Consider the following 119,167-nt stretch of genomic DNA (forward strand, 5'->3'; position numbering starts at 1 on the left):
AGTTTGCTTTCAAATTAGTCAGCTGTGTAAAGCCACCAGTAAAAAATACTGCTGTGTAATGGAAATGGGCTGAGCCGGAGCCCAGAGCCACAGAGGGGGAGAGCAGAGCTGGCCATTTGCTGCCGTCCAGTGCTCCTTCGCCCCTTTGAAGTCTAACAGTGCCACTGCTTTCACAGCACTTTGCTTTGAAGCACAATGGGCAGCAGTAGCACCCAAGCAGCGTTTTTGTAGAACAAAGTATGTTAGACTAAGGATCTTCGGCTGAGGCGACAGACAGGCAATGGTTAGAAGTTGATTTTTATGTCAAGAGATTTGTAGAGGGGCAAAAAAAAACCCAAAAACACAAAAAAAACCTCTTTGTTTAATTTGAGCAAAGGGTGTTGGTTGGTGCTCTTAGGACTCTGGCTACAAGCGACCTGGAATGGAGGGTGTGTTTCAAGGTTTCCCTTTTACCACTGTCACCTGCGTTACAGGTTGTGAACACATGGGTTAAAGGTTCGTTTGAGAGGGAGACAGGTTCTGTGGAATATGCTGAAGTGGCACACTGATGTTTATTTTGACTGATGCTCCGATTTTTTTCCAAGATTTTGTACCTGCTTTGGTAATTGCTCTGTTTCGTTTCACAAAGTCAGGGCTGATGCTAAAAACACCGTAGCTGCACCTCAGCCCGTTGGTACCTCCCCAGAAGAGCAGTGGGACAATGCTGATCAGGGTTCAAACCACTTGCCCTCTTCCAGCTGGCCAGGGCTGCACTGGCATACAGGGTAGGAGAGATGCTTTTGTCAGCTGGGGCTTCTGCTGAACCTACACCAGTCAAGCACTTGCCTTTAACAGAGAACTGGAGGAGTCATTCCAGAGCTGCTGTGAAACAAGACAAATTTAACTTTCCTCTAAAGCCTCTTTGTATCTTGTACGGCTCGAACGAAACAGAAGTGATTTCAGAAGCACTGAAGAAGGGAACTGAAAGTTTATTATTAGATATGTTCTTTTGGTTATCACACTTGAGAGAGATGAACCAGCAAGCAGACTGCTGAAGCTTGGGGGAAACTGTTTTGAGAAAAGTCAATCTAAACTGGATAAACTGAATCCATGTTACAAACTGTAAATTCTAAGTAGCAGGCTGCAACAAGAGAGGGTGTTTTTATTGTGCAGCTGCATGTGGTTGGTTGACAGTCAGGGGTATGTCTGGATGCTGCCAAACTGAAGTACTGTGCTAGGATGGAATACGTGGTATAAATGGTGATTATTTCTAGAAGACTAATTAGAATTTCTCTATGTAATTAGAAATTTCATTTGATTGCTAAAAATCACTGCAAGCCTAATCCTGCAGTTATCACAAAATGAAAGGTTTGAAAAATGATGAATACTGCTCATTTTGAGATGGACTAAACACAGCATCTCCCAAGGCAGCCATTAGAAAAAGGATATATACAAATATCCCTGTCGTGTAGCAAAGAGACTAACAGAAGTTCCTTCAAAAGCTGAACTGAACATTGTTGACATAACAGTAAAAAAATAAAAATATATTTTCTTCCACAGGCTCAGATTCACCTTCAACTGCATCTTCCTTGTGAGTAAAGCTATTATCAGCCCATACATGTGATAAGAAAATTCAAACCTATTAACTTCAAAAACTAACAACAACAGAAGTATTCTGTGTCCATGTGTAAACAGAACGATTTCAGTAGGAACCAGGGTTCTACCCTTAACTCTGAAGCCATAAACCAGCATGTGGAAGTCACAGTGAACGTCAAACAACAGAAGGAAATCCTGAAATAATTGAACTAGTCCAAATCATAGAGCAGAGAATTCTGAAACACAACGGGGCAGCGGGTTACATGATCCCTGAGGACCTGCACGGCCCCGTCCTGCGTGTTCCCCTCGCACAGGAGCAGGGCAGCTGTCTCGCTGTCTGGCCTGTGCCGGCTTCCTGGTACCTCCTCTGCTTCACCCCCTCTCACTCCTGCCTGCCCCTCCAGCACAAGACCCCCTCCCTTCTCAGACCCTGCAGCCACGGCCTTTTCACCTACTGCAACAGCACTTTCTAAATCTGTTTCTTTCCTCCTAGATTCGCTGGGAACTGCTGAACTAGTGTCAGAAGGTTCATGCTGCAAACAATGGTGTGAACTACAACCTACTTTTCCTATTGTTTCAGCTATTGCAAAAGATATGGAAGTCTGGTTGGTTTCTGTAGCATGTTCTCCTTTGACTGTGTCCACCGCAGTACAGTCTGTTTCTGCCTTTGTTTGAGAGGAGCTGCTGTTTGTCTGTTTGGCGAGCTCTCCTCCTGAGCTGTTAAGCATTTCTTCTTTTCCATCCCATTCAGAATGAACTGCTTCCTCCGTCTGTCAAGAAAATAAATGGATTGTTTGATACTTGAAACGGGCTGGGCACACAAAACCTCTATAAAGACAGGCCAAGACACTTGTTTCTCCCATGTCTACTTCCAGAAAGCCAAGTGAGTGCAGTGCTGAGGTTTTCCTGGTCTCGGATAGCGCGTGGGAATGAGTGGCAGGGAGGCCGTTTGCCTCCCCAGGGCTTCCTCTGCAATAGGAAATGCTGCTGGGCTGCTGCCAAGCGGCCACAGCCTCCATCGCAATTACCAGCAGGGAAGACTGAGGACTCACCACACCCAGGCTGCTCTCTAGAACTCAGGGGTCCAGAAAAAAATCAGCCAAGGGATCTAAACTCTCCTTGCAAGTGTGTTTTAACCTTACAATTAGGGAAATTACCATCCTGTCCTGTGTGGAAGGTGTAACTAGTAAATGAGCTGTCCTTCTCAATTGGCCTAAGGGGGTTAATGCTGCAATTGCTGCTGTCTGCCTCAGGAGAGTGAGCTGTGAGACCCAGTGCACTAAATAGCACTTACCCAGTTTCACCATTAGCTATTGGCTGCTTTGGCAAAAAACAGCTGTTAACTCCTATATTCCTATCAGTGGACAGTCAGGATCAGCTGGGAACCTGTCCAGGAGCAGCAGGATTCATGGATTCAAAGACCATGTCGCACTCTCACGCACCCAGCCCTCTCTGACCCCAAAGCCACTTTAGCAAGAAACAAAACAAACAGTGCTGAGTGCTTCTCAGCACTGGATGATTCTCCCACACGAGTGTGACAGTTAAGATTCCTTATCTTCCCTTTCCTCAGTACCAAAACACACACATCTGCTCTCTAACGGTGTGAATTTTTCATTTTTATGTACAATCCACACTAGCAACAGAAGTTAAGCCTGTCCATTAATACTGCAGCCATTATCTTTAGGGTAAGCTCCTCAGTCCTCCAGCTGAGTTCCAGAGGCAGCATGCTTTGTCTGAACTTGCTTCCCAAGGTGAACTATGTGAACTATGGTTTAGTGATGGGCTTGGCAGTGTGAGGTGACGGATTGGACTCGATAATCTTAAAGGTCATTTCCAACTGTAACGATTCTATGATTCTCTTTCTGCAGTCTCTAGTTTATGGCCACAGAAGGAGCCTGATTGTCCCTGCACATTATCTCTCCTTTATAAGTTATAAAGTTACAAATGACTTTCTGATACAGTATCTACTGAGACATCCCAGTCAATCTGGGGTGGTTTACCTCGCATTTTCCTCTTTACAAAACTAACATTCTCTTCATCTGTCCATCTCCTTTTTTGCAAAAGGAAGTCATTTTAATCCTGTGGCAGGCTTCAGAGACAGGCTGCCTTACTTCCTTTATACAGACAGGGTGATTGAGGAAGAAGGGTCACCTGAATGAGGCCTTAACCATTACAAGTAGTGAATTTGAGACCACTGTTCAAGATTTAGTGTCTCATGTTTAATTATCCAAACAACAGGAAACCACCAAGTTCCAACATTTGGGCCACACAGAGATAAGGAGACTCAATTATTCCCAGACAAAATTCTCAAGGTTTTCTGTGCCTGTGTGACAAGACAGCGAAGCAGTGGCTGAGACTGAGCACACTCTTCATCCTGAGGAACACTTTCCACTTCCTGCCCCCAATATGAAGTTTTTTGCCCCTCTACTCCCTCCTGAATCCTGGTCCCTCTGCGTAAGTTCACTCCTGGTTACCAGAAAGATGCCCCTGCATGCTGTAACCCTGGGCTCCAGTACACAAGCCCAAACTCTTGGGTATTTGAAGGACGTGGATGATTCACATCTTTATTTCCATTTTAAGAACATTCTGGTATTTATTCTAATGACATTTGCCATGAATTGTTTGTAGCACATTGTCATCAGCTCTGACCTGGAAGCACTTGAGATCCCTCTGAATGAGGGATACCTGGTAGCTACTTAGTAATTTTATTTTTAGTATCAATGAGAGATTTAGCCTGTGTGTGCCATGCCTGCAAGGAGAAAGCACTGCCTTCAATGACTGTATCACAGTTCTTCATCTTCCAAATGAAGTGCAGGAGGTTTCAATCTCTTGGTCACATTAAATGGCAGAAATGTGACTTATGCTTCTAAAATCTGACATTTATCCTCACAAATACACCCTACTCCCTGGTCTTCCCTGCTATATCAAGACAAAACAGGAACAAAGCCGCTTCGGTCAGATTCAATACTGTCTTGCCGGAGTCCGTAAATCAGTCAGCAATATGTACCACTGCCAGAGAGATCCTTACCTTCAGCCTGATTTGAATTCTGTCCTCAGTAACATCAAGCACTTCAATTAATGGCTGACTTTCCAGTGCTGATTGGGAGCAAAAGGAAGGGCATAAAACAGTGTCTAGAAATCCATCAATGTTTTCTTCACTGACAAACAGTCTTTCCTAAAGAAAAGAAAGAGGAAGTTATGTTCTTTTTGTACTACACTCCAGCAGTAATGGAGCAAGAAGCTTACTCCAAACAAAACCAGGACATTGATTCACAAAACAAGTTTCACAGCACACTCATGGCTCCATAAAGAGACTCTAAGTCAGACAGTCAGAACTAATGAGGTGAAATTAATTAAAGACTAGCGTCCACCTCATTTAGTTTTGAAGTATGGATAAGCATCATACACAAAGATAAAAGAAAGAGATGTTTTCCCTCCTTCAATCCATGACTCATACACAGACCTAGGCTCCCTCTGAAGAATGATTTGCACCCACATCTCTCCACCATTCTCACCTGTCTTAACACCAGGAAGGTGTCACGCTTTCATGGATTTGTTCCGATATCTTACTTTAGGAAAAGGCAAACACCCTCCTTGGACTGTCATTTTGAACCCTTAGCCTTCAAGATCAGAACTTCTACAGCAAAGGCTATGAAACATGCATAGCTGTATCCGTTTCACTTCCATCCAGGGAGGCTTCTCAGATCTCCTCTGAGGCAAGTGGAAACCGCAGTGGGAAGAAATAGAGGCATCCAGCTGAAGATGACTGCCTGGGACATGTTTTGAGGCTGTTAATACGCAGTTCACAAACAACATGAAACATGCTGCTACAGGTTTAAAGATTTAAATCAGTTACATGTAATTAAAGGTCCTAAAATATATCCTGGAGGGGCTATTTCAGAAGAGCTACAGAGCCTTCCCTGTACTGATAGTCTTCCTAAATCACCTACTGTAGCTGCGAGTTATGACACCACAAAAATAGTCTATCCTAGAGGATTATCCTTACGTTCTGTGAATGACTTTTCCTGTTTAACAATGAACCATTTAATTGGAATAGCAGGGGAAAGTTGCAAACCTTCAACTTTATGTCATACTTCTACGTTTCTCTGTCCAGTTCTACCTTGTTGTCAGCCTAGTGGAAGTTAAATTCAATTATAACTGACATCTTGCAGACCGAGAAGCAAAAAGGCAATTCTGCACATTTTGGGCCCCCCATGGATGTAGCCTTATGCACAGCCAGATGCTGCACTGTGTCTAAGGTACAAGATTTAACTGACATCCAAAATAAAAAGTTCAGCATGGGCAAAATAAAACAGCATCCTATTTTACTGCTATTGAAATTAGAAATCACAATATGAAAAGATGTAACATACCTATTGCTGGTTCTCAAAACCAGAAGACTGAATTCAATTTGTATCCAGAAAGACTAAAACCCAGGCGAACATCCAACATCAGATGCTGAGACAGTTTGTGGACTCGACTACAGCAGGGTTGCCCTGACAGAAAACCCTCCAGTAACAGACCTACTTCTTGCATTTTTGTATATGCAAAACCTATTCCCTGTACTGAATCCTGCAGAGTTCAAAAGGAGGTGTCAAAGAAGCAAGGCAGGGAGTAAAGACACAGAAATCCATGTGGCACTGAAACTCTCACAAGCTCACAAATTAGATCACTGGCAAGGCCTTGGGCAGCACAGGAAAGACGTTTCCACCTCTGCCAAGTATTGCTTTGCCCACGCATCACAAGCAGAACAGCTCAACTTCCCTCTGCGGGGTTTTGGGCACGCTGCCAGACGCCATTGCAGCGCAGCCCCTCCTGGTGTCCTGCCTCCGCCTCCAAGGGAAGCGCAGCAAAGCACCCTCTGCTCTAGAACTACCTCTCTCCTAACCCAGCTGAGACACTGAAATCACCTGCCAGCAATTCACCTTTAGCTGACACCTCCGCTCCTTTGCACTCTGCAGTCTCATTTGAAGAGCAAGAATGTTTTCCTAAAAGCAGGAGACTCAAAATTTGAGGGAGGCTAAAGAAAGAGACCACTGTTTGTTACTGTTTTTCTATTTGTACTGCTGCTACAAGATCTCCACATCCTGACACCCCTTTGGGAAAAGAAGCACCGTGGGTTTTGCATCTCAGCAGTCTCTCTTTTCTCCTGGACTGCTACGACTGTGAGCAAGTCTGTTTACCTTCTTTTTTCCTATATATGTAAAAAAAAAAACCCAAAACACAATCTTTTCTCCTTCTGAACCTGCATTTGTTTGGTTTAGTGAGAGCAAAAGCCTTTTGTGAAAGGACTCTCTTACTGTGCATTTTGGTGTCTGACCTTGCTCACGTGCACAAGCAGCATAACAATAAAAAGAAATCACGGGTACAGAAATTGGGAGGAGAGATGCCTGAAAAGCCAAAGGGCAATGAAAAGTTTTCTCTTATAGCAAAATATGGCAAATTGCATCTTTAGGTCACTTTGTCTGAAGTGACTTGTCTGAAGGGTGACTTGTACATGCTGCAGAAATGTTGCCTCTCTAAGTCAGTAGTGGCAAAAGGACCACTCTGCTCCAGGGCTCAGCACCTGGCATGCCAGGGAATGCAGGAACGCTGCCTCAGAGGCATTTCGGAAAGAGCAGGAGATGGTTTACACACACCAAAGCAGAGATACAACAAAGAAAAGTGGGAGGACCCTTAGGAAAGAACGTGAGGTTGAGAGAATTCTGTACAGAAACTGTCTCCCCAGCACCAGCCTTGAATCATGGGCACAGGAAGAGAGCAACAGCCATTCCTCCTCAAGGCAAATACGACTTCACACTTAGGTAACAAACCTAGTAAATCTTTCTGAAGGTTTTCTCTCTGATTAAAAACAAACTATTTTGTTTTCTTCACAGAAAATACTGTTAGGAAAGAAAAAGTGAGCGGAAGGTCTGTTCATCAATACTTTGCATGAGGATAAAAAGTAACTGCTTGTGATGATGTTCCTAGCATTTGACTAATCACGATAACTCCGTTTGACCAGGTTTCCCACCAGCTCGACACTGTACTCTCAGAGTACTTCACTTACATCTCAAGTAAGTATTTAAAATTTTATCACAGCACTACCCAGTGGTCTGCCATAAATCACAGTACCTTGTATGCACAAGCAATGCTGTTTGTTATCAATATAATGATTACCATTAGCCTGCTCAGACAGTCGGCAGCTGTAATTCAGGCTTTGCATTCACGGCGAGTACATGCCAAGGCATTTGTATTACTGCAGATGTTATCAAAGCACAGACCTTGAAAAAAATTATTCAGGAATTTACTTTAAAGCCTGTTTGCTCTGGCTTGGAAGAGCAGCAGAGGACAACCATCTGCAGATGATTTCAATGACCCTGTAAAATAATTCCTCAGTTTAAACAGTTGATTTTTCTAATATTTATGATACTCTCTTAGCAACTTAGAATTAAATTTGTTCTTCCCTGCACATACTGTCATCTGCTGTTTGGTACACATTCATTTTTCCCTGTGACTAAACTGAGACCAAATTAACATAAATGTTAGCAGGACTGACTTTGGTAACACTCATCATTCAGAACAGTCCTCGCACTGCACAGCACCCAGCGGCAGCAGCGCTGTGCCCCCACACCTATCCTTACCATTGCTTTATCCAAACCTGTAGCCAATTCCCATTCAGAGTTATCTCCCAGGCAGGCTGCAACAGTTTTGAAAGCGGGATAGGTTTCAGGCTTACATTATTTGCATGTCTTCTGTAATGAGAAGCATAGGCCAATAAGAAAAGGGGCTTGGATCTATGTATTTCCTGGCCCCTCGGTTTGTAGCGTCCCATTGCAAACCAGCTAGGCATGGGAATCAGTTTTAGTGAATGAAAGTACCTGTATTGGGAGTGAAAACTTTAAGGTTTTCATCACTGCAAAGATTAAAAAGCTCAAAAGAAGCTGTCATGAGCTCACTCAGTACGTTAATAATGTTTCCCAATGTGTTTTGTGCAAGTATGGTATTCCCACAATGCACCTACCAATTAAAGGCTATTCAGAAATTAGTTTATTTTATACCAGAAGCAAACTAATTATGTTTCTTAATGTAGTTTAGAAAAGAGATTACTTTGAAAAAAAATCAAACAATAAGTTTGTTCTGTTCTCCTTTTCTGTCCTCCTGCGCCCTTCCAAAAAAACTTGCCAAGAGCCCTGAAACGTGGAACACAGAATTAACTGAACCAAAAATAAACTGTTGTAGGACTAAGCACAACAGTCCTAGTTTCTAGCATCATCTTCTAAGTGACCTCTAGCTATTATATTAATAATATAATTTACAGTAGCTTAGGAGTTGAAAATGATGATGATTGTCAAAGAAAGCATGTAACACAATTCAAAATGCCTTGGAAACAAGGGCAAAACCTAGTAGACAGAGCAGTACAGCCAGCCAGACTGCCCCAGCCAGCCAAGACACAGCACCTCTGTTTGGCCCTGTGAGGATACTGCAGCATCCATTCAGCTCTCTGGTACAGCTTTCTCCCTGAAAGGTGGCATAGGCTTAAAACATCAATCTTAAACTTCACAGAATTATAGAATGTTAAGGGTTGGAAGGGACTTCAAAAGATCTAGTCCAACCCCTCTGCCAGAGCAGGACCACCTAGAGTAGGTCACACGAACTCATCCAAGTGGGTTTTGAATGTCTCCAGAGAAAGACACTCCACAACCCATTTGGGCAGCCTGTTGCAGTGCTCCATCACCCTCACAGGGAAGAAGTTTTATCTTGTGTTTCTTTGGAACCTCTTATAGTCCAGCTTGTACCTGTTGCCCCTTGTCCTGTCATTGGCCATCACTGAGAACAGCCTGGCTCCATCCTCCTCACACCCACCCTTTACATATTTGTAAACATTAATTAAATCATCCCATCACAGTTCTCTAGGTTTCATCCATGGTTGACTCTCAAGCCAAGAGATACACTTATCCACAATTCTGAGATGGCTGTGCACAAGGACAGCCCACGGAAGCACATCCAGCCCACAACCTTCTCCACGTGCTCCCAGTGTGAAGAGCAGCACAGCTCTGCCGCCCGCAGCTGCCTGTGGATGACTTCTTTGCCAGGGAATAGCTGGCCTCTCGGCAGCCCCACGCCAGGCCCATGGCCAGTGTGGCTGGAGAGCACAGGATCTGCCTGGGCACAATAGATCTGACAGCACACAAATACCGAGTTCAATGAGGTAACAAGAAGATTAATTACAAAGACTCACAGTCCTTCCATTATAAAGGCAACTAAAAATCATATTGTTCTCATAGGGTTCTTGTGTAAACAGGTCACAGCGAGTGTTTGTCTCAGAGGAGCTGCCCCACAGCATCAGCTGTTGCCAAATCAGAAGTCCAAGGGTTAGAAAACAACACGTGAGAGTTGGTGCATGCAGCAAGCAGAGGGCACAGGGCTTCAGTGTGATTTACCAACTGCTTTCTGAAGGAAAGAGCAACAACAGCTTCAAAAGGATCTCCTGGACAAGGTACTGGTGGCTGTGCCAAGCAGAAAAAAAAAAAAATCACACTTCTTTTATGCTCAGCAAAACACCCATCTAAAACCTTCTCCACGAAGGCATCAACATTCACACAGAAGTTATAGAAGGCTTTGTATCATTATGCAATTCCCCTGTAGAGACCTGCGTTAAGTAATCTCCACAAACAGTGTAACTCATAGTTACTTCCAACCATGAACTAATCAGGAATGCTTAGGATAATATTTATCATACTGTTAATGTTAAAAAAACATCATCTCAATGTATAGTAAAGCAGAGGAAATGTTGCTCCCTGCTGTCTCTGGAGCCCTGTGAGGCTTTACATGAGTTAAATCTTAATATTCCCCATGACAGAACATGGGTTTTTATGACCAAAGAGATGGGCTGACAGTGGAAGCCCAGGAGGGAAGTGCTGACAGGAGAGTGAACACACATCCTCCAGACAGATTCAAGTCCAGTGGGAAGGGCAGGAAGGGTGTGGATGAGCATGAAAGGCAATTATTACTTTAACTAATCTTTTTTCTAATCATATGAAAATGAGCACACATGACCTGAAAAACACAGGCAGAACTAATGATCTACCAAATGTGTTTTACATGCTAGTGTAACTAAGCCACCAAGTCTCAGTAGTTCAGAGACACTCACCAGAAAACTCGGGTTTATTTCTGTGAAGAATTGAGCATTTAACCCCAGGAGACCAAACATTAAAAAAATGGTGCTTTATGAAGGCAAGATTTCCATAATTGCCCAACTCTGCTGTAAACCAGGACATTCTGGGATGTGTTGTTCTCGGAAACCTTGCCTGGCAGGCTTACAAATTTTATTAATGGTTATTTAACTCTCAACCATTCTTTTTTTTCATAGTTTACTCTGCAGGCCCTGTTGTCTTCAAATGAAGGGGAACTCTCTGCAGCAGGAGTTTCCTAGGCCCGAGCTCCTATGATTTAAACAAATGGCAGTGAGATGTAGAAGGCACTGGTGGATAAGCTGTGATAGAGTGTAGCAGGGGGAGTGCAGCACACAGCTGGCATTTCAGGCAAAGAGCAGGCAGTGATTCTGACAGCAGGGAAGCTGGTCAACTTTCTCAGATCCCTGGAAAAACAGAGCCTGGAGCCAGCCCTGCAGAAAGATGGATGCTGTGTGGTCTCTGGTGCAGTGACTGAGTACAAAGCCAATGACAAAAGATAACTTTTAAATCCCTGAAATATGTGACCTTGGTCCATGAAGTCCAAAGTTACAGAATCCTTATTTTTATAGGATTTCTACTCACCACTACAAGTGCATGGACATTATGGTTTTGTCAAGGAGCACAACTACTCAGAGAGAAAGAGAAGAAACGGCTGCAACTGCTGATATGAAGTCAAAGCTTAGAGTCAGCAGAGAGCTGTCTGTTGTATGGGAAAGCAGGAAAACCAAAGCAACATCAAGAACTATCAATGATAGAATACTTGTCATGACACAGTTAAAGTCCAAGGAGGACTGTTGCAGTGTAAAGTCTTGCTGAAAATAAGCACTTGCTGGGGTGGGAATTCAGACTGCTCAGCATCTATGGAAACTGAGCTCTAAATATATCATCTTTCAGCACAGGGATGCAAACGTATCTGACTACAAAAGGAAAACCAGTCCTTGAAATTCTGTTTCAAGAATGGTGTCCTAGGGACAAGCTCAACTCATTCTTCTACCAATATCTGTATCAAACCAATTTCCAAGAAGAAAAGAGGCCAATGCGATAACAGGAACAGCACGAGCAGGCGAGGCGGGGCTGCGCAATTACCAGCACCACTATCGCCGTCTCAGCCCCGGCAGAGGCACAGAGGCAATCACAAGCCAGCGCTGCATCACAGCCCAGGGACCGGGCTGCTGATGAGATGCATTCTGCTCCCGAGGCAAGCAATTAGCTTAACGCCTTTTCCTGGCTCTTTGGCAAGTTAATGGGAGACAATTCCACTCCAAGCTTATCAGGGCACTGTAATGGCCACCGCAGCACCAGCTATCACCAAGCTGGGCAGATTTCTGAAGTAACTAACCCAGTGTCCTAGTTTTGCCTGGGATAGAGTTCATTTTCTTCCCAGTAGCTGCTAAAGGGCTGTATTTTGGGTTTAAGCTGAAGAGAATGCTGATACCACAGGGATGTGTTGGTTATTGCTGAGCAGTGCTGCACAGCATTGGACTGTTTCTGCTTCTCCTCCTGCCCCACCAGTGAGTGGATCAGAGTGGTGCAGTGGGGGAAGCCAGTGTGTGCACAAGAAGCTGGGTGGGAACATGGCCAGGAGAGCTGACCCCAACTAGTCAAAGGGTTATTCCATACCACAGGATGTCATGCCCAGTATAGAAACTGGGGGGTTGGCTGAGGGGGGTGGAGATCACTGCTCAGGCATCAGTCAACAGGTCAGGAACAATTGCAGTGGGCAGCACTTGCCCTTTTGCTTGGGATTTGTTTATCTTCATTACTGATATTATACTGTTATATATTCTTCTTACTGTTATTATATTTTATTTTAATTTAGTTATTATTCTTATCCTCATCCACAAGTCTTGACTTTCTGACTCCCCTCCCCATCCTACCGTAGGTATGGGGAGGGGGAGGGAGCGAGCAGCTCCCTGGGGCTGCATTGCCAGCTCGGCCTGAACCATGACACCAAGCAAGAAATCTGTTTCATGAAACAAACACAGAAACCCTCAGTCTCAAGTGAAAAGCAACTTCCCAGAAGACAGCAGAGCAGGAACTTCATATATGTAAAAAACACTGGCCCCTTCTTTCACTGTGCAGTGTCCTCTGACAATGCTGCTGTGGGAGAGGAGATTACAGACAAGCAGACAGCAGAGTGCCTGGGAGCTGCAGGATAAAATTCCTGCTTACCCAGGCCACCAAAAGCTCTCCAAAGTGATTAAACAGGGTGCTGCTACTGTGTACATTCCTAAAACGCTCTTCCATGACTGATGCAACTCCTGCAGATCTCAATGCAAGAAGCGTAGCTCTGATTTATAGAGAGATTCTAAGCAGAAAAACACTAGAGATAACAGCAGACAAATTGAGGAAATCAGTGTAAGTAGGTTAGAAGCTACCATGAGCAAATAGTTAATGGACAGAAGACAGCATATAATAGTAGCTCTAATGAAATATTAATTTTTCTCACTTCCCTCTGAGTGAATGCAGCTATCGGCGCTGGCACAGGCACTTTTGGGAAATAGCACGGTTCAGGAAAAAGCAAACAGAACAAATTACTTCAGATTATTTCAGCTGCTTCAATTTGCAGGCAGTATGCAAAAGGACTGCACCCCAGAAGAAATAAATCTTTTTTAGCCTGCTACATGAATGAATAGCTGGGAGGCCTGTGACTAATGCCTAATCTCCTCCTACTACTACTCCACCCGAAACATTTTCCAATCTATAATAAATTCAGCACATTCAAAGATTTTTTAACTCACAAAACAATAATGTTGGCCAAAATCCCATTCCTGCATGCCCTTTTAACAATTTTCAATCAAAAGATGTACCCCCAATCATAACCAACACCAAATGCACATCCCAAACACCAAAATCATCAGACTGAGATCAAAGTGCACAGAAACATCCATCAATCACAGTACTAAAGAGATACACACAGTCACAAAAAGCAGCTTCCCTCAAAACCTGCATTTAGACATGCACAGCATAGAACAAGAAGGAAGCACGTGGACACATACCACAGCATCTGATGAAAGATATTGAGACTATCTGAAAAAACAGATTAAGTGCCTGTAGTTCCTACCCCATGCCTTCTGGAGTTATGCAGAAAACAGGCTTATTTGATGTCACATCAGCCCCCAGTACTCTATCACACCAACAAACAGCTGCGCCCACTGTTCAGTGGCCCCACTTGCATAGGCTTACAGGCTCCTGCTCCAGTAAAGGTTCAGCATAAGGAGTTCTCAATAAATTCATAATCTCCGATCCCCAAAATGAACAGCTCCTCCCTCAAAGGAGTTGCTATTACAGAAAAGGTATGCAGCCTGCTGAATGGGAAATGTAAAGATTCAGCTGCACATATTCTAATAGGATAGGATCTTCCAGAATCATGCAGTATGTTCTAATTGTAGGAATGGAGCAATTAAGACAATCCAGGCCATCGTCGCAATGTACTTTAAGCCTGCCAGTTTTCTAGACTCGAATTCCCATGGTACATGACTCAAGCTGCAAAGGATTTTATTCTAAAGTAAAGACAGACTCCAAATCACACATCTGAAAGGTTACACAAGAATTGTCTAAGTCTTAATGCTGGTTTGAAACTCTGAGCTTACAGAATCATGTAGTTCTCCATAAAAATGGTGTGAGTGCTTCTTGACAGCAAGAGTGCCACAAGGTGAGAATCCCTTTGCAGTGACACAGACAGTTCTCAGACAGCCAGATGTGTCAGGCATCGCAACCTCCTCCCACTACAGGGAGGGAGCATCACTACCCAACAACCCATAAAATAATAAACCATCTAAACTAGAATCATACTCAGACTGGTAAGAAGATGAACTAGCCCAGTAAAATGGCAATCGACAGCAGTTCACAGCTGCTGTTTACTGTACTACTCTGAACTAATGGGTGTTTCTGCAGCTTTAAAGGGGAGCTCTGACCCAAAATATAAGCACACGCCACTCACACGTCTGCATTTCCTGGCACTGTGTGCTTGTGTACGTATGTCTGGTGTATTATAAACATCTTTTCTTCATGTGAATAGGCCAGATGAGTGATTTACACAGCTTTAAAAGATAATGCTAAGGACATAGGCCAGACTTTGTTTTCACTCATAATCAGAATTTCCCTGACAACAAAATCAGTGCAGGAGCCAGAAGTCATTACAGTTCCAAGGACAAACATGTCAGCTCTGTGGTATAACCTTCACACTGTTCATACAAGACTAGCACTAATTAGGTCACTTTGCTTACATCTGGTAACAGCTCTCTGAGGAAAGCAGCTTCAGTCACGACCAACTTTTTGAACTCAGACCAAACACCTAGCAGCTCTCTCAAACATCACTCCTAAACGGATCCAATCAGCAGAAAAACCACACACCACAGCACAGCAGCCACGCTCTGGGGAGCATGATGCGATGCTGCTACCATTTTTAAGCTGTTACCTGCAGAGTGGAGGCATCAAGGCCAAAGCAGAACTTCTCCCAGGGCCCAGTGCTGCCAGGGGCCTTGGCAAGCCCAATGACAGCGTTGTGGGCAGACACACTAATGCTGGTCTCAGGGGATGTCAGCCTGTTTGCAGCAGGAAACTGTAAGAAGAGGGCATAGGCACCAGTGGCACTGGAGAAGCGTAGGCTGTAGTGGTTCGTGCCCACGTCCCCACTGAGGCTCTGGGGCTGGATGGTGGCCACTTGCAGAAGCAGCGTGAGGCAGGCCTCATCCTGCCGGCACTGGAAGGGCGGGCACACGGCGGCCTCGGGGCTGCCGGAGCCCGGGGGTAGGGCCATCTCATCGGGGCTGTCCTCCGCCGCCGGTGGAGGGCACGGAAGGGCGGCCTCAGCGAGGCCACCGGGCGCGGCCGGCTCAGGGCTGGCGCTGGGAGTGGGGGAAGAGGCGCTAGAGCGGGTCGGAGGCGAGTCGCGGCTCGCGGGTGGCTCGCAAGGATCCGCGCCGCCGCACGTGCTTTGGAGCCCGCCGCCGGGGCCAGGGCCTAGGGGAGGCGTCGCGCCGCCGGCCGGCTCAGCCATCAGCGGCTCGCCCTGCCCCTCTGCACCGGGCTCGGCCTCCTCCAGCCGCAACCCGGCCGGGCCCGGAGGTTCCTGCGGGTCGGGCCGCGACAGCACGGGCAACGTAACAAGCAGCTGCCGCTGGGCCTTGTTGAAGGCAGCGTGCCCGCGGCTCTCATCCACGTCGTAGGGGAGGCGGAGGCGCAGGCGGTAGGCGGGGCGCTGAGAGTCTAGGCGCAGCTCCCGCCCGTGGATCTCCAGCGCGGCCTGGGCGGCGGAGCGCAGCAGCGGCAGCTCCACCGTCACCACCAGCTCCCGCGGCACCGGGCTAGGCGCCGAGTCACGGCAGCACCGATAGTCTTGCAGGTCCACGTAGGAGCGGTAGCGGATGCTCCAGCGCGGCGTGGTGGGGCCAGCGGGCCGGGAGGGCGGGGTAGCAGCGGCGGCGGGCGGCGGGGAGGGGACTGGCAGGAAAGAGGACGGCAGCGGTAAGTCGGAGCTGTCGGGCGGCGGCGGCGCGGTGGCGCCGGGCAGCGGGGTGCGGATGACGGGCGCCTGTGGAACGCCCTTGTACTTGGTGCCGCGGAGGACGGCGGCGTTGGAACGGTCGAGCTGCACGGCGCAGTGACGCTCCACGGCCTCCAGCGCTGTGTCGCTGAGCAGGCGGCGGAAGCGGGCGCTGCAGGCGGCCAGGCGCAGAGCCGCCGGGTGGAAGACGACGTCGTAGACCAGGCGACGGCAGCCGCCGCCGCCTAACTCCTCCCGGCCAGGCGCCAGGCTGTATGGCACGGCCCAGCGCTGGCCGCCGGGCTCGGCGCGGGCCTGCGGTGCCCCGATGTGTGGGTTGCTGCAGACGTTGACGTAGCAGCGGCGGGAGCCGGCCTGGCTGGTGCGCAGCACGTACCCTGCCTCGGGGTGGACGAACCGCACCTCCACGCCGCGCTCCCGCTCCAGAGCCGCCACCTCCTCCTCGTACAGCCGCCGCTGCTCGGGATCGGCCAGCTCCGCCGCGTACTCGGCAAACAGCGCCCGAAACTGCTCGTCGCGGAAGGCCCGTTGGAGCCGCTCCGCCTCGTCGGCGCTGAGCTCCAGCTCCTCCAGCCGCCCCTCCATGGCTCCGGTTCCGCCTGGCCCCTCTTGTTGCTGTGGAGACACCAAACATGGTGGGGCGGCCGGGCTCGTTGCTATGGTGACGGCAAACAAGATGGCGCCAGGGCGACTTCCGGTTAGTTGCTATGGAGTCGCCAAACAACATGGTGGCCTCGCCTAGAGAAGAGCTTTCCCACTTCCTCAGAGTCAATTACTCTCCACTCTTGAGACAGCTGTCCCGGCCTCTTTTTTCACCTCAGTGGCTTCGTGCTGGCTCGCAGCCCTCATCCCTGCCTTTGCCCTCCTCTCTGAGCTGGCACTGCCTTCCCCTTCTGGCCCAGTCTCCCCATTCAGTCTCTTCGGTGCCTTGGGTTTTGATCCTCGACTGGCTCCCACCTTTGGCTTCCATCCACACCTCAAAGCCCCACCAGAGCTTGTACCCCACTGTCCTTCCCCAGCTCCTGTCCCCTGAGCCATGGTCAATGTGACATCAGCACAGTAGGAAGGGGCCTGTGAGACAAAAGAGCTGGTATGGAAGGTCCCATCTTTCTACACTCCATTTAGGCACGCTGGGGTAGCACCAGTCTACTCCCCTGGTCTCAATGCCCACAAGTGATTGCAGCAGGCCTTTGCTTAGTTCTATCAAAAAGGGAGTGGGTTCATGTGCTGACAGGCTGCTCTCTGCTGTAACCCAAATCAACTGCTGATGCAGAAGTTAGTGCTGCCAGGTCTCAGCTGTTTCCCATTTTCCTGATTACTTCTTCAGCAAGAATTCCTACTCCCCACCTTCTTCAGAAGTTTCAAAGGACCATGTCCCTGTTCCTCTTACATTTCCCTTCCCTTCCTGTGTCATGCTATCTGCAGAATGTGTACTGCCACCAGTACACATCATCACCATCTTCTCTACCCTTCCTGTCCTAGCCCCCATTTCCAGTCCTTCCTGTAGATAACTACAACTATCAGTTCAACTCAGTGTGGTAAAAGGACAAAGTTCTCCCCTTTAAAAGATCTTTCCTGGTTGGTGTTTCCTGGTTCCTCCAGTTATCTTCTTTATTATGCTTAGCCTATCAATCTTCATGGTGACTACATTTCATCTAACACCACCATTTTCTCTGTAAAAGTCTGTGTACAAAAGACACCATTTTTGGCTTTTACATTTATTATAAAGTCTGTAATACATCATAAAAATCAATCCATCTCAAATGAACACTACAGTTGGCATTACAGAGGCTTCCTCCCTTTTTGCAGCCTCGCAGAAATTCAGAGACCCTGAAGCTTGCTGAAAATACCAAACAAAATCAATATTTAGTTTTTAAAAAGATACTTCACAATAAATAACATGCTTTTTTCTATTTCTTGATTTATGAAAGACTCAATGTTTTAAACGATTTAAAGCCTTTTAACACTGCCTGATCCTTTTTGGTGTTGCAGATGGCCTTTCTTCTAGTCACTGGATGGCCAGAGTTGGAATAAGTAAGTACAGATTTAAAATACATTAAATCAAAGCATGAAAGTGGCTTCCGGGCTTGATGATGAAACATGAAACCAATAATTGTTCCTAAGTATAATTCACCTATGTAACAAGCATCATCTCCAGAAACGAGTCTGTTTCCACATTGGTTCTCAATTATTGACAAGCACATAAGTACAGTCTGTCTTTCCTTTTACTTTTGGATCAGGCTTCTCATCATTGTTCTTTAATTTGTAAATTTGGGTATTTTAGTTCTAGGCATTTGGATTTCTCACACTGCCTAAGTATGAAGCATAAATCTACATTCAACTGCTAGACTATTCCCTTTACATAACTGATTTTCTGTGTTCCTCCTGATAATTACAAAGTTAGCAAAGAAGATACTTCCTGTGAATATATTTACCTGTCTTCAACTGTCTTGTTGGAGGGGTAGAACACCTTGAAGGAAAATCCACTTCTTGGGAATGAACCCTGTAAAGACACACTTGTGTAAGGGAAATACTGTTGAGTAAGAGACACGCTTCAGTGGTGCCCATGTCCCCTTAAAGCATAAGGAAGCCTTACTGGATTGATGCAAAGACAGTCAGTGTTGGTGACAGTGAATGGGTCGTATTTATCTGCGATGACAAGCATATCTGGCACGGGGTAAACCCTCAGGGAGTAGTCGTAGGCCCAGTACACAGGGCTGACATACAGTGGGAGCGGCGTCAGGTGGCCCTGGGATAATATAGTCTTTACAAACTGCAAGAGAAACACAAATAGTTGGAGACAGTTTCTACAAGTCTTGACTCTTTTGTGCAGCTGCAAATGCCCCATTAATAAAGAAGCTTTGAACATGGAAACAGGTTTTTGTGTTTCTCACTCCCTCTGGCTACTACTGATTTCTAGGGTAAAGCAGCAACTCCCCTACAACAGTCAGCTGCTGGTTTGTTTGTGGTGTTGTGGTGGGTTTTTTAATACACAGAAGTCTTTTTCTAAAGCTCATCAGCCAATATTTGAAGATGTCCAAACCACTTCATCAATCAGATTCTCCAACAGAGAGAATCTGCTTACCTGTTCTTACAACCCAGGAAGCACCAACATTGCCGTAACTTTCATTTTGTGGCCTTTTGTTTTTGATTTTGATTCCTTTATTGTGGGAGTTGCCCTGCTCCAGACACCATCTGCCACCTGAAATTCTCTTTTTCATCTGGCAAGTTCCAGCCGGAGTACTTTGGCTCCTGAGACTCTCTCTCCTCAAGCCACTTGGAAGCTTTTAACATCTCTAACCAATCATGTAGCTGCCATTAGGCTTTGTTTTTCATGAAGGGTCAAAATGCAACGATTCAGTGGAAGGGTCCGTTCTTGAAAGAAAATGATGTACTAAGCATCAGCCCAGTTATTCCACTAACACTCTACAAGACCTAAAGACACTAGTAATCCAATCTAATGTTAGTAACAAAATTTCCCTCTCTCATTCATCTTTTTACACTGATGGATGAATTAAAAATGCTAGTGACAGAAAGAAAAGGCAGAGAAAAAGTGAAGTAGGCAAAAGCAACCCAATACTCTTTTATCTGCAGAAAGTGCTGCAATACATAATTTACATTTCCTTCATGATTCCTTTCTTTCCAAGCATGAGAAAGAGTGCAGGGAAGTGCTGACTCACAGCATACTGGACAACCTGTGTATACAAACATGCACACCAAACCCAAGGGCATCAGTGTTCACGGTGGCTTCCCTCTGTTCACAGAGAAACTGAGGTCTGTCAGGATGGAGCAAAGAAAGAAAGGGCTAAAAAGTTTCTTGAGTCAAACAAACAAATAAAACCTCTGTAAAATAAACAGACTCCATCCATCACTGCAATGAGCCAGTACTGCCTGGATTGTTCTCTTCAATTATATCAGTAAGTGCCATCAACTCCTGCTGTGCATTCATTAACTGGAATCATAACTCGGAGCGCTGTGGTGATGTATCAGAAGCAGGATTAAGCCTTCAAGTGAGAAGTCAGAAGAAACAGATGACCTTTTGGGAAAGTGACATGCTGCTTTACTGCAAATGTCATTGGTTAATTGATCACACCTTTAAAAAAAAAAGGTAACTTGTATTAAACTTTGCCTTTAGAAATCGATATTTCTTGGTCCGACATTTGTTGCTGGTGCACATACACCACGAGTCAGCTGCTACAGAGTTCTGCCTTCAAGGGCACCTGCAGTGGGACAGTCGGAATGACTCAATGCCATGCATCAGGATCATGGTTCCAGTTATTTTACTGTCAAGGTGGAAATGAAGGTGATAATACTAAATGTATAGATCCCTCTTACAATCCTCCATGTCACTCTTGCAATGTGTCATGAGAATGGAGATCAGAGCCCCCGAAATGCAAACATGCTGATTAGAAAAGAAGGCAAGGAGATGTTAGCTAGCAGTGCGGGATGCAACTCACGTGGCTGGGAATGTCCATGTTGCTGGTAGGGAAGCGGACACAGTTTCTGCACATTTTGTTTACCAAATCTTCACGAAAGATAATTATTTCTTGGGTGCAATACTGAATCCTAAACAGAAAACATTAATGAAGTTAAATAAATTGAGATGAAACTAAAAGGTAGGGAGCTGCATTAGAGAATCATAGAATCGTTTCGGTTGGGAAAGCTCTTTAAGCTTCTTAAGTCCAACCCCTCCCCACACCCTGCCCAGCCCACCACTAACCCATGGCCCTCAGCACCTCAGCTCCACAGCTTTGCAATAGCTCCAGGGATGGGGACTCCCCCACCTCCCTGGGCAGCCTGGCACAGGGGCTGACAACCCTCTCAGGGAAAAAATTCTCCTCAGCTCCAATCTAAACTTCCACTGGTGAAACTTGAGGCCATTTCCTCTTGTCCTATTACTCATTTCTGGAGAGAAGAGACCAACACCCACCTCTCCCCAACTAATTTTGTTAGAAACAGTTAGAACAAGCATTAAGCTTGAAACAATCCACTATTGTATATGTATGTCAAATCAGAAATTTGGGTAGGACTAATGGGAAGTGGAATCAAGAGATTGCAACAAACTGCCCATGTCTGCAGACTACAAAGAAACAAAGGAAAGAGGAATTGGAGCAGGGGGACATAGCAATTATAAAGTTGATCTCCCTCTACACTCAGCAAAATGAAAAAGCATATTTCAATTAAATAATACTTCCCTCTCTTCCCTTCAGTCTCTCCAGATTCAGAAAAAAAATGATGCTTTTGATACTCAAACTTTTAGCACAAATTCCTTTCATCACTTCATTTTTGAATTAACATATTTTAAACTAGTTACATTTAATGCAAGTGAGGAATTCTAATCATCTGAAAAAAACCTGAGACGATGTTTTGCAAAAGTTTTCATGTTTGAATATTACATCTGCACGTAAATTAGTCATTCAGTTTAGAAAAGGGAAAAAGAAAGGAAAGGGGAAAAAAAAATCACAGTACACTGTTACCTGCAAGGATTTGTGGTGAAAACTGAAAATGGCACCAGCTGTCTGAATTCCTCAGTAATATTTTCAGCTAGGGGAGGTCTAAAATAAATAGCAACAGATGTCTCAGCAAAGACCCTTTACCTCCTTTAACAATTTAACTCCAAGTTCAAGAATTTGAGAAAACGAAGCAAGCTGACCTTGGTAAAATAGAACCAGGACCAGGGTCTTCAGGGCCGGGAACAAACACAAATCGACTACTGTAAAAGGTTCAACATATCAATCACTTTCACACAATATGATCCCAGAGTTATCTAGACATTGGTTACATACAGCCATTACACCAAGACGCAAGCAAATAGCCTGTTCTGAGGCAGAGATGACATCTCTTCCTGACCTTAAAAACCACATAAATCACACTGAAGACGTAAGATACATATCCATTCCTTATTCAAGATACATATCCATTCCTTATTCCTTATTAAAAACTTCATCATGGAGCAGGATTGGCTGTGGGAAGGGGGACAGACCAGGTATATAGCTTAGGATTTGGCAGTCATGGGGTCCAAGATCCCATTCAGGGACCAGGATCATTCATTAGCAGACACCAAGGGAGCCTCTCCGGGACACAAGACAGAACATCAGTACAGGAGATACGCTTGCTTACATCCCACAGAGAGCTCAAGAGCCACAGGCTCTGGCCATTCCTGCTTCTAGGGTCCATTCCAGGAACTAGCTCTCCTTAGAGGCTACTGTTAGAAATTCAAAGATTAGAAGCCAGAAAGAATAATCCTGTCTGCTTCCCTGTTTTACTTTCCTTCCATATATTCAGATCTCTGTAGAAGAGATTTAGTTCTCCAGGCCTGGAATGGGGCTCCGACAGAGCAGGCATTCAAGAGAGTATAAAAACCAGATTCCAGGATTGTGTTGCTTTGGTTAGTTCTAAAACTAGCAGCTGTGGAGAACCATGTGTGCAAGAATGGAAAAGATGGAAATGAGATGCTTCCATGTAGACAGCAGTCAGTGTTTCAAATGAGATTCTGGTACAGAAGGCCTGTAGGTGCTTGTAGCAGCATCAAGCCTTCAACATTAGTTTATAAAGCAGCATTGCTTGGGCAGAACCCTGCTTATTTCAAGGAAACTCCACTGGAAAAGGGCTCACCCAAACAGGACTTTTGGGAAATCATGGGCCATGTTTAAGCCATGTGGAAAATGATCCAGGAAGAGGCAGTTTCACCTTCGCTCACTCAGCAGCAGTTTCCATGAACATGCTATTTTCAATCAAATCAAAACATTGCACTGCTCTCAAAACAAGACTGTTACAAGACCAGCTTGCTATCTGATCATAGCTGGCTGACAGTAATAAGAAAACATGGTATCTGTGAGTTTCTTAAAGCAGTGAAAACAAAGGTTTCACAAAACAAACAATTGTCCCTTTTTATAGCACTTTGCTGTGTACCTTTTATGAATGCTGGGATATTCACATATAATATCTGCAAGAGCCTTCAAAGAACCTAGAGCCAGGAAAAAAAGAAATCTATGATACAACACCTGGTTAGACATTAAATACACATTACATGAATCATCCCTATAGTTTAGTACATTGGAGAATGTGTCAGAAAATAAGGATTTCTTTTTGCATTCTTAATTTAATTTAATTTTCATTTAAGACACATGTCTGACTGTATACACAGGCTTCCCTACCTTTCAGTGACTGAATTTGATTTTTTCCATATGGTGCAGATGAAAAATTGCCACAGAAGAAAAAGCAGGTTGGAGGCGCAGAGGAATAACCTGGGAAAACAGAGTGTCTGTGAATACATCCCTTCCCTTCAGGATCTCTCAGCATTCAGTCTCCATTCATTTGATAAAAGGCAGAAACTGAACAGTACTTCAAGCTTTGCTGCTGTTAATACATCTGAATGATTTTCTTCATACAAGCTTTTGTTAGCTTCAAAAGGATGACGACAATGTACAGATATCACTTGAAGGGAGCCCTCTGTTACTTACAGACCCTGTTCCAACACCACTGTTTGTGTGTATGCTACTAACTACTGACCCAGTCACAGAAGTACACAAAGTGCAATTTTAATAACTAACACAATTTAAAAACACACACTTTCCTTAAAGAGAAAGACAGCAAGTAGGTAGCAATAGATTATTATTAACCTCCAGGCATCACTCCAATTCAAGGCCTCTACCAGCATGTAATTCACTCTTTGGCATTATAAAGTAACAGTGACTAGAACTACCTGAGTATTTTCAGATGGTACCACCAATCACCCAAACCCACATGCTTCGTAGCAAAGACAGAAAAAAGAAACATGATTCCCATCCCTAAAATAAAAATCTACTCAGGCATTCATCTCACATTCCAGGCTAGTCTCCATTTTCTTAACATGCAGTACCAGACCTGCATTTACTTCACTATTTTTCAATCTAGATGGTAAACAGGACAGAATAGTTTATAGCAGATGGCTCATCGATGTTTTTTCCTTGCTCCTTGCTTCTTGCACCTTACAACCTTTCCTTCCACTCAGCTTTTATTTTTAGTTTATAATTATGAAGCTTATTACTTGCCTATTGAAAAAATGTCTCAAACTAGCAAATGCAATGTATGCATCTTTGCCAGCTGAGTTCACTGTATTAACCTCACTGACCAAAGTTCCTTTATTACTTCAGCATATGCAATCTTAGGTCAAGTTCAGTTTGCTTCACGGCTCTTGCAAACTTTGATCAAGATAGTGAGCTGGTTTCTAACTTCTGGATGAGTGTGGTAATTTGTGTCCAGTTTTCCTTAGGTGAGTAGTAGTTTCCCACCCTTCATTTTATGTTGCTTATTTTTAAAGCAGCCACCCTCTCACACTTGCATTCCACCTAAGAGAGATAGGACAAGCTGTTCCAAAACTGCTTTGGGATACAAAGAAGCAATTCACAGATCTCACTGATGCTTGCCATCCAAATGTTGTCAACATTACTAATGTAATGACGTGTGGAAGAAACAGTTCATTTTTTAGGAGTAACTGACATTTTTTCATTGGTAGAACCAGAAAGCATTTAAGGGACTGCTGATCTCCCATGAAATAAGAAGCTTTCTTTAAACTAAGCCTAGGAAGAACTTTCCTGAGCAAGGGAAACATTCTTGTCACAGCACATAAAATGGCTGCTGTCCAAAACAATATTAGTACTAAGTGATTTATGAAAAGGAAGTGTCAGCTTGCAAATACAGAATACAATCCAATGTTTAAAACTGTTAGTGAAAGATCCAAAAGAAATATAATAGCAACCATGAAATGCAAATAGCTGTCACTACAATTAGAATGAGACTTCACTGGCTTTGGGTTTGAGTTCAGTGGGATCCTACAAAAAAAAAAGCAACAGTTGGGCACATTCAAGCTTTCTCAACATGGAAATTCAAAAAAAGGCACAATACAGGAATAGGAGACTCTTCAAAATTGTTGCCTGTTTTTTTTGTTTAAAAGCCTGTTTCTGAACAAAGGCACATAAGCCACTGTCTTGCTGTCAGTTGTACACTGTCCAGCTTCCCCTGCCTGACGGGGATGCTTACGTGAGTAACCCCGTGATGAAGAGCTCACAAAGCTAAACCAGCATAGAACTGATTCTCCAACAAAGACAATTAGTTTTCTGCTCAGGTATTCCCTGAATGAGCTCACCACTGAGTCAGACTTGGCCATGCCAAGGAGGGCACACAACCACAGCTGAGGACTGAGGACCTACTAGTCATCAGGCTGCCTTGCTGCACTCATCAGCTCCACCCATCAAGGCTGCTAAGGGAAATGGTAAAAACTCTCCAAAACAAGGCTCAGAGTCAAAGCAGTTCTCACCTACCTGAAAACATTGTGTGAAGCTTTTCCAGTACTTCTGCTTGATCCAGCCATACATCAGAAAGAAACACAAACATGGCATCTTCATTTTCATCCTCCAGCTGCTTTAGTTTTGCAGAAGCCTTCACTGAAGCTGAAGATGGCCCTCCAAAGAAGTTTATATTCCCATAGAAGGCTCTACATCATCAAAATACTGAAGTTAATTCTGTTTTCTTCCTAAATCGTTAGTACTTTTGATTAAGACTCACTTAAACCATTTTAAACTTATTATTGGTAGCTCAATAACTTAATAATTCATGGAGAAACGAAGGAATAGAAATGGCAGTCACCTAGACATAAAGCATGAGCTCTGCTCTGCCGTAACTTAGCAGATCATCTCAGAGTAATATTTACCCTATGTTCTTTTCTAAACCTATTCTTTAAGCAACAAGGAATTTCTTACTCCCATGTAAGGAAGTTATGTGGATTTGCAATTGAGAAGGGCTTAGATCCCAACTGTTGTTAATATGTAGATTAATATGTAATTCCAACAGCCTTTGGAAGGGTTCTTCTGCGAACACCATGGGCTTTAGTACTGGTCTAAGCAGACCAGCAAGACCCAGAAGTTGTTTCCTTAACACTGTATTTATTTAGAAGCATTTGGGTAGGGGGAAGAATAGCATACTTTCATGTCACAGAAATGGTCAAATAATAATGCACTTAGAAACCCCTAACAAAAAATGGAGTGAAGCTGCTGAAAGTCAGTTTCGTACCGAGTGGTAGCAGAAGGCTCAGTAGGCGGAAATCCAAAAGCATTCACATGAAAAACTTCATCTTCATACCAACCTAAGAGATTTTTGAACAACAAAATAACCTTTAGTTTTTCTAACAACATCACGTCCTAGACATTAGTCAGATAGTTGGCAGCTGTACTGCATTAGCTAGTCCCAGCCTCCATCAGTCCGTCTCTTGTGATAGTGTTTAGTGGTGAACCAGACCAGGGAACTATCTGTCTGAAAAACAGGCTAAGCAAGAAATCAACCCTTTTTTTATCCCAGACACTTCTTTGAATGGATTTGCTGCACAGCTACATAAACAACCTTCTCAACCAAACTGAGTAAGAATGCAAGGGGAACAGGAATCGATTTTTCTGGCCCTGCCCCAGAAGAGTCTCCATCAAACTACATCCTTTCTCAAGAACTGTCTCACCTCTTAGAAGAAGAGAACAAATAGGGTGACACTTGCCCTGACTATCATTTGTGCTCCTAACTCTGACTTACTTTATAAATTTTAAACATAAAATACATTACTAGAATGAAAGACAGGAATTATGTGTATTGCAGAGGGCAATATTCTACAAGGAGAAATGTCCATTAATTTGGTGAAACAAGGCTCCAAAACTGCAAGCCCTCACATCATCTTAATGAGAATACTCATTAAACCTCTGAAGGAGCAAAGCTTTGCCAACAAAAAGCAGCATGTTCACATTGTTAAATCATACTGTTTGGTTATTCTAGTCTGTCTTTGTAATCTAGTCATATCTCCTCCAAGCATGTCGGAGCCAGGCTAACTAAGGCAAATCCTCAAAGCTTCTACAGATGCTCACGTCCCACCGGCATCACTGAAACCCACAGATTTCACAGAGTTCTGTTCTCTGCCTTCAGAGACCACAAGGTAACAGGAAAGATTTATGGCCAAAAACCTGAGTCACAAACTTAGCTTACAGTCAAGCCTCATCAACATGAGACTTGTCTGTTCAGCCACATCTGGCAGATTTGTAACTGCAGCAACAGACATTAACAGAATAACTTATTAGAAGCTAAGAAAAATAGTCTGCTTTACCTTCTGCCAAAACAAAGCATGATTCAGTATATAAACCACTATGGAACTGGTGCAGAAAGGTTAAGAAATACATACATATTTAGATCAAGACTCTTTAACTAGTTCTTTTGCCAAAGTTTGCTTTCCAGCTAGCGAAATACATTTGGACACTACTAAACTCACAGGGTGCCTTAAGAGCCAGGCAATTACCTGGCAGCTAGGCAGGTAAGTTCATTAACAGCCCATGACCAGGAATAGGCTCTGTTTCCACTAGGAGGAATACTAACCTTGTCCTAGCAGTTGCTGTGAAAGGGCATGAGCTGCAGCAATCAAGTAATTTGAAAAGAAGGAAAAAGTGCTGCAAGTCTCAATATGTAATTTGTAATGGTCAGTATTGATTTATTATAAAAATGCAGAACTCTCCACGTCTACAGTGAAATTTCTTAAACTCTTACATCACAGAAAAAGGATATGGCTTTACTAAGGTCCAGCTGGACAACTCCTGTAGGGTCTTCTAGGAAAAATTTCCCCTAAAAACCAGAATTAATTAATACAGCAAAATATATCTAAACACATAAATGCTTCAACCAGAAACATCTGTCAGTCAGCATTTAAGAAATAATTTAGCAGTTTTTAATATTGTAAGCTTAGAACACATTGACAGAACTGAAAACAATGTAGTGTAAGGTAAATGTATCTCAGCACCTTCCCTTTGAGCTGCTGCAGTTGGCTTCCTGGCACACTCCTCCCCTACAGTCTCAGCCCAATGTAATGGCAAGTTCAAACACAGTCACTGGAAGCTACAGCATTTCAAGAAGGAGCATGCCTAAAAATTGCAACTGGTTCTGGTGTTGCTGAAATAAAGCATTACAAAATTGTGTAGTGAAAAGACAAAGACATTCTCCCTCCCACAGCAGCACCAACTGCTTTTGGAAAAGTCTCTTCCAACATCACTGACGTTGATGGAAGTTCTGCCACTGACTTATACGACAGGATAAAGTGGTGAGTTACTTAAGTCTTCTCATTTTCTAGTATATTCAAACACTGAATGAATGGTGACCTAGATGCTCCTCAATAAAAAGCAACATACCTCCTTAAGCTGAGTTATCATCCCAAGCACAATCACTTCTCCCACTTTAGCTGTATTGCCCAATAGAGTTTCTATTGTTTTAAGCTGGAACCAAAGGCAAAGAATCACATGAGAATTAAATCAAACTCTCTATGTATCTAGTCCTAAGCAAGCAATACCAAGCACCACATGGCACATGTTTTTACATAAAAACACAGTGAGTTATGAGAGAACAAAGGCTTGTTAGAAAGAACAGGGACACACTTCAGAATGTCAAATGTAGCACAGTTTAGAAAGAGATTTCCAATAATGGCTCCTAGCACAAAGAAATGCTGATCAACTATATATCTATTGGGATTATTTTGCTTACATCTGGATTAAAACTGAAAAAAACAAGTGGTAATTTCTGCTCTTGGCTAAGAATGTCAATTGTAGTCACTGGCTTCTCAGCAGGACTTAATCTGACCCATGGGGCCAGCCTGCACCTATACATTAACACTAACTTCTTCTATCGAGGCACATTAGATGGGTGACAGAGAACACTCCAGAGCAGCACAGGTGACTGCTGCTGTCTGTGGCTTCTGGGCAAATTTAGTTTGGTCTGTCAAGCTGCAGTTGAGACAATCCTCCTACAGCAACAACATAAGCAATGCCTTTGCCACTGCTGACAGGGAAGGTAGGAAGCAGTCAAGGGAGAAAGATGCCTACATAGGCTGGATGGGAGACAGAGGCTCGACTCAGCTAAGATCAGTTGCTTTGTTCTAAATGATGGCATGCTTTGAAGAGGGAGAAAAGCAGGGAAGCTGAGCAAAGCAACAGCTGTTCTTTGGTATCCCCAGTGACACATCCACACATATATTCATATTTTAAAAAAATAACTATATAGTGAAAGCATTTCATATGAGAAAGCCGAGATGGGAACAGAACAGACTAAAGTTATGACCTTATTCAACTGTAGGTTTGTCAATTCAGTGCTCATGAATTCAGTGCTTCTCCAAGAAGAGGGAAACAAAGTGTAACAAGTTCAACAGCTAATGCCTTTCTACCTCAGGAAGCCATATTTCTCTTACACTTCATAATTGTTTTTCAGTGCTTTGGTCATCATCCTGATGTAAGCCAAATAACTACATTTCTGACACACAGACTAATAACTCATTTCCACTGATTACTCATACGGGATGTAAAACTAAGGTGTCACTGGAGAACTATTGGTGCATTAAAGTGTGACACAAGTACAGTTTCCTTTACAAGAAAAAAAGCCCATATTTTTTTACCTGGAATTTGCTCCCGCTGTCATCAGGATGAGCAACAATTGCTGGAGGAGTAAACAACTCATGTCTATGAGTCCTCTGAAGAAACCAAAATTGAAGTAATTCAGTTTAAAAATAAATAAGCATTGTCAAAAAGCTAGTACACTACAACCACCATACAAAAGAGCTGTTCAAGTTCTCTTACTCTATTTCACCCAGCAACATTTAATTTGTTGAGCATTATCAGTTCTTTTGACAAGAATTTCTTCTAAGGAATAGATCACCAACAATACTGGACAGGAAAACAAAGCTCCCAAAAGTAACATCAAAGTGTCTGTAATGAGTCTAAAAGAGCAGGTTTCTCTTCAGGGCAGGGCCAATTACAAGTAAGGACTTTTGTTAATAACAGGAGAAAGCTATGCTAAGAGATAAACTGCAGAAAGCATGAAGAAAACGTGTTGTAGACATTTTCATTTCTTGCACTGTCTTTCATGCTGTCTGAAAGCCTCCCCTTGGAACAAACCCATTGCTACCAGCCCATGTTACACACGCAGTGATTCCTACCAGCAGCCTTCACCCACATAGTAACCCAAACCTCCACTTTTCTGAAGGTCAGAAAGGAGTATGTATGACAATCCAACACAAAACCACACACAGTCTGTGTGAAACCGTCAGGCAAAGAGGCGCAATAGCACAATACAGTTTGGCAAAAGGAGGCTTCAGGGTGTATATCCTATGGACGCCTCCAGCTGATGTTCACAAGAACCAACTGTTCTGCATGAGTGTGCCAAGCCCAGCAGGTTTCACTAATTCTGATCACTCTTTGTGTGAACTAAAGCTTCTTCAGTTAATGCTTAACTGGGCTTCCAGGGCAGAGGTTCCCAAATTGTAGTGCATGTGCTCCTAGAGGCAGGAAATTCTCTGGTAGACAAGAGAGTTGTCACTGCTTCAGGGTATCTGACTCTGCGCACGCAACTACCACATGGTCCAAAGGACAAGCACTTCACGCAGTTCAGCTGGGTGCTTCTCTGCTGCCTAGAAATAGAGTCGGCAGCAGGCCCAGGGCAGGGACTATCCCCTGTGCTGGGCCCTGGTGAGGCTGCAGCTCACGTGCTGTGTTCAGTGTTGAACTGAAGCGTCCCACTGCCAGAGGGAGCATGTCCAGAGCCAGGCAGTGGAGCTGGGGAAGAGGCTGGAGAACAAGTCTGATGGAACTGGGGGTGTTCAGCCTGGAGAAGAGGAGGCTGAGGGGAGACATGAGCACTCTCTGCAACTCCCTGACAGGAAGCTGTAGTGAGGTTGGGGTTAGTCTCTGCTCCCAAGTATTGAACAACAGGACAAGAGGAAATGGCCTCAAGTTGCCCCAGGGGAGGTTTAGATTGGAGCTGAGGAAGAGCTTTTTCCCTGAGAGGGCTGTCAGCCCCTGTGCCAGGCTGCCCAGGGAGGTGGGGGAGTCCCCATCCCTGGAGCTATTGCACAACCGTGGAGCTGAGGGCTATGGGTTAGTGGTGGGCTGGGCAGGGTGAGGGGACGACTTAGACTTGATCTTAAAGGCATTTTCCAACCAGAATGATTCTAGGATACGGAGCAAAAAAAGCTTTGTTTTCACTGTATGCTTGTGTCCAGGCACTTTGCTCACGCCTCAGGCCAGGGCTGTGCACACGCACAGTGCCTGCCAGCACCAAGTGGGACTGGTGCCGTGGATCAGCCCACTGCAGTCAGTGCAGACACCTGAAACGCAATGGCCAAGTGGTCTGGTCAGAAGCTCCCTCCCCATTCCACCCCTGCTCCCACTGAGCTGCAGGCAGAGGAAGGGCAGAGTGCAGCAGCATGAGAGCAGGAGGGTGACCTGGGGCTGGGTCCTAACTTATGGGGGGAGTGGAAGGAAAGAACAGGGTTGTGACCCTGTTCTGAGGGATAATCAGACAGCATGTGCTGAGGGGCTGAGTCTCTGGGTGTGTACACAGCCTGTCAGAGCCACTGTCAGTACCTGCAGCTACTGTCACTGCAGAGCAAGTTATCTCAGGGAATCCTGTAGTTGCTCACCAGACAAAATGCACATGCCACCATGATGGCTCTCACTGAGCATTTTGAAATCTAGAAAATGAATAAATGAACTCAACCAAAAGTGAATTGCAATGCTTCATGGAGAACCTGAATGAGAGCATCCTTGGGCTTCAGATTTGCACTAACTTAAAAAGCACTTTGTGCAAAGACATGCTAATCAAATGTAGCACAGAGCCAGCACAGAGGGAAAAGACATGTAAAAATACATGGCTCCCTCCTTATGATATAAATGCATAAACATAGAAATCTATCATGCTGTATGGTGACAGCCGAGAACACTGTTTTGTCCCAACTCTCTCACAAGAAAAGGCTGCGAGACCTGGGACTGTTCAGCCTGGAGAAGACTCAGAGGAGACTTTATCAATGCTGATAAATACCCAAAAGGTGGATGTCAGGAGGATGGGGCTAGTTTTTACCCTATGGTGGCCAGTGGCAGGACAAGGGGTAATGGGCACAAGCCGGAACACAGAGTTCCACTGGAACAGGAGGAAAAGCTCCTTTGGTGCTGAGGTGAGGGAGCCCTGGCCCAGTCTGCCCAGGGAGGGTGTGGAGGCTCCTTCTCGGGAGGTTTCCAAACCCACCTGGACACGTTCCTGTGTCCCCTGAAGGAGGGGAAGCTGCTTTAGCAGAAGGTTGGGCTGGATGAGATCTGCAGGGCCCTTCCCACCCCCACCATACTGGCATTCTGGGATTTTGTTCTTATGCAGATTTTCCTTAAACAGTAACTCACAGAAGCACCTCAACACAAAGCACTGTTGTACTTGTAAGAATATAAAAACCATCATGCTGTTTGTGTATTTTATTAAACAAAGCAAAACTTCTTCTGACCTGTTGTAAGATGGAGTAGCGCTCACGAAACAACTCTGCTTTGTCTCTGGCAGTTCCAAATAAATTTGGTACGGGAAAGTTGGTCATTGACAGACTGCAAGAAGTTTAACAAAATCAAGATCAAAAAAGGTACATTCCACAGACACACACACAAAAAAGACTTATTGATCTAAAAGTTGTAGAAGTCTGCAAAAGCTATAAGACAAGTGAATAATTTATTTAGTCAATAAGTAAGATATCTGTTAGAGATCCTATGCTTCTGCTCTGGCAATAAATTTGGGGTAATGGGATGAAGCTGGAACACAAAAAGTTCCACTTTAACATAAGAAAAAACTATTTCACTGTGAGGTGAGGGAGCCCTGGCACAGGCTGCCCAGAGGGGTTGTGGAGGCTCCTCCCTTGGAGGTCTTCAAGATCCACCTGGACATGTTCCTATGCAACCTGATCTAGGTGAACCTGCTTTGGCAGAGGGGTTGGACTAGATGATCTCTAAAGGTCCCTTCCAACCCCTATCATTCTATGATTCTATGATTTTGAAGTTTCCCTCTAACAGTCCTGGAGATTTTTCTTTCCACCTGAACAGGACTCTGCAGAAATCTTTTTCTAAAAAAGCAGTCATGACTCAAGTGTCCAGGAGTATTTTCTTCCTCTTGGTTAGCAGATTGTACTCATGAAGTTCTCTACTTCCATTAGCCTGGCAAGCTAGAAAGTGGCACTGGAATAAAACTCCTACTGCAAAAACATAGACTGATTTTGCTAGACTGGCAGAACCATGGACCAAGGCTAGAAAATGAGTTACATATAACACAAAGGTGGCTGCAATGCCTTTCAGTGAACACCACTACCCATTCCCGAGCTAACATCACTTCAAGGCTTTTGAAAGCACAGCCTCTTTTTGGCTCAGCAGTCTGAGCTGCTTGATGTTAAAGGTAAATTCTTCAGCTAGTAAAATATTTATAACAAATTCCTTCAATTACTTCTTCCTTTTTCCAGCCTCCAGGATCACCAGTTCCTTCTAATTTATCTCTTTTAGCTTTTGTAGCTCCTCTTAAAAATCCCCCAGGGCTTCAGGGAGCTGCAAGCTCCAATCTTAAGAAATGCATACATGCAACAGACAGACCAAATTTATTTTTAAAAAAAATAGTCAAACTTGAAAAACAAAACAAAACAAAAACTACAGCCTTACTGTCTCTTTTATTCATTAGATGGCATAAACATAGTTGGACATTTTACTGTCTGATGAATACCAAAATTTCAGAGACGGTAGTGTCACAGGCAGTATAGAATACACTGCCATGGGAGATACAGGTCCCCATTCCAGCTGCATCCTACAGGACTAGGAGAAACCCAATGGCACATTTATTTATGACACAACATTTATCATCGAGTTTGGCTGGCTCTTTAGAGTCTAAGAAGCAGAAATTTTCTCACTTGGGCTTGAGATGAGCAGACTCAAAAGGAAAATATTAGAACACAGACTTTTAATCACACAGAAACAGAAGCTTTTTTCCTTAAAACAAGAAGTGTTTGAAATTTAAAATATGCAAGACTTACGGGAGAAACTTCTTTCTTTCTGAATTATAAATATAACGCGGAATATCAAAGGCTCCAATAATGTTGAAGACATTTTCTCTGAAATCAGAACGCATTTACAATGTTATCTGAAGTGAATGAAACAAACAGTAACAGAACATGATGAATGAAATTCCATTGGTTTTGCTCACTGTCACCCTGTGTTATCACCACTTCTCCTGCAGCACTCGACCTATTGGATACTGATGCAGATTCCAATTCAAAAAATGCAACTCTTTAGAAGTTAATTTAGAAATGAGAGAGGGATGTATCTCCTTCCCTTACCATCCCTTGCTATCTTTTTTTGACAAAAGAACAGCCTTGGAACAGTTAATGTGAATAGGTTTAAACAACAGACACACACAAGTCTTCAGCCTATTAATCGAGTTGATACATCCCATGATGATCTCTCCTCTGGTGCTGCTCCTTTCCCTCTTACTGTATCAAATTCATCAGAGAAGATAAAATTATCCCATGAACCTTCACCAAGGCTTACAAGGGCAACCATCATTGCCTACCAAACACTGATGCCTTAGGTTTCAGAGTGCATTTCTTAACAAAGCTTTGTCCTCAAGCTTTCTGCAACATAATTCAAGAGAGTTGAAGGGGCTGGTCCGGTGATCTGTAGAGTCCCTTCAGGACTCTATACTGAGAACCTGTGCATACAGATTTCTCTTCACTTCCAGAGCAAAAAATACAATACTATAAAGCAACACATAGAAAAGTCACACTGAAACCACCTGCATCAAAAAGGTTCCAACGACAAGAAAAGCAAACCCCAAATTTGGGTCATCTTGAGAAACTGTGGGATCACAGTACCTAATTGACATGCCTAGCAAAGCATTTACTTTCATGCTTTGCACTACGATGTCAATACACAATATAAAGACTAAAGGAAACTCATCACAATCACAAAGTTCTCAGAAACTCACGTAACTGCTTTCCATTTTGTTATCAGAGAGTGAAAATCAATCACAGTTTTCAAAAAGCAGCCATACAAAAAAAGACCCAGAAACAAACACAAGAGAGGAAAACTTTTCCAAGTGCTTTTGGAAAAGAGGAATGTTATGAAAGGCAGAAAAATAACCTTAGACAATTTTGATCTAGATAAAAGGAAATAAACACATGAACACATAAAACAAGTTCTCTCTGCATTCTAACTCTTGGTTTATTTTACTGGTTAATATTCAACCTGTATCACACGTAACACACAACCATAGCATTTTATTTCCAGAATGTCAGTCTTATATTTAGATTAGAATCCCCTAGAGGCCTATCCTTGAGAACATATTTTCTAGGAACATTACTAACCTTCAAAGGCAGTACCAAGAAGACAAAAGCGCAAAGCAATTACTGCATGTATAGCACTGCAGAAAATACCTGACATTTATTTCCCAAGAAGAAATAAGGGAACAAAACCCAACTCCCATAAAACTCAAATAATAAAATCGTGTCACCATACATAGTTTCGTCTGATGCCTGGCTACATTCTTGGACAGCTGTTTCCACTGTGGATTGTTCAATCATATTAGATGACACTGAAAAGAAAATTTCAAAGGATTAAAACTGCAGCCTATGGAAAGTAGCAACTAAGAAAGGAAGGTCTCAAATATTTCACCAAGAAACAGCTCAGTTTTCTCAGAGAAATATGTTACACAAATAAGCATATTTTCAGTAAGCTAATGACACATGCTGTTTTCACTTTACAAATGGATCACTTCATATTTCTCACCAGAAGGGTACATCTCTACACACACACACACACACACACACTGTGCCCACCATTGTTAATTCCCTAAACTTGGAAAACAAGACAATTATAGTTTATGCAAAGCTGTCAAATATACTACAAATGTTTTACAGCTGAGATTTCATATTCTGGAGATTAATTTTGTTCCAGAACATTGTCACACAGATTGTTGTCATAAATAACTATTCAAACAATTTAACACAATTTTGGAGATACACACATTGTTGTCTTCATAGATTTAAACTGACAACTGAAATTAAAAAATATTTCTAAACACTAATGGTTTGCTGAATTTGAAGGGAAGACCAATCAATACAGATTCACAAAAGGAGTTAGTCAGCATTACCAGGCCCAACTGCTGGGCTCCTGGAACAAAAACTAGTATGTGAAAACCTGCCCTTTTCTTCTCTGTTCAGGGCATGGGACTTAAAATCCCAATTCCTGTAAGACAGCGATGAATAGTAGAGCAAGAGGTGTACTAAGGGAGCTAGTAGGAATCCCAGGAGAGAGTAGCATTCTAAATTGCATCTCTACCCCTAACCTCAAACAACTCACAGATATTAGCTGGACAATATTGGAATTTATGGCATAAAATTATGCCCTGGACAAAGACTGGTGTTGGCAAATACAATGACTGAATGTATTGCATTGGCCCTAGAGCCTCTTGGACATATTTTGTTCAAAAATGTGGATACTTCAATAGTAACAGCAGGCTTCAAGGTAAAGAAGGACCAGTTCTTCAAACTGCTTTTACTCCCTGATTGATCAGCTATATCTATTGTCCCATGCTATTGTAAGAATACAAAGTCATAACTACTGTAGTCTGTGCTCTAGTGAAACAGTTACAACAAGCATGTGCTCACTCTTAATTTAGATAGCTTTAAATAGGATAGGCTGGTAAGGTTTCCTGAACTCACCTATGGCCTAGTATTTATTTGAGATCATATCTATATGGATTTGAATCTCCTTTGCCAAAAACTGGAAGTGAGCCCAAGTTTCCTAGTTCTCAGGAGTAACACATGAACACACATGTACATCAGGCATCATTGCCATCTCTGTCAGTCATATTCTTTAACTAAAGGTGCTGCTACTTCTGTGTTTGGTGCTGTCAGGCTATGCCAGGAATATTTTGAGCCAGTGCCCCATGCCCTTCACAGTGCTCAGAAGCAAAGACACTGGATCTGTGCACCTCAGGACATATTGACCTAGTTAAGCACGGAGTACTCTCCAGACATAAAAAAAGCCAAGATGATGGAGTTTCAGGCACACTCAGAACCACATGGGTCACAAGAACTTTACCAGCAAAAGCTCAACTCTTTGAGTTTCTCATGTTTTCATGGCTTTTTCCAGGAGTTTTCTGGATTGCATTTTTGGACTTAGTAATTTATGATATTTGATGTACTTTCACTTGACAAGCGGGTACAGCTCCTGCTGTGCTACAGTGCCCCAGCTATTATCAGCACCTTCCACCTAATGTGACTGTCAGGAGGTAAGGATGGCATAAAAGAACATCGGCATCTGCCTCACTGCTTCAGAGAGCACCCAGTCAATGGTTAAACTCTATCTACAGCTGGTTTAAGTGAATATGCTGGACCATTGTGCACTTGCATCTTTCACTCCACTTGGATGAGAGGGCAGTGATCTAAGAACAAAGGAATGTAACTGTTCCACTCTTGCAATCAGAGTTAGACTCTTCAGATTGTAGCTGTCAACAATTCTAACCCTTTTCTGGACCTGGACAACTGAATAAAAAGTGAATTAATTTCTCATTATTTCCTTGTTTATTTTAACATTTTAAACGATAGTTTCAGATGTAAAGATGTCCATATAAATTCAGGTAGGTGCTTTTATTAACTGCTGTTGAAAAATGTCACTACTTTTGGAAGTCAGGAGGTACCAGGCTGCCAGTTTATTCAACAGCATACATATCTTTTACTGACATTGCAAAACATTTTAACAAAACAAAATGTCAACAAATACATTTATCTTGATCGATCTGCTAGACTAGAATGATAGCTTGGTGCATACACTGTTAATAACTCTGTCTAAAGAACATTATAAGCACAAGACAAACTTAGAAAGCTTAAGGAAAAAAAAAAGTTTACTTACAAGGCTGTTTTTCAACAGCATCAATGACATTTTCAATTACATCGTCAAGTTCTGCTTCACTGATGGACTGAAGAGCTTCAGCAAGATATTTTAGAGCATCCCTAAATCCAATGAAGAAAGTCAGCAATTCATATTCAATACAGTTTAAACAAACCATGCCAATTTTGGCAGTTGTGCACATAATCATTAAATGGCTTGTGATCGAAAAAGCAGAAATGATTAGCGCTGCATAATACTGCACTAGTTTAAGTCAAAGAAAAGAAATCATCAGGACTGAATATAAGCAGATAAGCAGATACACAGAACCTCATCTTCACGCATAGAACTATATGTGTCAGAAGCAGCTCCTGAGGTTTCCTGGTCCAGCTTTTGCTCTAATGGCACATTGCTCTCAGCACTGTTCAAATTCTGAACATCTTCAAGGATGGAGTTTTCATAGCCTCTCCCAGCCCTGTCCTGGTGCCTACTCTCCTTGTGAACAACTTTTTCATAGGACTGTACAAAAGCCCACATTAGAAAGGACCTCTGGAGATTATCTGATCCCACTTTCTACTGAAAGCAGGGCCTTAGATTATGCTATCTGGGGCCTCATCAAGACAAGTCTTGAGTACTTCCAGTGAGGGAGATTCCACCACTGTTCTAGTCAAACTACTCCGAAGTTTAATCGTTCTTACACTGAAGATTTTATTTTAAGCTTGTGTCCATTGCCTCTTGTCTTGACACTATGCATCCTTCAGAAGAAAATACCTTGGTCTTCTCTATAACGACCTTTTAGGAAAAATGAGATTAGATTATCCTGAGCCTTCTCTTCTCAAGGCTCAATCAACCCAAATCTTTCCGATTTTTTCCACATCAAGTTCTCCAGTCCTCTAATCACAGAACCATAGAATCACAGAGTGGTTTGGGTTGGAAGGGACCTTAAAGGCTGTCTAGTCCAGCCCTCCTGCTATGGGCAGGGACACCTTCCACTAGACCAGGTTGCCCAGATCCCCATCCAACTGGACCTTAAATGTTTCCAGGGATGGGGCAACTACCACTTCTCTGGGCAACCTGTGCCAGGACCTCACCACCCTCGTCATAAAAAAATTCTTCCTTACATCTAGTCTTAATCTCTTTTAAATCCATTACCCCTTGTCTTATCCCAGCAGGCTTCACTAAAATGTCTGCCCTTATCTTCCTTATAAGCCCCCATTAAGTAGTGAAAAGCCGCAATAAGGTCTCCCCAAAGCCATCTCTTTTCTGGCTGAACAAGCTCAACTCTCTGTCTCTCTTAATAGGAGAGAGGCTCCAGCCCTCACATCATTTTTGCAGCCTCCTCTAGACCCACTCCAATAGGTCCATGTCTTTCTTACTGAGGGCTCCAGAGCTGGATTTTCTTGGTGGTCCTTTGCTAGACCTTCTGCATTTTTATAATGTCTCTCTTGAACCGAGGGGACTAGAACTGGACAAGCAGGATTTCTTCTGTTGCAATCTGTGCTTGCTGCCTCTCACCCCTTCTCTGCACACTGGCTCCTTCTCCATGTCCTGGTTAAGGCAGCTGGATCGTCTTCACCCCCTTTTCTGCAGACTGAGCAAACCGAGCTCTTCCTGCTTCCCTTACACACCACAAGCTCCAGCACATGACTACCTTACCAGCGCCCTGCAGGGCCTGCTCCAATTCATCAACATCTCTGAGACTGGAATGATTTTAATTTGATATAACATGAGAATTAGAAATGCATTTCTTCCCTCATCCTTAAGATTGTGGTCTCATAGTTAAAGATAACAATTTTCTTATTAATGTCATCTGTCGGGCAATCACGACTGGCACTTTGGTTAACAACCTGACCTTCAAAATGTCTCACTTCATTTAACTGTGGGAGCTGAGAACTCTGAACTTGGATTGCTCACTAATGAAATTGCCAAGACACCGTCCAAAATAATCACATCCTATCCACGCCAGAAACAAAATGGAACTAATATTAACACACTATCTTGAAAGGCAAAATACGAGCAATGGAGCCTAGGAACTCTTACAAATCATGACACCTTCCACTGCAACCAGAAATCATTTTTCTTTGACCTTGGAATTCTAACATACATTGTTCTTTTGGAAATACTGTTTCTTCCTCTAGTAAGGGATGTTCAACACAGAACTGTCAAGTTCAACTTAGGAGAGATACTAGAGTTGTCAGGGACAGCAGATGAACCCAACAAAACATTTAGCAACACCATCAGGGAAGGTATGAGGGGAGACCAAGGACAGGTTTTGATGCTGCCTAAACCCAAGCAGTGGCGCGGGCCATGGCTGAAGACAGATGGCAAGCACAGGACAGGCAAGCAGCACAGCTGTGGGGGAGAGACTCTGAAGGCCTCAGCGTGGGAGTGAGGAAGAAGAGGAAAAGTCATCACCACACCCCCGAGGAGACGATGCTTCGGACCTGTCCCCGACCACATTACCACAACGCGACAGCCTGGGACTTGAAGGAAGTACGAGAAGCCCCCCCCCCGGACGGCGTGGGTACCGCGGGCTGGTGCCGGGCCCAGCCTGGAGCCTGGCCCGGGCAGCCTGTCCTGTCGACCCGCCCTGGGGCCGGCCGTCCCTCCGCGCCCCGCCGCGCTCCCGGCGCTACTCACGCCCGCAGCAGGAGCCCGCGCAGCCGGAACGCGGAGCTCAAGCGGCGCCGCAGCCGCTCCGGCTCCATGGCGGCCGTTTGGCGCCAAACGGCGCGGCGCCGCCCTCGCCGCCCTGGCCCTGCCCCGGGGCGGGCGGAGGCTGCGGGCCGAGGCTGCGGGCCGGTCCCGCCGCACCGGCTGTCCCTGCGGCCTTGCTCTGTGCCACGGGAGGCGGGAGTGGTCCCTGGGGCCGTGTCGGCGCCTCGTGTTTTCCGACCCGCTGGAAGAATGGAATGACCGCCTCATCGGCCGCCTCGGGAACGGCACCGCTTTGTGCTGTGCCGCCGGCCAGAAATGAGGCACAGTTGTGCTTTAGTGAATTTCACAACAAAAAAAAGTCAAGGTAATGCTAAGGACACCAAACACGCTGACTGCAGGCAATGTGGCTCACAATACTTCTACTCTTCTCCCCTTGTAGGCTCTTACAGGTTGCACTGCATCTCCAGTAGTCAGTCTCTCCAGCTTCAGTTCTACCTGCCATAAAATTATCATCAAATATGTCTGGCCATGAGTCATTCGCTTGCAGTCTTGTGACTGAGCCTTGTTCTCACCCACTGACACCTTTAGTTTGTTAGATGGCTAGGATTACTTCTGCCTCATTCCTAATTTGTTGCTTCGTCTCTTCTCACACTCACCAGCCTTGGATTGGGGCTGATAGCAGCCTGGTATAGTTCTGCAGTCGTTTGCTTCGTTGTACTATCCTTCCTAACTCTCCCTTGCCTTTAACCACCACTTTGTAAGACTCTCCCAGCAGTAAAGGCACACTGGGGCCCCCGGCCCTTTCACTTACACGCTGACAGCAGCTGTTTACCTGGGTTTTCTAGGACAGCTCTCAGTTACCTGAGGGTTCAGTATCTGGTAAACTCTCCAGTTCATCACTACTCATGTGTCAGCACTGTCAAACAAAGATCCCTTCCAGCCCATTCTCTCTTGGCCAACAAGCACATGACGGTCTCCTAGACTGGTTTTACACATCACCAGGAAACTGTGATTGAACACAATTTTTCCTTTAGCCCTGAGCAACTTTTACAACATACCAAGCATGATAAATAAATACACTGTGCCTCATTCAGTTCTGGTCTTGGGGAACAGCTGCCTTCTCTCCTGACAGAAAATTATTGCTTTTCATTCAAACACTCTGAGTCCTTTCAAAGTACACCTTTTTCATTTTTATTTTTTTTTCCCCAAAGGCTCACAAAGCAACTCTGAAAGAAAATTTCTTCATCAGAAGACTGGGGGGGTGTAAAGTCTGACTAAAAAAAGCCTATTTGCTATCATCCATTCTCAACTGCATAATTTAAAATCACTTCTCCTCATCTGGGGGCAAACTCATGGGTAGAGCCACATCTAGTCTTTAGACAAAAAGCTACCGTTTGACAGGTCAACTGTTTTGTCAGAAAATATCAATTTTTTGCTTCAGGCATACAGATCAATGCAAATTATGAACCCAACCCTTACATAAATTCTTCTACTTGCTAAGATTACTGCTTATCCTTCTTTAAAGACATCTTGATTTTGACATTCAGCTCATTCATATCTCCACCTGAAGAGGAAGGTACACCTTGAGAAGGAATATACTCCTCACTTAAAAATAAACTCATTTTAAGATATGACCGAATCAGGGACATAAAGCATACTCCTACAGCATCCTGCTGTATTTGGGGTTCTGTTAGGTTGCCTGGAGCCTCCCACTAGGGATATAAAAGTATTCCAGCATGAGCTGTAGACTTCTGTTCCACTGAGACATCTGTCATGAGCTCTGGAAGCCATGCCCAGCACTTCGTCTCCACCACCTGCCATAGCTTTGTTGTTGATCACAACCCTACACTCTCAGCACATGTGGCTCAAGAGCAAAGAGATGACTTCATGATCAGTCAGCATATCTACCTCATGCTAAAGGTGAATTGATTGAATGGTTTTGTTACACCATGCGTGACAAATATCTCATTTTCACAGCTGTCCTTGCTGCACTGGCAAACATGGGCTTTTGACTTCGTGCTATTCCTAAGCTGCTGAGATATCATATTGTAGTTCTACCAGACCTATGGGTCTACAGAGTTTGCCTGTTACCCATGTTTTACTTAACTCTTCTACATGCTTAATCCTGTGTTTTAACCACCTCAGTGCACCATAATTACATTTCTTCATTTTAATATTAGCAGTTAATGCAGGAACAGTTAACATCTTCCCTCCTAGATCCAACAGATAAAGTATATGTCCTACTTTCACAAGAAAATCTTTACAATTGCTTTTCTATGTCCTTTTACAAGATGCTCATTTCTCACAAGTCCTACTCTACTACTATTTCTGAAGAGCTTTATTTTGAATTCCATTCATTCCAGCTCGATTCACAGTTCAGCTGGAACTCAACAGATTGTTGATCTAACTGTGTAAAAGCTGGAAGAGGCTATTGCTTTACCCAGCCTGCTATTTAAGGGAAGGCCAACATAAAGGAAAGACTATATAATGGTGGAGATAACAGGAATCACAAATCACTCAAATAATGAAAACTGTTTGGAACATGACAGGAAATTACTCACTGAAACCCCAACATCAGCTTTAGTCTGTTAAGTTACCTCAAGCTCTGCACTGGCTCCAATACACAGGTCCTTCACAGCACCTCTGGTATTCTGAAGTACTGTGCCATACCATGGTATGTCGCTTCTCCATCTGCTTCTAAGCTGCAGGTTAGAGGACATTATCTTCAGGATGCTTCTGTCTGGGGTCAAGAGTTTAAACTCCTACACAATTGTTTTAATTAATACCAGCTGCTATTTTATAGCTGCTTTTTCTGGCAGGAGGGTAACGTCTCATCTTCAGAGAGAGCCAATTTTGCTTTGATGTTGAGACACAACTCTTCCTTCCATTCTTGCGTTGGATTTGTGTATAGGCATCCTATTTTTGGTGCTATTTTCCCCTCTTCTTACGCTTTCAATTCACGGGCTTTTGCATGGTTTATTTGGCCTTAAACCTCATACCACCATGTTCAGCATGCCTCGCTGGGCAGCCGCTGTGTTCCGTGCCCCACGGTGGGACTCTGCACCCACACTGTCAGGGCCCCTTCCCGGAGCTGTGCAAGGACAAATCTAGCAACGCACATCCAGACGGCCACTTCCGCCGTGTCCCGCTCACAGCCTGCGCCCGGCCTGCTCCGGCTCCGGCTGCGGCGCCGAGGGAGCCGGCGGCAGCGGGAGGGCCGCGACCCGCCGTCAGCGCCAGCAGGCACCGCGCCCGCCTCAAAGCGCCACGCCGCACGCGGCGGCCCCGCGCTGAGGGGAGGGTGACGCCCCACTTTGGACCCTCCTCGCTTCCCGTCCGCCTGAGGGGAACGACCGGCGAAGAGCCGCAGCCTCTCCCGGAGGAGGCGGTGGCGGGACGCGAACACTGAGGCAGGCGAGCTGCTTCCTCCTTCTCCTAAGATGGCGGCAGACTCCGCGGAGCAGTTTTGCGTGGCCGAAGAGCGAAGCGGACACTGCGCCGTAGTGGACGGGAACTTTCTCTACGTGTGGGGGGGATACGTGGTAAGGCGGGAGGAGGCGGCCGGAGGGCGCGGGGGGTGAGGGCGGGCGGTGGAGGGAAGCCGAGTGGGGGGGCGATGCCGGGCGGTGGAGGGGGGTGCGGGAAGCGTTGCGGTGAGGCGGCGGCGGGTGGGGGAGCGGGGCCGAGGAGCCGTGAGTGTTTGTGTGTGTGGTGGGGGGGAGGGTGGGTGTAGTTGCCGTCGCTGCCTCGGCCTGCCTCGCGGCGCCCTCAGCCGGCGCAGCCCCTCGGAGCGGCAGCCGAGCGCTGTTTACCTCAGCGCGGCCGCTGATTGGCTGCCGGGGCAGGCCGCGCCGTAGGGGCGGATGGTTTAAATGGCGGCGGCCCCGCGCGCCGCTGCGCCAGCGGCCGCTCTGAGGAGAAGGGCGGGAAGAGATGTACTGCTGTGTGCCTTTCCTCTCACATCTCTTCGCGTCTTTCTCTGAGTGTGGGTGCCCCCGGCCGCCGTCTGTGGTTGCCTTCCGCTCCGTTTTCGTCACGGAGTACATGTTGGGGAAGGGCCGGTAGAGCCGGTTTGCTCCCTCAGCCCCATAAATACGTGGTTGCTCTAGGAGTGCTCATCTCCTTTCCTCCGTCGGGTGACTATTGTCATTTGCGGGTCTGTTTTGCCAGTGTGTAATTCATCACCTTGTTCCTGAGTCCCTGCATTTTTTATCTGGTAGTTGTATGTTACATACAGTGTGTTTTCCTCCCCCAGGAAGCAGTTCGGTCCCTTCAAAAACAAGCTGCCAGAACACTAAAACTGTTTTGTATTTTCTCCAAAGATCAGTACCATTTCTGGCTTAAGTAAATCTTTGTGATTCTTAGCTCTGGATGAATTCAGTCAAAAAAGAACTATGAAGGGTGCTACACTGTATACAGCTGGTACATTTTATCCAAAGCATCATCTGTGCATGTTTGCCCTAAAACGTGAAAAACAATACCAAACGTACTTGATATTATTCCTGGTCTTATTTGGGTCAAAGTGATGCTTTTATTAACATTTTCAGTATCCTGTCTGTATTTTTCACAGATTTAGGGAAATTTGAAAGGCACAAAGCTTGTCTTTTTGAACTCAAGCACTGAATTATAGTTGACATCTCCTGGACTTAAATCTTAAAATAGATTAGAAATTATGACTACATGCAATAGTAAAGGGAAGGACAGGGTTGTCAGGTAATGGTCACTAGTTGCGTTTTCTTTCTTCCTGAAGCATGTTATAGTTTAGTTTTTGGAAATCAGAATGTTGATGGCTTTTTTCTTTCTCTTTTTCAATGAAAAGCATTGGGGTTAAAGGTAGAATAGAACTGGGCAGCTTGCAGAAGCTGAAGAGTTGCTCTTCTCCTGAGCTCAGTACATTTGACCTGAAAAGCATTGTGTTATTGATGACTACTAAATATTGAAAATACAAATAGATATTATGTACTGAAATACAAACCCTCAGCTGTGGTAGAAAGCAGGATAGGAGTGTTTCACTGTCTGGATTACCCTAGAATGCCTTCTCTAGCCTATTGTATGGCAAAGTTTGCCCAATACCAAACTGTAATGAAATGGAGGAACCCTTGGAATCCTGTAAACTGTTCCCACAGCTTTTCTTCCTATTGAGGGTCTTTGGTAGGTAGTGTTTCTTGTGACTGCCAGTCATGTAAGGAATTTAATGTGAGTTTCATAGTATCAGTAAGTTAGCCACCTTTATTTGAAATATATGCTTATTCTGAGTCGTCTGTGATGTACGGGAAGATTTAACCTCCTTTTCTGGCCTTAAACTCCATAATAATCTGTAACTTTGCAAATATAAATTCTTGGTAATACTTGCTAGTACTCTATGCTTCTGTCTTTAGAAACTGAGGTTGGTGTGGCTAGCACAGTGTTTTAAAAAGCTTTCTAATAAAGATCTTGGGTTCGTGGCACAGTCAAAATGGTCAATATGGTCAAGTTAAGCAGATAAACTTGGCAAACGTCTTTAGTAGTTTTATATATTTATTTGTGGAGAGTATTATGAAAATTGTTGCAACTGTTAAACTGCACTTTACGCAGGTAAATCATCTCATATTTTTACGTTTTCTGTGTTGATAGTGAACTGCTACCCAGTTAACTTTTTTTTTTGGTGTGAGTGTATTTGCTTTGAGCTGGTTTTGTACCAAATGCTTGGCCTCTGACCACTGGTATATCTCAACTGAATCGAGTAGACTTTTGCACTTTGTGAAAACTGCAAGCTGCGTGTCACAGCAGACCCTGCCTTGTGAAAGGTACCTGGCAGGGTAGATTCTGCGAGATGTAGCGTGTCTGTTTGCTGTTCTTCCTCATCATTATTTCCCAAATTAACTTTCTTTCTTCCATGGCCTCTGTTTGGCAGTCTTTATAGAGCTGTTTTGCACAGAGGAATGAATTTTCTCCATGTTATGGCACAGGTTAAGCTCTTTTATATTTGACATTAGGTTCTTTCAGGTTCCTTCCTTTCGTTGCTACAAGTCTGGCTTATGTTTAAAAAATATCTTCCTTGCCAAAACATTAAGTTGGTCAATCCTGTGCCTTTAGTGAGGGGGCAGAAGGAATTAAGATTCTAATTTTTAAAATTAGTAGGTTTTTTTCTGACTTTCTGTTTAGTTTTTTGGGTTCTTTACCCATCTACACAGCCTGGAAATGCCTCAGTTTCTGGAAAAGATAAGGGGTGTGGGATGAGGAGAAAAGCCTTCAAGTGAAGGAGAACTCTCTTTTTCTTTTGGGGAGGCAAAAAGCCCCAAAGAACAGCACTAATACTTTAATTCTCCCCTTTGATGTTCTGTATTTGGAGATATGAGGGCTAACAGTACAGCAACATTTCCTCAGAGTGATCAGTGACTTAAAATACTTCCTTTACTAACAGCATTTTAGTACAGGAGGGAAGCATCTTTGACAGTCTCTTAAGATTTTTATGGTGTTTTTTTTTTTTAAATCCATAATCTTCACACCTTAAAATAAGTGGTTAAAGATGCTATTAACAATCAACAAAGCTCAATGACATCAAGCAACTCCTAGCACAGTATTTTTAATAGCTTCAAAAAAAATTAAACCCATCCTTTTTGAACATCTAGTACAACATGTAAAATATTGTTGAGCTGCCTGTTTGAAGTGCACACCAATAATGCTGGGGTATGACTTATCTCCTTAAGATTATTCTGTGTTGCTAAGTAACATGATTTGGTATTTTATTTTAAAATGTATGGTGTATAATGCATAACTGATTTAACATGTGCAATTTTGTTTTAGTCAATTGAAGAAAATGAAGTTTATCTGCCTAATGATGAGCTTTGGATCTATGAAATAGATAGTGGGTTATGGTAAGTTGCGTAATTTATCCCTAATTATTCTATAAACTTTATCTTTGCATGGATTACAGCTGCATTGAAAAGATTTCAGTTACGTGAGTTACTGATCATATTCCCTGGAAGTTTAAATAGCAGATGTTTAATGTAAAGACTGAAGAACGCACACATGTACTTGCAAGTTAACTCTTAAGAAATGCATTCATTGCATAAGTATAATTGTTTTTCTTCAAGAGAGTGTTTGAAATGGTCAGCTTGTTAAAATAGGTACATTTTATTTGGAGATTTACTTTAGCTTAGTTCTCCATACATTAACTTTTGTTACAATTAATATTTAAACACTGGATATTTGGGTTCTTGATGTATGTACAGTTCTATATTCTTCTGTTATTACTTAACTGCATTCTGAGTGTATTTGCATAAATAACTCATAACTAACCAGATCAGGCACATCACTCGCAATTTAATCTTTACATTTTATATTCACAGTGTTTACATATTGTTTATGGAGAGAGATAACTGCCTCTTCTGAAAGTTTTCCAGTGGTTTCTGCCACAATAATTACGTTCAGTCTGGTAAAGCAAAATCCATTTGGACTTTTATGTGTTTTCTGCCAGCTGTCTTTCTGATCTCCTACCTGTTTATGTATTTCTTGCATACCTATAGTCAAACCAACAGTTTGGAGGGAAAAGGGAAGGAGTTCTGGATCAGGGAGGTGTCTTACACTGTGTGTGAAGTTCCACGTCTGTGTGGTCAGGTCACTGACTTTGAAAGCAACAGTTTGTATCAGACTAGCTGAAAGTTCTAGCACCTCTTTTTTTCTTTTCCCCTTCCCCCTCCCCTTCCCCTTCCATTGTACCCTCACTGAGACTGTGGTTTACTGTCTATTTCTTTTGGCGAGAGGGTTGGCTAAAGCTAAGTGATAGTCTCCCTTAGTTTTTCACCCCTGATACCTTGGTTGTAGTGGTACAGCTGTTACATAAATTGGATCAAGAAAATTATCCCGGTTAAATATAACTTTCTCCTTTTTTTCAAGGTTATTTTAAACATGGATCTGTTCTTGATCTCATTCGGTTTACAGCACAAACAGTTGTACACATACAGCTGAAGGCACCACATGATATTGGAGCAAGGAAGAATGAGAGAGCAGGAGCAGAGAAGGGGAAGGTGGGCTGGCCTGTGGCAGTACTGCCGCCAGAACAGAGGTATTTAGAAGCAGTGCCCTGAAGAGCTGTTAGTGAGGACCATTTTCAGCAGGGACAGGTTACACAAGCATAGAATCACAGAATTGTTTAGGTTGAAAAAGCCCTTTAAGCTCATCAAGTCCAACTGTTCCCCCAGAACTGCCAGAGCCACCGCTTACCTGTGTGTCTCAGCTCCACAGCTACATGGCTTTGTAATCCCTCTGGGGATGGGGACTCCACCACTGCCTTGGGCAGCCTGGGACAGGGTTTGACAGCCCTTTTGGGGAAAAAGTTTTTTCTAATCTCCAATCTAAACCTCCCCGGCACAATTTGAGGCCATTTCGTCTCGTCCTGTTGCTTAGTTACTTGGAGAAAGAGACAAAACCCCCACCTCATCACAACCTTCTTTCAGGGAGTTGTAGGGAGTGTCACTCACATCTGGTGATTTAGTGCATAAAAAGCTTTTCCTTTAAATATCTGCCTCCAATTCTTTTAGACAGGGGTAAGGTCAAGCATCAGAACTCAAGCTGTAAGAATCCTTTATAGCCACCAGTGATAAAAAATGGAGGCATCTGGTCTAGATGGTGGATGCGTTGAAAAAGGGGATGAATGGAATTGACTGGGTCAACAAGCATGGTGATACTAGACCTAGCAGAGAAGAAAAAATGGAATTGAAGGTGGGAGTCCGTGACTGAGGAGGGAGATTGGGCTAAGGACACAGTTGAATGGCACAGAGTCAAGTGGAGAACTGAGAAAAATAAATGCGAAGGGTGGGGTAAGGAAGCTTTAACCAGAAACGCCTTGGGGTAAGAGCTGTGGCACTGACTGCCAGCACAGAGAGACTGGGATTTGGCTGCTGACTCTGCAGATACTGAAGGTGTGGCACCAAGATGGAATCCTAAACAAATCACGTGTCCTCTCTGCATCTTCCTGTGAGAGGGAAATGCAGGTCCCTGTCTTCTGTAGAAATCTGATACTTTAGGAAAGCCGTTTTCAATGTGGAATGATGAATCTAAGCACAGTCTTGGCCTTGTGAGTTCAGCAGAACCTGAGTTTCCTCAGAGTGTTGTGTAGTACTTGAGACTGATGCTTGAATTGGCATCCCAGGAGGTTACTGGTCTGTGAGTGAGTCTAGCAAGGAAACTGCTGCTGCTGCAGAACCATTGCTAAAATTTTACTTACTGTGCTAAATACAGTGCAAAGTGCAGTTTTAGGAGTGGCATATTGGGTACCAAAATTAGTGAGTACTTCTGACCTTTATTTCTACTTCTGACTCAGTTTTCCATTTGAAACATGACAGCAATGCCATGTTCACATTTTTGGGAGGTTTTGGAGAAAATAGTATTTCCAGGTTTCAAATAATTGATATTTCAGCTCTATTAACATGGACTTCACCTTCAGAAAAATGAAGATGTTTCATACACATATGCACAATATTCACCTGAAAGTCCTCGTACACCACAGGAGTCTGACTTCATTTATCATCTATAGTTTCTAAAGCCAGTTATGGCCAAAACTGTATTTTTAGCTTTAACTCTAATAATTATTACTGCATCTGGTTTGGTTTTGCTAATTTTAGCAGGTTTGAAAGCAGCATTATCAGACTTAATGTATGTGCTAAATTGCAGGACAATGCACCTAATGGAAGGAGAGTTACCTACCTCCATGTCAGGAAGCTGTGGGGCAAGCATTAATGGGAAGCTGTACATTTTTGGTGGATTTGATGACAAAGGATACAGTAACCGGGTATTGTGTTCTTTTCTTTCATAATGTATTGTCTTTGAGTGCATAATAATGCCGCCCGTATTGTTTTGACTGGTGCACATTTGAATGAAAGAAATTTAAGGAAAAGCTTTATTTTTTGTAGAAAAAGTATACTTTTAAACTGACAAAAGCCTAGTTTTTATTTGAATTCCTTATATTTTTCTGGGATTTTCCACTGAATCATAACTTCAGAATAAGACCCATTATGTGAAACTTTCAGTATATAATTGTGAAAACTGCCAGTGCTTTCCCAGTTGTTTATTAAAAAACGATAATGTTGTCAGCCATAATAGAAATTGATCTCAGAACATCACACTTATTTTTGCTCTTCGGTAGTGATTACCTTTCTTATATAAATAGGTAATAATTAAAGTTTAAACGGAGCTATCTCTTTTTCTTCTCACTGAAGACTGGAGTAGCAAAGCAGAGGAAACGAGGTGGTTTATCATTTAGAGTAGGTTAAGTCAGAGTTCAGTCCTGACTAGAAAATGACTGAACTGGAGCCCATAATGAGATGGCAGCTTAGTGCTCCATTCACTGCCTTGTTGATTTCTGTGTGCTTACCTGTCTAGTTAGGCAGAACTACTGACACTTCTGCCACAAAATTGAACTGGGAGCTCTCTGTCTCACAGCAGCTTTTCCCAAGGCCTCAGTTGACTCTGTAAAGAGCAGGATACCACTGTTCTAGTCTGGCTGAGTGAAGGCGAGGAAATTTGCTGCTAATTCTCACACTCTGTGTTCTTGTGGTATATTGCACTCTTGCTCTATGTTGCTACAAATTGTGAACTGTCAGTTCCTTTATTTTTGTTTTCTTTTTTCAAAGGCAGTAATGTATTTTGGGGGGATGACGGGTTGTTTTTTTTGTTGGTGATTTGTACTGGATTCTTTGACATCATTTATACTGAAAATATTGTAATTTTTTTCTTTTAAGCTGTATTATGTTAATTTGCGAACAAAAAATGGAACCTATAGGTGGAAAAAAATTACAAATATTAAAGGTCAACCTCCTACACCACGTGACAAGCTTTCCTGCTGGGTGTATAAGGACAGGTAACACATTAAGAATATTTAATACATGTTAATTGCAGAGAGTAAGTACTATAAAGTGAAGAGCACACGAGTTTGGGATTCATTAAACTAATTCTTAGCTTGACTTGCTGTGAGATTTTGTGTTGCTCTCCTAACAACTTTTCTGCCAAAGTTTTCTCACATGTGAGCTGAATTAATGGTAAGTAGAATCCCATTTTAGGTCAGGGCTTGGGAAATACAACCCAACTGTTTGGAATGCTTTGAGACTTCAGATAAAAGTCATTATGCATCTATTGCTTGTATGTTTCAGTTTAACGTGTTAAAAAAATCAGTCTAAAAATTACCTTTTTTGCGTTATGATAGCATTAAGTTATTACTGGCCATAAAACATATTTAGCATATATTCAAGAATTTTAATAGCATACAAATGCTGACAATTGCAAGGCTGTTTCAGTAAATTTTTTAAGAACCAAGTTAGCCTAGGTATTTGTGCTGCAAAAGCTACTGAGTATTTAGAGAAAATACGTGACTAAAAAGAAATATTTCAGATTTTGTGTTTAGTATGGAAAGTGTCTGGATGTTGTGGCATACGTGCTCACAAGAAGGTGACATGTCAGTGGTTTGTTACAAAAGTTATTGTAAACAAGTAAGGATACAGTGAACACTGTCAAAGGTAAATGATTTCTCTGCTTCTGGAGTCCGCATCTAAAGAGATTTTGCATAAAGTGAATAATACCTCTCAGTACTATGTCTTGGGCTTGCAAATCTATTTAACTGCAAGATATATGAAATTAGATATATTCAAACAACTTCTCCCTAGCTCTGAAGACAAGATTATTCAAAACGAATCTATTTGGAGTATCATGTAGTCCACACACTGGGAAAATTACATGTTTTAGGTGGCAGAGTGTAACCTGTTCCTTTAACAGAAGTGTTTGGGGACAAGCTATGCATCTTTTCAGAAGTATACCTTAACATTTCACAAGAAGTGAATTTGTAGATCAGGATGTTTTGGTGTGTTGCACAATGCTTTCAGTAACTCTGTTTCCCTAGGAATGTCAGTCTGGAGTGACCTTCACCATCCCATCATTTCCTAAATTGCCTTCTCCCAAGATCACTAACAACTATACCAAATATCCTCAAATGTTGAAGTTAGACAAAACTCTAGGAACCATTACTTATGGATGACCATTTCATGGGTGGAATATTAGGCTGGGAGGTGTGTAACAGTCCTTGCAATGCAATGTTCAGTAGTGCTTAGTTGAAAGAATCTTTGTGCTAAGCTAGAGAAAGAGTTTGTGGGTCACAAGCCATCTGTGCGCTGAGCCTTCACAACATATGTTGCTAAAAGATGTGCACAGAAGACGAGCATATAGCAGGAGCACGGAAGTTCAACAGGAAAGGGTAGGAATTGCAGCAGAAGCTTAGGCCTTGCAATGTCCTGTGTGTTGTGTCATTTAGAGACTGATGTCTGAAAATTTGACTCTGATAAATTAGCTTGTGGATGGAGGAATAGAGACTAGGGATTCTGAGATCTTGAAACTCCGTGCTTGCTTCTGTGGATTTCTGTCAGGCTTTTTGAGGAGTGTAACTATTACCTTCGTCTTGTTTGCTGTGTAATTAGGTGCAGCATGAATATTTCAGTTGTTTATTAATAGTACAGTGGGTAAACCAAACTTGGAAATTAATTATTGCAGCTTATTAACCTGAATGTTATTTACAAAACAACTAATGGATCTTATTTTTTGTTGTTGCCCTTTTAGGCTTATTTATTTTGGTGGCTACGGCTGTAGAAAGCACAATGAACTGAATGATTGTTTTGATGTCCATGATGCATTTTGGGTAAGAGATTTGTCACAGTTCAGAGTGACTTGTCAGTCCTGATTGTCAAAACGTGATCTTTCATGCTGTACTCAGTAGGAAAATCCATCTGATTTTTCTTTTATTGGTAGCATCAGCAGGAATGCAAATCAGGATCTTCTGCTTTGATTTGAAATTTCAGGTATTGCACGTTGGGAGCAGTGAATGCTCAGTGTGTTCAAAGTACCAAGTGCAGTGAAACAAAATGCTGTCAAAGCAGGAACAAAGGCAGTATTTTAAACCTGAAGGCATGTTTTTAATATCAAACTCCCAGAAAATGTTATCATTATTTCAAGGAAAGAAGTTCTAGGAAATTTATAGCTTCACAGGTCTACCTGACAAAACTTCCAGTTAATTTCTTTAATTTATTATCTAGGGTAAATGCTGTTACTTTAAGATGCCCGGACTAGCTAGTTTTCTATTATGATTTCTTACAGTTAATAGAAAGAAGGAGACTAATTAGAGTATTTAGTGTCAGGAATTAATAGGAAATAGATGTGTATTCAAAGGAGTATAGATCCCTACATCAAATGTTAAATATTGACTTACAGAAATGTATTACTTTGTACAGTCCAATTACTTCTCAATGTGTTACACTAAAAAGAATTTTACTGCAGTGTCTGATGTTGGACCCCAAAGCCCATTTTCAAAAGTGTCATCAGCCCTAATGTTGCTAAGTTCTGTTAACCCTCAACTAGATCCAAGCTGCTGCATCATTATGAAAAATATTAAGAGTATGTGTAAATAAAATCCTGTATTTTGGTTTGTTTTCTGTTTTGACAGATCACTCCTGTGTTTGTAGCCTTTAGTAAGCACAAAGATTTAAAAATCGAATAGACTTCTGCATTTTTTTAACTTCTTTTTCAGGAAGGACAGATATTCTGGGGATGGCATAATGATGTTCATGTTTTTGATACAACCACACAAACTTGGTCTCAACCAGCAATTAGAGTGAGTGGTTTTTATTCCTGTCTTTTGATACAGTTGGGATTTTACTACATTTTGAATGGTTATTGTGCTCTAGAAATTGAAGTTGGGAAAAGTAATTTGAGTATGCTTAGTATTGCTCAGGCTTTTATGACATTAAACAGGGGACACTTGATGCATCTGAAATGTGGAAAATTCAGAAAGGATATGAATTTGTTTTCCCACAGGATGTTATTAGATTGGTGTTTTTTTCTGTAACGTGGTTCTGATGCAAAAAATATCGTAAGCTTCAGAGAGTAGTTTGGAGTCTGGACACATTAGAAGACGGTAGAACATTCTGTATCTAGGGGATAGTTTTGAGATAAAGCTTTGTATTCCAGCTTTAAGATAACTGTTTGGAATATAAAATTACTGTCAATGCTCCCTTACTTGGAAAGTCAGGACGCTGGAATACTCTAGAAAATGCCAGAGGGGGGGCTGAGGAACAGGGTGTGGAGGTGTTTCAGTGGCTCTTCACAAAACAGAATTGCATTCTGCAGAAGGGGATTACAGGGCATAAACCAGCTTTGGGTGTCTGTGTAGGCCCTGCCAGAGCTTTGGGCCTAGAAGGGTTTCATGGCTGGAGCACAGCCGTTAGCCCAGGGCAGCTCTGTGTGCATCCTGTCTCATGCTGATCAAAGGCCCCCTGAAGGAAGCAAAGGATTTTGGGGAATGGGTAGTAATAAACACATGAATGATTTTAATAGTGCCAAACTGAGTTTAACAAACCCCATTTATCTGAACTGGTTTGTTGTGAAGCCTTTTGGAAAGCAGTATCTATGTATAATTATTCTGCAAGACAGATAACCTGTCAGAGATAGCTGGGAGCTGAATACATGGGAGATAAAGGTCTGCCTGGAGATGTCTTCCTTTCCCCTGCATCCTCCTTTTCATATAGGTCAGTGTGAAGGATAGTGTATCAGGCTGAAAGGTAAATAGTGGCCTTGAAATCTTGTCTCTCTTGGTTCACCATTCAGCTTTCACAGACTTAGAGAAGGCAAGGGGAGAGATAGTAAACTCATTGGTAGTTAGACCTTCATTTTTTATTTGTGAAATAAATTCTATGTTTAGTATGTGAGGGTTATACACTTGTTGAGTGTTGTGTGTATGGAGTTGCTGAATTCCCTTCAAGAGTTAGTGTTGAAAAAACCTTTTGAACAAGTATGTCCCAGTTGTGTGATGATGTTAGAATAAACAGATCAGATATTCTTTAGCAAATATGTTACTTTAATAGTCTTCCAGAAGAAGCATGTATTCTCACTTTCTCAGTAAAACAGCAATACGTATATTTCTATTTATTGGCATTAATATGTTAATATACTGTAAAGGTTCATAAAATCTTGGTGAGTTTACGTAAAAACTCATTAGAAGAGATATTTTGTAATGAGCATCTGACGCTATTTTATGGTCTTTATAGGATACTCTAAAATCCCTGTAAAATTAAAGGCAGACAATTAAATTACCATTGAAAAGTAAAAGCTAATTTTGACATCTTTATTTCTGATTTACACAGGGAAGGTTTTTTGGCTACTGAATGTAGCTTCAAATTTTAAGATCTGAATTCCAGAGATTTAAGGACCAGTTCCTGATGGTTTGCACTTTTAAAAAATCAAGCTGCACAGGAGATGTCAGAAATAACTAATGTGTTACTGTAACTTTATGCTTAGGAATTAAAGATAAATTAATTTAATTTCACTTCAGTAAAGCAATGATAAATTAGAGCAAGAGGGAATATATTATACATTAGCAACTGACGGAACTCAGTTAAAGCTGCCCTTGGCAATTATGTGTATCTTCTAATGTCTGTGGGTTCTTGGGCATGGCTACAAATTGTTTCCTTTTAAAGGTGCAGTTCCGTTGGCATATTGATGCATGTTGGCCTGATCTTTGCAATCTCTGTGTTATTGACTTGCCACTGTCCTTGGCTGGCACTTAGATGATGTTCTGAAGCATCTTGTTTTTGTTCTTTCAGGGTGGAGATCCACCTCAGCCTCGAGCAGCTCACACCTGTGCTGTGCTGGGAAATAAAGGTTACATCTTTGGAGGACGAGTCCTGGTTAGTGTTTAATTATCACGTTTCAATAGCAGTGATATTTTTGCTTGACAGTTGCTTTTTTTATAGCAAATAATTTTGTAGTAGAAAAAAAATCCAAGATGTCTTTGGCCTAAGCTGTATGTTAAGGGCATAGAATCCAGGATACTCTTTTCACTCCTTGCAAAAAGAGGAGTCTGGTTTTCTGTCTGTAGTATGAATGACGGAGCATATGTTGTCCTAAAAGAGATGACAGTATGGTAAATACAAATGTCTATAAATAAACAAAATGGTCCCTGTGTGCAGAACCTCTGGAGGATATGGTTCTGTGAGAGTGGAGCAAAAGCAAGCCTGCTGATAGACCGCAGTTAAATAAATGATGAGAGGCTAGCGTTCTGTGCTTGCTACAGCTTAGCAGATTGATACATCAAACCTGCTGTCTTTTTTTTTTCCCCTATTTCACCTGATGAAATGTTAGCAAGTATTAAATGTAACTGAGATTTTAGCTTGTGCTTCCATCCTGCCTGAAAAAAGAGGAAATGTGTAGGAACAGTGAGTTATTCCCATACGTGTCTCATACCCTGATGTTCGCTTCCTGGGGAAGTGAAGTTCAGAGTAACTATTGGGATACGGTGTTTTAAAATTGCAACATGTGGTTCTGAAAGGCAGGAAATGAGAGATTTCAGTTGGTTTTATAATTTTAACTTCTGTCACTTTTTGCATGTAAGTGCCTGAAATGCAGATATCTGGAAGAGCAGTGTGTGATTTTACTGTCTGGGTACAGAGTTGCTTGTACATTCAGGCTGATAGAGGTGTTACCCAATAGCACAGGCTACTGCAGGCACAGGTCATTCCAGTCCTGTTAAGCATCTTCTCTGCTGTCAGAATGTCAATTTTGCAGTGTCAGGCTTTACCTCTAGCTTGCTCTGTATCCTTGATGCAGAATATATTCAGCATACCATAGAGATGACTGTTAACAGCTTTGTTCTATGCATCCAATGTAAGCATTTTACCACAAGAGCAAGACTTGTATTTGCTTTCTTGGTAGTTGATCCAAGGCTGTACTATTTAATACACTCTGGAAGGATCTTAAATCTGTTGATCCTTAGGGTAATAGTCAAAGGCAGAGCAAGAGCTGTCTGTATAGGATGCGATCAGTGCATATTTAAATCAAAGCTAGATTCTTGCTATATGATCCTAACTGTTCCGAGCTTTTTAAATTAAGTTAAAAAGAAAGTCATAGGCATCACCCCCCTCGTTATCTGTACCTAACAAGCCTAACAAGCTTGAAGCCACCACTGGTAAGCAAGGAGATATTAAAACCTCTCAGCAACACACTTAATTTTTCTAGCAGTAGTCAGAGGAGATTTTCTCTTCAGTTCTTGTCTGTTGAAGCCTGAATGTGAGAATTTAAGCCTGAAGTATTAATCCAATGCAAAAATAATATTCCTGCCTTATGTCTGAAAATCAGGATGGCAGGGAGTACTCTTAACTTACACAGGCTGCCCTGTTTGTAAATTTTTTGTAAAGGCTGTTTCTTTATGGGCTGGAAAGTGTATCAACTGTTTAGAATTGTTGCAAAATCATATGGAAGATAATATTTTGAAAGGTCTCTTTGAGCTGGAATTTATCAGCGATGTGAGAAACAGATTCTGTAAGTCAAGTAAAAAAGCCTAATCTGAGTTACTGTGTATTCTTCCATTTCGGATGGGTTGGGTTTTTTTTTTAAATGGTTGGCTCTTTTTGCCTATAGCTAATTTAGATCCTTTAATCATACTCAGCTAGAGAATGAGACCTGATTCTTTCTCTCTACTGCTATGAAAAGTAAGAGTGAAGAAGCTTCTGAAAGCCCCTAGTGCTTGTTCCTATAGTTTTGTTACATGAAAGAGAGGAAATTAACTGTTGGTTGGAGGTGCCCTACGATGAACATATGCCAACTTCATCTTGGAAAGCTACCATAACCTAAACCCTGTATTCTCAAGTACTTACAATGAAACAGTGTAGAATTGCACTTTTTTCCCTATCCCCGATTTCTCATGCTGTAAAAGCTGTACTTGAATGTAATGTTATTCTTGGGGGAAATCTACAGTCCTGTTGCAAAATAGTTTATTCCTGCTTGCTCAGACAGAAACCAGACATGCAGGTCAAGGTAGGTTCAGGATGGCCACACAATGTCCAGCCAGTTTTTCAGTTTGAATTGTCTCCCACAGTTGCAGGAAAAGCTTTTACCTAAATACCTTTTCAGAGCAATCAGAAGAGAAGGTAACCAGACTTGACCCTGTTTATTCTTGCCATTCTGCATTGAGTGTGACGTGGCCTTTCATACAGGCTCCCCATCTCTGGAGTTGCTGCTAAAGCCCCACCCCTGACTGAGGGAGAACTGCATGCAGTAGCTTCCAGAAGTGTAGGTTTGGACAAAAAATGACTAAGAAAGTAAAGGGGTATTAGTAAAGATTGGAAAAGTGTCTGGTCTTACTTGAATCTTTTGTGTCAGGGCTAGCCACTCCTGGCTAAGTGAGCCCTGTGCCTGTGCTATGGACTTGCTCTTTTGTGTCTGCTGTATAAATGAACTCTTGCTAATCCCAGCTGAACTGAGTACTGCTGCTCATTCAACAAGCCTGCAGACCTGAGAGGGAAAGAAACTTAGATGTGAAAAAAAGAAACAAGCTGCTGAGGACCTTCTGGCCTAGCATTGTTTCTGAACACTTCAGAACACCTCAGTGGAACTTGAGGAATTAATGCAAGTCATGTAACAGGAAAGGAAAACTAAAGACATCAGAAAAACATTGCATTTCCTGACAACAGGAGTAGCTCCTCCCGAAAGGATGAAGTCTTGCTTTTCTTCATAAAGTAAGGAGCAAATAGGTGGTTGCTCGGCTCCTCCTTCTAGTTCACCATAATACAAATCTTCCCAGGGAAAAGGCTCTACAAGGAACCAGAAAGGGCCAGGAAGTGTCATGAGGCTTCTTCTATTCATCTTTCTGGGAGGAAAGGGCACCTTTTTCCAAACTTGAAGCTAGAACTGGTAAAAGAAGATGATGATGATCAAAATGAGTTGTACCAGGAATCATTTGAAAACAGGCTCAGAAGTATTATGTGGACTCTGTTCCTACAGGTAAGCCCCTGAAAAAAACAGAAATGGGAGAACGTGGGAAGGAAGGAGAGTTAGTCCAAAAGTTGACGCAAGTCTCATGTTTAAGTGGAAAATTTTAGTGTAAAGAATGACAAAGTAGTAAAGCAAAGTCTTTCCAGCAGCAATTTGCACATGTGATGCCTTAATGCATGCATGTTTATATTTCCTGTTATCTTTTCTGTCACTGAAGATGAGAAGATGCATTGAACCACAGTCATTCTCTTACAAAGATTTGAGCTGTAATAGCTGTTTGATTGTAAATCTCAGAATGGAGAGCTGCACAGAGTTTACTGTACCAGCAGTGAGCTGTAAATTTGTCACCCTTAATGCCTTTCATCATACTAGAAAGCTAATCCTGAGACAAAGCAGATCCTGGTTAATGTTTACTGGGTTGCAAATAATGAACATGCCACGGATAAGTAGGATGCCTAAGGAGTCCTTGTAGCTAGCTCAAAAGGAAATGCAAACCCTCTTATGAGGCTTGATGCTTTTACGCCAATTAAGAATCATTTTAGGATTATTAGCTAAATGATTAAATATAGTAGGCAGCATTTAGAAATAAATGAGAAACTGCAAGAAGACTTTACCTGTGACAATACTATAACCTGACTGTGCTTTACAGCTTCCCAAATAAGGGTTGGGTAGAAAGGTATTTTCATTTGTTAAAGCTACCTTAAAGGACTGACTCGTAGACATAAATGTCCAACTGTTGCTGTGTTTTGAATTCAAAATGAGGTTGATGTAATTGTGCATCTGTCAATCTGTTGAATCATGAGTATGTAAAGATTATAATACATTGATTTCCCAGGGACCAGGAATCTGAAAACTACTCCATCTTCTGCCTAATGCCTAGGAAAGGAAAGTCAGCGAGGAGGTCTTGAACAGAATCTTCCTGAAACCTTAACTTCCAGCATAACAGCAACTTTCTTTCTTCCCTTTCTTTAATAGATGTCCTCCATATCAAACTATGTTATTCCAAGATTATTAAATATTTTTAGTTCTAGAAGCCAGGATGTTGCTTTTTACCCACCCTACCCCAAAGTGTCTAGCTGTGTATGGGTACAGCAGAAGATATTCAGTAACTGCACTTTGCTTTCTGCTTGTACAATTTGTTCCTCATCTCCTTCAAAGCCACCCAAAGAAGCAGGAAACTGAACAGACTTGTCATGGGAGACAATATCTGTTCCACTATCTGTCAGGTGGACCATGCTTTATTGTTATATTCACCCTCTTGTGGGGACAAAGTTTCTGAGGCAATGCACAAAGCCCTCATGTTCTGCTTTTCTTTAGCCTGTTGGCCTCTCTGAAGGCATTCCAAAACACTAGTTAATGTTCTGTTCCCTAGGACAGAAAAGGGCTAGCACATTCTTAATCAGAGGAGGCCATAGCTATCCTGAAAACCTTGCTGTTTCCTGAAATACCCTGAGAGGCTTTCCATAGCTCTGATGGACAGCTTTGGAAGTCTCTCACTAACTGGCTGAGTTCTCAGGGGTAAAACTGCTCCTATTCTGCCTTTAAATGACAAGTCTAGTTTCTGCCTCAAAGGATCTGCAAGCTGGAGAAAGGCTTATTCTAATAGATCTATGGACTACCCTAGGAGAAAAGAAATTGTAAGGTAAGGCAAGATATATTTCCCTACTTCTCAGATACTGTTTGTAGTACCTAGGAGAATCACAAATAGCAGCCAAGTGTATTGCAAGCCATTGAAAATACTGCTACTATCTAAAGCAAATAAATTCTTTCTTACATTCTCTTTCCCCCCCCGTTATGTTTCTAAGGCAGTTACTTTCTTCATCTCAAAACACAGCCAGATATGCAAGTGTATTGATTTTTCCATTGTTCTTATTGACATATTATTTTTATGGCAAATGCCAAAGGGTCATAAGACTTTTTTGTTGCTAGTATTAACTTTGTGAAAGGGCTTGTCTTCTGGAAAAAGAGAGAAAAAACACAGACATGAACTTTTTATGGGATGTCATGTACCAAATACAGTACCTACTAGAAGATTTCAAGGAATAAGTGACCAGGCAGGAGAATGCTTAGTTCTGATCAGAATGCAAAGAAAAATAATGAGAAGAGACTACGTGTAGACTGCTACACCTTCTGCAATTACCTGCCATGAATTCTATGAATGAAAATGGAATACATTTGCAGGAAATGAATATCACATAGTTCTTGACTACTAAAATACCACTAAAAGCTAAAATTGGCCCCATACTGCCTTTGCATTACAGTAAATATTCCTGACAGGTAGTTTTCTGAGAGTTGCATGGATTTTTTTGAGCATAAATGCTTTTTGTCCAGCACATAATGCATAATTGTTCTAAGGCACGTGGGAACAGTTTTCTTCAAAAGATTTTTACGTGTAAGATTCTGTCCTGAGAAGGCCTTGCTGCAATACTTTGTTCATTGTTTGCCTAATGTAACACAACTGGGATTTTATTTATCTATTTTAGCAAACTAGAATGAATGATTTGCACTGCCTGAATTTAGACACATGGACTTGGTCTGGAAGGTAAGTCTCTCTTTCTAACACTTGAAGTTGGATGTAGCAGATTGAAACATATTGTTAAATAGTTCCAATGCTAATTTTGTAGCTTTTCCAAGAGGAGAATGGGAGTTTGGGGACTATTGCAACAGCTGTTATATTGTGATTTCAATTTAATTTAATTTGATAGTGGTTACTAAGCTTTTTCTGTTCTGCACCAAAGCATTGATGATGCAGTTTTAAGCACAGCATGTAGTGATTTAACATCCTCATTTTCAAGATGGGTACATTTATCCATATGGGCTTGTATTGTTGATGTCTTTTTGAATACTGTTTTTACTATCTGTATTTAGCTCATTATGGTACAGATGGGGGGAAGAACTCTTCCCCCTCCAAGATAAGTGCCTTAGCCATTTCTTTTTTTAAAATCAAGTAAAAGCATGACTTAAATATTGAAATTCTAAACTGAATCAGGTATTAGTGTACATCCTTGTTTGTTTGCATACAGCATTTATGATAGTGCCTACTAGATGTGTAGAATCATTGACTATATTGTTAGCGGATAGACAAACCAGGAGACAAACAGTAACTGATGGGTGACAACCACTGTTCTGTTCCTATTCTCAAGGTAACCTAATAGCAATTTCACGTAAGATGATGAAATAACACTTTCACGATAATGAAAAGTATACTGACAGTATACTGACACATACTTTCCTGAGTGTGTGTCAGTACTGATCCTGCTCCAGGGCTTCATGTGCTTCATGCACTTATGGTGGGCATCTCTAATCACCTGTGACTGCTAATCTGATCCTGTGTTCCTCTGCCCTTTGAGACACAGTCCTCCATCCATTCCTTGCTGCTGATAGCAGCAGGACAAAGAAGTCAAAAAAACTTCTCTCTGAAGGTTTCTTTAATTAAATTAGCACTTATGATTAACTTGTTTTTAAATTCACAATATTCTACCTAAATGATAGCATTGTCCCTCTTAGACTATGAACTTTCCCTGTGCAGATTTAATTATTCAGATTGTCACTTTATCTGCCTACTTTTTGTTGTTGTTGCATGAGCAGTTGCTGTTTGGCTTTTGTTGCTTTAAAAAAGGAAACTTGTGACAGTTGAGTGACAAGACAATGAGAAGAATTTCGAGCCCTGAAGAGGGATGTCAAAGTTCTGTCTGAGTTCTGGTCAGCCAATGTTCCCTTTTGTTTGGCATTTGAAAGCTAATCATGACATTTTTAGAAAGTGTTTTCTGTTCTTGACCTGAATAAAACAGGCTAATTTTACATACATATACACACAGATCCTTGCACTAAGGATGGTAATACTAAATGCAGCTGTTCCTAAAAACTGAGGATTGTTCCAGTATTCAATTATTTCTATATTGTGATCCAAAAATAGCTCACAAGACTTACCCATGATTTAGTGTAGACTCTGGTCATTGTAAAGTTAGGAGCCTATTATCCAGCTATTCTATGACAACTCCTTAAAGAGTCTTTCAGAGACTAAAAAAAGAGATTTAAGAGAAACTCGTAAGGGAGATTGATGATAACAAGAAGGGAAAGTAATCAAAGGCTGGTCTTACTGGAAGCTTTGCAGATTCTCCCCTTAGTGAAATGACTGATCTTAGAGAAACCTAGGAAATCTAATTCATCCTATCACACATGTCAGAATTTAGATTAGCCATTGTCAGCTGCAAATCAGGGGGAAAAATGGTGCTTTCCTAGGGCTAGGTAATGTTTTACCCAAATAATTTAATTGTGGCTATTAATTATCTACCATGGTGAAATCGTCTCCTATTAACAGACCACGTGGCAGCAAGCACAAACATGCAGTGCCTCTTAGCATAATTTCATGTCCCAATTACAAAAGGATTAAAAATCAGTGTAGCTTTCAGAACAACATCAAATCAGTATTTACATTTTGACTCCAGTTTGCAGTCTGTGCAGATTGTTTGGAAAATTATTTCTGGCTACACTCTTCCTGTTGTAACATCAATAGAGGTGGCTGTGTTAGAAATTGGGCATTGGTGTAGGGATCATCTCCAGTGTAAAGAACTTGGTCCCAAATGTGTCATGATTCTTCACATAAACGTTTTAAAACAAGACAGAGTGGATCAATGGGCCAAGTGGTTTTTTCCCTCCTCTTTTTTTGTGTTTCAATTTTATGTAGCAAAGAAATGCTTGCTGAGACCAATACATTTACATATTATGAGTATGAAGTAAAGACAATTGTTCTGTGTCCTTTAAGTTTTGAGTTTAGCAATAGTTTTGAATAGTTACAATCAGACAATCCATTTCCAGCTGAGAACGGCTTCTAAAAAGCCCAAGTCATTCCTGTATTTTACAGGTGGGGAAGTTCCTTCAGACATGTTTGCTGTCAGTGTGTATATTTTCTCCTATAGATATTTCTGGTGAAGAACCTTTCCTTTCTTATGCTATAGCTTCAGATTCCTCTCTACTGAAATTTCTGATCTGGTGATGAATTCAAAGTTGGGCAGAATGCCAACTTTCTGATGTTGATAACAGAATTACCTCACCCATGCTGCAGCTGCAGAGAGATTGCCTTTGATTGCCTATATGAGCTGTCACCAACCAAGAGTCAAGGATTTAATATAGATTAAAAAAATGGACTGTCTGTGAATGCTGCTGATCAAGACAAGTTGACAGCCATTGTTTGAAATTCTTCTGTAAATTCCACATCTCCCAGCATGGAGGACTTGATTTGCACAGTCCTGCATTCAAATTGAAATTTTGGACATCCTCTCCTAAAAGAAAAATTCCAAATGCAATGATGATTTTATTTAAAACCCCTTGGCTTCTCATTAACCAATCAGGTCAAGTTTGTTTCTTATTCAGCTCTGAGCAGTTTTATTAAGGAATTCCATCATACCAAGTAACCTACTAAGCCAGGAATATCTTCCAGCTGACACTGCATGGCCTTGCCTGAGCTCCACTGACCTCTACAACGTTATATTATTTCTCTTGCTGTGATAATTTTTTGTGCCAATAGCCTCAAAGATTGAAACCTTGCTGCCCATCAGTAGCTGGTATCTCTTTTTCTAAACATCAAAGACTGTTGTATTTCATCAGTCTGCCTCCTCTGCCAAATTTAGAAGCGTCTTATACAAGAGTTGTGCAAAGCAGGCACTCAAACACTGTGAGCTGGCTTCAACTCCAGTGCCAAATTTAGTGGGATGATTTTGCAATCCTTGTTTAATTAGCTGTGATTCTTCAGTCTTTGCTTCCAGATGGAGAGCCGCTTAGAAATTCCTCTAACTGAATTGCAGATGCCTGTGTTACCTCAGGCTGCTTCTGTGCTCAGTTAGGAGAAATAGGCACTTCTTGGGCACAAGACAACTGCTGCTAAGGTAGACATCTAAAATAAATCACGAGTAGTGCTTTTCAAGGATCTGTTTGTTGGTTATAAAGGAAATAGAAATTATTTTCTCTACACTGTTCATGTTGTAGCTTCAGCCCATGTCTGGATATATTACACTCACTTCACTTTAGTGGAGGGGAATAAAAAACCAACTGCTTGTTTGAGATACCACTTACCTGGATTGAGTGTTCCTTTCTTACCCACTCTAGACAGTGTGAAAGATTTTGAACCTGCAAGACAGCTTACAGGTGTTTGTACTTGCTTTTCCCATCTTCTTTTCAAAATGAGGACATGAATATGCAGTGGCCTAGATTCTTTTTGTCTAACTTTAGGTACTTTACAAGAGAATCATAGGATCATTCCCCCTCTACTCTGCCCTGGTGAGGCCTCATCTGGAATACTGTGTCCAGTTCTGGGCTCCTCAGCTCAAGAGGGACAGGGAAGTGCTGGATAGAGTCCAGCACAGGGCCACCAAGATGATCAGGGGACTTGGAACATCTTTCATATGAGGAAAGGCTGCGGGAACTGGGGCTCTTTAGTCTGGAGGAGACTGAGGGGAGATCTTAACATTTATAAATATCTAAAGGGTGGGTGTCAGGAGGTTGGGACATCCCTTTTTTCTATGGTAGATATTAACAGGACAAGGGGTAATGGGATGAAGCTGGAACACAAAAAGTTCCACTTAAACATAAGAAAAAACTATTTCGCTGTGAGGGTGAGGGAGCCCTGGCACAGGCTGCCCAGGGGGGTTGTGGAGTCTCCTTCCTTGGAGGTCTTCAAGGCCCGCCTGGACATGTTCCTACATGACCTGATCTAGGTGACCCTGCTTCTGCAGGGGATTGGACTGGATGATCTCTAAAGGTCCCTTCCAACCCCTACCGTTCTATGATTCTATGATTACAGTTGGAAAAGACCTTTAAGATCATTGAGTTCAACCCCTCACCTCACACTGCCAAGCCCATCATTAAACTAAACCACATCCCTCAGCACCTCATCTATGCGTCTTTGCAATATCTCCAGGGATGGGGACTCTACCACCTCCCTGGGCAGCCCGTTCCAGTGGGTGACAAAGTTCTTCCTAACGTCCAATCTAAACCTCTCATGGCAGAATCTGCCTCTTATGTTTAGTGTCAAACTACTAGATGGGCTGGTGCCCTCTGGAAGTCCTTACTCTGCTGGATCTTCTTGAGACAGCTGTACACCTGAGTGCCTAAAGATCATGTGAATGCAAATCACCCACTATAGGTAATCCCTTGTGTCAGGTACTTTACTGTTTGGATTCTCATCTCTGAGTGTACTTAACTGTGCAGATAAAATGAAATCCAGAGGTAAAATCTGGAAGAGCTGTATTTTTGTAACATGAGTGGTTTTTTAGCATAAGAAGCCCATATCTGCTTTGTATTTAGGAACTGCACTTTTTACTAACATTTCTCTCCAAGGTTGGGTAACCCACCGTTGCATTAAAAGACACAATGGTTGAAGAGGTAGTATCTTTTGGATAAACAGTAAAGCTGGAATGCTTGTAGCATTTAAGATGATTTTCCTAGGAGCAGACACACTGTAGCCCCACAGGATTCATTACATTTTATCTCAGCTGAGTTTATTTTACCTACCTGTGCTGTGCAGTTTGAGTGTGTAGTCTGTTCTTTGCTATCCTAAGTGCCTTTAGTGACCTTAAGGAAACAAAGTATCAACCAATGCTTTTGTCCTTGCATCTGATATTTGCATCATTGATTGTTCAGAGAGCAGTTATGAGGAATCACTTTGTTTAGATTTGAACACCACTTTTCTTGAGAATAAATTGAGATTGCATCGGTGCAGGTGTTTTTCACTGTAAAAATAACCAAACTTGTTCTAGGACAAACTACATTAACTAGGAAATTTTCTGGTACATTTAATTTTTCAGCATTCTTTAAAAATTTGGTTTTGTTTATTTGTCTTCCCAAGAATTAACATCAATGGAGAGAAACCAGAAGATCGATCCTGGCACACGCTGACTCCGATAGGAGATGACAGGCTTTTCCTTTTTGGTGGACTAAGTTCTGATGATGTTCCTTTAAGTAAGTAATTTTAGAAGTAGAAAAATTCTGTTCTTCACTTTGAGAAAGACAACAAAAAAAGTGCTAAACTACTTTAGACCTAAATCTTGTTACAGGATTTTCATGGCACTTGAGTATTTCTCTAGCTACCATATTATTTTGATAGAAACACAGGAGCACACTGTATACTACAATGAGAACATATAATAATAAATCTTTCCTCAAACTATCATCTAAAAGAATAAAGGCAAGAATCTCATGCATTTTGATATGAACTAGAGGTAACATTTGATAGCAATAGCAATTGCAGGAAGAAGAGATAAATAATACTGTCAATGTCATGTAGATTTTTGGATGAATAACAAATCACAGCTACAGAATGTTGGACAGGAAGTTGGATAGTCTTGTGTTGAGATCCATTTCTACAAATGGCAACTTCTTTTCAGGAAAAGAATGTGAAAGTAGTGTGGAGTGTCACAGCTATATTCCACTGGGAGGGGGGAATTTTCTCAATATAGGTAAAGAAATGTAAGTATGTTGTAATTCCAGGTTTCAGTGCAGTGAGCTTTCTGTGAGTGGACGGTGAAGTTCAATTACAAAGACTGAAAAGAATGCAAGTTACTGTAGTGATGATGTTAGTGTTACCTTAACATAGTGTGCTCTTAGAACACAGAGTTTTTTGTAATACTTTGTCCCAAGAAAAAGTACTAATGTATGTTCTTATATTATAGGTGATGGCTGGATTCATAGCATTACAACAAATGAATGGAAGCAACTTACCCATTTACCCAAGAGCAGGCCTAGGTATAAAAACATAGATACTGTTTGCTGAAATGTAGGCATTAAAAAAAGTAATTTAAAATTATTTAACAGTATTTTAAAGCTACAATATAAGAAGGTTTTAGAGAGTGAATGCAGTATGTTTGTATAATTTACTTTACTGATTTACGTTCCTTCATACCTCATACAGCATTATTGCTTTCTCTGTTTGTTAGAGTTGATGCTTATCTGCAGTATGAGTCTTACTTGCATTAAAAGATTTGTTTGTGATGAGGGACCTGGGTGTACAACTAACCTGGTGTTTTATATAAGAAAATGTGTATCATAGAACTTTTGAGGAATTAATAGCGCATAACAGAAGTTGGTTAATGTTGATATATTATTAGAAACATGAGGGAGACAACTACGAAACTGTTGATGCATTATTGATTTATATTACTATATATTAATTATATGTGGATATTGATGCATATTATAAAATACCTTGTTTGGTTGAGTTTTTTCCCAGAGGAGAAGCATCTTACTATGATTAAAGTTTTGCAAAGCCAAATTTAGTCCGAAACAGCACAATAAACGACTGTGGAGTTTTGTTATTTCAAGGACTTAGCTGTCAACCAAAAAGGATCTGGTTCTGGGGTGTGTATTGTTCATACTGGCAACAATACTGTCTCTTGCAGACTCTGCTCTCCCATCTAGTAAAAGACCATAGAAAAAGATTCTTGCAGACTAAAGAGAGTGAGTTTCATGTTCTGAACCAGAAGCTGCTGTTGAAAGTTGGTGCTTACTGTGTCAGAGCAGACTTTTAAAAACACCCACTACAGTTCTGAGTAAATACAGAAGCATTCTATATAATTATAATATAAATATTACCAAGACAATTTGCTGTTTACATTCACCCAGGTACTCTCAGCACAATTTTGTGTCATTCTTTCAGCATAGTGTACAATTATGGTCAGGCATTTGCATGCTTTCTGCCTTATGTTTTGATTTCTATTACTGAAATATCTTTACTTCAATTCATTTTCTTCCTGTTTTATCCTGTTCTAGGGTGTCTTTAACTGTAACAGCACAACTACACCAAGTTTTCTACATTCTTACATTTCAGACTTATACCTTAGTTTCACAGAATGTTTTCTGTCTTTTTACTGTATGAACTGATATGTGAAGGGACCCATGACTGCCTTTTAAATAACAAAGCACATCATTAGCAGTCAAGGATCATGTCTGTCTTTTTGTTCAGTTCCTTAATTTTTATGAGACCACCTGTGTAATTGATGAAGTGGACTGCCTCACCTTGAGTAATTATTTTTAGTAGTGCATCATGAAGAAGGATCAGGAAGGGACAGAATGCACTTTTTCCCCAGGCAGCAGCCTAGGGAGCTGCAGCTCAGCCTTTGCTCTGGAATGGAGCTGGAATGACTTGTGCCTTGGGTGGCAGTAGGGCTGGGTATTAGGAACTTGTGACTCTTCCGCCCTGAGTGGCTTTCAGACAGATTCCATACTGGGCTACAAAGTGGAAGTGTCACTTGGCTGTGGTGGCAGAGGGGCTGTTAAGCCACCTTCCTTGTGCAGCAGAAGCGCCAGAGCAGGTTCCTGAGGTTGGCACAGCTAAATTTGCTGGAGACGGTACTGCATGTGCAGCCCAGACCTTCCTAAGAGAACAGAGCTTTTTGGTCACATGCTAACAGGAGTCCTGTGTGAACCTTATGGTTCATCACCAGAAGATAACTAAAATTTCAATAACCTTTTCCAGGAAGACCTGGAAACAAGGATAAAAGGAGCCATACCAAAGCCCATCTAGATATTGAACTAGTTTGGGCATGAAGTACTTACTTGTACCATAATTGTATCCCTATACTTACACAGGATTACTGCAAGACCTCTGCAGCTGAAAAAGATTTAAGTCAGTTCTGTCACTCACAGGACACTGGCAGTAATACATCTATGTGCCCTGCTTTTATATATTTCTTTATACTAATACACAGTATATCACACGTGCATTAGTGTATTTTTCTGATGCTTCTGCAAAATTGACTCCCTCCTTAAATCAGTAAGGAATAATTTCCTACAACCATCATTTTTAGTAATGTCTAAAAACTGTCTTCCAAGGTATAGATCTGTGATTCTGTATTGGTAGAATTTGTCTTCTTTCTGTCCATAATTTGTGCCTCAGCTAACGTTTTGCATGCCAGGTTAAAATACAGAACAAACTGTATGCTTAACTTACAGATGTCTGGTGTTTTCACTCCAATGTAATTCTGTTACTCTAGTTAGAAGAGCTGTGTAAAAAAAAAGGTTACATCATTTCCACATCTGTATAATTGAAATAACATGCTTTGTTAGAATGTTTAGGTGATAAGTTAGAGCACCTGTGAGAGGGCATAAGCTCTGCCAGTCTTTAGGAAAAGCATCAAGTTGTGAGATAGGATATCAACAAAGTCAAGGCAGGAAAGGCTTCCCAGTGTTCTTCGTTGATGACATCCAGGCCAGAGTTTTCCTAATGCAGATAAGGCAGAGACAGATCTATCCACAGGAATGAGGAAGAGAGGAAGGTAGGATACAGGGTAGCCTAAGGAGAAGGGTGAATAATTACTGATACCAGTAGAGTATGAAAGCGAGAGTGTTTACTTTTGCATATTGTTTTGGTTAAGTGAACTTCAAAGGGCCAGAGCTCTGTGGTGATAATCATCCTGGGATATTTACTTCAGTGGTGATACACCAGTAGAAAAATTACAGATTTTGATCTGTTAATAATACAAAGTAAATCCAGCAAGATGTAGCTGCTGAAATAGTAGAATCTTTGTTAAAGCAAGATTATACAAGTCAGGTTTCATTTTGCTTGTGGGGTTTGTTTATGCCATGTGCTTTTGTGTGCACTACAGAAAACTTGTGAGCTTGATGTAAGTAATTGACACATAAAAAAGGATCTCCAGGAATCTCTGGGGGAAGCATAAACCAGCCAGGATCATTTGTGCTCTGAAGCTCTCATCCTAGTGTGCAGGGCTAAGAGTCAGTACAGAAAACCTCACAGTCTTAAAACCACTAGAACTGTAGTTATGAATTAAAAAAATAGTGGGAAATTAACAAAGAGAAGAAAAGCTTGGCAAAGGCTTGGTTTGTATATTTCTTTTGTTTTCTAAATGTTTTCCACTGTTACGCTTTGCTGAAGTAGTGATTAGACAAAAGTACATCTAATTGGGTGGAGTACAGAAGAGTCAAATAATGACAAAAATACATTGGTATGTGTGAAATGTCATCATTCAGCAAAGTTCTCATGAGATGGATAGTCACACTGCTCTATATTGTGATTAAGGAAACTAGTAACACCGTTTATTACGGTGTTATTTTTTACTTCCGAAAACTTTTGAAATAATCTGTTTGTCTTCGTTTCCTAGGAAGTAAGGGTTACATCACAATGCTCTGTGCTCGTGTGGCTGTCTCTTCTGCCCACGTACATCATGAACCCACTCATGCATCTCAGTAGTATTTGAGGAAGTATCTCTGAGGTCCCTACTTCTAATCACAGAATGTTAAGGGTTGGAAGGGACCTTGAAGGATCATCTAGTCCAAATCCCTGCCAGAGCAGGATCACCTAGAGTAGGTCACACAGTACCTCATCCAAGTGGGTTTTCAATGTCTCCAGAGAATGAGACTCAACAACCCATCTGGGCAGCCTGTGCCAGTGCTCCCTCACCCTCACGGGGAAGAAGTTTTTCCTTGTGTTTCTTTGGAACCTCTTATACTCCAGCTTATACCCATTGCCCCTTGTCCTGTCATTGGCCATCACTGAGAACAGCCTGGCTCCATCCTCCTGACACCCACCCGTTATGTATTTGTAAATGTTAATGAGGTCACCCATCAGTCTCCTCCAAGCTGAAGAGCCCCAGCTCCCTCAGCCTTTCATCAGAATGGACATGCTCTCCTCCCTTCGTCATTGTGGCCCTGTACTGAACTCTCTCCATCTGTTCCCTGTGTTTGATCTGAGGGGCCCAGAACTGGACACACAATTCCAGATGTGGTCTCAAGAGGGCAGAATAGAGGGGGAGGAGAACCTCACCTACTGCCCACAGCCCTTCTAATACACCCCAGGATCAAAACAATGGCCAAAGAGAGGCTCTCATCACCACTTTGCTCCAGCAAGCGCCCAGTGCTGGTTTTGTGTTGTTCCATCAGAACAGATGGTCTGCCTTGAGACTTGGGCTGACAAAGATCAGGCGTTACTGTTTCTGCAGCATAAAGAGCAACTTGTAAAATATATCCCTTAAAATTGATACTTCTGGGAAAGCAGCACAGACAGTAAGGCTCCAAGGCTCAGTGTGTAAGGCATGGAGACATGGGATGAGTAAAGCAACCTTTCCGTTTCAGTGCAAAGGAACTTGCATCCTTATAGCTAAGGAGTATTTCAAAAAGAAACTTGAGTATGAGGATTGGAGGAGAGTCTGTGTGAGGTGAAGAGGTTAACACACAAATAATCTTGCTGCTTCTCTGAAACAGAAAGACGTCAAGGTTTGGGGTTTGTTTTGCTGATAACACACAACTGCTTGGTGGTACTAGGTCACTGATTCTCTTTATGATTTTCTTTCTAGATTGTGGCACACAGCCTGCCTTGGAAAAGAAGGAGAAGTGATGGTGTTTGGGGGAAGCAAAGATGACTTGCATTTCATGGACACAGTCAGTAGCTGAATAATGAAATCCTATCACTGTGATAATTAAAATTGGTATAAAATAATACAGTTGGTCATATTATGAGGTTCATTGGTATCATATTGGTGTGGTGAGATGTGACCTTAGGTGTTCTTGGGAAGTAATTTAGGGGGGTGTTTTCCTGCCCTTGTTGAGCTCGTAAACAGTAAATTGTTATTCTGATCCTGTATAAGTAATTTATTATCAATTTTAAACTATGCATGTGGAAACCAATCATAGAATCACAGAATGGTTTGGGTTGGAAGGGACCTTAAAAACCCATTCCAAGCCCCCTGCCATGGGCAGGGACACTTCCATTCAACATTATGTTCATCTAGAAAACTGCAGTATTTCTGAGATGAGCTGCTTGTCATTTTAATGGTTCTTTTTTCTCTCTGTTGATCAGGGTCACTGCAGTGACATGTTGATATTTCAAACTCAACCGTATTCACTCCTCAGGTGAGTTGAGGTTATTGGCACAAAGAGTCTAGTGTAACTGGCTGTGGCACTGTGCTTTTCACACACGGGGTTTAACCTCGTACTCCTGCACAGGCAGGTAAAATACACAGTTAGGTGTCACTGGTTGTTGTGTCTTTAGGTTAGACACCATTGACTGAAATCTTTTTCTCTTCTTTTTTTTCTCTTCTGCAGGTTGTGTCTCGACTGCATCGGTAAAAACGCGGTTCTCCTGAAGAATGAAATACCGTGCCTGCCACTGAGACTTCTGCAGCAAGTGCTGAAAAAAATAACCTTCTGGGCTGCAGTTCACCACCGGCAAGAGAAAAAAGCTGAAACTGAAAGACAAAGTCAGCTGAACACCACATGAGCAATGGCAGCAAAACTGTTGAACGCTTGGTTTTACTTACGGCGTACAGCAAAGGCTTTTGTTAAGTGAACTTTACTAAAGCTACCCAACAACCTTATGTTAAGCTGAGTTTCTAAGTGAGGTTTGAGAACAAAGAAATACTTTTTATTGGGAGTCAAGTTTTCTGCATTATAGAAAACTGATACAACTTCATTTGTATATATTGTTAACTTCTGCTGTTGTGGCCCTAATGAGACAGTCCATGCCACCTGTTCTTTTTGAAGGGTGACAGATGATACAAAATGCTTTCGGTCGGATTAAAATATGGCCTAAGCCTAAAATCTTACTACAGCCTTACCACATCGGCACTTCAGGAAAGGTAAAACCACCTCAACACAGTATCTTGGAAGATTCACACTTGGGAAAGGTAACTAATCTGTTAATACCACTGAATCTTATCGATTCCACCACACTCTTTCATCTGACCCTGGGGGTCCTTCTCCCAGCAGGAAGGTCAGCCAGCCACGGCTTCTCAAAGGAAGAGCTGCCCCGAGCAGCATCACTGTTTGTTTGTATAGGAAAGCTCCCACACAGACTATGGGTTTACTATGTTTCTGTAACAAATTCCTTCTTGAAATAGGTTGGTATATTGTATTTTGGATGTGTAAAGTTTCTATTTCATTCTTGTTTAAAACAAAATGCTTATTTATTGTTTAAAAAGAGCATATGTAGTACTTGTTATTTTTCTGTTTCAGATATTTAGTTAACAGGAGCACAGTCATTAAAATTTTATAGAGTTGAATCAAGACCACGTTTTACAAAAGGTGGTTTTTTTACATTTTTACAATCTGGAATGTTTGCTTGACCAGGAAAAGGTGGTTGTGGGAAAAAGTTGTATCCTGAGGGGAAGTTTTGTGACTGTGTATTGTTAGCAGAGCAGCACTTTCCCCTGTGCATTAAGCATTTGAGTGTTAGGGGGGTGGGTGGCTTTTTTTACCCGAGAAGTCGCCTCTCGGTTAACGTGGCTTTCTCTTGACAAGCATCCCAAATCCCTCTCGGTCCCGGCGTTGCGGGAGCTTGAGGCGGCTGCGCGGCCCTTTTCCGCGGCAGAGCGGCCGCCCCCGCCCGCAGACACGCGGGTGCCGCAGCCGTCGGTCTCTGCAGGTGAGCTGCAGCGGCGCCGAGCCCGTTGTCTGTGAGGAGCCGTAACGGACCCGTCGTTGCGGCCGGGGCCCGGGCCCCTGTGCGGCGGGGCGGGGCGGGGCGGCGGCTGCGCGGCGCGGGCGGAAGCGGCGTCCCGCGGCGGATGTTGACGCTGCGCGTTGACGCTGCGCTGGCCGCGGAGGTGAGGGGAGCGCGGAGCAGCGCCGGCCGGCACGCAGCCCCCGCCGCGGTACGGCTGCGCCGGGAGCGGAGGGCAGGCGGCTCGGCGCGGGGCTGGGGGCGCAGCGGCGCGGGCGCTGAGGGGGGCGGAAAGCGAGGAGGGCCGGGGTCGTTGCTGTGCACGGTGCGGCCGCCGCGCAGGATGCGATCGGTGTGAAGGGTATGTCGCGACAGCTGCGATATGTCGGGAGGAGACGGCGTCTGGTCAGTGGCGTGTCGTGAGGGGATGGGGAGAGCGGGGCAGAGCCGTGGAGGGCTTGGGAGTTGCAGTGGCTCGGCAGAAGGGTTTCAGAACGGGACCGGAAAATTGCTAAAGGGGGACAAAGTTGTCTGTGGTGTCTGGGGTTGTTAGAAGTGAAAAAGTGCTGATCCCCGGGGAGAGGGCAGTAGGAGTCTGGTTAACTCGGAGCAGACAGACTTCCTGGAGGTGTGGGCAAGGTTTTCTAATCTACAGCATAATGAAAGCTCAGAAATAAGCTGCCGAAGGTGATGTAGTGTATCCGTCCTTAGAGGGGTTCACATTAAGCAAAAGTCTGCCGGGAGCCATGTAGGTGTTGAGGAGTTCAGTGTGAGTGTGGGGTTTGATAGTCTCCTTAAAGTCCTTTTTGCTTCTTTGCCTAGTTGCCCAAAGCCCTTGCTTGGGTTGCCCAGCGTCTCTGACCTTTTGACCTGTGTCTGAAAGTCTCTGTGTGGTGACAGTTTCAACTCATAACTGTAGGAAAGCTAAAACCAGAGAGAGAACGACTCATCAGTGGAAGATGACTTTGGCTTTTCAGGGGACCCCCTGCTCCATTACACGCTGAGGCAGAGCGTGCAGGCAGCTTCCAGGGTGACCTGTCCGGGCTGACTTCAGCATTGCCCCCGGGTTTCATTCCTCTCATGGCTGGGGCTTTGAATTATGAGTGACCCCAGTGCAGCCGTGGCCCTGGGGCTCCTCACCTGCCAAAGCCTTGGTGTGGAGGCTGCTTTTGCCCCTAAGCTGCAGAGCACTCAGGAGCCATAGGCTGGGTGTGTGTAGCTGGTGTCTTTCCAGGACACTCTGGGTTTTGGCTTTCTGCACACTAGCTTGATTTGGAGCAGAGGGGCCTTGTTTTCTGGGATGTTTTTTTAGCACAGGTAACACGTCTGGCATTTAACAGCAACGGGGAGGTTTGTGTGTAGGAGGCTTGGCGTAGGCAGCCTAAAGGGGCTTTGCCTGAAAAGCTGCAGGAGTTTTCACTTCTGTGAAAACCACGTTGTAGGCAAGGCTTTGCAGTTCATTCTGCCGTGAGTTGGTGATTTTTGTCAGCAATTAATGTGTTTATTGGAGCATTTTTCTTATGAGGAAAGGCTGTGGCATCTAGGGCTGTTCAGCCTGGAGAAGAGAAGGCTGAGGGGAACCCTCATTAATACTTACAAGTATTTAAAAGGTGTTTGTCGAGGGGATGGGGTAACACTTTTTCTGTAGTGTCCAGTGACAGGACAAGGGTTAACAGGCACAAGCTGGAACAGAGAAGTTCCTCTGGAACAGGAGGAGAAACTCTTTTGTTGTTGAGTTGAGGGAGCCCTGGCCCAGGCTGCCCAGGGAGGATGTGGAGGTTTTCTCAGGAGGTTTCCAACCCTCCCTGGACACGTTCCTGTGCCCCCTGATTGAGGGGAAGCTGCTTTAGCAGGGGGTCGGGCTGGATGAGCTCTGCAGGGCCCTTCCCACCCCCACCAGCCTGTGACTTATGGATAAGCGTGTTTTTAAAAAAACAATAGAGACCTTGGCTCAAATTGGCAACTGAAACCACTGTAAATTGCAGACAGCTGAGGAGTCTCCCTCTGAAACTTTCTTGAGGGAGGAAATTGTATTTCCTCTCCTGAAGCACCATTGCTTCAGTGTGTCGCTTCTCATATGTTGATTTCTTTTCCCCCTCCTCCCCGATGGTTTTTCCAAAGCGCTGTACAACGTGTTTATTCCGTGCACGTAGCACCACCTGGAAATGGCTGATGACAACGAGGAGCTGCAGGCAGACGAGGAGCTGCCGGCTGTGGCTGAGGACGGCTTTGAGCAGCTGGAGAACGACAGCCCCGCCGAGCGCAGCGGGCACGTGGCCGTCACCGACGGGCGCTGCATGTACGTCTGGGGAGGATACAAGGTACGGGCGCCGCTCGCCTCCTCACGCCGGCCTCCTGCTGCCCGTGGGGCTGGCAGTTAGCTTGGGAGGGACTCTTAAAATTACCCCTCCCTTGGAAAAGAAAAGCTCCTGCTGACAAATTAGAAGGTGGCATTTAAACAGTTTTGAAATGCCAGAGTAAATCATGAGCGCTAAGGCAGATCTTGGCAAACAGACCGTGTCTGTGGGTTGCAGGGTGACGCTTCTCTTTGTCAACTCACGTGTCTGGAAGCGAAGGGAATTCTGCCTGAAGTGCTGTGCTAGGTGAAAGGGTGCTTTTATTTACAGCATTATGAGCTGCACTGGATGTTGCACATCAGTTAAAGATCACAGGTTGATTCTCACACTGGGGGGTGTCTGAGCTGTGGGCAGAACCAAGCCAGATTTGCCATTTTGACAGGAATGGAGATAAATTGTCAGTGAGCTCAGTGGATAAATGAGTGGCTCAAGATGAAACTTCAATGTGTTCTGGCAGTGTCATGCAGGGGCTGGGAGACTTAAACAAGGAATTTTGTCTCATTTATGTACTGTAGTTATCCTTCTTGGGCTATGAAAAGGAGGTTTAACTTTCATTTCTCCCAGTCTCTGGCTTTGCTGGGAGCTTGCCTGGTCCCTGACGGAATGAGCCAGCAATGTGCCCTCGTGGCCAAGGAGTCCAATGGCATCCTGGAGTGTATTAGAAGGGATGTGGGCAGAAGGCCAAGACAGGTTCTCTCCCTCTGCTCTGCCCTTGTGAGACCACATCTGGAATAGTGTGTCCAGTTCTGGGCCCCTCAGTTCAAGGACAGGGAGCTGCTGGAAAGAGTTCAACACAGGGCCATCAAGATGATCAGGGTAGTGGAGCATCTCCTTTCTGATGAAAGGCTGAGGGAGCTGGGGCTCTTCGGCTTGGAGGAGAGGAGACTGAGAGGTGATCTCAATAATGTTTACAAATACATAAAGAGTGGGTGTCAGGAGGATGGAGCCAGGCTGTTCTCAGTGATGGCCAGTCATAGGACAAGGGGCAATGGGCACAAGCTGGAACATAAGAGGTTCCAAAGAAATACAAGGAAGAATTTCTTCACTGTGAGAGTGATGGAGCCCTGGCACAGGCTGCCCAGATGGGTTGTTGAATCTCCTTCTCTGGAGACATAGAAAACCCACTTGGATGAGGTACTGTGTGACCTGCTCTAGATGATCCTGCTCTGGCAGGGGGCTTGCACTGCATGAGCTTTTGAGGTCCCTTCCAACCCTTAATGTTCTGTGATTCCGTGAAAGCTAAAACAGACTTATTCCTGCTGTCTGAGGGCTTCTGTGCAGGTGAGAGGTACAGGCATGCTCCTGCTTTTCTCTGTTCTGTGATTAGGTCTCTGAAGTACAGGAGTACATAATTCAATATATCAAACATCCTTCTAATGTGCCTCTTTCTTTTCTGACCTGTTCTGCAGAATGCCCAAGTTCGGGGATTTTATGACTTCTATCTGCCTAGAGATGAAATATGGATCTACAACATGGAAACTGGAAGATGGTACAGTACATGATCAACTTAACTGTTACTTTGGGGAAATAAAAGATAAATTCTTATACTGGTATAGAAAGCACACTGAGGCTCTGTGAACAGAGAGTTCCCTGATCTGTTTGTTCCCACCTACCAAACTGTCACATAAGCGTGTAAAATGTTTCCCAATTATCTTTTGTTTTTCTGTGAAAACAACAAACAAGTTTTTACAGGGTGAAGTAGGAGAGGCAGCTCAGACAGGCAGCTGGTGCAGGAGCATGTGATCAGCAGTGTGAAATGTTTGGGGATGCCAGGTATAGGATGGAACTCTTGGACATTGTGCTTGGACCGCTCCTGAGCCGAGCGCCCTCCACACTTTGCAGAAAGCTCCATTTCAGCAGCACTGCACCTTGTTGTGGCTAGGGAGAGCCTGGGACATGGGCTGGAAGCTCATCTTCCAGTTCTAATGTTTACAGGCATTAGAAACCTTCAGTGTAGGCAGGTGCATCCTCTTTGCCTGAGGATCTTTCTGGGGATTTTAGACGTGAAAGACATACCAAACTCCTGAACTGGGCGGATGGATGGGATTCCTCCCTCACAAAACATGTGCTAAATGGCCTTTACCCCACCCTCCCTCAGTCACAGCAGGTTGGAAACTGTTAAACCTGCAAGGCAGTGAAGGGCTCCTGAATGAATGGTCTTGTAATTGAAAGCATCCTGGTGGTGTTCACAAAATTCCACACCAGGTAAATGGTAAAATTATGGGGTTTGGTCAGATAAAATATTCTAACCTGTGCTTCTAGGAAGAAGAGTAAAACAGAGGGAGATGTTCCACCTTCCATGTCTGGAAGCTGTGCCGTGTGTGTAGACAGAGTGGTGTACCTCTTTGGAGGACATCATGCACGTGGCAATACAAACAAGGTTAGTAATTGAAAGATCAACTCCTCCTCAAGTAATTTCAACTCCTCCTCACAAAGAAGTTTCTCCTCATTAGCTCGTGTTCCCATTTTTTGAAAACTAGAGGTGGCCTTTTCAGTTAATTAAAATTCATCCAAAGCAAAGCAGTGTATAATCTTAACACATCACAGCAACGTTTTCTTATGAATGGATGACAGGACAGAGTGGATCTCGTTTCAGAGCTTAAATGTTAATAGCAGGGGATGCTGAGCTTGTATCTAGTCACTGTGTCCTCCATGGCTTCTGCAGCATCGTATTTTCATCTGCTGCTTGTTCTCACTTGGAGGCAGATAACCAGCTTTCTCACCCTGTCGGTGGCTCCTCAGATGTGAACTAATGGAGGCCATCCTCTTTTTGCGCTTACCTAAGAAGTTTTGGCTGCCAAAATGCAGTGCTTATTGCTGGGTTTTTTTTTTCCCATGCAGGTGATGAGCTGGCTGGCTTTTACCAGTTAGGTGTATTCTCAGCAACAGGTCAGATAACGTGAAGTTTGTAAAAGAGATCAGCCTCCAGCCCTGCATCAGTTCCCACGGTGCTTATGCTCTGGCAGCTTCACACCGCTGAAGAAACACCAGGACCTGTTGTTTGTTTGGGTTGCAGTTATTCTTGTGCAAGTCACCCTCCCAGTTTTATTGCATTGCTGCTTTTGACTTTGCTTCTTTTGAAAGATGGGTATTTCCAGAGTCTACTCACATAATAGCAGGAGATGATTTGTAACTGCTCTGTACCTGCTGGAAATGTTGTTTTTGGGAATCTCCAATAGTATTTCCTAATGTTCTGGAAATGGGGTTTAAGTTAAATAGCTTTGACCTCTCTCAGATATAAACTGAGAGTCATTTGATGCAGTGCTTGCCAAAACCCTAAAACAAACCCCATTTTTAAAGTGTGACTTATTTCCTTCCTGCAGTGGTGTTAGTGCATTTCATTGCTTACATAACTTTATATAGGTGTATCAGCCATTTCTCTGCGTGTGAGATGATGTAACACACAGAGGACGGATGATACCATAAACCCCCCCACACTTTTATCCCTTTTTTTTTAATTGTAAGACAGCTGCTGCTTTGCACACACCTTCACCATATATCATGTCAGCTTTTGGATGGTAAAACTCAGTGTCCATAGTCGTTTTCCTTACATAAAAAGCATTTGGTGCTTGAGAACGCACAGAGGTGAGGCTCTTGGGATCCCTGTTTTGTTCCAAATGTTGTCAGTGCTCTGTGCAACTAGGGAAAGAACTTTGAGTTTATCTCTCTACCCATACATGCTGGTTAGAAGTTGAGGTTTTAACATCAGTCAGACTTAAGCTTTAAGCCAACCATGTGGGTAAAAACCCCATCTCTTTTATTTTCTCCAGTTCTACATGTTGAATTCCAGATCCACGGACAAAGTGCTGCAGTGGGTGAGAGTCGAGTGTCAGGGGGTGCCCCCTTCTTCAAAGGACAAGCTCGGTGTGTGGGTTTACAAAAACAAGTAAGGCTCCAGCAACCCAGTCAGCACAGCTGACCTTGGACCTGTGTTTGCTTTTAGTCACTCTTGGTCTTGTGCTGATCATGTTCTTTTTGTTCTTTTTGTTTGAACAAGAGCTGCAGGAGGGCTCCTTGCCTGCAGCATCTGTGTGCTTCAGGAAGATCACAGAATCAGTACAGTTGGAAAAGACCTTTAAGGTCATTGAGTCCAACCCCTCACCTCACACTGCCAAGCCCATCTGAACTAACCCATGGCCCTCAACACCTCATCTGTGTGTCTTTTGTGTATCTCCAGGATTGGGGACTTCCCCACCTCCCTGGGCAGCCCATTCTAAGGCTTAAAAACCCTCTCAGGGAAAAAGTTGTTCCTCAGCTCCAATCTAAACCTGCCCTGGGCAACGTGAGCCCATTTCCTCATGTCATTCATTACTGGAGAGAAGAGACTGACCTCCACCTCACTACAACTCCCCTTCAGTTGCAGAGAGTGCTCCTATCTCCCCTCAGCCTCCTCTTCTCCAGGCTGAACACCCCCATTGCCTCAGCTGCTCCCCACCACACTTGTGCTCCAGCCCCTTCCGCAGCTCCAGTGCCCAGCTCTGGACATGCTGCCGCTCCTCAGTGTCCTTCTTGTAGTGAGGGGCCCAGAACTGGACACAGTATTTGAGGTGTGGCCTCACCAGCACCGAGTACAGGGGGATAAGGTGCTGGATTTCTTCCCCAGCAGCCTTTTAAAACTGCTTTGTCCTGTCAGGGTTAATAAGCAACAGAACCCCGTGTGGGTATAGTTAAGCTGCAAAATGTCTGGGAAAAAAACCCACGACTGTGAGTCACAACCCAAATAGGCTCCTGAGAGGCAAATCTTCCAGGGGAGCTTCTCAGTACATCACTTCAAAGAGGCTGCAGCATGGTTTTTGAATGAGCATTAGGTTTTTGGATGAGCATCGTTCCTCGTGACAATCGCACTGGGAGTTGTTCTTCACAGAATAACCCTGTGAAGGTTTCCCACTGCCACACAAAATGCAGTGTTTTGGTGTCAGCTCTCGTGGCACAGCTTGCATTTCTTTGGTAGCTGAAGAGCAGGGAGCCATTTTAGGCTTTTCCAGTGATGCATGTGCTAAACTCAGTGTGTTCTGTGCTGGTTACACAAAATGAGGAGCGTGTTGGATGAACTCCTGTTGATGTGTTATGATTTCATCTGTTGGGATAGTATCCCAGAGATGCCTGAAGGCCTTTTGGCACTGCAGACCTTGGAAAGGATAAGGAAGACAAGGAGAAGGTTTTGGAGCCAGATGAGCTGACGTGCAAAACGTTGCTCCTCTCCACACCCTCCCATTTCAATTATTTAAGTGCTAATCCTGTGAGCAGAGATCTGTGTGCTGAGATCTTTCCAGCCTTCTGGCACTGGAGGGCAGACTGAGGAAAGGCCCTGTGATGGGTTGGTAGTTTCCTGCTGCCACAGCCTTGCTGTATTCCAGTGCTCTGGAGGTTGGGAGTGGAAGCGAATTATGCTCTCTGCTTGGAGCATCAGCCCAGGGCTGGTTTATCAGATGGTTCTTGGCTTCCACAGAACTCCAAAACACTCTGGCACAGGTGTCAGCTCCCAAGGCTGGAATTGTCTCCTTGCAGGAGAAGCTGGGAGGGCTGGTGCCTGCAGAGCAGGGCTCTCCCCAGGCTGTGAGCAATGCTGCCAGCAGGGTAGCTGATGCCTGAGGCTAAGGAGGTCTGATGCAAGTATGTGACAGACAAGGGCCTCTCAATTCTTTTGTCACAATTGGCAAAGGTTCCAGGTTCTTATTCTCTCATCACCTCCAGGTAGGGGTTTAAACTGTTACCTACAAAACCTTACCTGGACAGCAGAGGCTTCTTCTGCCTGTTAGCACAGAACTTGTGTTGTAGTTGTGTTGGAAAGAATCAGAATAATGGGGTTTAGAAAAGCCTCTTAAGCCCATCAAGTCCAACCCACCCTGCCCAGCCCACCACTAACCCACGGCCCTCAGCACCTCAGCTCCACGGCTGTGCAATAGCTCCAGGGATGGGGACTCCCCCACCTCCCTGGGCAGCCTGGCACAGGGGCTGACAACCCTCTCAGGGAAAAAGCTCTTCCTCAGCTCCAATCTAAACCTCCCCTGGGGCAACTTGAGCCCATTTGTTCTTCTCTTTTCACTTGTAACTTGTGAGAAGAGACTGACTCCCACCTCACCGCAGCCTCCTATCAGGGAGTTGCAGAGTGCTCATGTCTCCCCTCAGCCTCCTCTTCTCCAGGCTGAACACCCCCATTCCCTCAGCTGCTCCCCATCACACTTGTGCTCCAGCCCCTTCCCCAGCTCCGCTGCCCGGCTCTGGACACGCTCCAGCCCCTCAGTGTCCCTCTGGCAGTGAGGGGCCCAACACAGCTCCTTTGGCTTCACCAAGTACAGTGAAGCCAAAGGAGCTTTCCTGATTTTCCTGCCTTCTGCTTGAGCACAGCCTTTACAGAACTTTAATTTGTAGCAGCAGGGGGGTTGGCATAGACTGTCAGTCCCTTCCAACCTCTGCCATTCTGTGACTGGATGTGACAGCATTCCTAACAGGTCTCGGTACGTGTTTTGTTTCAGGCTGATATTTTTTGGAGGCTATGGTTATTTTCCTGAAGGGAAACAACAGGGGACTTTTGAATTTGATGAAACCTCTTTTTGGGTAAGTAAACCTTAAAGTATTTCTAACTTGAACTTTACTGTTTGATCAGTCCTCATTCAAACATTTTGCTTATTATTTTTAAAGAACTCAGGTCTCCCCAGAGGGTGGAATGACCACGTGCATGTTCTGGACACTGAAACTTTTACTTGGAGCCAGCCTATAACCACGGTAATTATTAGACTTGTGTCAGTCATTTTAAGTTACAGCTCTTTAAGAGACATGTGTCCTGTGTGCTGTATCTCTTCCAGCATCCTCTGAGCATCAGCCTGGCTCTGCTAGGCCTGGATGCACTCCTTGAATTTGTGTTACCTTAGAAGAGGATGCTGACAAAACTGGCTCCTCGTGCAGCTGTGTGGGGTCAGGGGTTTAACTCCCTGTTCCTCACTGTCCTGCCAGCACAGGGGAACTGTTCGTTTCTCTCCTATGTAGGGGCCTCGTGAGGTATCATGGGCTTGTGCTCACAGTCTCACCTGCAGTGTGCTTGTAGGGGAAGGGCAGTTAGGAGAAGGGTTTAAAACAGTGCTGTAGGACCAGCCTTGGAAGCTGCCTCTCCAAAGGACAGTCAACTGCTGCCTGTTCAGTAGCATTTTTTAAGCCATTTAAGCATTCCTTTACCCAGGTCCTCTCTCCAAAAATGGGAAACATGTCTTTTGTTTTGATCTTTCTCTCTTCATCATTTTTTTCCCTGCTGACTGGCTTGCTTTCATGCTTCAGTGGCATTGTGCTCACGGGGAGCTCAGGAGAAGGAAATGTGTGGTTCCTCTCGTCCCTGCTGTCATGGGACTGTAAGGTGCCTTTCAGCTGGGTGCTGAACTGTGGTCAAAACAAAATGAAACACTCTGTAATTGCAAATTGCAAACACCATTTGAAGTGTCCCAGAAGCATCCAGGAGCAGGCAAACGGAGTGATACTGCCACAGAATTGGAGGAAATGAGATTTGAGATAACACTCTCGTGACCAAAGAATTGCTTTGCCTTCCCACATAGACATCTCAGCTGTTTCAGAAGTAGCTCAAGAAAAGTACTGTGTAATGGTTATGTCCATTGTCCCACTTAGGGTCTGAGGTCTGAACACTCTGGTGACTGAACACTCTGCTGCAGGCGACATTTATCTCTTCACACTTAAAGAGGGGGAAATATAAATCCCGTTTGTAATGAGTTTTCTGATCTTGCTTGTTTTGATGGCTGCAAGTTTCTGCCCACAGAGTGACTTGCTGGATGGTTTTCCACTCTGTTCCTTGTTGGCCTTAAACCTGCCTTCAGCTCAGCCCTTCTCCTCCTTGGGCTGGTGCGGCTGAGCCCCTGCCTGCCCTGAGCAGGGCTTGGGCTGAGCTCTCCCGACCTCCTTCCCCACGGCACCTCCACCTGCCCTGGCTGATGGACACCTTCAGCCCACTTCCTCCTCCTCTTCACTCCTTCTGCTGTGCTGAAAGGGCATTTTCCTTCCTTTGCTCATGTATCAAAGAACTTTCCCTGCTGACTGGACGTCTGTCTCCTCTGCGCAGGGGAAGACGCCGTCGCCGCGAGCGGCTCACGCCTGTGCCACCGTGGGCAACAGGGGCTACGTGTTTGGAGGCAGATACAGGGTAAGTCCCAGCCTGCTGCAACCAGCTGCTGCCACAACCTCAGCCCTCAACGGGGTGTCTAAACCCTGGTCTGCCTTGTTGCAGGAGTCCCGAATGAATGACCTGTACTACCTGAATCTGGACACCTGGGAGTGGAACGAAATGTAGGTACTGCAGCTGGAGTTGCTTTGTTTGTAAAGCAGCCTGAGGGTGCCGCTTTTCATCCACTTCTAGTCATTCTAGTGAAACCTGTTGGGCTCCAGCTAAGTAAACTCCAGCAGAACTGATGCCCTGAGCAGCTGCTGACTCTTGCTGTGGGGCTTTGTTAACTCTTGCAACTTTGTTTCTTAACCTTGTTAACTTTTGTAACTTTGTATTGCTACAAGTAAAATGCCTTTCCCGGGTCTGGGGAAACAGCCCGTGCTGTGGGGTGGGTGAAGCTGCATCCTCCAACAGCCAGTCATCAGAGCAGAAAGGAGCAGCAGGGTTTTATTGCAGCCTGTGTGTAACTTGTGGTGCTTTTGTTGAAATGCAGAATCACACAAGGCATTTGCCCGGTTGGCCGCTCCTGGCACTCTTTAACACCGATTTCCTCAGACCACCTCTTTCTCTTCGGAGGATTCACCACTGACAAGCAGCCACTAAGTGAGTCCTGTGGTCTTTGTGCTGTATTGTCTTCCTGTGCTTGAGGACAGTTACACAGAAGCTTCAATTATTGCCTCCTCACCTTACATTCTTGCTTAAATTCCTCACTTGCATTCTTGCTTTAATTCCTTACATTCTTGCCAAATTCCTTCCACTGCTTGTGATTCAGCTCCTGATGGTCCTCAGCTAATTTCACAGAGCAGGAGTCAGCCAGTGTGTTGAGACACTGTTTCTAGAAATCAGTCTGTTCTAAAAGTGTACCTAATGCAAATGGCAAGTAGAGCTTCACAGTTCTCTGTGTTTCCCTTCCCACTCGGCTCCCCTAAGGCACTGCTAAGCACCTGTTTTCAGGCAGGCAGCCCAATATCTCAGAAGGTTGGTCTCAAAACAAGGAACAGGAGTGGCCTGTGTTACACTAGAGCAGCCGTGGGGAGCTCCCAGAACACCCTTTGGATGTGGGGCTTTGCTTGTTTGCAGGTGATGCTTGGATTTACTGCATCAGCAAGAACGAGTGGGTACAGTTTGAGCACAACTATTCTGAAAAACCAAGGTAAGGCAGACCCTTCCCTGCAAGGTCATGAACAAAGAGTGGGGAAGTGTTGGCTGGGGGTGGGCACAGCAGGGCTGGAGGTGGATGCTCACCCAGTATCTCTGGAGCAGCAGGAGTTTGGGTTTGGTCTCCTGGCTGCAGAGGCCTCTGGGCCATGGCCACCAGTGCAAGAGCCGCCCAGAACCTGTGTGACCTTGCTGGACCAGCAGCTGGGCAGGACCAGGTGCCACTGTTCTGCGGCTGGTGAACCCTCTGCATGTCCACACTGGTGTCATATTCTGACTATAGAGGTGGTGACCTGCAATTTAGAAGCATCCAAATGGCTGTGATGCATGTCTGTGCAGTGCAAAAACTGTGTCACCTGAGTTACCACCATCCCTCTGGGCTTGGGAAGGGTTCTGATGGAGGTTCTGTGAGTTGAAGCTTCCCTTCTGCCTCTGTTGGCCTCAGGGGTGAGGAAGGGTCTGGTGTCCTGGGCAGAGCTGCTGCCTCCACCCACCCTCTTCCCCTTTGGAGCAGCAGGACAGGGTTGTTTGCCCAAGTGCCCAAAACCTGACTGTACTGGTTCAGCCTTTTGACTCAAATGGGACATGAAAATAAAGTGAGTGATGACAAGTGTCCCACGGACATGACAGGACTGTGAGTGTCACACACCTGCCTGCGGCCCAGCCCCCTGTCACCAGGGCACCCTGCACAGCCGGGGCTCTGCTGACTGGTTTCTGAACATCCCCTCCTGTTGAGTCAGTGTGTCTGCAGTAACGCTGGGGCAAGGGCAGGCTCGCACGTGTTAACCCTAAATGCCAATCCCACAGGTGCCTTGCAGGCTGGGAAGGGTTTTGCTCCCTACATGCTGCTTCTGTAACTCCTTTAATTCAGTGCAGTTGTAACACAGAGCTGGCTTCTGCCCGCAGGTTGTGGCACACGGCTTGTGCGAGCGAAGAGGGAGAGGTGATTGTCTTTGGGGGCTGTGCCAACAACTTGCTGGCCCACTCTAAAGCTGTAAGTTTGAATGTTCCCTTCCCCTGCAGCACAGCCCTTCCTGCACGAGCCAGGGCCTCTTGTTGCTCCAGGCAGGGTGAAATGCTGGTAGTGGCCTCCTGAGGACTGACAGAGCTGCATGAACAGAGCTCGAGGGGGAAGAATGCTGAGCGGGGGAAATGCTTTGGTGTGTCTCTGGTAGCCAGGTCATTATTTGTTATTGAAACCAATGATGACTGACTTCCCCTCACAAGGGTGTTTCACTTGGAGCCTGTTCTTATCTGCTCTAGCTTTGCCCTATGCTTCTTGGGGAGTGTTTCCAGGGAGCCTCTCCTTAAGCAGTTTCCTCCCTGTGAGGTTACATGGAGGCCTGGGGAAAACAGCCTGGATGGAGAGGAGAGGGGCTCCTCAGGCAGGATGGGGCTGTGCCAAGCTCTATCTGGACACCTGGGAGCTTGAGAGGGGGACTGGGGATGAGGGTCCATGTAGGAAGGTATCAGCCCCAGTGGGTGAGTGACAAACCAGAGCGCTGCATCAGTCTGTTTTGCAGCAGCAGCTCAGCTCTGGAACAGCCAAACCCACTTAAAAGTACAAATAACTGCAAAAAAGTGCACCCCAACTGAGGGAGTTGGGCTGGATGAGTCTGGAGGTTCCTCCCAGCCCCCACCATGCTGGGATTCTGTAAAATAAAGAAGTGACAGATGAGCCTGATGCAGTCCTGGTGTCCACAGTCCCTCAGTGCAGAGCCCTGGCCCTTCCAGCTACTCCTGCGAAGGGGCACTAGCTCTGGCTGCTGATTCACCTGCAGATCCCCAGGTATCTGCACCCTCCTGTGGTGTGGGACTGCCTGAGCAATCCCACACTGTGTGTCTGGGATTTCTGGTGGGCCCTGAGCCATGTCTGCCTTTCCCAGGCCCTGCTGTGTGAGCTGTGACTGGTTTGGCTCCTGCTGTATGAATGTGAATGCACGTAACCAATCTTCTGCTCTCCCTCCCCCAGGCTCACAGTAACGAAATACTGGTGTTCTCACTACAGCCGAGATCTCTCGTCAGGTAAGAAAGCGAGGCTTTAGCGTTCAGCCCTTGTGTTGCTGTCCAAAATCAGTGCAGGGCTGCTGCCAGACCTGTTTTGTTCCTAAAATACTTGAAAAAGTGGTTGCTGAAGTGGCAGCAGCCTATTAGGAGAGGCTGGAGCTGTGCTCCTTTCAGAAGTGCACTTGTAGAATCATTTTTGGTTGGAAAAGCCCCTTAAGCTCACGGAGTCCAACCCCTCCCCTCACCCTGCCCAGCCCACCACTAACCCATGGCCCTCAGCACCTCAGCTCCACGGCTGTGCAATAGCTCCAGGGATGGGGACTCCCCCACCTCCCTGGGCAGCCTGGCACAGGGGCTGACAACCCTGTCAGAGAGTTCCTCCTCAGCTCCAATCTAAACCTCCCCTGGGGCAACCTGAGGCAGTTTCCTCTTGTCCCATCTTTCATTACTTGAGAGACCGACCCTCACCTCACCACAGCCTCCTGTCAAGGAGTTGCAGAGAGTGCTCATGTCTCCCCTCAGCCTCCTCTTCTCCAGGCTGAACACCCCCATTCCCTCAGCTGCTCCCCATCACACTTGTGCTCCAGCCCCTTCCCCAGCTCCGCTGCCCGGCTCTGGACACACTGCAGCCCCTCAGTGTCCCTCTGGCAGTGAGGGGCCCAACACTGAACACAGCACTCGAGCTGCAGCCTCCCCAGGGCCCAGCACAGGGGGACAATCCCTGCCCTGGTTCTGCTGCCACCCCAGTGCTGACACAAGCCAGGATACCCTTGGCCGCCTTCATCACCTGGGCACGCTGCTGGCTCGTGTTCAGCTGCTGTCACTACCCCCACCAGGTCCTTTCCCTCCAGGAGCTTTCCAGCCCCTCTGCCCCAGGTGGGGTTGGTGTGGCCCAAGTGCAGGACAGGGCCTGAGGAGCATGAGCCCTCACTGAGTATCTGCACAGCCTGAGGGTCCTGTGCAGCCGTGTTGCTGCTGATGCATATCTTCCCACTAGGCTCTGCCTCGAAGCTGTCATCTGCTTCAAAGAGATGCTGGCGAGCTCCTGGAACTGCCTCCCCAAGCACCTGCTGCACAGCGTCAACCAGCGCTTCGGGAGCAACAACACGTCGGGCTCCTGATGGCCCTGGGGCGGGGGCTGCGTGGGGACAGGGGTAAGCATCCCACACGCCTGGCCAGCCTCACCCTTGTGTCGGTCACATAGCTGTGTTGTCGTAGGTAGTTGCTTCTTGCCTTGAAGTTGCATGTGAATGGCCTAGAGAGAACCTATTTTTGTGTAAAGATGTTTGCAATAAATGTATTTAATGCGAGTGGAGATGGAGCCCCTGCTCGAGCTAAAACCAGCTGTGGGTTTGGCTGCCGTGTGCAGGACTCAGGCTGGGGGGGAAGGGCTGCTCACTCCAGCCCACTGCAGCAATGGGGTGGAAGGCCAGGGCTGGAGCTGCTGCACTAGCCCAGGGAGCAGCCCTGGTTTAGCCACAGCACTGGGAAACTGCTGTAATGCTTTGCCACAAGTGCTCAAGGTCAGGGAAGTAGCCTCTGCAACCTGTCCCGAGGCAGAGTGGAGAAACTCTTGTGGAGAACTGTTGTACAGCTTCAGCTGGGAAAGCAGCACTGTGCTCCGCTGGGCTGTAGTCCACTGGGGTTTTTTTGGAACTGTTTATGTTGTGGAACTTCAGTTGTGAACCTTAGATGGCAGAGATTCTGCCTTAGGTGTGTAACCAAAAGCACTCAAGGCTGGGCCCGGCTGTGTTGGTGCCCTGTGGAGCCCACCTGGGGCTGGGAGGGCCCAGAGACCACAGGCACAGGGCTGGGATGAGCCTCCACTCAGCTGGCAGCAACCCCAGCAGAGGCCAGGGGGACAGGGAGGAGGCTGTGCTCTGGGGGGAGGGCTGGCGTCGTCTTTAAGCTGTCCTCAAATAAAACCATTAAAAACTTTGACTTTTAGAACAAAATCATTCCTGCATGGCAGGTCCCAGGCTGGTTTCGGGTGTGAGCTGCAGCCACAGCGGGAGCAGGTGCTGTGCAGGGCCCTGGCTCAGGGCTGCTCAGGGGGGGACGGTGTAAGGGGAGGTTGTGCCGCTCAGCTCCCTGCTCCCCTCCCCAGGGCAGGGCCAGGAGCGCTGCTCTCAGCAGCTGAGGGCAGGAGCTGGGGGAAAACAAAACACTACTCTAGCTCCAACAAAGCATTTTGCACTGAACCTGTTTTACTTCTGCTCCAAGCCCCCATCCCCAGGAGGAAGGCGGCAGGTGCTGGGGCAGCACCCGCAGCACAGCTTTGCTGCAGCACAGCCTGTGCCCCTGTGCCAGGGCGGGAGGGTGGCACTGGCAGCCCTTCCTTGCAGGGGTTTATGCTGTTGCTGTGGAGTCCCTGTGCAGCACAGTGCCCCCGGGAAGCTGGAGTCAGCCCAGTGAACTGCAGTCTGGGGCGGCTGCTCTGTCTGTCCCAGCTGCAGGTGCTGCCGTGGTGCGGAGAGACCCAAGCGTGGCATCACTTCTTTTTCCTGACCAGGAGATGAGGTGCAGACACTTTCACTTTCCCAGGAATATTTCTTGACAGATCTGTGTCCTGTGGGACACAACATGAGAAACTCAACACGGCAGCAAAGCCTTTATGACATCCTGCTTAGCCTCCGTTTGCTGCCCTGTGCTGGCCGGGGCCGCGTGCCCCTTGGTGCCAGCCTCACCCCAGGAGCACATGGCTCTCACCCTTCTGCTCTCACACCACACTTGAACAGAAGAGCTGATGGTTTTCAGGGCAGCTTCCCCACAGCAGCTGCCCTGGGAAGGGCTGGCTGGGGCAGCAGTTCCCTGTGTGCTACCCCTTCGCTTTCAGGGCATTGAGCATTTGTTTGCTTCTGCTAGCAGAGAGCCACAAAAAGCCAACAAGAGGGCTGCTGCTGCTGTGTGATCTGCCACGGCTGCCTGTGGCAGAGCTGCCCCTGCCCTGGATCACCGCCACCAAACCACCCACCAGCACCCAGGGGCAGAGGGAAAGGGCAAGCACTGAGTGAGTCCCGAGAGACAGGCACAGCCAGGAGCCAGCCCTCTCCCTGGGGCAGGTACAGGAGTGCTGCAGCTTCCAGCCAACTGCAGAAGGAAATGACAGAAGAGCAGAAGGAAGCTGCCTGAGCAGAAGGGCAGCAGCACAGCAGGACGCTGCTCCCAGCCTGCCAGGCTCCAGCCCTCCCACCTGCAGCAGCAGGAGGGGGAATTCCCCCACCACACAGGGGCTTTTGGGAAGATGGGGCTTTTTGTCAGAGACATTAATTTAGATCAAGAGCTACACAACAGAGAAACCTAAGGCCCAATGGCACTGGTGAGGCTCAATTTCAAACGACCCTTCCCAGCCTGGGCAGTAAATCTGCCCCAGCAGCACGAAGAAACACCAGACTGGGGGGGGGAAGTGATGGCACATCTGGTTTTCCAAGCATTTACCCTAACAGTGTCACTGGTGGACATTTTGATGTCACGTCTGTACAAAAGAGACTATGTAGAGAAGCCTGGCTGACCTTCACACTGCGGAACAGGTCCTTTTCTCTGGCGCTGGCTTCTTTGGATTGCATGAAGTTATGCAGGGCGATCTTTGCGGCTGTGGGAACAAAGGGGGGATGTCAACAGCGGGTAAACCCCTGCTGGCAGCAACAGGCAGAGCACTGAAAAGGATAAAAATGGTACCTTTCCCCTTCTTCTGAGTGCCTGGAGTCAGCTTGACTTTGTACCTTGCAAAGAAAGAGGTTTCTGTGAGCAGCGCAGCCCCTGGGCCCCGGGGCCCTCCCGCCGCGGCACCGACACCTACTTGTAGTTGGCCATGGCCGTGTAGGGGGCACAGATGGGCACAGCGAAGAGCAGCACGTCCTCGGGGTGTGGCTGCCCCGTCAGGGACCCCAGCAGAGCCTCACCCTCCTGCACGGGACAGCAACAGCCTGGAGAACAGCCCCCAGCCCTGGCGACCCCTCCAGCCCCACCACAGCAGCAGCCCCACAGTAATGGGCAGCATCACCAGCTGCTTCACCAGAGACTCTGTGCTGCCATTCTGAGACCTGCACGGGCTGAGCGGGGCAGAGAGGAACCTCATGAACTGTAACAAGGGCAAGTGCAGAGCCCGGCACCTGGGAGGAACAACCCCATGCACCAGTGCAGGCTGGGGGTGACCTGCCCGGGCAAGAAGGTCAATGGCATCCTGGGGAGCATCAGGAAGAGTGTGGGCAACAAGTCAAGGGAGGTTTTCCTACCCCTTTACACAAAAAGTTCCACTGGCACAGAAGGAGAAACTCCTTTGGTGTTGAGGTGAGGGAGCCCTGGCCCAGGCTGCCCAGGGAGGGTGTGGAGGCTCCTTCTCAGGAGGTTTCCTAACCCACCTGGCCACGTTCCTGTGCCCCCTGATGGAGGGGAAGCTGCTTTAGCAGGGGGTTGGGCTGGATGAGCTCTGCAGGGCCCTTCCAACCCCCACCATGCTGGGATTCGGTGAAATGGAGTCATTTACTCCGCTGAGCCTTATCACTCACGTCTGTGGCACTGAACCACCAAGGCACAGCTCCTTCCTGACCATTTTCAATTACTAAAATCACATAGTTTGAAACAGGATGGATTTTGTTTTGAATGACCCAGCCAAGACCCCCAAATGTAGTTACAACTTTGCAGGGTCACCAAAAGCTTCCTCCCCCCTACACAACCATTATCCTCCTTCAGGAAAGAATTTAAAGCTAGCTACTTATTGCCAGCCTTGGGCGACACCCACAGCCTGCAATTACCAAAATCACTGAAGCAGTTTTAGATGTTAATACACCCGTAAACTAAAGAGCAACTTGCAGAGCACAGTACTGTGGCACCCTCCAGCCCAGAGCCACTGTCACTGTGGGAGCAAAGACCTCCAGAGGCAAAGGCAAGGGAAAGCCCTTGGTTTCTGTAGGGGATGCAGGTGATAAAACAGGGCAGGCAGAAAAACAAGGGTTACTTTTAAATAAAAGGTAAGAAAGCTGGATTCAAAAAGTCCCAGGCCAGAAGGGGCCTTGGGAGAGCAGAGCTGTGCCCATCTGGAGGGCTGTCCCAGGGCCTGTGCCCCTGCTGCCGCTGCCGGGGGAGGGCTCCTCAGCACTCAGCACAGCGTCAGGGATGAGCAGTTACCTCAGCTCCAGGCTGGTCCTGCTCGGGCTCCTCCTGCACACACAGACAAAGCACGAGTCAGAGCTGAAGTGAGCACACAACCACCTGTTTCTCCCCCAGCCCCTCCCTGGAGAAAATAAGTTATTGTATGAGCAGTGCACAGAAAGCCATGTTCTCGCTGCAGAGAGAACTGACCTTGGTTTAGAGCAAAGGTAAGACGAGCACTTGATGTGGGTGAGGGGAGGAATATTTCTTTCAAACCTTAATTTGCCTGGCACACACCAAGCTGGGAGCAGAGAGATGGGCTGTGATGCAGAGACACTCACCCACAACAGCAGACCTGGGCAGTGCTCCCCAAGTGGAAGGTGTGGGCTGCTCTGGAGCCCCAAGGCTCTGTTCTGCCCCAGCCCCATGCTGGGAGAGCAGCCCACACACATTGCTGCAGGGCTTTTGCTGCTTTTGGAAACCAACAGGCTCCAGAGCCGTGGTGTCAGGTACAGGGCTCTCCATGGTGCCCCAGCACCAACAAGAGCTGCTCAGCCTCCCTGGCACAAGAGAGCCTGGCAGTGCAAGGAGCACCACAGCAGAGGGTCAGAGGGGATAGATGTGTGGGGAGGTGGGGTGAGTGTGGGCAGCAGCCTGAGGGAGGTTCTCCTCCCTCTACTCTGCCCTGGTGAGGCCTCATCTGGAGTCCTGTGTGCAGTTCTGGGCTCTCCACCTCAAGGGGGACAGGGAACTGCGGGAGAGAGACCAGTGAGGGCTAACAAGATGATCAGGGGACTGAAACACCTCTGTGATGAGGAAAGGCTGTGGGACCTGGGGCTGTTCAGCCTGGAGAGGAGAAGGCTGAGGGGTATCTTATCAACACTGATAAGTACTCAAAGGGACGGGGACAGTCTTTTTCCTGTAGCAACCACAGACAGGATAAGGGATAAGCTGGAACAGAGAAGTTCCACTGGAACAGGAGGAGAATCTCCTTTGCTGCTGAGGTGAGGGAGCCCTCGCCCAGGCTGCCCAGGGAGGGTGTGGAGGCTCCTTCTCTGGAGGTTTCCAAACCCGTCTGGACACGTTCCTGTGCCCCCTCATGGAGGGGAACCTGCTTTAGCAGGGGGTTGGCCTGGATGAGTTCTGCAGGGCCCCTTCCAACTCCCACCACTCTGGGATGCTGTGAATGTGCTGCTCACCTTCTCATCCTGCTGCTCCTCCAGCGCCGGGGCCTCTGACTCGTGCAGCAGGACTCCTGCTGGGAGCGTCTCCTTGCCCCCTCCAGCACCACGATGTGTCTTGGGTTTTTGCTGTTGCTTCTTTGCTGGCTCTTCTTTTGTCTTCCCCTTTTTCCCTTTTTTTCCTTTCTCCTCCTTGTTTGACCCTGCAGACTGCAGTTACACACAGGTGGTCAGAGCCAGTGACCTGAGCCATAGGGGAAGGCAGATCTCCTCTCACTCACCCCCAGCAGCTTCATGATGAGCTCGCGATCCTCCTCATCCTGGTCCTTGTATTTCTCCTTCATCTTCTTCATTTTACTCTGCAGAAGAAACCAAACAGCTTTAGAAGCAATGGCTTTTAGAGAGTTTTGCATCCACAAACACCTAGGTGCTGACCCCACGCACCTTCCTTCCCATCCCCGAACCTCTTCCAGAGCACTTCAGTAACCAAGAAACTGGTTTTGGTGAAGAAAGCAGAGAGTGCTCAGTGCACTCAGCACTCAGACCAGCAGCAGCATCCTCAGACCACCACAAGTGTAAAACTATCAGGCAGCCACAGATGTCTGTCAGAAATCTGGCTTTTCTGTCCAGACTTCACATGGCAACAGCTCACCCCAGGGGTGAACCTGGCCCCTGCCCACCTTCTGGCCCCGTTTGATGGGCTGAGGGGCTGGCACGCCCTTGGTGCTGTTGGGAGCAGGGGCAGGCTGTGTGTCTGTCTCTTTCTGCTTCTCTTCAGGCAGCTCCAAGTTGTCAGAGTCGTTCTGCTGTTTCTTTTTCTTCATTTCTCTAAGGAAAGCAACCATGTGAGACACACTGCCTTTTGTGACTGCCCTGCTTCCCTTGCCTCAGGGCACTGAGGCATCAACACTGGAAATGGCCCCTCTGCAGGAAAACCCCTGTTTGCAACCAACACAGGGCCCAGGTGGGAAACGCAGGACTAGGTGCCAGATGTGCCCTGAGCCCAGGCCCTGCAGGGAGCATGAGGAGGGGGCTCTCACCCCCCTTTGAAGGGGAAGGGGCTCTCACCTCCGCTCCTTGGCAGACAGGTGCCTCCGGCCCTGGGACTTGCTGTCGCTCTGAGAAGTGAAATGCAGTTAGAGCACACCATGGCCAGCAGCAGCAGCTCACCCTGCTCTGCCAAACACCTGAGCTGGGACCTTACCAAGGTGGGTTCTTCCTCTTTGGGGATGATGTTCTGCATGGATCTGTGAGGAGATCAAATGGAGCTCATCAATGGATGTAGAGCAGCTCGGCCACAGCTGCATCGCCCTCAGCCCTGACACTGGCTAACTCAGCTGCACTGCTTTCAGCTTTACATGAAAACCCCAACTTTGGGGGGTGGAAAAGAGCAGCAATCTGGGATTTAGTTTACAGAACAAGCCCCCAGATCTCTGCCAGCTTGTCTCACATGCACACACCAACAAGAAGCAGATAGCCTGGGTACCATGTGTGCTCAAAGAACCCCCGTGTGTGCAGCCCTGCTCAGCCACAGCACCCCCTGCCTGTCCCCCCCACCCAGTCCTGCCTCCTGGAAGCCTCTGAGGCCAGGGAGCTGAGCTCATCTTGCAGCCACACACAGAGCAGGAACTCAGCACCAGCCTGGCAGAGCACAAACAACTCAGGACTCGGTTTCCCAGGTCTGATCAGCTCTGAAAAGAGAATGGGAGCAGCCACCAACTCCTGAGGAGCAAAATGTGTGCATGGTGACCAAGGGATGCCTAGCCCATGCTAGGAATAGCAGCAATGGGAGAGGCAGATGCCCCTGTATGTACCTCAGGAGGGGGCCAAAGCAGGGAGCCACAGGAATGGCAGGCAGCACAGGCTCGCTGCCCTGTGCCCCGGCAGCACCCAGCACTGAAAGAGGTGACGGCTGCTCCTCACAGCCCTCATTGTGGCAGCAGGATGCAGCTCCTCAGGAGAGCCCACACTGCTGGGAAGCACAGTTGCTTCTTCACTCACCTTTGAGACTGCAGATGCGAGAGGTCGATTGCTGTGTCTGGGTAATTCACCTCTTCCTCCTTCACTCCGCTCTTTGACTCCACATGTTCCACTTCATCTTCAGACTCCCCGTCCTCCTCGTTGGAGTCACCCTCGGGTGCAGGAGGGCTGTTTCCTCTGCCCTGCTCAAGGTCAGCAATGCCCTCATCATGGTTACTCTCAGACACAGCTTCCACATCCTCTGGTGCTTCCTGACCCTCTGCCTTTTCCTCTTCATTGCTGCTGTCTCCTCCTTCTGGGGCACAGGGATGAGAATACAGCTCCCATCAGCAAGGCTGGCCTGACCTGTGACAGGCCACAGGGAGCTCAGGGCCAGAGCCCCACCCATCCCTCCCAGCACAGGGCACCCTGCTCGCCCACCATACCCAGCAGCTCCACTTCCTCAGACACCAGCTCACTGGCACTGCTGGAAATGGTCTCCAGATCCTCATCCTGCACTTTGATCTTCCTCTCGTCTCGGTGCCTCCAAACACAGCTCTCATCCACCTGACAACAGAGGTGCCCTTGGTTGGGGCAGCACCAGCCACGTTTGCTTGCCCACTCAGAGAACACTCACCTCAGCCTCATTCTTACCCTTTCAACACTTTTTGCCATTGAAGAGGCGAGAAAACTAAACCAGGACATTTAACCCCATGTGTGACAACCTAAAAAGTACAGCTAGCGAGGGGACACACACCACTGCACCATCAGCACACTCCCTGCACCTGCCTCTGCTTCTAACTGAGCTGCTACAGACATCTACCAAAGGCAGAAACGTTCACAGGCTGTTTTAAACACAGACAGTGCAAAGTGGGGAAGAATGGCAATGAAAGCAGAGTAATTCTCAGCAAGCAGCATTTTATAGCATTGTCCCCATGGGAAAAAGAGTCATTGGGAATACACTGATAAGCAAGAAGCAGAAAATAAACCTCTTACAGCTCAAACCGTATTACAGAAGCCAGCAGGAGCAGCCCAGAGAATGCAGTACCTTAAACAAGAAGCTAAAGCCCATCATCAGATATGAAGGTGGAAGGAAATTCTTCTTCCCTGAAAAACAGAGGCAGAATCTCATGATGAGGTTTATCAGCTACATTGCATGATGTATTTTAGGGCTACCAAGATGATGAAGAGACTGGAACATATTTTTTATGAAGAAGGGCTGTGGGACCTGAAGCTGTTCAGCCTGGAGGAGAGGAGGCTGAGGGGGGACCTCATCAACACTTACAAGTACCTAAAGGGTGGGTGTTGAGAGGATGGGGCCAGTCCTTGTTCTGTAGTGTCCAGTGACAGGACAAGGGGCAATGGGCACAAGGTGGAACATGTAAAGTTCCACTGGAACAGGAGGAAAAGCTCCTTTGTTGTTGAGGTGAGGGAGCCCTGGCCCAGGCTGCCCAGGGAGGGTGTGGAGGCTCCTTCTCAGGAGGTTTCCAAACCTCCCTGGACACGTTCCTGTGCCCCCTGATGGAGGGGAAGCTGCTTTAGCAGGGATTGGGCTGGATGAGCTCTGCAGGGCCCTTCCCACCCCCACCATGCTGGGATTCTGTCATTTTCGAAATTCATTTTTCTTAGAGGCTTTAGGCTACTAAAAATGGGGCTATTGCTTGGGTGACAACAGAAGGAACCCAAAAGCAGTTTAGTTAAGGATTTTCTGGCCAGTGCCCAGCTTGGGATGCTGCTGCAGCTGCCTGCAAGTCAGAAGGGATTTTCAGAAGAAGAGGTGGATCTGCCAGCTGCCACAGTGAGAGGCAGCCCAGGTGGGTGCCCCTGCAGACAGCACAGCATCTGCAGACAAAAAGGCCTCACATGAAGTGGGGATGTTCCTTTGTGGCTCACCTCGGATCATGAAGCTCCCTGTGGTGAGGTATTCTCCCGTAGGGGCAGTTTTAGAGACCTACAGAAATCAAGGCAGACTGTGAGGGTGTGTGTCACAGAAAGCAGCACTGTGCCAACAGCACCAACAAAAGCAACACTCAGGCCAGCTGCACTGTTAATGCAGAGGAGCAGCCCTGCAGAACACGGTGTCCAGGAGTTCTGCCTGTCCTTTGTATTCTGCTCAGAGATGTTTCAATGCAATCACATGTTACTGGCATTACATTTTAGCAGCCCTGGGTGAGTAACTGGGTTCTTCAGGACAGAAGAACATTAAAGGCACCGTGACCCTCAGCTTAATGTCATCTCTCCACCCTTACACTTGGTTGGAAACAAGACTGCAGTTAATACACAAGCTAGAAAATACTCCTTACTTTTCAATACAAGTCCTTTCCCTCTGTTAGTCAGAAGCCAAGCCTGCACCATTCCCTCTGCCATGTGCATGTTCCCTCGAGGTCACCCCTCCACCCCTGGCCCTAAGTGCAGCACACCCAGGGGGAACCCACAAGGAACAGCATCAGGGACAAAAGTTTCACCCGCACCCATCAGATCCCACACAGAGACACTTGTTCTGCCATCACACACCAGCTCCCTCAGGTGTTCTGTCTGCAGGGCTCAGGCAGGAGAGTCCTCACCTGGTTGTGGGAGACCCACCAGGCGCTGGTGACGACGCGGGCATCCCAGGCAGCGCTGTAGCACAGGGCCATGGTGCCCGCCTCCGTCAGCGTGCGCGGGGGGACGGGCTCACCTGCACAGGAGCAGCCAGCACAGCGCTGAGCGTCAGCCACCCGCAGCACCTGACACTCTGTAGCTTCCACACCCACCCTAATCCAGCCTGGCAGCTTTCCAGGGGCCCTGGGCCAAGGGACATAGGGACAGAGCAGAAGCGGCACCAGCAGCTGCCCTTCACTGCCCTGGACAGAGGCTGAAGTCAACGGTGCCGCTGCTCCCTCCTCAGCTCAGCCCTGGGAGAGAGCAGTGACTGCGCTCCTCACAACAAAGGCCAACTCCCACCACCTCCCAGGACAGGGCACAAGCAAGGTTTGCACAGCCCATTTCCCATGAGGTCCATTTCCCCTGTGCTAACACATCCCAGAGAGGATCAGCAGCCTCTGTTAGTGCCCAGACTGCTTCTGCCCCCAGTGAGAGTGGCACCTTGTGCCACCGCCTCTGCCAGCGCCTGACACCTGTGTGTGAGCCCATCCCCACCGCTCCTACCCACCAGGAGCTGGAGTGAGCAACTGCACACAGCCACTTGCAGCTGAGAAGCAGCAGCAACAGTCTGGGAGCAGCTGAGCTTAGAAGGACTGATGCCTCTAGCATCCTAAGGGGAACGTCTGCCAGAGCTGGGTACCACTGTGGGGCAGGAAGGCAGCTCAGACATGCACTGCAGAGACTGCCAGTTCCCAGTGCCCCAGGCCCCCCCTGAGACCCTGCACCAGCCCCACACGAGGTACCTGAGGGGTTCTTGATCACACAGCTCGTGGCTCCGTGGAGGTCAGCATGCACATAGAGGTCCCCTGGGAAAGAAGAGACTTGAATCAGCCACACACATGGTTATAGCCACACTACCTAGGTCACTCCAGCTAGGCCAAGGTTTCTAACATTGATTGGAAACAGTTATTTTGGCTACAAGGAGCCAGATGGGAAGAGGATACCAAAGCCTTTTCATCCATCCCAGTTGCCCCAGGGAGAATTGGCTCCTTTGCTTCATCCAGCCTACTCTTACCCACAGTGCTGGAGGGCTCATCCTCTCACAGCAGACCCTTCAGCCCTCCACGGAGAACACACACACCCCATCTCTCAAGTGCCCTCCTACCTAGGACACAGCTTATGAACAAAGCAAAGACACCTGCCCATGGCATTCTTGAACATTTGCAAAGCTGTAAAGAAAGGAAGTGCTGCACTTCACTCCATCAGGCTCACCTGGCTTCAGGTACCGCTTCACAATCAGCTCGTTCTGCTGCTGGTCTCTTCCAGCAATAATAAGGTAATTCTCAGAACTAATGAACCACAGGAACTTCTCAAACCTGCCAAATGACATCAACCCATTGTGTGAAAAACACTTGGAACTAACAGAACATTACAGAGGCTTTTTTTTTACTCCAAACTCTAAGCATATCCATCTTAGCACCTACAGCATATAAAAGACACTGCAGAGTTTCACATCCATCTGCATGCCTGGGGCATAAAAACAAGGCACAGTACAAACACAACACCACTGCCAATGATGTTTTGAGCTGAAACAACAAGTACCATCACCACCAAGTCCTTCTACTTAGTTTTGGTTTAGTAATTCAGTTGTTAGACTATAAAAAGCTTTGGGTTTTGGTGGGGGTTCTTTTTGTTTGGTTTTGGGTTTTAAATCTACAGTTAGTATTTCAGATACTGAAATACAGAGTAACAGGGAACATTTTTCCTAAGCCTATATTCCTAGCAAAAAAAACCCCAAAACCTAAGCTAAACTACAAGTCCATGTCCACTGGAAAAGAACTTTCCCAGGCAAAGGTGCTACCAGGATTGGGTCAGCACCTTCCAGAAGCAGCTGTAAGGAGACTCAATACAAAGAGTAATGCTTAGAAATCATCATTAGCTCCATTTGTAAGCCAGTGACAGCTCACAATACCACAGATGATGACAAGGAAACTGTACTTACCAATAAATCTTTCTTGCTTTCTGGATGGTGGTAACAGTCTGAACTTCCCTCAGGGTTTGCTTCGTCTTCTTCTCGGCCGATTTGAAGGCCTAGTGAGACAGACACCATGATGGGAATGTGCCAGCACAGGAATTCTGGGGCCAGGCTGATTCAACACCTTCAGCAATGAGCTGGATGAGGGGACAGGGTGTACTCTCAGCGAGTTCCCTGATGGCACCAAACTGGGAGGACTGGCTGATTCCCCAGAGGCTGTGCTGCCATTCAGCGGGATCTCGACCGGCTGGAGAGTTGGGCAGAGAGGAACCTCATGAGGTTCAACAAGGACAAGTGCAGAGTCCTGCATCTGGGAAGGAACAACTCCATGCACCAGGACAGGCTGGGGGTGACCTGCTGAAGAGCAGCTCTTTAGAGAGAGACCTGGGAGTGCTGGTTGATAATAAACTGAACATGAGCCAGCAATGTGCCCTTGTGGGCAAGAAGGCCAATGACATCCTGGGGGGCATCAAGAAGAGTGTGGGCAGCTGGTCGAGAGAGGTTCTGCTCCCCCTCTACTCTGCCCTGGTGAGGCCTCATCTGGAGTCCTGTGTCCAGTGCTGGGCTCCCCAGCTCAAGACAGGGAACTGCTAGAGAGAGGCCAGCACAGGGCTACCAAGATCATCAGGGGACTGGAACATCTCTGTGAGGAGGAAACACTGTGGGACCTGGGGCTGTTTGGCCTGGAGAAGAGAAGGCTGAGGGGGGATCTCTGTAAAACAAGTATTTAAAAGGTGGATGTCAAGGATGGGGCAGCACTTTTTTTTGTTGTCCCATGTGACAGGACAAGGGGTAGTGGACATAAGCTGGAACAGAGAAGTTCCACTGGAACAGGTGGAGAAACTTGTTTGGTGTTAAGCCCTGGCCCAGGCAGGGTGTGAACTCTTCTCCTCTGGAGGTTTCCAAACCCACCTGGACATGTTCCTGTGCCCCCTGATCCAGCTGAACCCGCTGTAGAGGTCCCTTCCAACCCCTACTATTCTGTGATTCTGTGACAGTTGGAAGGGAACAGTAGGAAAGTTGGTAGGAAATGTCACTGAGCTGTTTCAGAGCACAAGTTCCACATATTGCAATTCACAGGCTTGAATGTCAGAGAGCTGCCCTAAAATCCCCACCAATCTGCCCCTGGGGTTGTCAGGATTTGACTCTAAGTATTTCCACTGCCTCTCCACTCCTGCCTCCCTATGTACTGCTCTGCCAGCATCTCCACCAAGCACCCAGCCTAGGTGTTCACAGAGCTGCTGTGCTGGTGGAAGGCAGAGGGGTCTGCAAGTCTCTCCTCGGCCAGCTTAAAAGGTCAAGGATGAGACAACCCTGGCTGGTTGCTTTTCTCTTTCACACCTCATTAGGACAACTATGACCAAGTTAAGAGTTTTCCACTGATCACTGATGGGGACTTTGCTTTTAAATATCTTTTGAAAACAAAGGAAAAATACCTTTTCTGCAGCTTCTACCGTCTTCTGAGTTTTCTTAGCTGCGTGTCTTTTGTGATCATAGTACCTGCAAAACACAAGTCAGTCAGTGTCTGCAATCGCAGCAGGTTCATTCATTTTTAGAATGTCCTTCTCACAGTGCTCTACATTTGCCATCAGCATTCTCTTTTGTGATTTGAGTTTTTTAACCCAGATCCTTGGCTTAGTCTTCACCTGAGAAAAGGAGCCAGGTGAAGTCAGCCCCTCCTCAGACAGAGCACTGTGGTTGGGATACTGTGCAGGAAAAAGTGGCTTTTTTTTTGTCCCCCACTGTCACTGTGCAGAATTGTACTCCAAATGAAATGAAAGTGCCAGCTAGAGACCAGCTGCCATGCAACAGTGGGATGCTGGCTTTGGACTGTGAAAATGTCACATCCTAGAGGCTCAGGAAAAAAAGACACCCATTTCAATTTCTAACTTTAACTTTTAAAAGATCTCCACAGAGCCCTTCTGACAACATTGGCACCAACAACTGCAAGCACACAGAAACTTCTGCCAGCAGGGCCCATGTTCACTGCAAACCTTACTTTTTGGCATTGGCATAGGCAGAGAGACTGAGATCAACATCAACTAATGATGGTTTGTTTTTCTGAGGTTTCTTCAGCTGTTTGGTTTTATTCTTTTTCTTTTTTCCCTTTGGTTCTTCCGTTTCTTCTTTCTCTAAGTCAGCATCCTCCTCCTCCTCTTCCTCTTCAGATAACACATATGGGTTCCTAAAAACACATGACATCACATGATTAAGAGAACTGGTTATTTTTCTCCCTGCACTGACCTCCTCCTGCCAGTGTCTCGAGGACTGGCCTAAGGAATCCTTACACTATTGTCACAGTGCAGCTGCAGGAAGGATCCATTTATGTCCTGGAGCCAGACAAAGTTTGGGGAGAAAAGAAAAAAACAAAAGCAGAAGAGGCCAGATTTTCCAACCCAAGGAAGTTATATGTTCCAAGGCAATTTCTTCTATCAAAAGGCTCACACCCATGCTATCAACCTAGAGGAAAATCTGCCCTTAAAATGAAAAGCAGTTCCAAAGTTTTATTTTCTTAAAGTAAAAGAAACACAAGACATTCTGCATGTGGCTGCTGCATGAAAAGAGAAGTTACATCACCATACTGACTCACTGACAGGACACCAATGCAAACCTTGAAAAATCTATTGTAGTTCCAGCTACAATAAAGTAGTTCCTGCTTTTTACCTCTGACATCCAGATACAACGGGACATCAGATCTTTAAAGACACTCCAGATCCTGCCTCACTGCCAGCTCTCTCATCAGGGCTTCTCCAAGAACCAGCAGCAAAACTTGCAGCTCCCAACACCTGTAACTTTGAGCCATCAACCTTTCATGAGCAGCATCAAAATGGGAGGGATTTCAGGGGAATTTTAGATCAAAGGAGAGCAAACCAATGAGAGTTAACTGGTGACAGACTGGACCTCTTCCAGTGCTTTAGAATATAGTCAGAGAGCTAAAAAAATCTCAGAATCCCAGCATGGTGGGGGTTGGAAGGGCCCTGCTGAGGTCATCCAGCCCAACCCCCTGCTAAAGGTTTCCCTTGATCAGGAGGCACAGGAACGTGTCCAGGTGGATTTGGAAACCTCCTGAGAAGGAGGCAGAAAACACTAAAACAAAAGCTATTTTAGTAGCCAAACTCCTGTTGTTTTTAAAGGCAAACAGAAGGCATCCTCTGCCCATGGAACCATGCTGTCTTCATGCTGCTGTAAGAAAAATGGCACGGTTGAAATGCCAATCCACAAGCTGAGCAGATGTCTGTCTCCCTTGCAGCTCATGCAGGTAGCCAGGTGGGACACGGGTGACCTGCAGTGCACCTACCTCAGCAGCATGGTGATATGATTGGTCTGAAGCTTTAACTCTTTGATTGCATTTGCCACGGGGTCTCCCTGGGCTTGAGCTTCTTTAACAATGGCTCCGATCTCCGTCCAGTCTATCTGGTTGGCTAAGGCGCTACGGACCACCTGGATGGCTCGGTCCACCATCTCCAGGTTCATCTCTATAAGTTCTCCTTTCATCTTATCAGCTTCCTTAAGGAAAGAAAGAAGTTTATATTCACTGAAGCTAAACACAGACTCCATAACAGGGAGGCAACGGGAGGCTTCACTCGGGGCTCTGACACCAACTGAGTAATGTGGACAGGAGGATGACTCTTTAAGCAACGTTACCTATCTCCTCAGTTAAAAAAACTACATCTCAGTCTTACCTGGGCTTGCTGAAGAGCTTCTAGTCTGTGCTCATGGTCCCTACGGACGTTTTCAAGTTTCTTCAATGCTTGTTTTTCCTTTCAAAAATAAGTAAGAGGGAAAAATGTAAATACAAATGGCTTCTCACCACCCGATTGCTGCCAGACAGAGCACTGAGAAATGCAGCAGGGCAGGAGATGCAGACTCTCCAAAAACTGCTGTTAATGCTACTGCTTGTACTCCAAGCAGATCCAGCTGCTACATTATACAACTCGAAATCCACTCCCTGACCACCGACTCAGCATTTCTACAGCAAACCCAAGAAATGGCACCTCCCCCAGCCCAGGCTCCAGGAAGCAAACAGAGTGCGAGAAGCTCACACGGCTGCCCCTCAGCTGCCCCGCTCCTGGATGAGAGCATACCTGCTGCAGTGCCTTCAGATCAATTTTCTGCCCCTCTAGCTTGGAGTAGAATTCATCTGCTGCCTGCAAGACAAAATACATTTTAATAATGTCCAAGTTGCACTGACACAGCAGCAACAAGCAGGCAGAGGAGGTTCCGCTCAGGAGAGGTGGCTGCAGAGCACTAAAAGAGGAGACAGATGCTGAAACAGAGTTCAGTCACTTCCTCCATTTTACCTTCACATGAGATGAGTTCAGCAAGACACTTGAGGATACATCTCACTAAAAACCAGGGGCTATGCACAAACAACTAATTGCCCAAACTGTGGCCCACATTTGTTGCTAAGAAATGATGAGAAGGAAGCTGCTGTTGGACACAGTGTGCTCTTCAGATGGATTGCAATGGCAGACTTGTCTGCTCTGAATCCCTGCTGTTTCAACAGGTCAGTTAAAAAAAACCCCAAACCACAAAACACCTAAAAAATGTGTCTGAGAACTGGTCCTGGTGTTCCATTTGCCACAGACTGGGCTTAAAACAAAATAAGACCAAGGTTTTAGGCTGCTTAGATCATGAGTGCTGTGAAGGAGACGACAGAAATTCAGCCAAGAAGCAGGGCAGGAAAGTGAAATGGGAATTCTGGAGATCAAGGTCAGGAGGAAAAGGCAGTGAATGACTTCAGATGTTAATGAGTCAAGGACCAGGAAGGACAACACCCACGGACACACTAAATCAGCTGCCTGAAGCTTTCAAAGTAGTAAAGGGAAAAGTTGAAACAGGATGACTGGAACAACTGTTTTGCCTCCAGTGATAACTCAGTGTCTGACCTCTCCACTAACAAAATGCCTGCCCAGGGCTGCTAAGAGCCAGCTTCCCTGCAGGCTCAGGGCACACCTCTGCTCCGTGCCACACGCCATATTCCAGCTACAGGACCTCACTGAGTTAATAAACACAACACTGCTCAGCAGCAGCCTCAAGGCCCTGTTTTAGTTGGCCTTTTCTGCATAAAACATTTCACCATCAAATTAATCATCTCTTCCAAGGTTTTCATTAACAACTTCTGCACTAGGTTTTCATTACTCTTTTTAGCATCAGTCAATTAAAGCAGTTAAGTACAGTATCAGCAAAAGCACTGTACCTTATTGAATGAGTCAAATTCCAAGTAGGGACATTTTGAATGTTGAGAAAACAAGAAAGGATGAAATTCCTCATATCTGTAAAATACACATTTGATATTATCACCTGAAAACTAATTGATGTTATGCAGACTAGTAGGAAGAAATACTTCAAATATTTACGTGTAGATATCTTCTGCTGGTTTATCTGGTTCCAGACTTGGCTTTTTCTCTCTTTTTTGGATAATATAACCCTGAAAAGATACAGAAGTATGTTGTTAACATTTGTCTTTGAAAAGGATCCTTCCCTTAACTTGGCAAGGCAGCATGTTTTAGGTGTTAACCTCCTGATCAGCATGAGACAGTAAATCATTCCAGCAGGGAGACCTCGTGGCAGAAGCAAAGTGATTGACTGAGTAAAGCCCTGACCACTTGCTTGTCTCAACTCCAGTTTCTTCTGGTTCTCTTACAAACCTCAGGACTATGCTACAGCAGTTTTTATTCCACATCACTACCTGGAGACTGAACTCTAAAGCTGGTAACAGGAGGAAGAAGCCTGTGCTAATGTAGTGGTTTTGTGTGGCCAGGTTTTGGTAGTGGGGGGCTACAGAGGTGGCTTCTTTAAACAAAGAGCTGCTGGAAGCTTCCCCTGTGTCTGACAGGGCCGGTGCCAGTCGGCTCTGAGATGGACCCAACGTTGCCCAAGGCTGAGCCCATTAATGACTGAGGGAATTAATGACTCTAGGACTGACAGACTGGAGAAGGGGAAGAAGTTGCTGGGCAGGTGCTGAATTACAACAGCAGCAGAAAGGATGGAGAATGTGAGAACAACATCTCTGCAGAGATCAAGGTCAGTGGAGAATGAGGGGGAGGAGGTGCTTAGGAAGAAAGACTCCCTCTGTGACCTGTGGTGAGGCAGCTGTGCCCCTGCAGCCCATGAAGGTCCTTGGGAGAGCAGAGATCCACTCACAGCCCGTGGAGGACCTCACGCCAGAGTGGGTGGATGCCCAAGGGAGGCTGTGACCCCATGGAAAGGCCTCATGCTGGAGCAGTTTGTGAAGAACTGTAGCCCATGGGAAGGACCCACATTGGAGAAGTTCATAGAGGACTGTCTCCTGTGGGGAGGGATCCCACACTGTAGCAGTGGGAAGTGTGAGGAGGCCTCCCCTGAGAGGAAGCAGCAAGACAGCCCATCTGAGGTGGACTGACCATAACCCCCATCCCCTGCCCTGCTGCAGGGAGGAGGGAGAGTCCCTGGAAGAAGGAGGAGTGGGAGGAGGTGTTCTAAGATTTGGGTTTTAATTCTCATTTTTCCTACTGTGTTTTGATTGTTCATTAATAAATCAAACCATTTCTCCCCAAGCTGAGTCTGTTTTGTCCATGATGCTAATTGCTGAGTGACCTCCTTATCCTTATCTCGACACAAATCTCTTGTTATATTTCTCTCTCCCCTGTCCAGTTTAGGAGGAGGATTGACAGAATGACTTGGTGGGCACCTGGCACCCAGCCAGGGCTAAACCACCACAGCTGAACACCACCTACCCACTGGCTTTAATCCTGTGATTTCCACAATACTGACAACGAAGTTGCCCAGCTGAGACCCACCTTTCCACTGAAGCTGTCAGTCAGTGTCATGTACTCTTCTGCCTTCTCCAAAGCAGCAAGCACTTTTTCAATATTTTCTAAAGAGAGAAGAGGGAGGGGAGGAATATTTTAACACACCTAGAACAGAAAACTATTTGCACAATGGCAAATCAGCCAAAGCCCAGGCAGCTGCTCTCCCTGTTGCCTGAAGCAACCCGTCCAACCTAATCCCGTGAAGGAGGGTTCTAGCCTGTGTTGAAAATAAAACTGCAGATATCCTTCACTCCTGGTGCTTCACCACAGCAACTACAGTTCATTTTAACAGGAGCCTCAGTGTGCACTTCACATTTGGGGAATTCTTAATAAAAAAAATATTTCTACAGGTACTTCTAAGACATTAATTTCTCAGGTTGCAACGGGGAAAAAAAGACCCCACAAATGCTAGGACTTGGTAAAAACAGAATTGTAGAGGCAAAGCACAAACCAGTAGCTGTGAGATGTTATTTGTTACCAAGTTGATTTAGTACAGTGCCATAATGCAGCAGGAAGTAAAAAAAAAATCCTTCTGATTGGTGGCAAATATAAAGCTCACAGGAAGAACAAGACTACAGAAAAATATTCTGACTTCATTACCCAAATCCAGAATTTCCCAATCAATGTAAAGCTGCTACTTTATCAAATCCCCACTGTGTTTGCTATAGATAAGGGAAGACCTTGATGCCAGCTCTTTCATACAGGATCCCTGTAGAACATCCCTCTACATAGCCAGAGCTGGTCTGATGTGAGAGGTGGTATCTCATTACAAAAGCATCTACACTACAGGAGGAGTCTGATGGTTTATCTCCAATATGTGCACAATTCAAGAGTTTTAATTTGAATAAGATTGGTCCTCAACCTAAAAATGTTCAAACATATAACCAGATGCTCAGAACTATGGGTTTAAGGATTATTTATCTCTTTGGAAAAACAATTACTACATAGACATAAAAATGACCATTATATGTAGAACAGCCTTTAAAAGATGATTTCCTACTTACCTTTACTTTCCATATGCTGATCTATTTTGACAGAACCAGAAAATCCAGCTTCTATAAGGCAATGCTCAATGAGACTGGCCCCATAAGCTGTTAAAAATAATGAAGAAACATCTGTAGGAACATTCATTCACAATGAAGTTTGTACTCATGCTGAAATCACGAGAAAGGTTTCAACAAGTAGGGCTGTGAAGCTACAGCCAAGACAGGCTGGGGAGTGCAAGGGAGGTCCCAAATTCAGGAAGCAGAGTCCAGAATGCAGATGAGCAGGACTCTCACTGTGACCCTCTCAGGAAAGCACACTGGCTGAGCAGAGAAACTGAGCCTCAGCTCATAGCTGAGGAGTTCTTGCAGATTTAAGGATGTTTAGGTTCATCTGGAACTAGGAAAGGTCTATGGCAGAGTGGGGACACAGAGCAAGGACAGGCTTCATGTTGGCCAAAATGCACTGAAACCCTTACATTTAAAAGGGAGTAGGAAAGATTCTGAACTGAAGAGCCTAGGAAAGCAAGGGTGGCAAACTGCCTGCTGCAAAATGTGAAGCCAAATGAACTCTGTAGCTTCCAATAATGAAGCAGGAAAAAGGTGGCAAAGCCAAATGCAAAACAAGTGACAATAAAAACAACCTCATTTGAACATTGTGTAGAGAAGCAGCAAATGAAAACAGATATAAGCTCCTACAAAGATCCTGAAAGGCTATGAAACAAGACAGGGCCATAAAATCCAAATTCAACTAAGAACAGTGAGAACAAGCAAAGTAGAAACATGAAGAAAGGAAGACAGACACTGGGACACTGCTGCATTGAGCTTACAATGATGCAGATGAACTTAGTGTAGGCAAAAAGGATCTTAATAGTCCAAATTAGCAAGAGAAACACTTGAAAAAACCAGCACAGTCCCATAGGAATGAAAAGTCAGGTCTATGTCTGGGACATGCATGACATTCTGTCAGGGCTACAGAGTAAACTACCTGAGCTGGGCTGTTGGTCACCCTAGTGTGCAGAGGGACAGCCAGGAGACTGAGGGCCAGACACAGAACAGACAAATTGGGTTTCAACCATCCCATCCTGGCTGGATAGGTGGCATGTTACAGTATAAGGCCAACACTAACATTTACCTGGGTCCACACTAGCAGAGCAAAGCCCAAGATATGTCCTACAGGCATTCTCAGCTCAAAAGGGAAGATTACATAAAGCAAGGAAGCTTCTCAGAAGGAAAGAAATGAGGACAATCAATAAAGGGCAATGTCTGCAAACACCCAGCAGGCTACTTAAAGATGCTACTGGGGAGGTTCAGAACAAACGCATACCACTTATGAGACAGCGTTTCAGAAAAATCCACAGCCAGCTGACATGGCCAAACACTGGGTTAAGAGAAACTGTTAAAGGCAAAAAGCTGCCTGAAGTTGTGTCCCTTCAGCTAAGCCTGCTAGAAACAGTAGGTTCAAGAAGCGATGAAGGTGCAAAAGGAACACTCAGATGTGACAAGATCAGGAAAATTAAAATCCTGAGTGTCACTCAGAGTCAGAGCACAGGGAAGCTCAGGTTGGAGCATTTCCCTGCAGGCAGTAAGCCTGAAAAATCTGCCTCAAATCCAGTTGTCAGGTGATGGATCCAACAGGCAACACAAGTAGCAGCAAATCCTCAGGATCACGTGATGTTCAGACAGTCTGAAACGATTCAAGGACAGAGATGCCACACTGTCACCTGTAGCTTGCAACACTTCTCTTGCCTCAGTAGCAGAGGCACAAAGAAATTAAGACATTGGCAATTTAAAATAGGGAGTAGAAAACTTTCAACTAGCCTGAAGACTACAAGCAGCAGAGAGCTTTGTACTGGGTACAGGAGAGCCAGCAGAGTTTTGTGTTTGCATCATAACACTACAAGAAGGAGAAAAGCACAGACAAAAGAGGTCAAACAGATAAGGTCTATTTGGATTTCCAGAGAGCATCTACAAAGCTCATCCTGGTGCTCTCACAGAAAACAGGCTGCCACTGGATAAGAGGACAGTTTCTGTCTGGATTAGAATGTGGTTCAAAGTAATGAAACAGGGAGGAGGTATAACTGTCAGCTTGCATCCTGGAGAGAGGGAAGGAAAGCCAAGCTCTCCTGAGACCTACCCTAGGGCCCAGACTGATCAACACAGATCTAACTGAGCTGAGAAGGGAGAACCAGGGCAAGGTGAAAGCCTGCTGATGCAACACAGCTCATCCAAGCAGGAAAGACAACAGCCAGCTGTGAGGAACTGAAGGAGACTGAGCAATAGTGAGTGATGAGACAAAGAATTGACACACAAACTCACTGTAAGACAACAGAAAAATTATCTACAAGAGGAAAGACTACCCTACTTCTATGTGTCCAACAGATCATTTCTATTTAGCAGCAAGACCTAACAACAGATGGGCCTGTGGAAACAGAAGCTCAACTGTCAGTGAACACAAAAGAGTCAAGCTGTGTGTTGGGAATTATTAGGAAAGGAACAGTGAACACAACAAGGGAAATGATGCCAGAGTACAAATCTATAGTGCACTCCCACTGTGAACATTATGTACACTTTTACTTATTCTGCTCCAAAACAGCAGAGCTAGAGAAAGCCCAGAGAAGGGCAACAAGGATCATCACAGGCTTGGAACAGATGCTGTACAAGAAAAGACTCCATAGGCTATGCAGGAGGCTGCTCAGCCTAGAAATTACTGAGACTTACAAAATGAATAGTGCAGAGTTAATAAATAGGCAGCAACTGTTCACCTTCCTTTCAAATCCAACACCAGAGCACCAAGGAAAATGATGAGTTTCAGACAAAAAAAGGGACGTTACACACAAGCAAGTGGAACTCATCACAAACACTGGGTACCTGAAGCTCAGACAGGTTCAAAGAGAGATTTGGCAAACATGTGGAAGGAAAATCCAACTCAAGCTATTAAACACACAGACACCTGCTAATTGGTGATGGGAAGTCTCTAAAAGGTAAAACTGCTGGAACTGAGACTTCTTCTGGGAAGATGTCAGTGTGTCCTTTAGGGCACTGGCTAATGAGAGGGCTGGTGAGCAGGCACTGGCCTGAGGTTAAGCTAAGTGCACAGGATGTGGGAACTACAAGACACAACATGAGAAACTGCTGAACACGATGGTCACCAGCACGAGAGGTGGCAAAGTTAGAGAAGCAGCAGGCAGGACAACCAGGTTTCATAGAAGGTTAAGGGAGAGAGGAGTGAAAACCAGCCAAACTCATACAGAAACTGAAGAGGAGCATTGTGGACATTTCAGAGCAGAGCCCTGCCAGGCCAGCTGTGCCTGGGTAAGCAGATGAGTAACACTATGTAACGGCAAGGTTACCCTGGAAATGGTGTCAGTAATGCCAAATTTGAGCATGGATACAGCTCATTGGGACCATTTGGGGAAAGAAGTTAGCAGCAGGCTGTTTCTTTAGGAAGGGATTGGTGTGGAGAAAGAGAAGGACAAAGGTGATGAAAAAGGGAATCAATAAATGGGAAAGTAATACTTAGGTCTGCAAACTGTGTGAGGTGGAGCTGCTCAGGGGCACCTGCCAGGCAATCCTCAGCCCAAGCAACATTGCCAAACTAAACTTGTCCTGTCACACAGTCAAATTTGCTTTTGTGGCCAGGAAAACCAAGGCCCAGTGTGCTTTGCCTGGCTACCAGAGAACACCCAAATGGACATATCAAGCATGCTGGATTTACCACCCTAGTCACCACTGCAGGGACTGGTGGCACTGGCATCCTCCAACCACTTCCTAACAACATCCTTGCCCTGACCTTACATTTAAATCTCCTATTCAGTACCAATAAAGACAAGACACTGGGCAAAATGCATCAAGTCAGAGCGCCAACAGAGCTACTCCCAAGTCCTCTGCACTGCAGGATCACAGCAAGGCTCACATCTTTGTGCAGTTGGCTCAGAATCAAAAATAATCTACTTTGTTTTCAAAGGCTTAGGTTTTTTTTGTTGTTTTTCAAAGATACATAAAAGCAGATTGTCATGAACAACATAAAAAAAAGACTGTTTGAAGTTGGTCAAATGTTCATCATCATCTAAACACAATGTATATTGATCCTATTTCATTTTCTAATAAAACACAACTACTTACGAAGATGTGGGTTAAGAACCCTCTTCAGTTGTTCCCCTTTGGGTGCATTTGATATTATTTCAGTTAACCTAAAAAAGATAACAGAAAGTTGCAATTACAAAGAAGAATGGCTTTTCAGACTACATTATATTGCTTAGAATCACAGAAAGGTCTTGGTTGGGAAACCCTTTCAAGCTCATGGAGTCCAAGCCCTCCCTCACCCTGCCCAGCCCACCACTAACCCATGGTCCTCAGCACCTCAGCTCCACAGCTTTGCAATAGCTCCAGGGATGGGGACTCCCCCACCACCCTGGGCAGCCTGGGACAGGGGCTGACAACCCTCTCAGGGAAAAAGCTCTTCCTCAGCTCCAATCTAAACCTTCCCCCAAGCAATTTCAGGCTGTTTCCTCTTGTCCTATTATTCATTACTGAGGAAAAGAGATTGACCCCCACCTCACTACAACCTCCTGCCAGGGAGTTGCAGAGAGTGATCCTGTCTCCCCTCAGCCTCCTCTTCTCCAGACTAAACACTCCCAGGGCCCTCAGCTGCTCCCTATCACACTTGTGCTCCAGAATCTTCATGAGCTACAAAACATTTTTGTTATTTAAAAAAGAAGTGCAAAATGGCCTGCAATATGTGAAAATGCTACCCAAAGACACGCTGCCTTTCCCAGTTCCAAGCACTTTGGGTTTATTTCAACACACACACACACACAAACAGACAAACTCCATCTAAGGGCAATCACCTTTCCAAGGTTGGCAGAGGTGTGGGTGCTTTGGCGCTGTCGATGGGGTATCGCTCCCGGACTGCAAACCTGACATCATCTGCCTCATCTGTTCGGAATCTCAGAATGTTCAAGATGATGTACTCGTGGTCTGCCAGGACGATGTTCCCCTGTGAGCACACCACAGGGATCATCAGCAACAATCCTGCTCACCTCTCATACAGAAACTCAGCATGGTTGGAAGGGTCCTCCAGAGCTCATCCAGTCCAAACCCCTGCTAAAGCAGGTTCCCCTTGATCAGGGGGCACAGGAATGTGTCCAGGTGGGTTTGGAAACCTCCCAAGAAGGAGCCTCCACATCCTCCCTGGAGCCCTCCCTGACCCTTACAGTAAAGAAATTTTTCCTTATGTTTAAGTGGAACACTTTGTGTTCCAGCTTACACCTGTTACCTTGTGTCCTGTCACTGGACAGAACAAAAAAAAAGTGTCACCCTGTCCTCTTGACATCCACCTTTTAAATACTTTAGGTGTTGATGAGATCCCCACTTAGTCTTCTTTTCTCCAGGCTGAACAGTCCTCTTCTCCTGCAGCCTTTTCTCCTCACAGAGATGCTCCAGTTCCCTCAGCATCTTGGTAGCCCTGTGCTGGCCTCTCTCCAGCAATTCCCTGTCTCTTTTGAGCTGGGGAGTCTAGCACTGGACACAGGACTCCAGATGAGTCCTCACCAGGGCAGAGTAGAGGGGGAGCAGAACCTCCCTCAACCTGCAGCCTATTGATGCCATTGACCTTCTTGCCCATGAGGGCATGTTGCTGGCTCATGTTTATTTGCTGCCCACCAGAACTCTCAGGTCCTTCTCCTGGAGCTGCTCTCCAGCAGGTCACCGCCAGCCCGTCTTGGTGCACGGGGTTGTTCCTCCCCAGTGCAGGACTCTGCATTTGCTCTTGTTGCACCTCACAGATCCTGCCTACCCCACTCTCAAGCCAGTCTCTGTAAGCCTCTGTGCTCACAGAGGCCGCTCTGGGGCTGTGCACTCACCCTGTCGTACAGCTCGATGATGAGGTGATAGGCAGCCTCGTCGCTTCCAAACTGGAAGTCCACAATTCTGTCAATGCCCAGCTGTTTGATGCTGACAAGTCTTCTGGTCTTCAAATGCTTACGGCACTGGCAGGGACAGAGAAAACGTCTGTGAGATGATGCACGTAGATCTGCATGTGACACTCTATACTGAAACACATTCTCAGCTGTAGATGCCTCCTGTGACACTGACCACTTCTTAACACAGATAACATAAGGGTAAAAATGCTCATCTTGGTAATATACAGAGAAGAGAGCTCTTAGCAAAATAATACCTTAATAGATAATTATAGATAGATACCTGATAGATAATTATTCTTGATTCTTAATGTTGAGCCATTTCTTGCCATTAAAAAATGTTATTTGTTTAGCTCAACAAGTCAGCAGCTAGTTAAAATTCAAAGGGTTTCTTTTACAGAGAGAAGCAGGATTATTTCTGCATCCATGCTTGACACTTCTGCTAAGTCATTTCATTCAGAGGTGGTGGGCTAAGCAGAGCCCTCTGAGTCAGCACTCATGCTCCATCCCTGTGTATCTACTTGCAGGAACAGCCTCACAGCTTGCAGCATGACCTGAACCCTCAAAATCCAGCAGACTAAACAGCAGGGACTCTGTTACCATAGGGTGCTGCATCCAGGGCCTAAATTTTGGACAATGCAACTGGAATGACAAGGACCTTAGTGGAGTAAAATTCCAAAAGGTCTGGGTGACACAGATGGTGTCCAGCAGATTAATATTTGCCTTGATACATTTAAGTTTTCAGTGTTTCAGGCACCAAACATCAATGACATCACCCCGGGTCCACATCTGCTCTTCCCTTGTCCTCAGCCACCTGCCTGATTGGGACTTGTAGGTAAATCCTTCCACTATTTCCCTCTGTCTCCAAGGATATCAATGTTGCTTCCTGATATCCAGTTATCTTATTAAAAAGAAACTGTAAGGCAGTTTACCTTCATTGCAAAGCTAGATGGCATCATGTTTTTTGGCCACTCGAACTCTGTGGTGTGGATCCGTATACCAGATTCAAGCAGCAGTGTGGCTTTGCAGTCTGGTCTGTAAACAAAATAAAGACCTCACCACTTGGCACCTGAGCAGCCACCCCTCACCACACACCAGTCTGCACTGGAGTGAGGCCAAAGCACCACAAACCAGCAGCACACTACCTAGAGAAAACACTGTTGCCAAAACTAGTAAAGCCACTGACAGCGAAAGGACATCCACATTTTGGGTTGATGGATGATTTGGCCAAACAAGAGGGCTTAGCAAGCAACAGAGTTAAAAACTCTCCAACACAGCTGGAGGCAAGCAGACGAGCAAGGGTCCATCTCAGACACCACTGGAGTAGACAGGCTAGTGACATTTAGGGGACTGGAGCATCTCTCTGAGGGGGAAAGGCTGCAGGACTGGGGGCTACTCAGCCTGGGGAAGAGAAGGCTGAGGGGGGACATTATCAATGCTTCTAAACACTTAAAGGACAGGTGTTGAAAGGATGGGGCCAGTCTTTTTTCTGAGGTGGCCAGTGGCAGGACATGGGATGATAGGCACAAGCTGGAACACAGGAAGTTCCACTGGAACAGGAGGAGAAACTCCTTTGTTGTTGAGGTGAGGGAGCCCTGGCCCAGGCTGCCCAGGGAGGGTGTGGAGGCTCCTTCTCGGGAGGTTTCCAAACCCACCTGGACACGTTCCTGTGCCCCCTGACGGAGGGGAACCTGCTTCAGCAGGGGGTTGGGCTGGATGAGCTCTACAGGGCCCTTCCAGCCCTCACCACTCTGGGATCCTGTGACATGAGCCCAACCTCCCATTTGGCCTGGGCACTGATACCACTCACTAAGTGTTGCTCTTCATTCCTCCAACTCCCCTCTCCCCTTCCCACAGAAAGAAACAAAGACATTTGTGTATTTTTACACTAACACTTCTGGCCTTTTGTCTATTTTCTGAAGTATTTCACATTTCATATGCTATCTCCAAAGAACTTCCTGGGTAAACATTTCATCAAAGGACAAGAAGAATTCACTGAAAACTAGTCAGAAAAAAACAGACATTTGTCAACAGAAATTACACACACACACCAGAAAGAAACTTAAAGCAGTTCTTACTTTTGAAGGCGAATAAGATACGTCTTATTATCCACATCATAAACATTGTTTACTCTCATTCCCAATAAGCTGTCAAAAAGAAAAGACATGCTTTGGAGAATATGATACACAAACCACAAAAGTGGCTAAAAAAACCCCAGTGAGAATTAAAATACACAGAAGTGCAAGTTATGATGAACTACTGAGCAGTAACTCAAGAGGCAGCAAAGGAAGATTAATGGAATGAGCTGGAAGCCAAACAACCAAAAGATGGAGAAATTGCTATTAACAGATAAAGGGCAAAAAGCTAAACAAGTCAAAGCAAGAACAGCCACTGCAGATATCCCAGCTTCTGCATCTTCAGCACAGGACGGAGACCAGGCTGCTGGCTCCTGCAAGCATTCCTCTTCTCCTCTTTGTGCCAGAGATCCCAAATTTACTGATTATACTGGAGCACTTTGCTCCTCCAGGCTAACTTCTGCATCACTTCGAGAGCCCTTTGTCAGCATGGGACACTCGTGCGCATAGTACAAGCACACTAATGGCCGGGGGTGGAGGGGTCAGTCTCATCATCACTTTGTTCAGTGAAGCCAAACTCCCTGACAGGAGGTTGCAGTGAGGTGGAGATTGGTCTCTTCTCCCAAGCTACAAGCAACAGACACCAGGAAATGGCCTCAGGTTGCACCAGGTGAGGTTTAGATTGGATACTGTGAAAAAATTTCCTCCCTGAAAGGGCTGTCAAGGCCTAGAACAGGCTGCCCAAGGCCATGGTGAAGTCACCATTCCTAGAGATACTCAAAAGCTGGGGGGGCTGAGGGACATGGTGGTGACTGCGGCAGTGCTAAGGGAATGGTTGGATTCTATGATCTTAAGGATCTAACCTAAAACATTCTGGGATTCTGAGTATGCAGATTGCCCTGGACACCAAGATATGAGAGCCCTAAGGAGCATGGATGTGAAGAGCATAAGAGCTTGTTAGCTAGATGACAGAGCGGACAACAGATCAGACGACCTTCCCCCACACAAAAAGGGAGAGCATTCCACTGAGAGGCTGGGGCACAGGAGCAGGACAATGAGGCTGGGAGCAAGAGCACCAGGCCTTTCCTAATGATGTGACAGCGGAGGCTGAGGGGGTTCAGTGCCCTGTGGAAGGGAGATGTGCTGGGTCCGCTCGGACATCAGCCAGGCTTTGTGTTGCCCCGCGGTGCCACTGCACATGGCAGAGAGAGGCAGTCCAGCACTCGGCACCGTGCGGGGCTGGGCTCCGCAGAGGAGTCCCGCAGCCGGCGTGCAACGGTGGAATCACCCCGGAACGGGCCAGCGCCGGGCTGCAGCGGAGGGCTGAGCTCCCTACGGCGGCAATGCCGGCCGGCGCAGTGCGGGGCAAGGCGGGGGGACCACGCGGGACGAACCGTCCCGGGCAGCGCCGCGGAGCGGGGCCGAGGATGACGGGGGTCTGCAGAGCTCCGGCAGAGCGGGGCTGAGGCAGGGGCGGGGAGCTGCACGGTGCCCTCACGGCTGCCGGCCCCACGCAGCCCCGGTGCCGTGGCAGGACGGGAGCAGCCGGGGCACGGCTCTGACCGCCGGGCCGGGCCCGGTGAGGAGAACGGGCGGCGCTGCCCGGGCTGTCTCCTGGCGGGGGGAGCGGTACCTCAGCCGCAGCTCGGCGAGCAGCGCGCGGATGTCGATGGTGCTGAAGCGCGACTTCATGGCGCCGACACTGCCACCGGCCCCGGCTCCGGCCCCGGCTCCGGCCGACAGCTCCCGGCCCTGCCCGGCCCGGCCCGCCGCACGCCTGCGCCGACGCCCGCTACGGGGCGCGCCCCGCGCCAATTCTCGCTCCGCGGCCGCGCTCCGCCCGCACCCTTCCCCCGCCCCACCGCCCCCCGTACCGCGCACGCGCCGAGCCGGGGGGCCGGGCGAGCGGCGCTACCGGCAGGGGGCGCTGTGCCGCGCGTTACCGGCGCGGGCCGGCAGGGGGCGGTGCGGCGCGGGGCCGTGGCGGGCAAAAGGACGCGGTGTGGAGCGGGGCAAAAGGAACCCGCGTCTCTCTGTGTTGCCCAGGCTACGCT

At 45.5% G+C, this 119,167-nt stretch overlaps 5 protein-coding genes across 10 annotated transcripts; 2 read left to right on the forward strand and 3 right to left on the reverse strand.

Annotated features, from left to right (window-relative positions):
- Nucleotides 1–948: 948 nt before the first annotated feature.
- Nucleotides 949–16,914, reverse strand: DNAAF2 (dynein axonemal assembly factor 2). The gene is made up of 3 exons (XM_061998850.1): nucleotides 15,172–16,914; nucleotides 4,604–4,750; nucleotides 949–2,345 (listed from the first exon to the last, which is right to left on the reverse strand). The coding sequence occupies exons 1-3, from the start codon at nucleotides 16,843–16,845 to the stop codon at nucleotides 1,785–1,787; spliced, it is 2,382 nt and encodes a 793-aa protein (XP_061854834.1). The 5' UTR covers nucleotides 16,846–16,914; the 3' UTR covers nucleotides 949–1,784.
- Nucleotides 16,915–17,962: 1,048 nt separating this feature from the next.
- On the reverse strand, nucleotides 17,963–43,936 carry POLE2 (DNA polymerase epsilon 2, accessory subunit). 2 transcript variants are annotated; one of them, XM_061998852.1, is made up of 19 exons: nucleotides 43,235–43,936; nucleotides 38,004–38,104; nucleotides 35,607–35,682; nucleotides 34,127–34,204; nucleotides 32,573–32,666; nucleotides 29,702–29,776; nucleotides 28,449–28,532; nucleotides 27,832–27,888; nucleotides 27,380–27,428; nucleotides 26,311–26,383; nucleotides 25,563–25,735; nucleotides 23,418–23,507; nucleotides 23,173–23,227; nucleotides 21,914–21,973; nucleotides 21,738–21,815; nucleotides 20,718–20,826; nucleotides 18,857–19,033; nucleotides 18,696–18,763; nucleotides 17,963–18,100 (listed from the first exon to the last, which is right to left on the reverse strand). In XM_061998852.1, the coding sequence occupies exons 3-19, from the start codon at nucleotides 35,669–35,671 to the stop codon at nucleotides 18,082–18,084; spliced, it is 1,404 nt and encodes a 467-aa protein (XP_061854836.1). In that variant the 5' UTR covers nucleotides 35,672–35,682; nucleotides 38,004–38,104; nucleotides 43,235–43,936; the 3' UTR covers nucleotides 17,963–18,081. The 2 variants fall into 2 exon arrangements, with proteins under 2 accessions (XP_061854836.1, XP_061854835.1); XM_061998851.1 differs by lacking the exon at nucleotides 43,235–43,936 and adding an exon at nucleotides 40,620–40,701.
- Nucleotides 43,818–74,410, forward strand: KLHDC1 (kelch domain containing 1). Its single transcript, XM_061998853.1, has 13 exons — nucleotides 43,818–44,179; nucleotides 47,424–47,494; nucleotides 50,292–50,409; nucleotides 51,359–51,477; nucleotides 53,220–53,298; nucleotides 54,184–54,267; nucleotides 56,255–56,338; nucleotides 61,904–61,962; nucleotides 67,264–67,376; nucleotides 68,087–68,159; nucleotides 72,722–72,806; nucleotides 73,225–73,277; nucleotides 73,470–74,410. Exons 1-13 carry the CDS (start codon nucleotides 44,078–44,080, stop codon nucleotides 73,642–73,644), a joined length of 1,215 nt encoding a protein of 404 aa, XP_061854837.1. The 5' UTR covers nucleotides 43,818–44,077; the 3' UTR covers nucleotides 73,645–74,410.
- A 473-nt stretch (nucleotides 74,411–74,883) lies between these two features.
- Nucleotides 74,884–90,432, forward strand: KLHDC2 (kelch domain containing 2). Of its 4 annotated transcripts, none has more exons than XM_061998217.1 (14): nucleotides 74,884–74,968; nucleotides 76,927–77,126; nucleotides 78,572–78,651; nucleotides 79,425–79,542; nucleotides 80,933–81,048; nucleotides 83,639–83,720; nucleotides 83,805–83,888; nucleotides 85,225–85,305; nucleotides 85,390–85,448; nucleotides 85,820–85,929; nucleotides 86,407–86,479; nucleotides 87,391–87,478; nucleotides 88,457–88,509; nucleotides 89,489–90,432. In XM_061998217.1, exons 2-14 carry the CDS (start codon nucleotides 76,971–76,973, stop codon nucleotides 89,610–89,612), a joined length of 1,224 nt encoding a protein of 407 aa, XP_061854201.1. In that variant the 5' UTR covers nucleotides 74,884–74,968; nucleotides 76,927–76,970; the 3' UTR covers nucleotides 89,613–90,432. The 4 variants fall into 4 exon arrangements, with proteins under 4 accessions (XP_061854201.1, XP_061854200.1, XP_061854202.1 ...); XM_061998216.1 differs by having other exon boundaries at nucleotides 74,934–75,016; XM_061998215.1 differs by lacking the exon at nucleotides 74,884–74,968 and adding an exon at nucleotides 75,064–75,166.
- Nucleotides 90,433–90,680: 248 nt separating this feature from the next.
- On the reverse strand, nucleotides 90,681–118,887 carry NEMF (nuclear export mediator factor). Of its 2 annotated transcripts, none has more exons than XM_061998424.1 (33): nucleotides 118,747–118,887; nucleotides 117,117–117,185; nucleotides 115,971–116,073; nucleotides 114,982–115,107; nucleotides 113,968–114,116; nucleotides 113,243–113,310; nucleotides 109,139–109,225; nucleotides 108,123–108,199; nucleotides 106,701–106,771; nucleotides 106,541–106,616; nucleotides 105,426–105,488; nucleotides 105,024–105,101; nucleotides 104,639–104,847; nucleotides 103,340–103,525; nucleotides 102,777–102,840; nucleotides 101,308–101,396; nucleotides 100,578–100,681; nucleotides 100,109–100,171; nucleotides 99,287–99,399; nucleotides 98,616–98,673; nucleotides 97,771–97,829; nucleotides 97,169–97,289; nucleotides 96,765–97,035; nucleotides 95,968–96,010; nucleotides 95,832–95,881; nucleotides 95,444–95,591; nucleotides 95,045–95,122; nucleotides 94,782–94,973; nucleotides 93,619–93,651; nucleotides 92,291–92,397; nucleotides 92,170–92,213; nucleotides 92,004–92,083; nucleotides 90,681–91,060 (listed from the first exon to the last, which is right to left on the reverse strand). In XM_061998424.1, exons 1-33 carry the CDS (start codon nucleotides 118,803–118,805, stop codon nucleotides 90,983–90,985), a joined length of 3,216 nt encoding a protein of 1,071 aa, XP_061854408.1. In that variant the 5' UTR covers nucleotides 118,806–118,887; the 3' UTR covers nucleotides 90,681–90,982. The 2 variants fall into 2 exon arrangements, with proteins under 2 accessions (XP_061854408.1, XP_061854407.1); XM_061998423.1 differs by having other exon boundaries at nucleotides 96,765–97,038.
- Between the last annotated feature and the right edge of the window lie 280 nt (nucleotides 118,888–119,167).

The sequence above is a fragment of the Colius striatus genome, chromosome 6, assembly GCF_028858725.1.
Source record: "Colius striatus isolate bColStr4 chromosome 6, bColStr4.1.hap1, whole genome shotgun sequence".
NCBI classification, from domain to species: Eukaryota; Metazoa; Chordata; class Aves; order Coliiformes; family Coliidae; genus Colius; species Colius striatus.

Coding starts and splice junctions, on each gene's coding strand:
- KLHDC1 (XM_061998853.1), top strand. CDS start 44,078: ATGGCGGCAGACTCCGCGGAGCAGTTTTGCGTGGCCGAAGAGCGAAGC. Junction 50,410..51,358: donor ACAAAGGATACAGTAACCGG/GTATTGTGTTCT, acceptor TTTTCTTTTAAG/CTGTATTATGTTAATTTGCG. Junction 51,478..53,219: donor TGCTGGGTGTATAAGGACAG/GTAACACATTAA, acceptor TTGCCCTTTTAG/GCTTATTTATTTTGGTGGCT.
- NEMF (XM_061998423.1), bottom strand. CDS start 118,805: ATGAAGTCGCGCTTCAGCACCATCGACATCCGCGCGCTGCTCGCCGAG. Junction 113,311..113,967: donor CCTCTGCCAACCTTGGAAAG/GTGATTGCCCTT, acceptor TATCTTTTTTAG/GTTAACTGAAATAATATCAA. Junction 106,772..108,122: donor CTGACAGCTTCAGTGGAAAG/GTGGGTCTCAGC, acceptor GTATCTTTTCAG/GGTTATATTATCCAAAAAAG.
- DNAAF2 (XM_061998850.1), bottom strand. CDS start 16,845: ATGGAGGGGCGGCTGGAGGAGCTGGAGCTCAGCGCCGACGAGGCGGAG. Junction 4,751..15,171: donor TTGATGCCTCCACTCTGCAG/GTAACAGCTTAA, acceptor TCTTTTCTTTAG/GAAAGACTGTTTGTCAGTGA. Junction 2,346..4,603: donor GAATTCAAATCAGGCTGAAG/GTAAGGATCTCT, acceptor TTTTCTTGACAG/ACGGAGGAAGCAGTTCATTC.
- POLE2 (XM_061998851.1), bottom strand. CDS start 40,687: ATGGAGCCGGAGCGGCTGCGGCGCCGCTTGAGCTCCGCGTTCCGGCTG. Junction 27,889..28,448: donor TGATAACTCAGCTTAAGGAG/GTATGTTGCTTT, acceptor TCTGGTTTTTAG/GGGAAATTTTTCCTAGAAGA. Junction 23,228..23,417: donor TCAAATTCAGTCACTGAAAG/GTAGGGAAGCCT, acceptor TCCTGGCTCTAG/GTTCTTTGAAGGCTCTTGCA.
- KLHDC2 (XM_061998217.1), top strand. CDS start 76,971: ATGGCTGATGACAACGAGGAGCTGCAGGCAGACGAGGAGCTGCCGGCT. Junction 85,930..86,406: donor CACTGACAAGCAGCCACTAA/GTGAGTCCTGTG, acceptor GCTTGTTTGCAG/GTGATGCTTGGATTTACTGC. Junction 86,480..87,390: donor AACTATTCTGAAAAACCAAG/GTAAGGCAGACC, acceptor TTCTGCCCGCAG/GTTGTGGCACACGGCTTGTG.